The 120,015-nt window shown below is 38.3% G+C and overlaps 1 protein-coding gene across 2 annotated transcripts; it reads right to left on the bottom strand.

Annotated features, from left to right (window-relative positions):
- Positions 1 to 7,798: 7,798 nt before the first annotated feature.
- Positions 7,799 to 119,526, bottom strand: MTMR2 (myotubularin related protein 2). Of its 2 annotated transcripts, XM_069554922.1 has the most exons (16): positions 119,148 to 119,490; positions 110,111 to 110,181; positions 75,934 to 76,039; positions 52,318 to 52,393; positions 45,324 to 45,418; positions 45,054 to 45,164; positions 41,011 to 41,112; positions 39,858 to 39,941; positions 30,121 to 30,270; positions 29,190 to 29,378; positions 21,056 to 21,241; positions 17,963 to 18,169; positions 14,809 to 14,901; positions 11,875 to 11,988; positions 9,878 to 10,054; positions 7,799 to 9,186 (listed from the first exon to the last, which is right to left on the bottom strand). In XM_069554922.1, exons 4-16 carry the CDS (start codon positions 52,361 to 52,363, stop codon positions 9,025 to 9,027), a joined length of 1,716 nt encoding a protein of 571 aa, XP_069411023.1. In that variant the 5' UTR covers positions 52,364 to 52,393; positions 75,934 to 76,039; positions 110,111 to 110,181; positions 119,148 to 119,490; the 3' UTR covers positions 7,799 to 9,024. The 2 variants fall into 2 exon arrangements, with proteins under 2 accessions (XP_069411023.1, XP_069411022.1); XM_069554921.1 differs by lacking the exon at positions 110,111 to 110,181 and having other exon boundaries at positions 119,148 to 119,526.
- Between the last annotated feature and the right edge of the window lie 489 nt (positions 119,527 to 120,015).

Genomic DNA, 120,015 nt, shown 5'->3' with positions numbered 1-120,015 from the left:
CTCATCCTCTGTCGTCCCCTTTTCCTCCCGCTTTCAGTCTTCCCCAGCATCAGGGTCTTTTCTAATGAGTCTGCTCTTCACATCAGGTGGCCAAAGTATTGGAGTTTCAGCTTCAGTCCTTCCAATAAATATTCAGGACTGCTTTCCTTTAGGATGGACTGGTTGGATCTCCTTGCAGTCCAAGGGACTCTCAAGAGTCTCCTCCAGTCCCACAGTTCAAAAGCATCAATTCTTCGGCACTCAGCTTTCTTTATACTGGAAAAACCATAGCTTTGACTAGACAGAGCTTTGTTAGCTAATGTCTCTGCTTTTTAATATGCTGTCTAGGTTGGTCATAACTTTATTTCCAAGGAGCAAGCGTCTTAATTTCATGGTTGCAGATTTTGGAGCCCAAGAAAATAAAGTCTGTCACTGCTTCCATTGTTTCCCCATCTATTTGCTATGAAGAGATGGGACCAGATGCCATGATTTTCACTTTTGGAATGTTGAGTTTGTAGCCAGCTTTTTCACTCTCCTCTTTCACTTTCATCAAGAAGCTTTTTAGTTCCTCTTCACTTTCTGCCAAAAGGGTGGTATCATCTGCGTATCTGAGGTTATTGATATTTCTCCTGGCAATCTTGATTCCAGCTTGTGCTTCCTCCAGCCCAGTGTTTCTCATGATGTACTTTGCATATAAGTTAAATAAGCAGGGTGACAATATACAGCCTTGATGTACTCCTTTCCCAATTTTGTGCTAGTGAACACATTGACTAGACATTAAAGAGATTCCTTTTTGCCTGGGGTTGAAATGGAGTTCTAGGATTTTATCTAGACAAGCAGCATGAAATGCAGTGGCTCTGTGGTCACTAACCGTATTCGGCCTTTTACTGCGTTGATTATGCGTTTCGGGAAAGTGGTGGGTGGCATGTGTACAGTGCTGTGGTGGTGCAGAGGGAGGCGGGGCGCGGCAGAGAAGGGAGTGAGGAAACAAGGATCATTTCCTGGAGAAGGCAATGACTCCTTGCCTTGAGGACATCTACAGGATAACTAAATTGAAGCAGGGATGCAGGAATCTGCGCGTACATGGAGAATTGGGACCAGCTGAGTAGTACTTGTACATAAAAGAGTTTATGGCAGTGAGAATAGAAAGGTAAGCAGACAAATCAGGAGACTCAGGAGCTTTGACTTAACCACAAGTTTGTAAATCTCATATCCCTAATCACAAAGGAAAAAGTAGACCTGTGCAACCAATAGTCAGATAAAGTTAGAAAACAGTATAACTGTAGATATAAAACATGCTAAGACTGCTCTCCCCAGCTTCCAAACACACCCCAATGGATTATCTTTTAGTTCTGTTAGGAACACCTTTATTACAAGTGTTTTTGTTTGTTTGAACACATGCATTACATGAATTACAGAATGGGCATCACTTGCATGCACTGAAATAACACTGCTGAAGACAGCATCAAGTAGCTTTGTTGGGAACAGTATGCCTTCCTAAATACTTAACTACATGCATTTCAAAATGGGTATCACTTCCAATCCCAGAAATGACACTGCTGGAACACAGCTTGTAAGTAGCTTTGTTAGAAACATCTTTATTGTAACGAGGTTTTCAAATTGGACAAATTTGACATGTAACATTGTGCAAATTCAAGGTGTATAGTGTGTTACTTCGCTATGTATTGTAATATGATTGCCACTGTAGTGCCATGTATCACATTACATAACTATAGTTCAATACTGTCTGCATTCATTACAGTGTGCATTATCTCTATGGGTTATTTACTACTCGTTGCAAGTTTGTACCCTTAACACCAATCTTGTCCCTCTAAACTCCATCTCCTGCTAACCACTATTTTACTGATTTTTATAAGTTTGATGTTTTTAGATTCAACATATGAGACCATTCAGTGTCTTTCTCTTCTCTGACTTAGCGTAATGTGCTCAGGGCTCCTCCATGTTGTTGCAAATGACTGGAATCCTTTCTCAAGGCTGAATAATATTCTGTGTGTATATGTCCATTATTTGTATCCATTCATTCACTGATGGATTTAGGTTGCTTCCATATCTTGGCTGCTGTGAATAATGCTGCAGTAAACATGGGAATGATGCATTATTTTCTTTGAAATCCTATTTTCATTTACTTTAGTTCTTTACCTGGAAGTATGAGATCTATTTTTAATTTTTTGATGAACCTCTGTTTTACATAATAGTTGGACCAGTTTACATTCCCATCAACAGTGTACAGTTAACCCTTGAACAACATGTCTGCACCCACAGATCCAACCTCAGATCATGTCGTACTGTAGTACCTAACTATTGAAAATCATCCAAGTGGGCCTGCACAGTTCAAACCTCTTCACTGGCAACTGTGTAAGGGTTCCCTTTTCTCCACATCCTCACCAGCCAGCACCGGTTATGTATCTTCTTGATGATAACCATTCCAACAGCGGTACCTCATTTTATTTTTATTTCCCTGAAGATTAGGCATGCTGAACATCTTTTCATGTACCCATGGACCACTCTGATGTCCTCTTTGGAAAAATGTCCATTTAGTTTTGTCCATTTTTCATTTGGATTTTTTTCATTGTTACCAAGTTGTATTTTTGTTTAAATATATTTTGGATATTAACCTCTTATTTAATACAGATCATCCCCTAGTATGATCCAGTTCCATTCCAAGAGCACATTCTTAAGTCCAATTTGTACGTACAACAAAATTAGCCTAGGTACCCAACTTACACAATTGGTTATACACCACTGCTTTTATGCTTGCTTCTGTACATCCTGGGCTTGAACTAAAGTACTGTACACTGTATGGTAATGTACAGCGAAGTACACAAACGCACCACCACTTGTAGAGGATGCAGGCACGTGATTATGTATGCCAGACACATGAACTTACGTGATTGGACCTGTGAAGGCCTGTTTGCGTCTTTGAGAGTTCCCAGCTTGAAGGTTTGTTATAGTGGGGAGTTACTCTCTGTGGTGTGTAAAAATTTTCTTCCTTTCACTAGGCTATTTTTTCATCCTTTGTCTCTTTTTGCTGTGCAGAAGCTTCTGAGTTTGATGTAGTCTCCTCTGTCTTCTGCTTCTGTTGTTTGTGCTTTTGGCATCATGTCCCAAAAAATCATTGCCAAGACCAATGTTGAGTATATTCTTCCCTTCTAGAAGTTTTATGGTATCAGGTCTTATGTTTAAGGCTTTGACCCATTTCAAGTTAATTATTTTGATGCATGATTTATGTTAATATACTCAAAGCAGGCCTTTGATTACATTTCAAAAATTGCCCCTCATTGCCTTATTAATATCACATTAGGCTGTTTTATTCACAACACTTACCACTATTTAAGTTTTGTGAATGGTGTTAGATAGACATCCGATTTGGGATTCCCTGCTAGTGCAGCTGGTAACGAATCCACCTGCAATGCAGGAGACCCTGGTTTGATTGCTGGGTCAGAAAGTTCCCTTGGAGAACAGATAGGTTATCCACTTCAGTATTCTTGGGCTTCCCTGGTGGCTCAGACGGTAAAGAATCTTCCTGCCATGCAGGAGACCTGGCTTCAATCCCTGTGTTGGGAAGAGCCCCAGGAGGAGGGCATGGCAATCCACTGCAGTATTCTTGCCTGGAGAATCCCCATAGACAGCAGAGCCTGGTGGGCTACAGTCCATAGGGTGGCAAAAAGTCAGACATGACTAAGCACAGTACAGGCATCCAATCTGGTTTGTTCTGCATGTGTTTCTCCAGTATCCCAGAACTTTATTGAAGAGACTTCCTTTCCCCATTGGGTGTTCCTGGATCCCCCATCAAATGTTCGTTGACGGGTAGGCCTCCCTGGTGACTCAGATGGTAAAGAATCTGCCTGCAATGCAGGAGACCAGAGTTCGATCTCTGGGTCAGGAAGATCCCTGGGGAAGGGAATGGCAACCTACTCCAATAACATTACCTGGAGAGTTCCATGGACACGAGCCTGGCAGATGACACCCCGTGGGGTCACAAAGAGTTGGACACGACTAAGCTACCAACACTTTCACTTTTCTCTCAATGGGATTTAATTCTGGTCTTTCTATTCCAGTGGTCAGTGTGTCTATTTCTTGTGCCAGTAACATACTGTTTTTATTACTGTGGTTTTGTATTAATAGTATAGTTTGAAATCTGAAAACATGATTCCCACAGCTTAGTTCTTTTTACCCAGGATTGTTTTGGCTATTTGGGGTTTTGTTTTGTGGTTCCACAAAAATTTTTGGATTGTTTCTTCTGTGTCTGTAAAGAATGCCTTTGGTATTTTCATGGGAACTGCATTCAATCTATAGATAGCTTTGAGCAGTAACAGTCATCTTGACAATTTTAATTCTTCCACTCCATAGGCATAGGATGTGTTTCCATTTGTGTCCTCTTTGATTTCCTTCAACAAAGTCTTTCTTGTAGTCTTCATTGTACAGATCTTTCACTTCCTAAGTTAAACTTTTCCTCAATAGTTTATTGCTTTTAATGCTGTTTTGAGTGGGATAGTTTTCAGGTACTTCATCATTATTGTAAAGGAATACAACTGACTTCTGCATAACTTTACTGAAATTGTTGATTAGTTCTAATAGTTTTTTGGTTGACACGATTATACCCATATGAAATCAAATCATCAGCAAATAGAGAAGTTTACTCTTTCCTTCCTGATTTGCATGCCTTTTCTCTGTCTTGCCTAGCTGCTCTAACTAGGAATTCCAATACTATAATGAACAAGAGTGGTGAGAGTAGGCCTCACTGTCTTCTTCTCGATCTTAGAGGGAAAACCTTCAGCATTTCTCCATTGATAGCTATTGGTTTGGAGCATACAGCCTTTACTGAGGTACGTTCTTTTTTATACCCAATCTGTTAAAGGTTCTTATCATGAAAGGATGTTGTATTTTGTCATGAAAGACTTTTTTTTTTTTTTTTTTGCATCTACTGAAATGGTCATGTAGCTTTTCTTTCACTTTATTGACATATTACATTTATTGATTTGCATATGTTAAACCATCCTTACATACTAGGGATCAGTCCCATTTGGTCATGGTATATAATCCTTTTTAATGTGTTCTTGAATTTGGTTTGCTAATGTTTGGTTCAGAATTTCTGTATCTATATTTAGCAGAGATATGAGTCTAGTTTTCTTGTATCATCATCTGGTTTTGGTATCAATGTACTACTGGCTTTGTAGATGAGTTTGCAATTGTTCCCTCCTCCTCAGTATTTGCAAGTGTTTAAAGGAAGATTATGTTGATTCTTTATATGACTGCTAGAATTCACCACGGAAGCCATCTGGCTCTGCAGCTTTCTGTGTTGTGGCATTTTTTATTTTTTGATTACTGATTCAATCTCTTTACTAACTCCTGGTCTGTCATGGAGATTCTCCTCAAAAACCCAGGGTGTTGCTGAAGAGCAGTGGGACCGTCCGACTGCAGCCTCAGAGCTGGGCAGACCTGTACTCGCGCCTTTCATGATCCCCCTCCTCTGCTGGGCAGGTCGGCGCTCCTGCTGCAGCCGGTGTCGCCACAAACCTCCGGCTCCCAGGCCTCCTCTGGGGGTTCATCCACCCAGTTTCAGATACACAGATGGAGAAATCTCAGGTGTCCTGGTGTGCTGTGCAGAGGCACTTCTGTCCAGTTATGCATGTCTGATTCGTTACAAGTAAAAGGGAGAGAAAAGGAAGCACTTGTGCCATCATGATGCTGACGTCTTTACTACAGGGTTATCTTGAAGGCACTCCATTTTGGAGACTCCCGCACAAACTAAGTGAAAAAAATCGCAAAATGGATAGAGAACAAATTTAGAAAAGAAAACGTAGCTTTAATATTGATGGGCTGGTCATGTAAATAGTTATAAATTTTCTTGTAACAAATTTCAGGCAATGACCAAACCATTGTGGTACCACTTTCGCTAATACTGTTGTTGTTCAGTTGCTCAGTCGTGTCCGACTCTTTGCAACTCTACAGACTGCAGCACGCCAGGCCTCCCTGTCCTTTACCATCTCCTGGAGTTTCCTCAAACTCATGTCCACTGAGTCAATGATGCCATCCAATCATCTCATCCTCCGTCACCCCCTTCAGTCTTTCCCAGCATCAGGGTCTTTTCCAATGAGTCAGTTCTTTGTATCAGGTGGCCAATGTATTGGAGCTTCAGCTTTAGCATCAGTCCTCCCAATGAATATCCAGGGTTGATATCCTTTAGGATTGACTGGTTTGATCTCCTTGCAGTCCATGGGACTCTCAAGTTTTCTCCAGCACCACAGTTCAAAAGCATCAGTTCTTTGGTGCTCAGCCTTTATGGTTCAACTCTCAAATCCACACATAACTACTGGAAAAACCTTAGCTCTGACTATACAGACCTTCATTGGAAAAGTGATGTCTCTGCTTTTTAGTATGCTGTCTACGTTTGCCATAGCTTTTTCTTACAAGGAGCAAGCAAGCATCTTTTAATTTTATGGCTGCAGTCACTATCTGCAGTGATTCTGGAGCCCAAGAAAATAAAGTCTGTCACTGTTTGTACATCTATTTGCCATGAAGTGATGGGACCAGATGCCATGATCTTAGTTTTCTGAATGTTGAGTTTTAAGCCAGCTTTTTCACTCTCCTCTTTCACTTTCATCAAGAGGCTCTTTAGTTCCTCCTCACTTTCTGCCATTAGGGTGGTGTCATCTGCACATCTGAGGTTATTGATATTTCTCCCAGAAATCTTGATAGAACTTGAGCTTCATCCAGCCTGGCATTTCACATGATGTACTCTACATGTGAGTTAAATAAGCAGGGTGACAATACACAGCCTTGACATACTCCTTTCCTAATTTGGAACCAGTGTGTTGTTCCATGTCCAGTTATAACTGTTGCTTCTTGACCGGCATACAGGTTTCTCAGGAGGCAGGTAAGGTGGTCTGGTATGCCCGTCTCTTGAAGAATTTTCCAGTTTGTTGTCATCCACCCAGTCAAAAGCTTTACTATAGTCAATAAAGCAGATGTTTTTTTTGGAATTTGTTTTCTATGATCCAACGGATGTTGGCAATTTGATCTCTGGTTCCTCTGCCGTTTCTAAATCCAGCTTGTACATCTGGAGTTCTCGGGTCACATACTATTGAAGCCTATCTTAAAGAACTTTGAGCATTACCTCACTAGCCTGTGAAATGAGTGCACTTGGGCAGTAGTCTGAACATTCTTTGGCACTGCCCTTCTTTGGGATGGAATGAAAACTGACCTTTTCCAGTCCTGTGGCCACTGCTCAATTTTCCAGATTTGCTCATAGATTGAGTGCAGCACTTTCACAGCATCATCTTTTAGGATTTTAAAGAGCTCAACTAGAATCCCTCTCCTCCACTATCTTTGTTTGTAGTAATGCTTCCTAAGGCCCACTTGACTTCGCACTCCAGGGTGTCTGGCTCTAGTTGAGTGATGACAACATTGTGGTTATCCCGGTCATTAAGACCTTTTTTGTATAGTTTTCTGTGTATTTTTGCTATCTGTTTTTAAAATTTTCTGCTTCTGTTAGGTCCATATCATTTCTGTCCTTCACTGCTAATATTGGATATATTAATAACAGAAATTATACTTACTCACTGCAAAATCAAGAGAAGGGCATAGGTTCAGTCTACTGAGTTAATGAGTAAAAAAATGCTATTTTTGATTATTATTTATCAGTTCAAATTGTACATATATTTTTTTTGGCTGTAGCATGTAGGATCTTAGTTCCCTGATCAGGGATGGAACCCATGCCCCCTGCAGTGGAACAATTCAAATAACATTTCTGCAAATGCAACTTAAGACAACTTAGAACAAGGACAAAGTTTAAAAGTCAGTTGAAATTTTCTTTTAATTAAAGACCCAAGGGACAAGAAGCTCCTTTGTGTTACAGTACATAACATATGGCTCTTATACAGATTAAAACAGACACCAGGGAGTCGAGTGTTTATACCAGCGCTAGACTCTTCCTGTAGCAGGCAAAAAGTGAGGCAGGATTCCCTTTACTGGCATGGAGATTGTAATACATCTTTACATGCAATAAGTTCTTTGGTAGACTTAATCATTTGGTGGAATTACAGAATTTGCAAAGAAAAGTAGCAGTAAAATATTTCATGTAAAATTTGAGCACAGTACTTTTCATCATATGCTCTTTATGCAGACTTCATAAAAACGTCAATCCTACTAAACTTTTAAATACAGCCTCAAAACTCACCAATTTACTTCTGTCTTCAGAGACATACAAAAAGTAAATAAGATACAGTAGGGCAGATAATGAGTTTTTAAAATACGTTTCATGATGTTTCCAATAACTGATCTGAAGGATGTGGAACTCTCTGAAATCCTAGACAGCTGCCACTCTCTCCCTTGCAGTCTCCTCCCAAGCACATCTGTAAGGCATCGTTTTGGAATAGCTACCTAATATATCTTAAATTAAGCACATAAATAATGACAGCAATAATTTTCAACTACTACTACATCATAATATCCTCAATATCACAGACCCGATTACATATGAAGAACATGGGTTTTGAATGGTAAAAGTAAATTACTACAAAAAAGACAAACCCATGAAGTTAAGAAAGGAGCATCAACCCATCTTGATTTATCTACACAGGGCCCAGTATGTCCAAGTCCACGGAATGTCAGGATTGGCTGGAAGACTGATGCTCCACCTTCTGTGCAATGAGCGCTCTTCTGCCAAGAAGTGTTGTTCTCAAGTGGTTTGTGCTTCGATTTTAGCAAACACCAAAACTTCTGAGACAGTATTTTCCTTTGAAAATCAGAAACTTGTTCCCACTGTGGAGCCAGGATTCAAGCATTTTAATATTCTTTGGGTGACTTAGAAGATTAGTGTTGTCATCATGTAATTACATGTGAGGTTATTTCCCTTAAACCACCTGCACTGCTACAGTTCTGAACTCATCCTAGAGAGATCTGAAATAAATAAAGTGACTGAAGTTCTCTCACAGATGAGTTCTATGTTCAGAAGCCCTCCTCCTCATGAAGCTGCCACTGTCATCAGAGTTCATGGCGACCGCGCCCCATCAGGCGGCGCTCTCACACGACCGTCTGCACAGGCGTGACGCACTGTGCCGGGGAGCCGGCTCTCTCTGACGATGAGGTTGATCGGTTGGAAATCTCTCTCTGTAGCTCCTCTACTTTCTTCTGAAGCTCTGCCCGTTTAGCGAGAAGCTCTTTATATCTGTTGTGAATCGGCTCCTATGAGAACAATACACCATAAAGTTACTCAACTAAGCAATCTGGAACAAACCCGAAGTCAAATCATTCTGGTATTTAGCTTCTTCCCTAAATGTTCAGTGTGTGCTTTCAGCTATGGGACCATGCCCTCCCGAACAGCAGTGAAAATTAACTTCAACAACTCCACTGACCCGCGGCTCTTTCACTGACCTCCCTGGTCTCCCCAGGTGTTTCCACAGAACACCCTGAACCTGGTGCTTAGCCAAATACAACAAATAATTAAGTAACAACATAATCTAAAAGCCAATACTTAAAGATTTCTTGTCATTTAGTTGCAAACTTTTAGTCCTTTAAACAGTTCTAGGCAGCAAATATTCTGTAACATTTTAAAAAATGGCTTTTAACTCCCCTAAAGCCATTTTCCCCAACCTCTAGAAGTTATCCAGCCCGGCACCCTCATCTAACGGAGGACCGAAGACGAGAACGAGCAGAAGTGAGCTGTGCCAGGCCAAAACGCCAGTCACGACAAGAGCCAGGGCACTACGCGTCCCCACCACAGTGCTGCCTCTAGTGTCCCACCGTGACTGTTAACAGGAAAAAATGGAAATTTTAAATATGCACAGATGACTTTTCTAGCCACTTTAAAGGGGACAAAAGGAATTCATACAACTGCCTGGATAAAACCTCTCACTGGATATTGCAGGGCATATACCTGGGGCTTCATCCGGGGGTTCCACCTTACGTAATATCCCACCCAGAGCTCTAGGTGGCGCATGCTGGCTACTGGGTAAAGGACATGATTGGAATAACTCCCGTAGAGGGGATTAGTGAAGTCCTCCAGCTGGCTATTTATGTAAGACCACAGTGACACGGTCCTCCTGGGAAGATTCTACAAGAAGGAAAAATAGGTTAAGGTTTTCCACTACACAAGCTAATTGTACTTTAGATGAAATTTGTCAAAAGGCATTTATGATCATTTAAACTGCTTTAGAGGGACAGAACTCAGATACTTTGGCAACAGCACCACTTCGATTAAAATTAGAGGAGTGGAAAAACAGTGCAGTTCCCCAGAAAGGCAGAGTTACCATGCCAGCAATTCCACTCTTTATATACATCCAAGACAAGTGAAAAGACATGCACAAGCAACCTTGTGCACAGCGGTGAAAGTAGCCATCGGTCACAATGACCGAAGAGTAGACACAACCCAAGTCCATCATCCGACAGATGGATGAAATGTAACATAATGATACAGCGGAACACCATTCCATAATAAAAAGGAACTGAAGTAATGGTACGTGCTACAAATTGAACCTTGAAAACATTATGCTAATTGAAAGAAGCCAGACACAAAGGCCACACCCCAAGTGATTCCATTTATATGAAATGTCCGGAAGAGGCAAACCAACAGAGATTACAGTGTCTGCTAGGGTCTGAGAGGAGACGGGAATGGGTAGGTAGTAACTACTAATAGGCATGGGGTTTCTTTCCAGTGTTCTGAAATTAACGGTGGTGATGACTATCCAACTCTAGATATGCTGAAAATTACTAAATTATATGCTTTGAAAGTGAATGTTATGGAATGCAAATTATAGCTCAGTTTTTAAAACTTTTTTTTTAAGATATAGTAAATCCTACTTGAGGCTCTCAAAAACTGAAAGTCTCTTTGAAAGTTATCCACTGATCATCCAACATTCAATAAATTCTTGATTGGCTTGTGTGCATAGAAATATTTACTGAAGATGTAAGGGTGATTTTAAAAATTTAACATCTATCTTCAAGGAATTTCTAGTCTAGGAAGCACTTACTACATGGCCATTATCACAGTGTTTTGTATGGTTTATTTCATTTAATCCTCACAATAGTAAGCACTATTAAGTATGTAAGTTAAGTACTATTATCCCTACTTTACAAAAGCTGAAATTAACTTGCTCAACTTCACACAGTAAGTGAAAGATCTTAGATTTGAACCCAGGCAGCCTGGCTCCAGAGCAAGCATTCTTTGCCACTAGGCTTTACAGAAAAGCATGAAGAAACTGTTTGAGAGTCACATTTTTTAGAATGGAAATTGAAGCAAAGGGAGACACTAATCAAGACAATTTAGAACTTCATACATAAGGCAGATGTGTTCTGAGGAACACAGAAGTAAAACTTGAAACATAATCATTATACATTTCTTATAAATAATATCAACCACGGAAAAGTGATATCTCTAGGCAAGTGGGGTAAGAAATTTAACTTTCTCCTTAATATCTTCTCAGTGTTTGAATGTTTTATGCTATTATTTTACAATTAAAAAAAACTAAACTGGTTCATATGTATGAGAATGTATCTGGGAATTGAGCTGTGCATTCATTCAAATGTGTATTTTTTGCTAACTATATCTTGCTGCACCTGCTTTTGATGGACTTCCATCCTGCAGGGAGTGTGGTAACAGGTACACGAGTGCTCCTAAGACACCGCATACTTCAGTTCCCTTCAGCAGATGCTGCCTCCTACCCATCCTCATGACGGAGGTACTTTAAGACAGATCAAGCTAAGACGTGTGGAAAGAAGTGAGCATATTACAGTATATAAAAGAACACATGGCCAAAGGCATCATGCAAAAGAACAACTGTTCAGCTGAAAGCCATCCCAGGCTGCACTCAGCAGCTCAGCAGAGAAAGCGTGTATATATAGACAGAGGCGGAATGGGCAGGGATCGTGTATTACCTCTTTGCCTCTCTGCTGTTCACTGTTACAGAGGAATGTTCCGAATAAACAGCTATATAGGTGGTCCAAAATGGTAATGAGAAAATATTCATTGAATTCAAATGCTGTAGGAAACTGCAAATCAAACATCAAAACACACGAAATAATTAGGACAGCTTCCCAAGCATGTTCACCCCTGTACATTGGTGGGTGCTTTGTAAAACTGCTTAAAATTAGGCTAAACAGTATTCAAAAACTATATATTTCTAAGCTATTATGGTATTATTAATATTTGCTTGGTTTTCTGTTCAAAAAATATCACTTTGCTGAGTACAGTAAGAATCTGAATGCTCTGATCTTGCTGTTCTTCTGTCCATTTATCAGTTAACTCTCAACTTGAGGCTGATGTGACTTGTCTTTCTCTGCCAAGAATGACCATAAGCAACATAGTAAGATTTTTCTTTAAATTTTCAATGGCATAGTTTTTAGGAATTACACAAAAAATATCAATGTCTCGAGAAAAGGAGATGTGCAGCTCATTTAAAAGCCAACCTTACTCATCTTTTCAAGGAACATGCACTCAAACCATGATATCTTATAATCCAGTACTTTGGCAGCCTTTCTTAAAAGAAGAAATTCACTCTTTAACTAGGACAGGTGTTTGACTGGATGTCTTACACAACATAATTTGGGGGTAATTTATCAAGGACCAATTACAGATCCCAGGAAGGTAAGGGATTTAGTATAATCCATCCTAACCATTTACTGTTTCAAGAATTATTTGAAAGCTTCTATGTAAGACCGTACCATTTACAGGACTGTGAAAAGGAATTCCATGAATATTTGGATTGTGGGTTTAGTAAATAAATACTGGTGCCAAGTTTTTCTTACAATGATCCCTACCCAACAGTGGATGAAAACAGCATAAACTGCACATAGAAGGGACAAGAGTGAAAACAACTTTGTCTTCAAATTTCCTAAATTCATTAGCAGGATAACAAGGCAAATTTATCTTCTTAAACAATTTACTCTTGAATAATAATTTTTGTGGTTCTGAAGCAAATGAAGCAGGTGATAAAGTACATGCCAACATAAAGCCAATTAATCATAAAAAACTTTGTCAAATTCCATCCATTCATTTACAGAATAAATCCCATCTCCTGTACTGTTACTCTTAAACAGCTTATTTATTAGCCAACCATGAATGCACCCTACATCATTACATAGCAATTCGAAGGAGTTAAGCCTATGATTAGGCTTTTATCTTCTTGGCAAAACTATTAGCTCAGTTATGAGAAAACAGCTTAATTAGTGGAATTTCCTCACAAACACTACTAAAATAGCATTATTTAAATAGAACATTGTCCCTGCTATTGTTTTTAAAATCCTGAGCAAAGAAGGAATATTTTGTTCTCCTTATATGTTTAAAATCTAAAGGGCCCCTTCATCCTGCTTCCTGATCCCAGCAGTGAGAGATGATGATGAGGGCAGGAGGAGACATAGAATCTGGCTAATTGTAACACAATTGGTCCTTTTGATAAATTTGCTATTTAAGTCTAATTTGCTATTTAAACATTCAATTATTTATAAAACTGGTGACTGCCAACAAATATTATTACTATTTCACATGGTGAGGAGGAAAATACCAAAGAAAAATATAAGCAGACATGTATAATAAAGTATATTTATTATATACACTTATATAATGAAATATATTTTTTTTTATTTATACATATGTAGTGTATTTTAAGTTCTTCAGTGAAATAAGATTTAATATTACTTAGCAACTTAAGCTCAAAATCAAGAGTTAAACTGCTTTTAGATGTACGGCATACAAAAAGTTAACACAATTACTAAGAAAGAAGTATATTTGTCATGTATTCTCCTATGCAATCAGTAAATGTGATCTATTTTGGTTTTTTTAACAAATATACCAGAAGCAAGATTGCTCCTTTCAAGACACTCTCCCTGGAGAGCAGTACACTTAACCATCAGCGACACATTTTGTAGTCCCCTGATAAGGCATATTTGATTTTTCCCAACACTGTCAAATACTATCTTAAAATAGAATATGGTAATAGTTTAAAGTGGGTCCAGACTTCCCTGGCAGTCCAGTGGGTAAGACTCCACACTGCCAATACAGAGGTACAGCCAAAAGATTTAAAACAAACAAACAAACAAACAAAACAAGTCTTATTTCGTTTTTCTCTTAATGAAGTAAAGAATATTTCATTGAAGCTGAAACAGAATGCTAATGCCAAGCAGAGCCAGGAAGTGCCCGACTGTACATTCCCATGGCAGTCCAACAAAAAACCAACCAGGCTCCCAGTGGTTTGAGGTCTAATAGAACTCCTGGATAAATATCTGATATACCACTGAGCTGTACCTTACTTTTGGGTTTTCAGATCATTTATCATGAGTTAAACATTTTTAAGACATGAACTCTTTACCTCATTAGTAAAGTTATCCCATAATAAATCAGGTATTTTTCAATCTCCTCTTGTATCTTTCCAAAGCACTAAACCTATTCACAGTAATATTTCAAATCATTTTCTAGAATGTTGATAGCTCTAAAGCACATATCTCTTGCACCATACCTAAAAACAAAAAAACTGAATCTATTTTATATATATGTTGCCATGACTTCCATCTAAACACATTTTTTCATCAAAACTGCCTAAAATAGGATTTCATTTTGAGTTACCTTGCTTATTTCATTTCTTTACCTCCTTTAGCAATGTATAAATGAATTTTTGAGTGACTATATTATCATTATCTAACATAAATTTAAAATATTAAATAAAATAATTTAATGTGATAAAAATACTTCTAGTATCTAGGAAACTTATAAGAACTTCCACTTTACATGAAATGTAAGACAGTCAGTGACTAAACCCAACTTTGACTGGATAGCTTAAAAGAGAGCTCTAAGAATGGATACCCCAGATAAATTACCTGTCTTGTCATCTGCCAGACACAGTCAATAAACTGAAGAAAGACAGGTGATCTGTCTGCATCTGCATGGTTCTTATCTCCATGGCCAACTCTCTGAAGCAAAGAGTGAAATATTATATGAGCTTTTGATGAAAGTAATTTTATTTTTCAAGAAAAGTAACATTTTCTCAATATTTTATAAATTCAGAAAATCTTTTTAAAAGAGCACTGCAAGAAAAAACAAAAATCACTAAATTCCACCAAGGAGAAATGTCTATTAGCATTTCAATCTTCAACCTGTCCAATTATTTCCTGGCAGGAGACACTTGTAACAGGAATTACAAGTCTGTTTAACAAATGAAGCTTAGATCCTAAAAAGCTGACAATGGGAGACAGGAACAGTCAGACCTCAGAGCCTAGATCTTTGTCCCGAAGATTTACTATGCCCTGAACATTAACAGTCCCCTGCACACTAGCCCCAGGAAGCACAGATCTCCTTTAACACCTTGGCCAGGGCATGAGGGGGACCTACTGCATTGGAGCTCCAGGCGGTCTTTCAGAAAGAATCACATCAGCACAAACCTCGGAAAACTTTTAAAAAATGCTTGACATCTTCCCTCAAGCGTCTGCACTCACCTACTTTCTTATCTTTGTTCTCCTCTGAGGACCTCTGCTCCAGATGACTGAGATAAACACCTACCCTATACCCTGAGGCAGTGATTCTAAAACAGTGATCCAGACTTCCAGCAGTGGGAGAGATCTGTGCGTTCAAAACTATTTTCATAATATTACTAAGACATGCTCCGCCTTTTTCAGTGGGTTGACATTTGCACTGTGCCGTGCTTAGTTGCTCAGTTGTGTCCGACTCTCTGCAACCCCATGGACTACAGCCCACTACGCTCCTATATCTATGGGGATTCTCCAGGCAAGAATACTGGAGTGGGTTGCCATGCGCTCCTCCAGAATGGTGTAAAGGGGATGAAGGAAGAAAACTTTTGGTACCTTAGGAGAAAATCAGGAAACAAGGCACTGGAATCGAGCTATACTGTAATTATTATGTTTGCCCTGCCAAACACTTGCAGTTAAATCAAAGAAAAAAAGCTAATCTCTCTTAAGCCAATGTCCTTGATGAAGCAGTAAAAATTATTATTAACTTTAATAAATCTCCACATTGGAGTATAATTTTTTAAGTATCCTATGTAACAAAATGGGAAATACACATAACATGCTTCTGTTGCAGGCTTAAGTGGAAAACACAGCTTCTGCGTAGGAAACACAGCTTCTGCGTGGACCATCATTTTAACTTGAAAGAACAATTGATATATGAATTATGGTTATTAAGATCTTAATATCTTGTAGATATCTTTTTTGAAAATATACAAAACTGAATGCATCACTCACTTCAAGGAAGACAATGGACAGTATTTGTTACCAATGATGAAATTCAAGCTGTTGAATGAAAGTTAAATTTGAGGGAAAATTTTACCTGCCACAATGAGTTTGATAGTACTTAAAAGATTTTTCTGATAAAATTAGTAGTAGTATTAATATCTGTGATTTTATTATATATAATGACATGCATTAAGACTGGAGCTGTATAAATCAATAAGCCAGTATTTTCCCAATTACCAACACATGATAATACAAAATCATGCACAGGTAAAAGATCTACTTATTCAAAGTGCAAGACGTACCAAAGGAATTTAATAGAACAAACACCAAAAAACCCATTGAGCTAGTTTTAGATTCCACATTACAAATAACCACTAAGAAACTACCATTTGTCAAGTTTTGGCACAGTAGCAAAGAAAACTATCCACAATTCCCTGGAGAAAATTAAAATACCTTTTTCAACCTATATATCTGCATATGGTCAAATTTTCCTCATATCTTCAATCAACAGAACATATTGCAACAAACTGAACGCAGAAGTGGGTAAGAAACTTATCTTTGATTAAGCCAGATATTAAAGAAACTTGCAAAAAATGCAGAATAACGCCACTCTTCTCATAAAACTTCATGCTTGCCTAACATATTATGCTAGTTACTTTTCTTTAAAATGTTATTCATGCTAACATATAACAGGACTGCGGGTTGAATGTTTGTGTCCCCCAAAATTTACATGTTGAAAATCAAATGCCCAATTTGATAGTTTTAGGAGCTACCAAGGTCATGAGGGTGGAAACCTCATGAATGAGGCTAGTGCTCTTATCAAAACGGACAGGCCCCAAAGAGCTCCCCAACCCTCTTTCACCATTAAAGGTAACAGTGAAAGGTTGGCAGTCTGCAATCTGGAAGAGGGCCTTCACCAGAACCCTACATGCTGGCACTCTGAGCTGGCAAAACTGAGAAGGACTAAGAAAATAGATTATTTCCTTAAACAATACATACATTTTAAAAATTTAATTTCTAATATGGAAAATACCGATATAAACAAAGTTCTTTGGGGTCATCAATAATTGTTAAAAATGGAAAGAGGTCCAAAAATCAAAAAGTTTGAGAATTATTACCCTATATTAAACATGTGCACATACCCTCTGAATCAGATGTGCTTTGTCAAATCCTGCTTTCAGATAACAATCAGGAGGGGGGAAATGGAGTAGGTAGTCAGAGTCAGCAATTTAGGAATCCACTGCAGCTTCAAACAGTCTGAAATGTTTCTGATTTTGGTGACACTTATATGAACATGTGCAGCACTGGATGACTGAAACGTCACTCTTTTAACGGTCTTATCATAGTAAGTACATTTTATAGAGAGCTGAAAAATATAAGCCATCTGAATGGATATGCCATTTTATTTAACAGTTCAAGTTTAAAGCAGCAGACTAGCTTTAAATGTCCATTTCTTGCAAGGTTTTTTTAAATAAACACTGCTAGTGGATACTAACAGCTAACATTAGAGACAGCACCTGGGCAAACATATTTCAGAAAGTCCTTCAGCTAACCTAGGAAAATGTTGCTAAAAATCACACTCTCAGGGGCTTCAAGGCCTCTGAGAATCTTACCTCTCGTCTCCAGGATCCTCTAAATAATCTGACAAGTTTCTGCTGAGCAGTTTACCCCATTAGAACAAAGGGTCAGTCTTATGTGAATATCAAGTGAATAAAAGACATGATCTTCACACGCCTTGTGTGAGATGCACATGTGATACCCTGAGTCAAGGTTCTTCACTCACAAGCTGAAATCGATGTCCAAAGCTCAGCCACTCTTTTTCCACAAGGACTTCAAACCCTCGGATGGTGCGGTAGTATCCGTCCAGCATAAGCATGGCCAGGGAGGTCAGCTGGGCCGTGCGGTCCCAGCCATCGCTGCAGTGCACCACCACAGACGTCTTTCCTGACTCCACCCTGTCAGCAATCCTGAGAGCCCCTGCAAGAATAAGCTGAGAAAAGGATTTTTTAAATGAATTTTTTTTAATTAAAGGCTTTATTCCTCAAAATTTGTTAATAGTTTTGTTCAGAGATAACTATCTGAAAAACAAGTGGAGAAAAGAACATCAGTCCTTTCCTAAAAGGAATTTTTGTGAATGGTGGAAGATACTGATGCTTTGCTTTTAAAACTGAAAAATCTCAAAAATGCAGACTCCTATTAATCCACACAATGAAATATCGAAACAAAAGGTACCTTCGGGTTCTAAACAAATCAAGAGTATGACTAATAAGAAAGAAGGATTAAGTTCCAAAGAGATCTATTTCTAATATTCTTCAAATATTCCAACATCATCCATTTAAGTAAAAATAATATACCAATTGAATTCTTACCTGTTACTTAAAACAGTGATACTTAACCAAATCAGAATAAATATGAAAGCAGTAAAGTTGGATATTATAAAATATTCTGCAGTTTTATAGCATTTATTGTACTGTTTTTATACCACACAGCAAGCAAAGCATAAAATTTTAGAGAAAGCTGACTTTTACATATTGGTATGAATGAAGAATTCTCATTGGACCAATATATTATCATGTCAATTTAACTGGTATCTAAAATAACTTCAGGTATTTTGTTTAAATATGCAGGCTCTCTCTGCAAAATAATTTACCTTCTCTAAAGTTGATCTTGAGTTAAAACTAGACAGAATTAGATGTAACCTAAAGAGAAACACAGTGTAATATGCTTTAAACTGAACAATAGAGCCTTCCTCTTCTCTGCAATGGCCCAATCATACTTTAAGAACAGCATGACTACACAAACATAGATAAGAGTGAAAGAAAAGATATGCTATACTAGGCTTGGAGAATCTCATGATGATCTCCTTTTAATCATAATCGTAGGCATATTTTGGAAGTGGGATACTCCAAAGCAATCTCAATCTTGTCTATGCATCAGAGTTATCTGTGAGCATTATAAAAAAAAAAAAGCAAAAAAAAAAGGCAAAAAAAAAAAAGCCTGGTCTCCATTAATCCTAACTCACTCTTTTAAATAACTTCCACCTGTAATTCAAATCTGGGGCTTCCCAGGTGGCGCAGTGGTAAAGAATCCACCTGCCAATGCAGGAGACACCAGAGACGCAGGTCTGATCTCTGGGTTAGGAAGATCCCTTGGAGAAGGAAATGGTAACCCACTCCAGTATCCTTGTCTGGGAAATCCCATGGACAGAGGAGCCTGGTCAGCTGCAGTCCGTGGGATCACAGACTCGGACATGACTGAGGGAATGAGCACACACAGGGCACATAAGTCAAATATATATGCAAAGTTACACGTCACTGACCTAAAGGGTTAGAACAGTTGGAAAGCTAAGACAACAAGGAAGAGTTCTCCAAAGTGGTCATCTTCATCCATTCATTCACTTAGAAGATAAATATTTATGGGGTCCCCTAACATGTGGTAGGCACTGCTCATGGTGCTGGAACTACAGAGCAGCAAACGGAACAAAGCGCTGGCCTAATGAAGTATATATTGTACTTAGGTGAGGCCAGCCAGATGCAAAGAAAGAAAAAAACAGTGTGTCAGACGGCAACAAGTGAAAAAGTACCATCCAGGACTAGGGAGTGCAGGCCGAACTGTCACTGTGTGTGGAGTGGTCAGGAAAGGCTTCTTTGAGAAGCTGATGTCTGAGCAGAGATCTAAAGAGAGCGAGCGGGTAAGTCTTGCAGCTGCGAAGGACTGAAGCAGGAGAAGGCGGTCCAGGCACAACTGTGCCTCTTCCAAGGAAATGTGTTTCTGTTATAGCCAGTTTTTTGGAGACAATGTTGTACCTACTAAAAAATGATCTGTAATTTACAGAATGCTGCAGTGAATGTCAGTTCCAAATCAAGCCTTATAGTTTTCTATTTACACATCATACAATGGAATAGACGGTCCCCTTGACCATGCTCTCTAACAGAAGAATGTTCATGTACTTTGCTACAGTCAAGCTTCTATGTTTCTAGAAGAGAAACAATAATCCAAATAGTTTATAATTCTCAAGAGGTCAATTTAGCCTTCAATTTTTCTTAATTTTAGAGCACTTAATGTGAGTATAATCTACTCTTTCTTAACAGGAAAAATCCTATTTCCATTTATTTCCTAATATTAATATATGTCCTCATATATTATATAGAGATCTATATATAATATAGAGAGATCTATATTTTGGTAAGCTATGTTACTGACATTCAGACCTATCTGAAAATATTTATAACTATATTAACTGAAATAATGTTTGGTGCTTCAAACGTTATGTTTAGGCAAGCTGAGGTTCATATAGTCTCCTTCATTTAACTACTTCACCTCATGTGCCTGACCAGAGTGGTTTTCAAAAGCTATGTAACGATTATTTACTGGGTGATTTATTTACATCATATAGTGCTACCCTGGCTCCTGTAGGGACAAAGAAGAACTATGATTTATCCTGTCCAACTCTCCATGAATCAGCTATCCACATTAATTGAGACATAAAAGTAATTAAATCAAGTACATGGGAGCATCTGATTAGCTGGAAAGAAAAGTAAAATGAAAAGCTCAGAGAAAATGGAAATGAATTCCATCTGGGAAGACTTTATCAAAGAAGTGACCCGGGAACTGAAGGGTGGGCAGATTCAGACAGGATAGGAAAGAGAGGGGAAAAAAAGCACAACAGAACCAAACGCATAATGCAGAAACCTAATTCATGCAAGCACCAAAACTTAAAAGTAGTTCTAATTATCAAAGTAGTTATCAATTCTTCACTGTTTAAAAAGGTACTTTCATCTTGATTTCAATTGTAAGAGCCAATAACACAAGAGGGCAGAGAAAGTCCTCGTGTGATAGTCTCTAACAGTTTAAAGAAAGAGTAACATATACCCACCTTAATATGTTCCAGCCAGTGAGTCGATTCCAAGTTAGACAACCAGTGGGTCTCCTCAATGTTGGGGTACACAATCTCCTTAAGTTTTCGTAAAGATTCTCTCATAACATGGATATTGTGGATATCTAGAAAAACTAGTTCTGCATTTTGATAGGCATCTTCACTTTCATAACCTCCACCTTTTGCCTGGAAAAATAACATCACAGGAAATAAAAAATGAATGCATATCCATTGTATGATGACATCCTTGAAAGAGTACCATAAAATACCCAAAAGCATCAAAGCTGATACATGTCACTGATGGACAGGAAACTCCATGGGAAAATGTGGCTGGCTTAGGGCAACTGAACACAACCATGCTGTCCCACATGTTCTTCATAAAACAAGAATATACACGCTCACCCTGACTTCCTCTTGTTGCTGTTGCTAAAATTATATACGATAACATATAGGAAGATACTTAAAGCACTATAATTTCACTCTCCAAATCTCAAGTCCTACCCAAACATAATTTCATACAGAAGACTGAAGCTCCATGTGCAGGGACATCTGTCTAGGTTACACCTGACCCACGCTTTTCTTCATTTCATCTTAATATTTGCAAAGTGCTTTGCAATCATGGTGACTGACTTCTAGGGTAACTGCACAATTATTATCAAATAAAAAGACAAAACAAATATAAAAGCACAGAGTACTATAGAATAATAATATCACTATTTTCAAAGAGGTAAATCTACATCTACAGAATAGAATGAGAAATATTTGGTGTTCACAGTAAGATACATCTGGAAAGAACCATATTTTTCTGGGTTGAATCTTTCTCTGTTTTATGAATAAAATATTCTTTTGCCTTTTGGATAAAATATACCTCTTATCTCAGGTATAAAATCATGCCTCTTTGAGCACTAATGGAAAAAAAAATTAGGAAGATACTGGAACAGTCACTGTAGTTATATAAAATTAAGAGATCACATTTTTGAAAACAATAAAACTTAGCTCTTAACCAACAACAAATTAGTGAAGACTGGACATTCAAGTTTCCTTTCTGACACTGAGAGTGTGGGAAATGGTTTAGAGTCAAGATGGACACAAGTACAAAATTAACAGCATTTCATTAGGTCCCTGTTAACAAGGATTATTCTGGAGAGTCAAGACAGGTCACACCAGGGGCAGAGGGACATTCAAATGTTTTGCAACAAATCCTAGAAACAAGGCAGTATTGCAGCTACACAGAGCCTGTCACGAAAACACACAGGACGAAAATGCTCTGGAATCAAGAATCGTACAACTTGATGACTATGCCAAAGGTTGTCATGTAACATTGAAAATACACTAAAAACATTGATAAGAATCCATTTTATGTAAATTATATTTCAATACAACTGGTATTATTTAAAAACAGAGCAACTAGATAGTAAAACCGAAGATACACAAAAAATCACTGAAGACAGAACTAGAGGACAGAGCATTCCATCAAAACCCAAAACCACCAACAGTCACAAGATCTCGATGCTATTGGTGAATGTGTAAGCAAATGCAGAAGGAAGCAATGCATATAAGATGGACTAGAGAACAAGGGAATCACAAGAGAGTCTTACAGTTTTTATTGTTCTGCTTCCTGGTTTTAGCTCTCTTCCTCCAGAACTACAGGAAAGAACAGGTCAATCTAAGAAGTGCAGCTGAAACCGAGAAGGGTTCTGTCCATTCTAACAGATGAGTTATTAGAGAAACCCACAGATTAAGTGAAAGAACTTGGAAACAAATAGAAATAAAAGGGAAAAAAAATTAGAAATAAAGACCAAATTAGAAGAAACTCAAGAGTAAACGAATACAGTGGATGTTAAATTAAAAGAAGCAGACAGTGAAAAGTAAAATATAAAACCAAAGTGGAATTAGAAAGACATAAAAAAGATTCAAGAGAAAGCGACAAATGATGAAGCGAGGCAAAGAAGAGACAACCCAGGAGTAATAGCAGTCCTGAAGAAGAAAGCCAAAACAAAGAAATGAAATAAATACTAAGAACTATGATTAAAGAAAACAGTCATGATGCTTTTAAATTGAAATTACTAATGAAAACAGCACACATGCATACCTGATAATATAAACCCAAAATACACAGCATTAAGACATATTCTGGCAAAATAACCGGACTTCAAAGAAAAACAAAAGAGAAAATTCTTTGTACACAGAAGTAAAAAGAGTGACTCAGAAAGAAAAGAAATTTAGTTTATGATCAGACTTTGAAACTTTATGACAAAAAAAAAGGCAATATATTTAAGACATTCAAGAAAATCAAATGCAAATCAAGAATTTTATGCCCAGGAAAACCAATATAAATATAAGGAACAAAAGCTGGTCCCCCCAACCCATGTCCATGCTCAGTCGTGACCAACTCTTTGGGACCCCATTGACTGTAGCCCACCAGACTTCTCTTTCCACAGAATTTCCAGGCAAGAACACTGGAGTGGGTTGCCATTTCCCGCTCCAGGTGATCTTCCCAACCCAGGCATCAAGCCCACATCTCTTGCGCTTTCTGTACTGACAGACAGATTCTTTCTGCTGCTCCACTTGGGAAGTCCCTCATAAGCTGCTATCAGCAGGTGAATAACTCAGAATATTGTTTCTATCAGCTCTGCTCAAAGAAGCACAAGCTGGAATCAAGATTGCCGGGAGAAAGATCAATAACCTCAGATATGCAGATGACACCACCCTTATGGCAGAAAGTGAAGAGGAACTAAAAATCCTCTTGATGAAAGTGAAAGAGAAGAGTGAAAAAGTTGGCTTAAAGCTCAACATTCAGAAAATGAAGATCATGGCATCTGGTCTCACCACTTTATGAGAAATAGATGGGAAACAGTGGATACAGTGTCAGACTTTATTTTGGGGGGCTCCAAAATCACTGCAGATGGTGACTGCAGCCATGAAATTAAAAGATGCTTACTCCTTGGAAGGAAAGTTATGACCAACCTAGATAGCATATTCAAAAGCAGAGACCATTACTTTGCCAACAAAAGTCCATCTAGTCAAGGCTATGGTTTTTCCAGTGGTCACGTATGGATGTGAGAGCTGGACTGTGAAAAAAGCTGAGCGCCGAAGAATTGATGCTTTTGAACTGTGGTGTTGGAGAAGACTCTTGAGAGTCCCTTGGACTGCAAGATCCAACCAGTCCATTCTAAAGGAGATCAGTCCTGGGTGTTCATTGGAAAGAGTGACGCTAAAGGTGAAACTCCAGTACTTTGGCCACCTCATGCGAAGAGTTGACTCACTGGAAAAGACTGATGCTGGGAGGGATTGGGGGCAGGAGGAGAAGGGCCAACAGGATGAGATGGCTGGATGGCATCACTGACTCTATGGACATGAGTTTGGGTGAACTGCGGGAGTTGGTGACGGACAGGGAGGCCTGGCGTGCTGCAATTCATGGGGTCACAAAGACTTGGACACGACTGAGCAATTGAACTGAACTGAACTTCAGACAAGAGAAAAAGACTAGAAAGACTTCCACATAAGAACTGGTTATGTGCACAAAATAGAGCTACTTGTCGAAGTCAGAGGTAAAAGGGAGAGTAAGTGTACAGAAGGGAGTATAAAGACTACCTACTCTGACAATGTAAATACAACACATGTATTTTACAATGGGAGCAAGTTCAAAAAAATTTTTCCCTAAATGTACTGGGGATACTAGTCACACTGTTATTCTAGCACCATGGTAGGATAAAGCAAGTAATTATGTAACATAACAAATCTTATCATTCCCTCTGACTTTGAGGATCAGCATTCCTGGTGGGTTAGGAGTTACACATGTAATTTTGAAGAAGTTATGTTAGAACCTGCCTGCCAATGTAGGTGACATAAGAGATGGGGTGTCAGGAAGATCCCCTGAAGGAGGGCATGGCAATCCACTCCAGAATTCTTACTTAGAGATTCCCATGGACAAAGAGCCGCCTGGCCGGCCACAGTCCATAGCCGTAAAGAGCCAGACATATATATGCATGCACACATGTAAAAACTCTTAACACTGAATTCAAACTGAAAGCACCAGTATGAACTCATGAAGTACTTTATCTTTAGAAATATATTAACATTTCCTGGCTCTATCCATTACCTAGTCTATTCAGAAAAGACTCAGAAACTGGACCAGTCCAGTAGCAAATAAGTATCCTTAGCACCAAATTATGGTTTCAAATACCATCTCCTACTAACAGAAACCAGAACTTCTTAGGGAAATGGCTATTCCAAGCCTGGGGCAGGAAACATACAAGATTTCCTGATGACTCTGCTGTATCTTATCATACCAGATAGCAAAGATTACGATGTGTGTGGCTCAGATACTTCAGTTGTGTCCAACTCTTTGCGAAGCCAAGCACTGTACCCCGTTAGGCTCCTCTGTTCATGGGATTCTCCAGGCAAGAATACTGGAGTGCATTGAAGGCAGATTCTTTATTGATGAGCCACTAGGGAAGCCTAAAGATTACTTACTATGGTCATGCCAAACACACTCAGGAGGTAACTTGAAAAGTCTCCTTTTGATCAAAGGTGGAAAAAAATTTTTAATACTATCTGCAATGAATTAGAAATTGCTGACTACATACAAACACAATATGTGCTTAGTTGTGTCCAATTCTTTGTGACCCCATGGACTACAGCCCACCAGACTACTCTGTCCATGGAATTTTCCAGGCAAGAATACTGGGGTGGGTTGCCATTTCTGACTCTAGGAGATCTTCCTGACCCAGAAATTGAACCTGTGTCTCTTGTGCCTCTTGCACTAGCAGGCAAATTCTTAACCACTGTTCCACCTGGGAAGCCCCACTGCATTCATAATGACACTTTAAAAAATTAGTCATACTCCTGGGATGGGAGGGAGTAAATTTATTATTGAGAAAACTGGTAAATAAGGAAAAGGAATCAAGTATTTACCCTGGTTTCTTATATGAACTGAACTGCTGATTAAACACAATTTAGATAAGAGAAAGTGCTTCTTTTTAGAAAGAGTTCAACTAATAGCTGAAAAGAAAATTATGAACTTAAGAGTATCACCATTTTGCAACCCCACTGAAGTAACAGATCTCAGCACTGAGCTTGATCAGTTGCTAATATCCAAAAAGAAGAATCAGGCACAAACTGTGTGCCTCCTGATGTATCCCCTACAGCTTTGCCAAAGGAACTGAACCTAAATCTGAATAAACCTCTGAATTCATGTGAAGGAAATTCAGAGGACAGAACGTACCATAGCACAATCAGCAAAGTCTGGACTGTGGGAAACTCCACAGTAAAATATACTGGAGAGAAGAGGGGAGCAGGCAGGGAAGCGCAAGGGGAAGACTGTGGATGAAGAGAAACTTAAATACAAACACAATCTTAACAAGGCGAGGCTAAACTACAGAGACTAGTGATGTGTATACTTCAGTAACAACAGATTAAGTAATGTAAGCAGATGACTACTATAAAAGTTAGGATACTGGTTACCTTTAGCAGGGGTAGAAGGCAAATCTGATTGGGGTAAGGCGCACATGGAAGGCTTAGTGGCTAGTAAAGCTTTAATTCTTGATGTGGCTCATGACTGCAAAAGAAGTTGCCTCAGTCACACGGTTCCACACATATTCACACTGTTTCACACATTTCACACACTGCTGTATCACACAGATTCACACTATTCACACATATTTACACTGCTAAAAAATATACTCTTACCATGAAGATAAAAAATATTTGTTGCAAAAAATATGTATGCTTTTGCAAATTTTAAAAGGGAGATAGAGCAGGTGGATATTGGGTGAAGGTGGTCGAAAGGTACAAACTTCCAGTTAAAAGATAAATAAGTTGTGGGGATACAATGTACAATGTGATGACTATGGTCAACAATACTATACCGTGTATTTGTAAGTTGCTAAGAGAGTAAATTTAAAAAATTCTCATCACAAGGAAAAAGGCACCATAACTATGTGAAGCGATGGACGCTAACTAAGCTTACTGTGGCGATCATTTCACAATACATGTGTATTTCAAGTCAATATGCTGTAGACCTCAGACATATACTTTTCTAAGTCAATTATATCTCAATAAAACACCAAGAAAAAAGATACCTGTCTAGCTGGCAAACTAACTTTCCTGAAGAATGACGGCAATATGTGCAAAACTTTTAAAAATATGAACATTTTAAATTAGGATACAGTAATGGTATAGCTAGGGAACAAAAATGTCAACAAAAGGTACTTGTTTTAGTCATATTTAAAATACTAAATATTAAACATCTAAATTAGAAGAATGATCAAGTAAATAATGACACAGCTATATGATGAGTACTCTAAAATATTTCTCAAGAACAGTTATTGGAAAGAAATATTTTTTATAAAAATGAAAAACAATGAAACAAAACAATCAACATTTAATGTACAGAAAAAACAGTGGGAGAAAATATACCAAAGATCAGTAATTATAGGTGCTTTTTATTCCTTCACTTTGCCTATCCCTTCCTGGATTTTTGTTATTACATATTTTATGATCAGAAAAATACATAAAATACACCAGTCTTCATTAAGAAAGAGATTTCCATAGTGAAATACATATGGGAATCATTTTCTAAGTAATATAACGTTTTGCCTACTCCCTTTTCTGCCTTTATATGCTTCTCATCCTAGAAAACATCTTTTTAAAAGAATATATTTTATTTATTTATTCAGCCATACCAGGTCTTAGTTGCAGCATGTGGGATCTTGTTCCCTGACCAGGCATAGAACAGCATTCCCTGCATTAGAAGCATGGAGTCTTACCCACCGGACCACCAGGGGAGTCCCTCATCCTAGACAATGAGTCTCATTCCTGCTAACTCATGGTATAAGTAATTACTGGGAAAATACACACCAGTCCCTGGGGAACCAGTTTCATATGTACAGTGTCCTGTTTCGCCTTTAAGGGGAAATATTTACAGTTTAACAGGGAATGCCTGGAATTCAAACTGTCCTCAAAACACTAAACAGGATAGAAATAACTAAGTACATGCTCCATAATTTAATTAAAGGATGATCACCCCAGCAATGTTTATAATAGCAAAAAAAGAAAAAAAAATAACCTAAATAACCAAAACAATTGTGTCTCTTATTTAGTTATAGAATTTGGGGTGTTTCAGTTTTGGAGGGAAGCCGTGTGGGTTTTTTTCTTTGTCTTATCTGTGAGGTAATTTTTTAAAGCTAAACTCTCTCTCTCCTCTTTTCTTCTCCAGTAGTAGATTTTTCCAAATGGACCAGAATTTCTGTTTCCACAATGCTAATATTTATTCCATAGCAGAAATCAGGACCACTGCTTCAACTGCCGTCTTCAGTGTGACTAGCTTGTACAGGCAGAGGCTTGCCAGAAGAGAGCAGCACTGGTCACTGAGAAATCTGCATGATTCCTACAAGGGTGCTGGGCAGAGTTCAGTCCCACAAACTCAGTTTGGTGCCCAGTTTGGAGAAGGGAGAGTCTTGCTCCTAAAACAACAGTTTATCAGGTAAGTTTTGCCCCAAAAACAACTGTTAGTTTTTATGATTCTCATTTTACAAAAAAGCCAATTAAAGTTACTAGAACGATCAAAATTAAATGGGATTGACATGTACACACTGATATTTTGAAAACAGAAAACCAATAAGGACCAATAAGCACAGGTAATTCTGATCAATATTCTGTAATAACCTATATAGGAATAAGAATTTGAAAAAGAAAAGATACATGTATAACTGAGTCACTTTGCTGTATACCTGAAACACAACACTGTTAATCAACCATACTTCAATATAAAATTAAAAATAAAAATTTTTTAAGTTACGCTATCAAGTAGAAGAGCCAGGATTAGAATCTGTATCTTTAGCATATGAAAAGCCTAAGCTCATCCTACTGCACTGTGTACATGTGCGCACGCTCAGTCACATCCAACTCACTGTGACCTCATGGACTGTAACCCTCCAGGCTCCTTTGTCCACAGAATTCTCCAGGCAAGAATACTGGAGCAGGTTGCCACTTCCTACTCCAGGGCATCTTCCGGACCCAGGGATCAAACCAGGGTCTCCTGCATTGCAGGCGGATTCTTTACCACTGAACTACCTCCTGACAAACTCATGAAACTGTAACTATAATCTTAATTACTGAAAGAGGATCTCACCTTATTGGCAACTGCATTAACACTTGGCCGGGCGTCGAATATAAAGATTTTATGAGATTGGGCATTGGAGTCCATAATAGCTTGAAGGTATTTTTCATCTTCTTTGCTTCGCTTCCCACTCACCCCCACCATGGGCTGGCTACACCGAGTGATTGTGGCTTGACTTTCAGGATGAATCCATGACAAAACCTTAATGGGAGGAAAAGTGGCAACACACCCTTTGACATGCTTGTCTATTTATAGTTCTTCCCCAAAACATTACTCAGTAAACTCTGTTTTCTAACTGGATTCAAAGCTGAGCCATGAAAGGAAATATGAAGCTGCTATAAAAAATCATCATTTTTCTTTCAAGTCAACTCTGGCATGTGGAAAACTTGGTCTTATTAATCAGATATTGATTTTGAAGAGTCATTAATTAAAAGTATTGTCTCTAGGAAAAAATACATTAAAAGGGGGCTTAAGTAAACTCCATTTTTAAAGTTCAGCAAAAATGCCCAATTATAGTGTTCAGAGTCTACACATTTTTGTACCTAAAATTATTAGAGCTTATCTTTCCAGAATACAGAAATTCATCACAAATTTGTACGGTTTTCTTCATTCCAGGATTTAAAGGAAGAGAGCATTTATCACTATGACCAACTGTATAAGATAAAGAAATAGTGAATAATACCAGAGCCAACTCTGACTTCAAGTTAAGAGCCATGCAATTCTGAGCAGCTCTTTTATACCCATTTCAAACTCTCCAGAAACCTCTTTAGTCTAAGTCTTTCCTCTGGTTTTAATTTTACTCAATAACTCATTCCCTAATAGCCCCACAGAGGACCCGCTGCTGTAGCTATATTTATCCCACACCCAATCCCCCATTCATTATCCTCTGTACTATATGGAGCACAAAAACAATGAGGAAGCTTCAGCACAGCTTCACACTTACTGGGATACGGCCCCGTGATCTGAAGGAAGCCACTCTCTTCAACTCTTCATCAGGGATATTTGCCGGAACAACCAAGAGGGCAGGGTAGGTATCACAGAGCTCATATCGTTCATTTATCTTTGTTATTCTCCAGCTTTCATTTGGAATTCCCTACATGTTAAATAAACATAAGACAAATCACTGCCTAAGAGAAATATCTGAAAACACTACAACAGAAGGCTCCTACTCAACTTCTCTTAAACTCCACTATCCATCTCTTAAGTTGTTGGAATAGTTATTGTCTGCCTATGGTGATCAGGCTTTTAGGATGAGACCTTATGACAGAAAATCCGTATTCATTTTGGCACTCAGTTTTATAACAGATTTATCATGTTATTAAATACTGACTGAGTGCTGGGTCTGTCCTAAACATATCAAACAAAGGAAACAGTAAGACTAAAAAATGTTCTTGTCTTTAAAAAGAACAGTCTCATATAGTTTGACTGGATGACTGACTTTGCTGCCATTCATCTGTACAAAGAAATGTCTGAAGGCAGGCACTAAGCATCCACTAGAATGCTATGCACATATTTATCACATATACATAAAGTGAATTTTACAGTATTGATGTCGCTAATGTAAAACATATGAGAAAAACAAGAAAGTAACAGAAGGCAAAGCCACCCCCCCCCAAAAAAAAGAAGCAAAAGAAACATTTTTTTTTTAATACACATCAATTGTTAAACTTTGGTCCTTACAGGTTTGTTATATTTATAACTGGTATACCACTTCACATATACAATTACTTAATAAGACACTTTAAAATTCCCATCCTCCATTAGTATAGAAAATAAAGCCATCACAGTAAATGGTTAGAATTAATAAAATACATTTATTTTTAATTTTATTACCTCTGACAACTCATAATAAACAAAAAAGAATTGAAAGAAACCAAATTACAGTAAAAATATGTCTATACATTTATTGAGCATTTACCATCTGCAGGTGCTATGCCTGCACAAGCATGCGCGTGCACACACACACTCTACTGCACTCAGGCTTCATTAGCGTCACTGCAGAGATGAAGAAACTGTGGCACAGCTTATAACCTGACTAAAGGTAGTAAAAAATTCCATGTAAATTCTAAACCTATCCTTTTTATAACAAAATACATTGTGCCTCAAGAAAAATTTCACTATCCTGATTCACAAAATTGTTATAAAAACCTGAAATCAAAATGCAGGAGATACTTCTCCTCCAAAGGGGTATTTCTCAAGCTGTTGCCAAACACCCAAAAAGATATTAAAATTAAGAAAGAAGGGAGGACTTCCCTGTACTAGAGTGGATGGGAATATACCTGCCAACGCAGGAGACAGGGTTTCTATCCCTGGTCCAGGAAGATCACAAATGGCACGGGGCAACTAAGCCATGCGCCACAACTCCTGAGCCTGTGCTGGAACCTGCGTGTTCCAGGACCTGCGTGTTCCAGGACCCGCATGCCGCAGCTCTGAGGCCCGCACCTGGGGCCCCTGCTCCACAGGAAGAGAAGCGACAGCAACGAGAAGCCTGTGCACTCAGAGAAAGCAGCCCAAGTCCAGTGACAAAGAAACATCGCAGGCAAAAGTAAAAATAAATTAACTAAATTTTAATCAGAAAGAAGGCGAAATTTGTTCCCAGTAATCATGTGATAAATATTATCAACAGAGTTTCCATTTACACTAGCTATTTTATCATCAGTGCCTTACATACTATTTACCCCAGTTATTTAGCCTGGCCCTAACTTGCTACCTATGATCTACATATCTCCTTTCCTCTTGCCTTCCTCAACTTTATACTCAGGTAAAATCCAAACTTATTTTCAGTAATAAAAGAAAGGTTTAATTAAAGATGTTTAAAACATATTTACATGTAATAATAAAAAAAAATAATGTACAATGAACTGGTGAGTTTATAGAGGAAGTGCTCAATTAAGAAACTTCAGTCCAGTTCAGTCACTCAGTAGTGTCTGACTCTTTGTGACCCCATGGACTGCAGCACACCAAGCCTCCCTGTCCATCACCAACTCCAGGAGTTTACTCAAACTCATGTCCATTGAGTCAGTGATGCCATCCAACCATCTCATCCTGTCTTCCCCTTCTCCTCCCGCCTTCAATCTTTCCCAGCATCGGGGTCTTTTCCAATGAGTCAGTTCTTCACATGAAATGGCCAAAGTATTGGAGTTTCAGCTTCAGCATCAGTTCTTCCAGTGAATATTCAGGACTGATTTCCTTTTGGATAGACTGGTTGGATCTCCTTGCAGTCCAGGGACTCTCAAGAGTCTTCTCCAACATCACAGTTCAAAAGCATCAATTCTTCGGCGCTCAGCTTTCTTTATGGTCCAACTCTCACATCCATACATGACTACTGGAAAAACCATAGCTTTGACTAGACGGACATTTCTTGGCAAAGTACTGTCTTTTCTTTTTAATATGCTGTCTACGACTGAGCGACTTCACTTTCATTTTTCACTTTCATGCATGGAGAAGGAAATGGCAACCCACTCCAGTACTCTTGCCTGGAGAATCCCAGGGACAGAGGAGACTAGTGGGGTGCCGTCCATGGGGTTGCACAGAGTCAGACATGACTGAAGTGACTTAGCTAGGTTGGTCTCAGCTTTTCTTCCAACGAGTAAGTGTCTTTTAATGTCATGGCTGCAGTCACCATCTGCAGTGATTTTGGAGCACCCCCAAAAAAAGTCTGGCACTGTTTTCCACATTTATTTGCCATGAGGTGATGGGACCATTTATTTTCTAAATGTTGAGTTTTAAGCCAACTTTTTCGCTCTGCTCTTTCACTTTCGTCAAGAGGCTCTTTAGTTCTTCTTCACTTTCTGCTTACATAAGGGTGGTATTATCTGCTTACCTGAGGTTATTGATATTTCTCCCGGCAATCTTGATTCCAGCTTGCGCTTCATCCAGCCCAGCATTTCTCATGATGTACTCTGCATAGAAGTTAAATAAGCAGGGTGACAATATACAGCCTTGACGTACCCCTTTTCCTATTTGGAACCAGTCTGTTGTTCCATGTCCAGTTCTAACTGTTGCTTCCGGACCTGCATACAGATTTCTCAAGAGGCAGGTTAGGTGGTCTGGTATTCCCATCTCTTTCAGAATTTTCCACAGTTTCTTGTGATCCACACAGTCAAAGGCTTTGGCTTAGTCAATAAAGCAGAAATAGATGTTTTTCCGGAATTCTCATGCTTTTTCAATGATCCAACGGATGTTGGCAATTTGATCTCTGGTTCCTCTGCCTTTTCTAAAGCCAGCTTGAACATCAGGGAGTTCACAGTTCACGTATTGTTGAAGTCTGGCTTGAAGAATTTTGAGCATTACTTTACTAGTGTCTGAGAGGAGTGCAACTGTGTGGTAGTTTGAGCATTCTTTGGCATTGCCTTTCTTTGGGACTGGAATGAAAACTGACCTTTTCCAGTCCTGTGGCCACTGCTGAGTTTTCCAAATTTGCTGGCATATTGAGTGCAGCACTTTCACAGCATCATCTTTTAGCATTTGAAACAGCTCAACTGGAATTCCATCACCTCCACTAGCTTTGTTCGCAGTGACGCTTTCTAAGGCCCACTTGACTTCACATTCCAGGATGTCTGGCTCTAGGTGAGTGATCACACCATCATGATTATCTGGGTCATGAAGATCTTTTTTTGTATAGTTCTTCTGTGTGTTCTTGCCACCTCTTCTTAATATCTTCTGCTTTCATTAGGTCCATACCATTTCTGTCCTTTATTTTGCCTATAATTGCATGAAATGGTCCCTTGGTATCTCTAATTTTCTTGAAGAGATCTCTAGTCTTTCCCATTCTGTTGTTTTCCTCTATTTCTTTGCACTGATTGCTGAGGAAGGCTTTCTTACCTCGCCTTGCTACTCTTTGGAACTCTGCATTCAGATGCCTGTATCTTTCCTTTTCCCTTCTCTTCTTTTCACAGGTGTTTGTAAGGCCCCCTCAGACAGCCATTTTGCTTTTTTGCTTTTCTTTTTCTTGGGGATGGTCCTGATCCCTGTCTCCTGTACAATGTCATGAATCTCCGTCCATAGTTCATCAGGCACTCTGTCTGTCAGACCTAGTCCCTTAAATCTATTTCTAATTTCCACTGTATAATCATCAGGGATTTGGTTTACATCATACCTAAATGGTCCAGAATCAAGAAACTGACTGCCATCTTTAACTCATCCAATCAACAATCAATTTTTAGGATTTTTTTTCTTCCAAAAGCACCAGAAAACTTTGCTCACTCCTCTCAAGCCTCACTTCTCTTCTGTACCTCTGCAATCCATTCTCCACACTGCCTCAAAATTCTTTTAAGATGCAAAAGTTATCATGTCATTCTTCTGCCTAAAACTATCAATGGCTACCTATTTCTTTTCAGATACATTTAGAACTCTAGACAGGACTTGACAAAGCTCCTCACACCCTTGCTTTTCCCTGCTGATCTCTGGCCACTCTGCAGCACTCTCTGGTGCTTGCTGTAGTCCAGCCTAAACCAAACACCTCCTGTTTCCAGATGGCATCATGTTCTCTCACCGGAGTACTTGCTCTATTAATCACAGGATTCATGACCATATATTTTGATTATTAGTTTATTTCTTTGAATCTGCCATTAAACATGTACCCTTTGGGAGTCAGGATTGTGTCTTTCTGCTTTAGCCACTAACACACACTAGGTGATACATGAATCTGATTAACGAATGAAGAAATCAACGAACCATAAGGAAGCTTCTATATGAAGAAAAACTGGCTTTTGAAGTTTTCTTAGAAAATACAGAGTCGAAGCTGAAAGGGTCAGATCTCTTGAGATCCTAGTGTACCACCTTGAACCCAGGTATTTAACTCCTCTCTCTCTCTCACCGTCTTCCCATATCCTTCAAAAATCACTGCCAGGGAGAACTGCTGTAACCACTGAGATCGTGTCATCTTCTTCAGAAAAAAACAAAAATAGGCTCTCCCGGTGGCTCAGCAATTCAAGAGCCACAGGAGATGAAGGTTCAATCCCTGGGTTGGGAAGAGACCTTGGAGGAGGGCTTGGCAACACACTCCCGTATTCTTGCCTTCAGAATCCCGTGGACAAAAGAGCCTGGTGGGCTACGGTCCATAGGGTCACAAAAGAATCATTCGGACACAATCCAAGTGACTGAGCATACAGCACATTTCAGAAAAATGGCTAGTATGGAGTAGAACCATTGAGGTAAGCCATTACCTTAAGGGCTCTCGTTCTCCTCATTCTTAGAGAAACTGACATAACTATCTCCACTAAAGGAACTGCCTTCCAAGCAGCAAACTGGAGTTGGCTAGCCAGCCATACTTTCTTTGTAGACACTGTTAAAAGACATACTGACAACTATTGATCTCTGACATACATCTTTCTGCTCTCCACAAAAATCACTGCCCTTCAGTTAATGTATCCATTTGTCAGAGTCAATTTACAACCAAATTAAATGGATTATAGCTTTCCTTGTTAGTTACATCTCAGCTCTGAGAATAAAATTCTATTTTCCTTGGCTGTACTTGAGTGCTCTCAGATTTGTTAACCAAGATATCTACCATATGATTATTTGTGCAGAAGACCATACTTATTTTTTATTTACTGATTTTTACCATTTTAGCAACCTGATGATTTCTCTTTACCTTACCCACAAATTTCAGAGTCCTCTGTAAATCACTATATGTGTCAAGGGACAATTAAATGAATATTCACCCACACAGAAAACTTAAATGGTTATTCATAGTTTTGTCCATTTTAAAAATATATGATCTAATTTCTTTAGGCATGATAATGGATAAGTCTATGCATTTAATGTGACTTTCCTTTTGTGTTTCAGCAACAGCACACAAAAAAGCCAACCAATCATGATTTGTTTTTAGAGCTTTACAGTGTAATAAATACAATAATAATAATTTAGATAGATTTCTATGGTTTACAATGCACCTTCCTGCATATCACACTAACTCCTCAAAAAATCCATTAAGGTAAGTGAAAAATACCTCACACCTCTAAGTGTGAGAACTAAGCAAGAGCTAGAGCTAGCATTCAGAAGTGGAGTCTTGCAAATGCTCTGGCAGCAGACTGTGGTGACAGCTGCACAACTTCATATGTTAAACAATAGTGGGTTGTACACTTAAAAGTAGAAAATCTTATGGTATGTGAATGATATCTCACTTTCAAAGAAAAAAAGAATAGAGTGGCCCGTGATTCTGACATGGTATAATCTCCAAAATGTATTAAATGGAAAAGATATATACAGTGTGCAGAGAATGCTATTATCTGCTTTAAAAATAATAATAATGTACATCATGGCATCCGGTCCCATCACTTCATGGGAAATAGATGGGGAAACAGTGGAAACAGTGTCAAACTTTATTTCTGGGGGCTCCAAAATCACTGCAGATGGTGATTCCAGCCATGAAATTAAAAGATGCTTACACCTTGGAAGAAAAATTATGACTAACCTAGATAGGATGTTGAAAAGCAGAGACATTACTTTGCCAACAAAGGTCCGTCTAGTCAAGGCTAGGGTTTTTCCAGTGGTCATGTATGGATGCGAGAGTTGGACTGTGAAGAAAGCTGAGTGCCAAAGAACTGATGCTTTTGAACTATGGTGTTGGAGAAGACTCTTGGGAGTCCCTTGGACTGCAAGGAGATCCAACCAGTCCATTTTAAAGAAGATCAGCCCTGGGTGTTCTTTGGAAGGAATGATGCTAAAGCTGAAATTCCAGTACTATGGCCACCTCATGTGAAGAGTTGACTCATTGGAAAAGACTCTCATGCTGGGGAGATTGGGGGCAGGAGGAGAAGGGGACGACCTAGGATGAGATGGCTGGATGGCATCACCGACTCTATGGACTTGAGTTTGAGTGAACTCCGGGAACTGGTGATGGACAGGGAGGCCTGGCATGCTGCGATTCATGGGGTCGCAAAGAGTCAGACACAACTGAGCAACTGAACTGAACTGAACACACATATACAGGGTATGTAGCATAAAATCTCTGAAAGGATATACAAGTGGTGAGTAAAGTTATTTCCTAAAGGGAGAAGAGCTGGGACAGCTGGGAAAAATGCTGGCCCAGAAGGAAAACCTTCAAGTATATCCTTTCATATCTTTTGAATTTTATACAGTAAATTACTGAATTCAACTTTTAATTTAAAAGACAGACAAAGAACTATTCTGATGCTCTATCTTTAGTCTCAACATTTATGTTAAAGTTCAAGCTCTTTATATATTTTGGATATTAACACCCTTATCAGATACATGGTTTGCAAATATTTTCTCCAGTTCCATAGAGTGCCATGTATAAGGCTATTAATATTCAAAATATATAAAGAACTTAAAAATGACAAAAAATCTGATTAAAAATGAGAAAAGGATTTGAATAAACATTTTTCCAAAGACATACAAAGGGCCAGAAGACACATGAAACAACGCTCAACATCACTAATGGGGAAATGCAAATCAAAACTACAACGAGATACTGCCTCAAACCTGATAGAATCGTAATCATAAAAGAAAAAAAGAAAAAACAAGTCACAAGTGTTGGCAAGGATGTGCAGAAAAAGGAACCCTTGTGCACTGTTGCTGGGAATGCAAATGTGCAGCCACTAGGGGAAACAGTATGGCAGGTCTTCAAAAAATTGAAAATAGAACTGCTATATGATCCAGCAATTCCATTTTGAAAACATTAACTCAAAAAGATATATGCTTCCCCTGTCACCGCGGCATTATTTACAATAGCCAACATAAGGACACAATGTTAAGTGCCCACTGATGAATGAATGAATGAATGAAGAACATGTAATATACATACATAATAATATACGGGGGCTTCCCAGGCAGCTCAGTGGTAAAGAATCCACCTACCAATGCAGGAGACACAGCTTTGCCCCTGGGTCAGGAAGGTCCCCGGAGGAGGAAACGGCAACCCACTCCTATATTCCTATCTGAAAAATCCCATGGACAGAGGAGCCTGGTAGGCTACAGTCCATGGGGTTTCAAGGAGTAGTGCACATCTGAGCAATTGAGCACACATCAAGCTAAGTGCCAAAGAACTGATGCTTTTGAACTGTGGTGTTGGAGAAGACTCTTGAGAGTCCCTTGGACAGCAAGGAGATCCAACAAGTCCATTCTGAAGGAGATCAGCCCCAGAATTTCTTTGGAAGGAATGATGCTAAAGCTGAATCTCCAGTACTTTGGCCACCTCATGTGAAGAGCTGACTCATTGGAAAAGACTCTGATGCTGGGGGGATTGGGGGCAGGAGGAGAAGGGGACGACAGAGGATGAGACGGCTGGATAGCATCACTGACTGGATGGACGTGAGTCTGAGTGAACTCCGGGAGTTGGTGATGGACAGGGAGGCGTGGCGTGCTGCGATTCATGGGGTCACAAAGAGTCAGACACGGCTGAGCGACTGAACTGACACACAAACATATATATACATACATATAGTAAGATACAGAAATCACTCCCACTCTAAATGGAATTATATTGCTGTTCAGTCACTAAGTCATGGCCAGCTCTTTGCGACCCCATGGACTATAGCACAGCAGGCTCCTCTGTCCTCCACTGCCTCCTGGAGTTAGGTCAAATTCATGTCCATTGAGTTAGTGATACTATCTAACCATCTCATCCTCTGCTGCCCCTCTCCTTTGCCTTCAGTCTTCTCAGCATCAGGGTCTTTTTCAATGAGTTGGCTCTTGAATGGAATTTTATTCAGCCATGAAAAAGAGCTTGTCACTCTGTGACAACATGGATGGAACTTGAGGATATAAGTTAAATAAAACAGAGAAAGCAAGTATTGTACGATGATCTCACTTACATGTGGAATTAAAAAACAAAAATGACCAAAAAAACCCAAACTCATATATAAAGGGAACCGACTCATGGTTGATTACTGGAAGTAGGGAGTCAGGAGTGGGCAGGAATGGTAAAGGAAGTCGTAAGGTACAAACTTTCAGTTAAAAAGTAATGTAGTTACCGGGATAATGTAAGGCATGGTAACCACAATTAATACTGTAGTGCATATTTGAAAGTTGCAAAGAGAATAATCTTGAAAGATCGCATCACAAGAAAACAAATTCTGTAACTGTGTATGGTGACACAGGTGAGCGGTTAACAAGTACTGTGGTAATCATTTCACAATACATGTAAATATTAAATCATCATCTGATATACCTGAAACTAATAGAATGTTGTATGTCAATTATATTTCAATGAAAACAAGGAAAGAAACAGAAAAAAGAGATTATCTTCATTTTCTTTGGTAATAAACTACACCAAGTAGTGTCCTCTCCAATAGACTTTAACATAGTTGACCCAGAGACAAAGTGTCTAACTCTCCAGCAAAAAGTTAATAAATTAATGGATTAATTTTTAATCTTTTAAAGTCAAAGACCATAAAGCACCTGTATAGAGTCCAATGCTCTATTCTGACTACTGTATTTCCTAATCTCATAATTCTCTTTTCTGAATGTGTGTATCTGTTTATTTACTCTTTTTTAAACTGAAGTACAGCTGATTTACAATATTGAATTAGTTTCAGATGTACCACAAAGGGATTCAGCTATGTATATTTTTAAATTTTTTTCCATTATGGGTTATTACTTACAACAACAAAAAACCACATAACTATATAAAGCTGTTTGTTCACTTCTATTCATGAAAGTTTTGTTGTATTAAAGAATATAGAATATCAAAAAAAAATTTTTTTAAGTACTTACCTGCCTTCTATACTCCGAAAGAGAGTCATATAGCTTCCACCCATTTTCAGGGAATACTTCTTTATACTCAAAAGCAAAAAGAGACTACAAAAGGTAAACAGAGTTAATAGCTAAAAAAGACCTTTAAGAAGGTAATGAATCAGAAATGTACCTTTATCATACCCCAAGTTTTCATTGACTTATCTGAAAGGATATTTTGTACTGGTATCCTTTTTTTTCAATTGTTGTTTTAAGCGTTTGTTTTGTAATTTTGAAAGTTTATTGCTTTTTTTGTATTTTTCAAACACAGAAAAGCACAAAGGCCTGCCACCAAGATTTATCAAATGCTAACATATTACCACAATTCCTTCAGATATCTTTAGTAGCTGTTTTAGGTTTACTTCTAAATAATGAAAGACATCACATAAAAAAGACAACTTCTGATATCATTAATTAATTAGACATCAGAGATGTCAACAATTAAGCAGCTTTACAGATAATGCAACATATTCTAAAACATACTGAAAAAATTTTTATTTGGGGGCATGCAATCTATGTATCAAAAATGAAAATTTATTATTAATATGGACAGAATGGCAGGAACAACTATGATGAAAACCATTTAAACTTGAGTCAGAAAACCAAAACCGATTCTAAATTTTACTCTTAACTAACTGTGCCACTGAGTTAACTGCTTACCTGCTTCTGGTTTCAACTTTAAAATCTGGATAAATAATATTTACCACCATAGGGCTACTTTGGACATTAGATTATATGAAATAAATGAGTAAACCTAACACTGTTAATAGCATGCAGAAGAAACTCAGTTCTAAGTATTGATCCACCTTTCCTCCAATATTGCTAGACTTAACTCTCAGCTCTCAATTAAAAAGGAGATTTCACATACAGATTTTCATCATGGAAACATCCTGGATATAAAGATCACATAATTAAACAATGTCAATCTGCAGGAATGAACCTCAAAAATCAGTCCAGTTTCCTCATTTTATATCTTAAAAAGACTGGTCCCATAGATTGAATTAAACCTAAACTACACATCTGATTAAAAGGCAAAGTGAGACTGCAAACACCAAGATTCTAGATAGCCTATACAAGTTTCTTTACACTACACCAATAATTATAATAGATTTTTCAAAGATAGAAGAAATCTTACCAGGTTATTAGAGACAGGAAATGCATATTTCATTAGATTTTCAAATATTGATCTTCTTGTTCGCCCCTCAGGTTTATGAGCAAATCGTAAATTCCGAATATCCTAGAAAAGAGTCACAATTCAAGTCACCTATCACTGTTTGCTAACTTTTTATTTAATGAATAAATAAGGCAACTTGGAACTATCTTGTAAAACGTTAAGATCTGTGAATGAGGGATACAAAAATAGATCAGACAACAGCCCCTGGAGGAAGGGAAGTTACAATGCCTTATTAAGAGAAATAAAATAAACACAGGATACAAGGTGGGATTCAGAGAATAGAAATCCCCTCTGTTTATGAATTCAAGTTGGGCCACTGAAGGAGGCAGCACCTGATGTAGGCACCGGAGATTAGAGATGTTACATCTGAAATCACAGTATTACACGAGTCATACACACACTGTCAACAGTATGTCCTTCCCCGTTAAAGGCCATTTTCTGTTATGAATTTCCCCACCAAAAACCTGATTAGCTATTGCTACATATTTCATAAAGTCTTCACTCCAATTAAGCTTGGTGATCATTTTCCTATATATAATTCCTTCCCAGGACTCACTTCCATTGATCTTTAATTCATAAGTCTCTGGCTACTAGACTGATAAAACCAAAACTCTGCCTAAAGGTCTTCCTCCATTCCAGGTCCCAGGTTCTTCAATCATCTACTAGCAAAAATTCTGAATAGTCTGGTTGATATCATCCAGGCTCTACATTCAGATATAAAACCAAAGTTCCCTTCCTTTATTTGTTTTCAAGCAAGTTTCTATACTCAGACTGAATGTAGATAACCACATTCCAGTTTAGTGAGATTTTAGCAGCACGAAAAAAAATTGGGATTAAGAATAATTTCAAGACTATTCATTTTGTTTTCATCTAGTTCAGGTCAGTTCAGTTCACTTCAGTTCAGTCGCTCAGTCGTGTCCGACTCTTTGCGACCCCATGAATTGCAGCACGCCAGGCTTCCCTGTTCATCACCATCTCCTGGAGTTCACTCAGACTCATCTAGAAAGAATTCCAAATAGCTTCATCAAACTGCATCCCGTAAAAATGAGCACAGGAACTACAATGCACTTACAGAACATGAACAAGTAGAACATTACAAATCTGATCCAAAATTAGAAAGCCACCTTCTTAAACAAATGTGTCAGAACCTAAGCTTTTTGTTTCTCCTTAGTGACTACTTTTACAGCAAATAGATATTCATAATCATTCTGTTAAACACAGAGTTTTCCAAAAGTACTGTAGCAGTGGCCCTACAAACATTTGAGTTTACTGATAATGGTCTTGCTTTATGGGAAAAGTTATATTTAAACTGATCAAAATTTCCCAATCACCCTCTTCCATGCCCTCTTATATCCATTCTATGCTGTATTTACTCCTACACCACAGAAGAGTAATCAGGAGACAATGTGCCTGTCACTTGGTTGACAGCTCAGTTTAGTTCAATCGCTCAGTCGTGTCCGACTCTTTGCGACCCCATGAAACGCAGCACACCAGGCCTCCCTGTGTATCACCAACTCCTGGAGATCACACAGACTCACGTCCATCGAGTCAGTGATGCCATCCAGCCATCTCATCCTCGGTTGTCCCCTTCTCCTCCTGCTCCCAATCCCTCCCAGCATCAGAGTCTTTTAGAATGAGTCAACTCTTCGCATGAGGTGGCCAAAACTGGAGCTGGCTTTAGCATCATTCCTTCCAAAGAAACCCCAGGGCTGATCTCCTTCAGAATGGACTGGGTGGATCTCCTTGCAGTCCAAGGGACTCTCAAGAGTCTTCTCCAACACCGCAGTTCAAAAGCATCAATTCTTCGGCGCTCAGCTTTCTTCACAGTCCAACTCTCACATCCGTAAATGACCACTGGAAAAACCATAGCCTTGACTAGACGGACCTTAGTCAGCAAAGTAATGTCTCTGCTTTTGAATATGCTATCTAGGTTGGTCATAACTTTCCTTCCAAGGAGTAAGCATCTTTTAATTTCATGGCTGCAGTCACCATCTGCAGTGATTTTGGAGCCCAAAAACATAAAAGTCTGACACTGTTTCCATTGTTTCCCCATCTACTTCCCATGAAGTGATGGGACCGGATGCCATGATCTTCATTTTCTGAATGTTGAGCTAAAAGCCAACTTTTCACTCTCCACTTTCACTTTCATCAAGAGGCTTTTTAGTTCCTCTTCACTTTCTGCCATAGGGTGGTGTCATCTGCATATCTGAGGTTATTGATATTTCTCCCTGCAATCTTGATTCCAGCTTGTGCTTCTTCCAGTCCAGCGTTTCTCATGATGTACTCTGCATAGGAGCTAAATAAGCAGGGTGACAATAGACAGCCTTGACATACTCCTTTTCCTATTTGGAACCAGTCTGTTGTTCCATGTCCAGTTCTAACTGTTGCTTCCTGACCTGCATACAGATTTCTCAAGAGGCAGGTCAGGTAGGCTGATATTCCCGTCTCTTTCAGAATTTTCCACAGTTTCTTGTGACCCACACAGTCAAAGGCTTTGGCATAGTCAATAAAGCAGAAATTGATGTTTTTCTGGAACTCTCTTGCTTTTTCAATGATCCAGCAGATGTTGGCAATTTGATCTCTGGTTCCTCTGCCTTTTCTAAAGCCAGCTTGAACATCAGGGAGTTCATGGTTCATGTATTGCTGAAGCCTGGCTTGGAGAATTTTGAGTATTAATTTACTAGCATGTGAGATGAGTGCAACTGTGTGGTAGTCTGAGCATTCTTTGGCTTTGCCTTTCTTTGGGATTGGAATGAAAACTGACCTTTTCCAGTCCTGTGGCCACTGCTGAGTTTTCCAAATTTGCTGGCATATTGAGTGCAGCACTTTCACAGCATCATCTTTCAGGATTTGAAATAGCTCAACTGGAATTCCATTACCTCCACTAGCTTTGTTCGTAGTGATGCTTTCTAAGGACACTTGACTTCACATTCCAGGATGTCTGGCTCTAGATGAGTGATCACACCATCGTGATTATCCAGGTCGTGAAAATCTTTTTTGTACAGTTCTTCTGTGTATTCTTGCCACCTCTTCTTAATATCTTCTGCTTCTGTTAGGTCCATACCATATCTGTATTACGCTCTTAAAGGCCTTCCAATGATAATGGAAAAGCATACAAGGAATTACTAAGGCATTAGTTTCAATACTAGATTGATAAAACTTCCAAGATTGTCATAAGAAAGGATCTTTAAAGTTATGAATGTGGTATTGTATCCTGCTTGAAGACATGTTTCTCCTTCTTGAGAACCTTCTGACTAATCTTGTTATTTGAAAATGTACATTATGGGAGGGGGTCTGGTAAGATCTTTCTATTGTTAGTTCTAATTCCATTATCTTAAAATGTAAACCAAGGGAGTGGGTCTGATAAGACCTTTACAACCTTGAGACATTCTTCTGATTTACTGTAACAGCCAACTGAAAAGGTATATAGCTCCCTTTCCTAAGACTAGCAAGGGGGCACTCTCTCTATCCCTCTTCTGATATCTATGTCAGAAGCTTTCCCTGTCCCTTTTTATACTTTAAAAAAACTCTGCTACACAGAAGCTCTTCAGTGTTCAAGCTTGGTCCCAAAGAAAAATCTTCAGAGATCACAAATCTAACATTGTTCACTGTAAGTGATAAGTATCAATGCATTTATAGAATGAGTTAGATAATAAAATACAGAAGGTCTACCAAACGAAGTCTTCCCCACTACTGTTTCAGAAGCAGAAAAATTATGAAAACTAAAAATAGGAAAGAGGTAAATACATCATAATCAGTTCTGTCACTACGAAGTACTACAAGTCTTAACTGCTCAGAGCCTTATGTTTCTAATTTTAAAATTAAATTCACAACAGATCACCTTTTTATTACTGCTAAATGTTGTTTTATCCTACTAGAATGATGCTTCTAGCATGAAATCCATTTGATATTTTGGAAACCAATTTCTAAACACTGGCTCTATTTAATACAAAGCTTTCCAAACCAAAAAAAAGAAAAAACTGCATACATATTACAACATTTACCTTGCACACAGTTTCCAATCCATAAGAATTTTCACCACGACTAGAAGCACCACCAATTTTTTCTACTCTGCTTATAACACCAAGAGAAGCATCTAAAACAAATGGGGGATCCTAAAAGGGAAAAAAAAAAACATTAAAACCGAGCAATTAATCCTGTATAATGATAGCTGAGAAAAATACTTAATTATTTCACTAAAAATGACTAAGATGAACAAACAACACACAGATGTACACACACACACAAAAAAAATCTAATCCAGCAAGTCTTACCCGTTCCATGCTTTTGAAATATAACCTGTAATTCGTAACAGTCAGAGTTCCTCGTACAGCACCAGTGAATGGACATATATAAGTTACATCTTTGGCTGAAAAGAAAAAGAGCCCACAATTTACTCTCTATTGTACACTATTAAAAACTGCACTCTGATCTTTCACAAATAACATTTAACAGCATTCTGACCACTAGTTTAAATTATGCTTGAAAATCACAGAATCAGTGATTCCAAGAGACCTCGGGAACTAAATCCAAGCTTCCAACCATGCACTACAATCTGGGGAGGGAAAGCAGAATAAGTGGGAAGGACTCAAGAAACAGAGGGACATCCTTTACTCTGGACAGACACAGGGAAACAAAGGCAGACACCCTCCCTGATGGACAGAACAGGCATGGCAGTTGGAGCAGTGAGTGGAGGAGGGGCGGTGATGGCGGGAACAGCCATCAGCGTTTCAAGTCACTATCCCCCCATCATCTAATCACAGCTCCGAGATCTTCTTCCCCAGTCTACTGGTTTTCTTCTGACCGTAGTCTAGTTTGTCAACATTCCTCTGAACATACAATACCTAAAACATAATACCAGTAACTCCTGATCTGATTATATTTATGGGGAAAATACTGTAGAGAAAATAAAATGTATATGAACTATGATTTCTTAGAAAAATATACTAGCATAATAAGAGGGTATTATGTACCTGATTAAGAAACAGATGTCAAACTTTGTAGAGAAATAATCACATTGTTAAATTAAATGTTAAATGAGGAATCTATACAGTATTATTTCTTTTTAAAACATGCATTAATTAAGCAGGATAACTTGACTACCACTAGCTCAAAGTATGGAGAAGGCAATGGCACCCCACTCCAGTACTCTTGCCTGGAAAATCCCATGGACAGAGGAGCCTGGAAGGCTGCAGTCCATGGGGTTGCTGAGGGTTGGACACGACTGAGCGACTTCACTTTCACTTTCATACATTGGAGAAGGAAATGGCAACCCACTTCAGTGTTCTTGCCTGCAGAATCCCAGGGACAGGGAAGCCTAGTGGGCTGCCATCTCTGGGGTCGCACAGAGTCGGACACGACTGAAGCAACTTAGCAGCAGCAGCAGCAGCTCAAGGTAATACTTAATATGGTAGCGTCCATATGCCCAATACAAAGGTTTTTCTATTTTAAAATATTCATAAATCCCTGTTATGTCATCATTGCAGCGAATCAGCAGATAAAGGAGTATCTTCATTGTTCCAAGAAACTAAGGCACAATTAGAAGCAAAAAACTTCTAAAAACCTTTCAAGGGGCTTCTGGGAAAACTCAGGAACATGAAATATGCTTAATAAAGCATGCAACTTCCCGAGTTTGCTTTCTATTCCTCACTGTGAAGGACTGACTGCTTAGTATGGCATTTGAAATGAGACTGATCTTGTAACATACATTTCTAACCTTCAAAATGGCTCCCTTGGGAATATACAAGTTTGAGTTACATTTTTTTTAATCACTGTTTCCAATGCATTTCCAATGTTTCATTTAGAGGGAAGATATTAAAATTAAATAAACCCATCATTAAAGAAAGATACATAAACTTGACTTGCATACCATTTCTTGCCCTTATGAATTTTTATCTCAATTGGGAAAGCTTTATTCAGTGTTACTATTCCTGGATTCTTTCCAGAGCCAATTTTCTTCACTCACACAAGAAAATCAATCTTATTATTCTGTACTCTTCTACAGGATATGTCCCTCTTAGTCCCAGTCCAAAGTTTTTGCTACATCTTCTTTATTATAAAATCATGAAATAATGTGCTTCCAAAATTAAAAGTACTCTACTAAACACAAGAGCTTATAGCCATGTTACTATTATCATCATTAGGCTCTGCTTTGCTCTGTCCCTTTTATCTTTTTCCTCAGGCTGGTACCAACTAGGTCACTCTGAAGAGCGAATTTATGCCTAGCAGGGCTTGTATGAATTAGAAGAAAGACTGTGACTAGGAACCTTATCAGAGCAAATGACAATAAAACCACCACTGACAGAATTTATAAAGTACTTTTCACCTGAGTACCTGCCTTAACCTTTAAAATCACCTTTAACCATTAAGACCTCTAACTATCTACAATTTTCAGATGAGAACACCAGGGTTCACAGAAGTAAAACAAATCGCCTAATGCTTCAGAACCAGTTAACTGCTAAGATTAGGACTTGAGTGCAGTTTCCATGACTGCAAACTCAAACCTCCTTCCAGAGCATCATGCAAATGGCTTCCCTGGTGGCTCAGATGGTCAAGAATCTGCCTGTAACACAGGAGACCCTGGGTTCACTTCCTGGGTCTCCTGCATCAGGAAGATTCCCTTCCCCTGAAGAAGAGAATGACAATCCACTCCAGTATTCTTGCCTGGAAAATTTCGTGGACAGAGGATCTTGGCGGGTTACAGTCCATTGGGCCACCAAGAGTTGGACACAATTGAGTGACTAACTCAATTGTGTCGCTTTTAAGCCACTTTTAAGCCACTCAGGTAACATGGTCTGTCTCCTGTGTTAAAGGGTGAAATACTGCAGTTGGGGCCATCACTACTGCTGATGTGCCCGGGTCAATACCTTTCAACTATTGCCGCTACTGTTAAAGCGTTCTGTAGATGTCTCTAACACCACTGTGACTTTTTAAAAAATGTCTAAACTGCAAATTTACATTAGGCCAACTAGGAACATTAGTTGGCCTAATGTAAATGAATTTTTTATATGAACTAATTTTCTATATGAATTCATACACTCAAGGGTACTCTATCTAGCCTCATGCTTCCCTGGTGGCTCAGACGGTAAAGCATCTGTCTGCAATGTGGGAGACCCAGGTTCAATCTCTGGGTTGGGAAGATCCCCTGGGGAAGGAAATGGCAGCCCACTCCAGTACTCTTGCCTGGAAAATCCCATGGGTGCAGGAGCCAGGTAGGCTACAGTCCATGGGGTCGCAAAGAGTCGGACATGACTGAGCGACTTCACTTTCACTTTTCACACTTTATATTACATTTAATTTTTTGAATAATCAAGTCTATCTGATGATTTGAATCAGAGTATTTATTTACTATATTAGGTATTTCTCTAAATTGTGCAATATTGATACTGCCAGATGCCGAAAGAGCTTAGATTTACTGATCTTCTCAAATTTTCCCTAAGCTCACAAAGCTCATAATAGTTTCTATGGGGTAGACGAAATGACTTTGAGAATACATATCTATAAGGGTGAAAAGTATATGCACATTAATATAATGTACAAGAGCACACAATCTGTGCAGAGAGGCACAAAAACACACTCTAAGCAATATAAAGAAGGAAAGTGCACTAAGCTATGGGATCAGAGAAGGTTCAAGGAACACAGGCATGAGAGCTGTGCCCCAATGGTTAGTACCCTTTAGATGGGTAGAGATGCTAATACAGCATTCAGTAAAGAGAAGAACCTAAAACACAGACGTGGGAAAGTAAAGCAATTATTTGGACAAAGTATACAGTCTGGATCGCTCTAATTTATACTGTATCACCTTCTCTTCATTCCTTCTTAATTTCCTCCTCATTGGTTCTTCTTCTACCATATAATTGTAAAATGCCTACCAAAGCTATGTTCTTGGCCCTGTTTTTAATCCATACACTCAGTTATTTTCATACTTTCATTTTCAACCAATATCCATATTCTGATGATTCCAAAATATGACTTCTAACCTGATCTCTCTCCTAAACTCCTGAAAGTTTCTCATAGGTACCTGAAATTCAACATAAATACTATACCAAGGGCTCATGAAAATTGAGAGAAAAAGGTAACACTCATAAATTTTTGGAGATTGCTCCTCTGGATCTGTAACTGATTGAATGTCAAAGCTCAGAAAAAAAGAGCAGCTGAAGATGACTCCCAGATTTCTGCCTTGAGTGAATGGACAACCAGTGTTAATGTTAACTGATGGAAAGAAGAAAAGGAATAAATTTAGAAATAAAGGTGATGACTTCAGTTTTGGATATGTTGGGTATAAGAGTATCTATAGAATACCCATGGCCATGTGTCTAAGATGCCGGCATCATTTATCTGTATTAGGACAGAGGTTCACATTAGAAGCAACAAATTTTGGAGTCATCAGTAAATACATGGTAGGTAAAGCTACTAACTTAGATATCATCAACCAAAAGGAACAAATGAGAGAGGAATGGGAAAGAAGCCAAGGATGAAGTCCTAAATGGAGTGCTGCTATCTAAAAAAGATGATAACAAGAGAGACTGAGTGATAACGTGAAACTCTTTTATAAGGTCATTTATCATAGTGGAAATAGCATATGCTTTTAGGCTCAGAAGAGGGAAAAAAAACCTGTCACAGTGCTAGATATAATTTTACTAGCCAGGCAGTCTTCCTATGCCTTAGTTTCTTCATCTGCAAAATGTGATCAGCATCTTTCTCAGGTCATTGTGAGGATGATTAAATCAGACGGTAAGCACTCAGTAATGATAATTATCATTATTATATAGTATCAAGTAGTAATAATATGTAACACCTTACTGAGTAAGTAGCTCAGGAGAACTTAGGATACCTGAAGTGAGGAGGGGAAAAAAGGAATGGGCAAGTATTCAACCAAGAGTTACAAGTAACAAGAGAGAAACGCTAAACATGAAGGAACTAAATGTACCATAGGCAGCAACAACACAGAGGACAGGTCCCCTTTGGCCTGCTTATTTTTACACAAGTAAATGACCCTTGGCTTAAGGCTTCCCCAGTGGCTCAGATGGTAAAGAATCTGCTCATACTGCAGGAGGTGCAAGAGATGCTGGTTCAAAGCCCAGGTCAGGAAGATCCCCTGGAGAAGGGAGTGGCAACCCACTCCAGTATAGTAGCCTGTGGGCTACAGTCCATGGGGTTGCAAAGAGTCGGACACAACTGAGCGACTATCACTTTCAAGTTCTTTTTAAAATTATGATTGATGATAAAATGAAAGGTGACTAAGAAATCATTTACTGTATTCACCTACACATTATTTCTCAAAAGCTATGAGTATTTTAACAGCTGTATAATATTCCATTGTGTATGTGTGTGTGTATATGTGTGTATGCTGCTGCTAAGTCGCTTCAGTTGTGTCGGACTCTGTGCGACCCCGTAGATGGCAGCCCACCAGGCTCCGCCGTCCCTGGGATTCTCCAGGCAAGGACACTGGAGTGGGTTGCCATTTCCTTCTCCAATATGTGTGTATACCACATCTTTTTCTCAATCATCTTACACTATTTCTTTAGAGTTCTTTGGTGAATACAAGCATACAACCCTTTCATTTTTTAAATGACATGTACTTGCTGTACTATACAGTTAAGTTACAGGTGTATTTTAAAGGTAGTATTCCGTTCATTGTTATTATAAAAAATGGTTATATCCCCTGTGTTGTACAATACATCCTTGTAGCTTATTTTATACCCAACAGCATGTATGTCTTAATCTCCTGCCCCTACACTGCCCCTCCCTCTTCCCTCTCCCTTTGGCAACCACTGGTTTGCTCTCTATACTTGTGATGAGTCTACTTCTTTTCCTGTTATATTCACTAGTTTGCTCTGCTTTTTAGATCCCACATATAAGTGATATCATACAGTACTTGTCTCTCTCTAACTGACTTCGTCTAGCATAATGACTTCTAAGTTCATCCATGTTGCTATAAACGGCAAAATTTCATCCTTTTTTATGGCTGAGTTGTATTCCATGTCATACACACACAAACATTCCCATATATACACACAAACACTCCACATCTTCTTTATCTAATCATCTACTGACGAACACTTAGTTCACTTCCATATCTTGACAACTGTAAATAATGCTATGAACACTGGGGTGTGTGTATCTTTCTTAATTAAGGCTTTTCTCCCCCCAGATATACACCCAGGAGTGGAACTGCTGGATCATATGGTTATTCTGTATATATTTCACCTTCTTTATCCATTCTTCTGTTAATGAATACCTAAAAAGGAATGAAATCTTGCCATTTGTGAGAATATGAACAGACCTGGAGGATATTATATTTAATATGTCATATAGAAAGACAAGCGTCATATATTTCCACTTATATGTAGAATCAAAAACCAAAAGAAAGGAATAAATATAACAAAACAGAACAGACTCAGATGCAGAGAACAAAGTAGGGGTTATTAGGGGGTAGAGGGGTGGGGAAAGGAGCAAAACAGGTAAGAAGTACAAACTACCAGTTGCAAAATAAACAACGTACAAGGATGTAATATGCAGCACAAGGAATATAGTCAATATTTTATAATAACTATGTATGCTGTTTAATCTTCAAAAATATCACATTACTATGCTGAACACCTAAACTAATACTGTAAGTCAACTATACTTTGATAAATAAATATCTTGAAAATACAAAAGCTATGGGTATTTTGTATATTATCACACAAATGTAACAAAGTTAAAGCATAGGACAAAAAAATAACTTGAAAGTGTGTTTCCAGTCCATACAATAAGTTAATACTTAGTTACTTAGGTTGGATAAAGAAAGGCACTGACATGCAAAGGACTCACTTTGCAATGTAGACGAAATATATTTATCCAAAAATTGACAAATTTATTCAGAGGAGGAAAAATAAAGAAGTAAAAAGAGAATGTGTTTCTAGAAAAATTACTTGTACAAAGTGACAATTCAATTTTTTGTCTATTCAACCCACTATCTAACTGCAATTCAAAATAATAAAATTTACTGTGATGGAATTCCACAACAGTTTTTAAAATAAGTCACCTTCTTTCAAACCAGAAAAGCAGCAAAATATAACTCAATGGCATGTTTCCATTAGTCAAAATCCAAACACAGTCACTAGGTCTAGATCAAGAGCACACTGGAGGCTGGGAAGGCTGTCAGGAACGAGTCTGTCAAATAGGAGGTGTCTGCACAGTGAGCCTGTTCTTTGTACACTGGAAACACTGAATAGTCTGTACAGTCACAGAGGAGGAAATTTGACAAAAAATACCATTACAGACCCATGTCTTTAATATTTTCTCCTGGAAGCAAGGGCGGTTCTTCCATTTCTGCTAATTTGTTAGACTCCCTCAGGACCTGCATTGGAAAAGAGAGGAGAGGGCAAGAAAAGAAACAATTTTTTATTCAAAGGCTAATTTTTAACTTAAATTTCAACTGAGTATGCTTGGTCTTATTTAAAGTAATAGCATTATATCACATATACTATTATATGTGATTATAAAGACTGTAATGTTGGCATGTATAACACATGAAGCTGCTATTTTTCTACAAAACATTTGCCGAGTGCCTACTTTGTAGAAGGTACTACACAAAACACTTTATGTTTTTTTATTGACTCCTACAATGGCCCTATAAGGGAAGGTATCATTATCCTCATTTCCTAGATAAGGAAAAAGAGGCCAGAAGCAACAATTATCTTATACAAAATCCTATAGCTAAAAAGCGTCAGAACCTAGATTTGAATTATAGTTTTGGTGGACTACAAAGCTCATTTTCTCTCCCTTCAGCCATATCCAAGTGCCTTATTGCATTAAGACTTACTTAAAATCAAACTTTCATGTAGATTTAATGTTTAGAGGATCTGGAAATGATGTTGATCAAGAGTCTTGTTGAGAAAGAGATATTTAATAAAATAAAGATCAACAACACTTACTGAGGAGTTACCTAATGAAGGGTGTTACACTGGATTCCAAGAATGTAAAGATACAGAATCATGGTTTTCTGACGGACAACCCACAGAACACATGTACACACACACAAGCGCATGCATGCGCACATGCAACTGTTTTAGGCCAACTATGCCCCACGACCTTTCAATAGCCTTAACTTTCACCTCTTTCACTGCCAAACAATAACCTTCACTGTCTCCAATTCTTTACCTTCCATCAATTCCTCAACCTTCTGCAACCTGGCTTTGCCACCTAACCCAACTTTTTGCAGGGAACCTGCTTTCTCCCCAATAGAAAGTGAAAGTGAAGTCGGTCAGTTCTGTCTGACTCTTTTGCGACCCCATGCACTGTAGCCCACCAGGCTCCTCCATCCATGGGATGTTCCAGGCAAGAGGACTGGAGTGGGGTGCCATTTCCTTCTCTAGGGTATCTTCCCAACCCAGGGATCAAACTGGGTCTCCCACATTGCAGGCAGAGGCTTTACCGTCTGAGCCACCAGGGAAGCCCTTTCTCCCCAATAACCTCATTATTAAAGACAATGGATATTTCTCAGTCTTTATTTCTATTTCCTAGCTACATCTGATACTACCTGCACTTACCTGCTCCTTGAGAGCACACTCTCCTGGCTAACGCTTCCTTCTCTGGCCACTCTTTTTCAATGACCTTTCTATTCCCTTTTCTTAACCTTACTTATTCCTCAGAGGTTTGTCCCATTTCTCATTTTACTCACTTCCTGTTGATTTCATACTATGACCTTACCTCACTTCAATCTATATCGTTAGCCAATATTTTTTTTGGACTCCAGTTCCACACATCCAATTGCTTAATGTCCCTCTCCTTCTATATGTTTCACAGACACTTTGAAGTTGAGAGATCTCAAATCGATCTGTGTTCCATACTGAGCAAGAGGCACTACTAGCCATTTGATTGTCAAAGTCAATTTTGTAGGAGGTGGGCGAGCAGTGGTCTCTATGAGCAGACTCAGACCTTCTACTTCAACCTTGATTTGTTTCATTAGACTGAGAACCAAAACAACTAGAAAAAAGATTCTCAATTTTTTTTGTTGTTATATAGCGTTTGACTTTTATTTCCTTCCATCCAAAAAGTAGACTGAGAGTCCTCAAAAGAAGGTTAAAAAGGAAGAAAACACAAGGTACTACAACTGCCTTACAGGTCACCTTCCACAGGCCATCGAAACTAGGTCAGAGGTCTGCAGGCATGAGCCCCTCTCTGGCACTTACCCAGACTGTGGGAAGAGGCACCACAGTGTACACATTTTTGAATTCCCAACAAAAATAAAATACGAGACACACACATAATATTTAACTATCTTTTAACAGTAAAAAAGTAAAAAGAAAGTCAAAATTGGTTTTAATAATATATTTTACTTAATCCAACAACTCAAAAACAGTCATTTCAAGATATAATAAGTATTTTTAAGTAAAAGATACTTTATATTCTTTTACTCATATTAAGCCTTCTACATCCAGAGTATGTTTTAGAGGAGCCCCTCTCCTCCCTACCAGACTGTGGGAAGAGACACCACAGTGCACACATTTTTGAATTCCCAACAAAAATAAAATACGAGGCACACACATAATTTTTAACTGTCTTTTAACAGTAAATAAGTAAAAAGAAAGTCAAAATTGGTTTTAATAATATATTTTACTTAATCTAACAACTCAAAAACAGTCATTTTAAGATATAATAAGTATTTTTAAGTAAAAGATACTTTATATTCTTTTACTCATATTAAGCCTTCAACATCCAGAGTATGTTTTATACTTCTGGCACATTTCAACCAGACCAGCCACATTTCCGGTACTCAACAGCCATCAGTCTAGTGGTGCCCGAATTGAGCAGCACTAATCCAATGAATCTAATTCTTACTGATAATCAAGTCATTCCCAAGTTTAAGCTGTGCACTTAGGGAGGATGAGACAAAGGGTTAAACATTACTGCCACAGCCCAACACTCATCAAGGTTAATAAAGGAAGAACTACAAAGAACAAATTACTTCTGTTTAATACATCTGCAAGCTGAACAAATTCACTTTTGAAAATTTAATAATTTGTTTCATAAAGCAATACCTAAAGAACTAAAATACATACACACATATATACTTTTGTAATATCCCACATTCTAGAACTCAAAAAAGGTCACATTTTTAATAGTATCTCATTGCTAGTTCCTGATATAATCTTTTATGTAGTCATAAAAGAAATGTAAGCAAAAAGGAAGAGAGATAAGGAGAGAAGGAAGGAGAGAGGGTGGGCCTATGAAGATACAGAAAATCAGGATGAAAACTTGCACAATGCAAATATACACAGACTTCTTGGCTTCAAATTCTAACTATGCTACATGCTATGCAGGTACTCTTAGACAATGTGTTTAATTTCTTTATGCCTCATTTCCCCCACCTATAAAATGGTCATAATCACAGTACTCCACAAAAGGGTTATTATAAATTAAATTAATTAATACACAAAGTATTTATATTAGAGTTGACACAAAAATATACTTAACAAGTATTTTCCATCAATAATAATAGCAAAATATTTAGACTAACAAGACTGCCAGAATCTGCTAAGAATTTCTACTAATTATGAAAACAAAAGATACAAATAATAACACAATCAAACACATGTGAAAGATCATATAAAGGGAAGATACTTTATTCTGTGCCCATTGTCTACCACTTGGTTTGGAAATTCAATGTTCATGTCACTTACAAAGCTGGACACTAGTTCTCTACTGCACAGATTTACTTCTCATAGTTGTTAATGTTGTTCCCCATGATTTCCTCTCTTTCTATTTCTGCATTCAGTAGGAAGCTACAATCCCCAGAAAATATGTGCACTGCAGACAGGCGTGGAGACAAAGGCAGTTCTGGCAGAGGCATGGGTGTGTGATGAGATATAATCTTCGTAAGTAAAGCTTTGCAAAGTGAGAAAAGACACAGAGAAATACATGTCAGTAGTACATGTCAAGAACTGTAGGCTCTCTCATACTCTCTGACTAGAACATCAGAGAGCAAGACAATGAAGAGAAGCAAGATGGACAGCATTGTTTGGAAAATCTGCACCAGATGACAGACTTTTAATAACAGGTATACACTGGAGGTTTTACGTGAACAACTCACTTAGAGCTCAAGATACTGGCATAAAAAGAAACTCAACTGAACAAGGCAGGCCAAGGGCAATTCAGACACTTTGTTTACTGGCAAACACTGGCTCTGAACAAATTTATCGTAACAAAACCAAAGGAAAAAAAGGGGGGAGGGGAAGCCTAGAAAAAAAGATTATTTGCCAAGAAGTATCAGCTTGAAGCTCAAAAAAAAAAAAAAAAGCAGTCTTCTGAAAATAATTTCTACAAGCATTAGTAGAAACAATCTGTAAGCTATCTGCATACCTAAAAGTAAATGAGCCATACCTCCCAGGAAACAGGGACATAAAGGAGAGACAGAAACTAAGAGAAATGGGTAAAAGAAGGAACTGCTTACAAAAAATTGTAATGTGATAGCAGAGATAAAACCTGTGCTGGTATTAATAAAGAGCTGAATGAATTATTCAGAAAGCAGCACTTATGTAGAGGGCAAACATGGAAAGTCCTCTTAAGAATTTGTAGAGAAGAACAGACATAAAAATCATGAGGGAAGATGATAACCAATAAAATAATTCTATTCCCTAAAGGAAAAAATTAAAACTGGTTAAAAGTAATAATCCAACATGTAACTGAAGAACATGTTTTTGAAATTGAATAAAGAGAGTCGGACACGACTGAAGCGACTTAGCAGCAGCAGCAGCAGCAACAATCTATGTTTGCTGATCAGACTAGTTTACCGTGTTCCAAATTAAAAAAAAAATCAATGAGCAGAGACATATATGGGTGCATCTTAGCAAAACTTTTTGAACTGTAATGAAAAGACAAACTATGGCTACATAGACAAAAATTTTTGGAGAATTTACATACAAAAGCAAAACCCAGCAATCTTCAGGTTTCTCTGTAAAACTATATCCCAGAAAACAATACGAAAATATTATTGGATTCTTAAAGGAAAAGTCTGTGATCACTCTAATACGGAAGTCATTCTCAGGTATGCCAAGTCAACAAAAATATAGCACATGTGTCCCGCGTTTGAAAAAAAGAAAAATAAATTACTTGAGGCAGTAATAAGCTGAAAAGGGGGAATGAAAATTAAAATATATATAATAAATTTGTGGTATCCAGCAAAGACAAGTTTTACATCCTAACTACCCTGCAATCAAAAAAAAACACACAAAAAAAACAAAAACCAAAAAACATTCACTGCCACCATACAACTCTAAGTCTTAGTTTCATCATTTATATTATTAAGGTAATATTAATATCCACCTTACTAGTTTGTGAATATGAAATGAGATCACTGCATCATGAAGGGACTTGCAAGGTGCTATTAAAATGTAAGAAACACTTATTCACTTAACAGAAGCATCAACATAAATTGGCACTGTCTCTTGTCACAATGGCTTATTCGCATGGTGCTTTATTCCTCTGCTCTAAAATACACAAGGATTAATATTTGAGATAGGATGTCATAATGGGAACCATATATTTAACTCCTGAACTATTAAACTCCTAGACTTAGCTACAGAATAGCAAGCAACCTACTGTTCTAAAGAAAGCAACAAGAGGAATGATGTTAGCATCATGGTAGCATAAGATGTCTCTTGTTTCTGTTGCCCTTTAACATCTAAAATTTGGCATCTAACAATGAACAAAAGTGCCTCATGGGAGCTATGGAACCCAGCATCATACGCTGAAGGACCTAGAAGGAGCCTCATCCACCTGCGCAATGTGTAACAAGCAGAAAGAACCTGGTACAGGATGTGGAGCCAGCAGGAGCCTGTGAACTGACTCTAACCCCTCTTAACTGCAGTACCTGGAAAACACGGCACTTGGGCAGATACCCACATATGAGAAAGCCTTTATGGAAGTTCAGGTTTCTAAAGAAGTTCCAGCACTCCCATCAGAACAACAAGAAAAATACAAGTATGGACATTAGAGTGGGTAGGAAGACCTTTGCCAGTATCACCCTTCCCAAGAACATAAACCAGACCAACACAAAGTATCTCTCAGCTAGTAAAGATTAGAGGAGGTTAACTGTTACTTCAAGTGCCAAAACAGCAGTGTAAAATGACAAGGGACATGACGAATAAGGGAAACCTGACACTCCAAAAGATCATAATCATCCTCCAGCAACTTAAGGCAAAGATACGGAGAAAAGTGATTGATCCTATAAAGAATTCAAAATAGCCATCTGAGGAAACTCAATGAGCTATAAGAAAATAAAGACACAATGTTACAAAACCTGAAAAACAATACATGATCAAAATGAGAAATAAACAGAACAAATCGTTAAAAGAACTAAACAGATTCTGGAGCTAAAGAATTCAATGAACAAAATGAAGAATGTAAGAGAAAGCATCAACAGCAGAACAGAACAGGCAGAATCCACGGTTAGAGGACAGAACTTTGAAATAACTCTGTCAGAGAGAACAAAGAAAAAAGAATGATAAAGAATAAAAAGGAACTACATGATCTATAGGACACCATCAAGAATAAACAGCAGAATCATTAGAGTTTCAGAAGGAGAACAGAAAGGAAAGGGGTAATAAAGCTCATTAAAAAAAAAATAATAGCTGAAATTTCCCAAACCTGGAGAGAAGGCTGCACATCCAAGTTCATGAAGCTAATAGATTCCCCTCATTATCTCTAAGACACATTATAATGAAACTTGCAAAAACCAAAGACAAACAGAAAATCCTAACACCAGTAAGACAGACTGTAACCATTAGGCCATCAGCGGATCTCCAAGCAGAAACCTTACAGGTGAAGAGAGTGGAATGAATGATATTTCACATTTCTTTTAGTCAAAGAAAGAAACTACCAGCTAAGAATACTCTATCCAACAAAGGTATCCTTCAGAAATGAAGAAGAAATAAAAACTTTCTCAGATGAATAAAAGTTAGGTCTGTCATACAAAACCATCACTACTAGATCTGCCCTACAAAAAAAAAGGCTGAAAAGAGTTCAAGTTGAAATGAAAAGACACTAATAGTAACATGAAAACATATGACAATGTACAACTCACTGATAAAGGTAAATATACAGTGAGATTCAGAAAACTCAAATTCTGTAACAGGACAGGTACATTAACCACTTAATTTTAAATATATCATATAGTTTAAAGGAAAAGACTATTAAAAATAACTAGAGCCAGTATAATTTCTTCATGAATATACAATATAAAATGAAGTAAATTTTGACATTAAAAAAGCTCAATACAATCCCTATCAAAATTCCACTGACATTTTTCAACAGAAATAAAGATCTTTTGTATGAAACCACAAAAGATCTTGAATAGCCAAAGAAATTTGGAGAAAGAACACAGGTGGAGACATCATACTTCCTGATTTCAAACTATATTACAAAGCTATAGTAATCAAAGCAGTATGGTATTAGCATTAGAAAAATACATAGAGCAACAGAATGGGATAGACAGCACACAAATAAACCCACTAATACATGGTCAATTAATTTACCACAAAGTTGCCAAGAATATACAATGAGGAAAAGACAGTCTCTTTAATAAATAGTGCTGAGAAAACTGGATAATCAAATACAAAAGAGTGAAATTGGGCTCTTATCTTACACCAAACACAAGAATCAACCCAAAAGGAATAAAAGACTTGAATTTAAGACCTGAAAGCAAAAAATTCCCAGAAGAAAATATAGAGGACAAGCTCCTTGACATCAGTGACATCAGTCTTTGCAATGATTTTTTTAGATTTGACACACACACATACACACAAAGGCAACAAAAGAAAAAGTAAACAAGTGGGACTATATCAAACTAAGGACTTCTGCACAACAAGGGAAAGCATCAACAAAATAAAAGACAACCTACCAAATGAGAGAAAATTTTTGCAAATCACATTAATTGATAAAAGGTTAATATTCAACATACAGAGAATTCCTATAACTCAGTAACGTGTTTGGAAATTTTTATCATAAAATACACGGAAGGAGGAGAGAAAGGATATTAAACTTGACCAGTCATCTAAAGGAAGACCACTGCAGATCTCTGACAGAGGTAAATAGCATGGTCAAAGAGGTGCACAAAACTGATATGATAAAGATGAGACAATAACAATATAGGAGAGAAACACCAAAATCCTAAATTAGTCCATGATGAGAGAAATAAAGAGGGATAAGAGATAAACTGTTGGAAGAAGTGATCAAATTTGACCCTAGGTTTATAAAACAAATGCAAACAATTATTTCACCACGCATGATGATTTTTACTTGAAGAGAACTGCATTTCAGATATGTCAGTAATGAAAAAGGAAACATAGATGATTAAATGAAAAAAGGAGTTAAGGTCAAAACAAAGAATTAAAAAACACAAGGGTCCTACCTTTCTAAAATGAGAGTAGAGAAACTAAGACAGCAAAGCCAGACTGATCAGGCATGTCAGCACTCACATGCAAATATCTCCAGCAGAGAGGAAGTTATGTAACACTCAGATCTGAGAGGAAGAGAGACATTCCCCTCAGGAGACACCCTCTGGAATATATAAGATGTGTTCTCCTACTGAACCAAAGCCACTACCATTGGCTCGCCAATCTGTTCCCAGTCAGCTCCATTAGACGCTGACTTGACTCAGGAGCTCCGGCTATATCAATAGATGATGTTGTTGTTCAGTGGCTAAACTGTGTCTGACTCTGCAACCCCACAGACTGTAGCACATCAGGCTCCTCTGTATTCCACTATCAATAAAGATTACATAAAATCTGTTCTTTAATAGCAGTTAATACAATATTTAACCCTTTTCAAAGAAAGTCTATTGAACACATTAAAATCTTGCTGGTGGAAACAACAAACAAACCAAAAAACCCACACAGATTGAAATTTGTAACTTTTTTAATTCCTAAAACAGAATTCACTTTTGCCCTATCTCCAAGCACGTTTCTTCCCCATTTTCTTCCATGGCCTTTTTATCAAACTATTTTCAGAGTGCTCAGTAACTTTCCATGAGACTCTAACCAACCTCCCTTTCTCTCCTCTCTGATTAGGAAACTATTATAAAGGAAATTCAGAAACCTTGTCTATAACGATGATCTGGAAATTGGCAAGCTTAGGGGTCAGTTTTCACATGGAATGTAAGATAACAGAAAAACAGGAAAAGAATTCTTTCTGAAATCTGCAAAACACTAAATTATAACCACCTAAAAGGGGAAAAGGAGTCTGTAGATGTTATAAACTACCTTTCACAGTTTCTTTATGTACTAAAACAGTAAATAATAATAATAATAAACATCCTTCATTGGATAATTCTAGGAAAAAATCATTTCACATCAATTTCACTTTATTGTTATTTTTTTTATACTTGACAAACCACAAAGTAGGCAAATGAACCATAAAAACCAATCTGAGCAGGGTAGAGCCACACACTGGCATCTGGGATGTATCTTATTGGTTATATGTTTGAAAATACATCCAAATTCAAGCACAAGGAAGCCCTTTTTTATAACACTGCCAAGGAAAATTTGGTTTTCAGCTGAAACCACAATTAGTAAGAGCTGGATAATATTACATCATCATCAATGATTCAACAATGACAAAAAAAAAGGGAGAGTATGCACACAGGAGCAGGCTGGAAAGCATCACTTCATGCTACAGGTTATTTAAAGATAGGGAGAGGTACTAACTGATGGCACCTGGGAACATGACCTTATTTGGAAATACAGTCAGTGCAGATGCAGTTGGTTCAGTGAAGATATACTGGATAGGGTGGACTCCTAATCCAGGATGACCACCGTGTATGTAGGATGACAGCCCTATGAAAACACAGAGACACACAGATAATGTCCTGTGAAGATGGAGGCAGAGATTAGTGTGATGGATCTACAAGAAAAGCAACAGCAAGAATCATGGGTCTTCCCCAGCAGCTGGAAAAGAGGTATGGAACAGATGGTGAGGGCTCTGAGAACCTCTGAGCCCTCAGAAGTAACCACCCTCCCAACACCTTGATTTCACATTACAAGCCTCCTAAAAGGGGGAAAAAAAAATTTGTTTTTCTAGCCTCTCTCTCAACACTTCTGACATAGATATGTGGGGTTTTCCATACCAAGGAAATCTCCAATTCTTGGCAGATACCACCTGGGTATCCTACAACTCAGTTACTACACTATCAACAGTGGTTAGTGCAGGTCACACGTTGTAAGGGCTTAGTCCCACAAGACCGCCCCTACATTTCAAGCACCAATCTCAAACCCTAGACTGTCATCTGTATTTCTGGGCAAACATTCATATAGCAAAGTTTCCCACAAGCTCTTCTTCAGTTCAGTAATTTACTAAAATGGCTCACAAAACTCAGGGAAACATCTTACCTACATTTGCCAAATTTTTATGAAGGACAGCACTTAGATACCAGTATGTGGTATAAAGCTGTGTGGGATTTCCACACCTTGAAATTTCCATACCCTTAAAGTGTGCACCAATCTGGAAGACCTCTAAACCACATAGAGTATCTTTATGGAGGCTTCATTACTAAATGGACTGAATTACGGCCACTAGTGGTCAACTCAACCTCCAGCCTCTCTCCCCTCCCCAGAGATGGAAGAGGCTGAAAATTCCAAAAGCAATCAAAGGTGGGCTCCCACGATAACCAGGCCCCATCCTTAGGGGCTTTCCAAGAGTTATTCATTAACACAAACTCAGGTGTGACCCAAGAGGGTGTACTATAACAAAAGATGCTCTTTACGTTTATCACTCTGGAACCAGAGACTAAAAAGCCAAATATTATAACCAAAGATGCTCCTTTGGCTCTTATCACTTAGAAGATGACAAGTTTTAGGAGCTCTAAGAGCTAAGGATGAAGACCTATATATATATAAATATATTTCTTACTACATACTCCAGAACTGTGAGAGAATAAAATTCTGTTGTTTTAAGCCACCCAGTTTGCATATTGTTACAGTAACCCTAGGAATGAATATACCTGATATGAAGAAAAATTTTCAAGTTTAAATCTTAAAATGCAAGGTGTTCAATAACTGTTCAAACTTGAACACAACTGAAAAGTCCTCCAGTAAGTAAATGGACAAACTAACTGTGGTATATCAATTCAAAGGAAGATTAGTTAGTGATGAGAAGAAATGAGCTATCAAGCCCTGAAGAGACATGGAAGACTCATAAAGGCATATTGCTAAGAAGCCAATCTGACTATGTACTGGATGATTGCAACTATGTGACATTCTGGAAAAGGCAAAACTATGGAGACAGGGAGAAGATCAGTGGTAGCCAGGGGTTCAGGGAGATGGGGGAAGGACAGGGAGGTGGGGTCAAGAGTGCTCTCAGGGTAGTGAAACTACTTTTCATGACACAGTAATGGTAGAAACATGTCATTATACATTTGTTGAAACCCAGAGAACATACAACCCAAGAGTAAACCCTCATGTAAACCATGGATTTTAATTAATATTATGTGCCAATATTGGTTCATCAATTATAACAAATGCAACATACCAATGCAAGATATATCAATAACCTCAGATATGCAGATGACACCACCCTATGGCAGAAAAGGAAGAGGAACTAAAAAGCCTCTTGATGAAGTGAAAGTGGAGAGTGAAAAAGTTGGCTTAAAGCTCAACATTCAGAAAACGAAGATCATGGCATCCGGTCCCATCACTTCATGGGAAATAGATGGGGAAACAGTGGAAACAGTGTCAGACTTTATTTTGGGGGGCTCCAAAATCACTGCAGATGGTGACTGCAGCCATGAAATTAAAAGACAACTTACTCCTTGGAAGAAAAGTTATGACCAACCTAGATAGCATATTCAAAAGCAGAAACATTACTTTGCCAACAAAGGTCCATCTAGTCAAGCCTATGGTTTCTCCAGTGGTCATTTATAGATGTGAGAGTTGGACTGTGAAGAAGGCTGAGCGCCGAAGAATTGATGCTTTTGAACTGTGGTGTTGGAGAAGACTCTTAAAAGTCCCTTGGACTGCAAGGAGATCCAACCAGTCCATTCTGAAGGAGATCAGCCCTGAGATTTCTTTGGAGGGAATGACGCTGAAGCTGAAACTCCAGTACTTTGGCCACCTCATGCGAAGAGTTGACTCATTCTAAAAGACTCTGATGCTGGGAGGGACTGGGGGCAGGAGGAGAGGGGGATAACAGAGGATGAGATGGCTGGATGGCATCACTGACTCAATGGACGTGAGTCTGAGTGAACTCCAGGAGTTGGTGATGGACAGGGAGGCCTGGCGTGCTGGGATTCATGGGGTCGCAAACAGTAGGACACGACTGAGTGACTGAACTGAACTGATAATAGAAATATAAGTTTCTTTTGGTGATCTATTTTATGATAGAAATATAAAGTTGTTGTTGATTCATACATATCAATTTTGGCTTTTAGTATGCCTTGTTAATTTTTTGTTAAAAGTTGAACATAATGCACCAGGTAAAAAGAGCTGAGATAAACAGGTTCCTAAAGTGGTGGTGAGGTGTGGAGGTGGGAGGAGAAATGTCCTGTGTCTCAATCTCTTAATCCTCTGCCTTTTATAAAGACTGTGACATTTATAAGTGCTTCTTTCCTTGTGGCTCAGACGGTGAAAAAAAAATTTGCCCGCAATGCAGAAGACCGGGGTTTGATCCCTGGAGGAGTAAATGGCAAGCCACTCCTGTATTCTTGCCTGGAAAACTCCACGGACTGAAGAGTCTAGCTGGTTACCATTCATGGGGTCACCAAGAGTCGGACACAACTGAGGGACTAACACTTTCACTGTCCCCACCTCCACCCCCATAGGACAGGCTGGCCAGAGGGTGCTGCAGTTTGTATTTCTCTTCACCCATGGGGAAGGTTAGAGGAGGCTGGAATTGGGTATCTCCCTTCCCCCAGATCAGTTAAGCTCTGACAAAACCCACAGGCTAGGCTAGCAAAACAGGTTCTTTTGAGGGCAGGTTTAAGAAAAACAGAATGTTCTGGACATTTTCAAAATAGCTGCTTTTCCTCTCCCTCCGCCAGTATCAAAAGAGAATTTTTCTAAGCCTTCACTGTAAGCAGCTGGTAGGGCTCCTGTTGGTAAATCTCACAAAACTATGAAGACCCACCTAAGACTGGGACGCCCCTGGAGTTTTTCACTTTCTACTTGTCTATGCTGATTCTGCAGTCCATGGGGTCGCAAAGAGTCGGACACGACTGAGCGACTCTACAACCACCACCTAATTAAATATCCTCTAGGCACAGTTTTACTTATTTCTTTACCATCAACTGAATATAGTCATTATTATCCCTGCTGCATCATGACTGTATTAAATATACTTTTATGTTCATCAGTTTTTCCACATTTTCTAATTTTTTTAATAATTTCTATATATATTTCTATTATAATTATTTGGCTGTTTTTACTGAAACTTTTAACACATTTAAAGTTTTTATTCTTTTAAGCCTTAATGAAATTAATATTATATGTAATATAATCTGCAAATCACATCAAAATAATTACAAACCCAATAAATAGGCTACAGACCATTGAACAGTATAATAGGCAAGACTCTACTTATATTATAACTTAGCCAACTGCTGACATCATAAACTAATGGTCAGTATAGTTGAAGAGCTTTTACTCCGATACCCAAAAATTCTACATAGGAACTTTAAAGGAAGATGTTTTGGGGGGTATCGAATGCTTTTAAGGAACTTTTAGGGAAGATTTGTTTGTATACCAAAGAGATGGTGAGAGTAGTAGAAGCACTGGTGATTTTTACTTTTTCCTTAACCCTGTTTCTATTTCCCACAAATTATTATTACATTGTATTGCTTTTATAATTAAAAAAAACTCTCAAGGTTATTATAAAAGATACAAACTTTTAGAAAGGAGAGCCAATGGACTCTGGAGAGAAAAGTTTCAGTAAAATGGAAATCATAAGCGTATGGTCTAAAGTCATTTCTTTATTAAGCATGGAAATGAGTCAACCATAAACCCCATTTTCAAGGGGATTTCCATGAAGGAGGTACACATTAGTGACTGCCTGTGTCTTTCAAATTCACCTCATATAATTTCTGTAAAGTCTTTCACCATTGCTGTCTCTCTGACTTATCTAAGTATCTTCTATCAGAAAATAAAGATCATAATGGGCTAGAAGGGACAGAAGTGGCAGGGAGTCTGTGATTAACAGACTGAGCATCATTTGCTTCACTGAAGAGCAGAGTACACTCCAGATATGTGAGCAAGTGAGCATGAAAGGAAATGAGATGAGCACATTTCGTGTAACAGGTGAGAGACTATCTGAGGAATCCCTAAAGAGGTAGGGTCATACTTGGTGACAGTGGGTGATACAGTGTGACAGCTGTGATGGAACCAAACACAAAGAACCCTGAACACAAGGCTCAGAAGTCTGCAGTCACCGCTGTAAGAAACAAGGATCCCCTTGAAGAATTTTTAAACCGGGGTATCACACATGGAAAGTGATGTCAAAGGAAGATGAGCTTCATGATGGTGCATTAGCTTCAACAGACAAAGACAAGTCTACCAGACATAAGAACTAGGGGACTACTAAGGATGGGGACTACTAAGGATGGAAAGTAAAGGGAAATGAGCATTCTTCAGAAGATAACGACATTTTGTTAAAAGAGAAAATAACTGAATATTTCTCCTTTTCTTTACCTGATTTAGTCAAAACACTTTTCCTGGGTACCTTCCACATTCCAAATACTAAGCTCTAAGGATACAAGAAAGGAAAACAGATACATTCTTACCTGTATATATCTTACAGCATATTCTCTTTTTCTTTCCAGAAAGTTTGTTTTTCTTTGAATTCTTATTTTTTGTAAATACCCTCCAAATACTTTAAGTGTGTTTAAATGTAGTAGAACTTTACTTACTTATAATATAAACTGTTTTAGAATGCTCTGCCCTTTCTGCTTCCAAAGTATACCTTTGCGATAATACCTGTCACATAATAATCACTGATTTGCTTATCTCCTTTTCCACTACATGATTCTAACCTTCACGCTGGCTGAGGCCAGGTCTTACTGGATACTTTCTCCCCACTCAAGAAATTTCAAGAGAGTGCAGTGAGTCAGTGAATCCTATTTAGTTGTTAAGCTGTGACCCCATGGACTGTAGCCCACCAGGCTTCTCTGTCCATGGGACTTTCCAGGCAAGAATATTGGAGTGGGTTGCCATTAAATGCATACATTTCATTGGGAACTATGAATAAAACACAAAATTTTCTTCTTTAGTTTCCTAGATGTAGCCAACAGGTGGTTTCAAATTTCAGTCAATTAGGAGTGCTCCTCAACCTTTTCCACCAATTAAATACAGCAAATGGGAGGATGAATGTTCCCAGCATCCCAAGGAGCTTTAGGTTGCAACTGGCCATATGTGTAAAATAGATTTTAAGTCACATTGATTCAGGCACTATTCTACAAACTAGAGAAATAACCAAGGCTCCTGCCTTTGCAGAGCTTAAATTGATAGAGGTAAGATGAACAGCAATCAAATAAACAGGAAAAGTTCGTTACCATTTTAGCATAATAAAATTTTGTTTTATTTTTTTATAAATGAAACTTTTAAAATTTATTTTTTATATCTTTTAAAAAATACGTATTTATTTGGCTGCACTGGGTGTTAGTTGCAGCTCTCGGGATCGCGGCTCACAGACTCTCCAGTGGTGGCACGCGGGCTCGGCGGCGGGGGCGCAGGCTGAGTTGCTCCACGGCATGTGAGATCTTAGTTCCCAGACCAGAGACCTTCCTAACCACTGAACCACTAGGGGGGGCCTTCTATAGCTCTTCTTTTAAGGTTAATACTTTGGGTCTTATATTAACGTTCTCTTCTGACATGTTATAAAGACATTATATTTTAAATTTTTGATTTTTCAATATTAAGTCTAAAGAATTCAGTTTTTGTGTTTGAATTAAGAATTCATTTTTTCTTCTCCAATATGGCTAACCATATGGCTGATATGGCTGACTACCAACTAGTTCATTCCTCCCCCAATGACCTATTATACCAACTCCAATACAGAGTTCCTATAAATATCTGTTCTTGAACTTTGTTATTTTTCATTCATCTATTTCTGTACTAATTACTTTAGCTTTATATTGACTAAATGAATCCTCCTGCTTCATTTTTCTTATTAGTAATCTTGACATTTTATCTTTCCATATAAATTTTAGGATCAGCTTGTCAAGTTCTACAGGATCAACTTGAATTTTGTTTGAAATGACACTGAGTTAACTGATATATTGAAAATATTTGACATTCCCAAGCTTTTCTGTCTACTCATATATTTGAGATAGTTTTAGGCTCTTTAGTAAAGTTTTATAACTTTCTCCATGAAGTTGTTACATATCTTTTATTAGACAAGTGATGTAATTTTGCTGCTCTTGTGACTAGAGTATTTTTTAAATCACACTATCTAAACATTTTTGCTAAAGTACAGAAGCATGATTTTTTTTTGTTAAATTATCTTATATCCAGCATCAGTGCTAGAAGTGTACATAATAGATTTTTCTTAAATCTTCTGTATCAACAATCATCAATAAACAATGAAGGTTTTGCTTCTTTTCATTCCTTATATTATGTACCCTTTTCTTATTTTACTGGCTAGGACTTCTAGCATAATGTTGGAAGCAGTGACAGAAACCAGCATCATGTTTCTAAGTTCCAAGTAAATGGCTTCTAACACATTTCCATTAAGGATGAGGCTTATAATGGAGTTTTTAGTGGATACCCTTTATTTGCCTAAGTTGTTCTTTTCAATTTGTAGGCTGTTAAGAGGTAGTATGAGGGGTGGTGGTGTTAGTCACAAATAAGTCAATCAATTTTTGCTCTGGCTATTAAGATAGCTATGTATAACAGAAACTGTTCTCCATTTACCTAACATCTGCTCTATGAGCCTAAACTCATTCTGACTAGACCTGCATACTTACAGAATCTGTCAAAACTACATTCACATATATACTCTAGAAGAAATAACCCAATTATCTGTGGCCTTTAGTTCATAAAGAAATATTAATAATGTAACACAAATTTTGAATGGATAATCACATTTACTTGATTTAAGCCCATTAATATTTCAAGATAAGGAAAGATGGTTATAAACAAAACCCAAAATACAACTTTTATCTCAAATATACACATATATAAACTATATAAATACATATACATATTCTGAGATCATATGTCTGAGGACTTCTAAAATAATGGGATAAAAAACACAGAATACAATATCAATACAATTTGATTTTGAATTGCAGACAAACATCATTATAAGTGCCATATCACAAGCATCAACAAAGGAAAGGGAATACTGCATAGCCTGACTTTTAACTTATCTTTAATCACCACCATTTAAGGAATACACTTTAATTAAACCCCAATGCCATATAAATTACATTCTATAAATAAATAGAGCTGTGCATTTGAATTTTAAAGTTCTCTATTTCATGAGATTTTAGTCTTTGGTGAACAAATAAATCAACCAAACACAAGTTTCCTAACTTCTTAATTCTACTGTCAAACTCTAAAACTATGTTCTTAGTAGGAACATAGTTGTATTAAAGAAAGCTTGCTTTTTAAAACGGAAAACTTATTTTAAAATAATTTGATGATTAAAATTTTTATATGAAAGGATTTTAAGTTTTTTAAATGAAATTTAATAGGCCAAGTGCCAAAGTGAAGAACAAAGCAAACAGAAAACACTACAAGTATTATCACTGAGGAAGCATGAATCAATTTACCAAGCCTGAGACTGTGCTCAACTTTTCAGAAACACATCTGCTGGATTAAATCTGTATATGACTTTTTCCAGAACAAACTACGCTTACAAGATGAAAAAGTAACACAAACGGAATTCTACCTGAGTAAATACCCCTCATCCCTGATGATTTTCGATTCTGCTTTACTGATGTGGGAGCAAACAACCTTGTTTGAATAGGAAGTTCTTAACAGAAGCTTTCACAGGTGTTACTCTATTACAACATTATCCTTTGAGGAAAGAGTCACTTCATGGTACTTGTACCAGAAACCGTATACAATCTGATTTAATATTTTTAATGAAACTGAATTAGCTTTTCAACGCATTGTGTTCTTTCTACTTCTATTTAAAAGCTGTTATTAATGGAGCTTATAAAATGCTGAGGCTCGGAGCAGAGATAAACAGTGACACTCTAAGGAAAACTCAAAGCCCAGAGGTTAACCAAGTTCAAATCATCTGTGAATGATGATTTGCAGGCCAAGCCCCTCATCTCATAAACAAAGCCAAACTGTGATCAGTGAAAGAAAAACACATAGCTGTCTGCAGTGAGTTCCACCTATAATTAACTAGAACACTATCATTTTACAGCTAAAGGTATATATACTAAAATATCAACAACTAATGAAACTGAGAAAGGGGAAAAATCAGATTTTATTAGAAAAACCCTCTTTTAGAATTAGAGAGAAAAGCAATTCTCATTTATTAAGGAATGCTGAAAACTGCTACTTCTACCTCAAAAAATGATTTAAAGATACTTCTTTGAATTAAGAACTTCTCACTTCACATTCCCTGGAGAAGGAATGGCGATGCACTCCAGTATTCTTGCCTGGAGAATTCCATGGACAGAGGAGCCTGGTAGGCTACCATACACGGGGTCACAAAGAGTCAGGCACGACTGAGTGACTAACAGACACCTCACATTTGAAAAAACTTAGCAGCAAAATCACAGGAGCACAGTCTCTCTGGGTAACATGCTGTACAGGAATATGACCAACCCGAGACCAAATAAAATGGCAACACCGAGCTGTGTGTCTTTAAGCACATCATTTAACTCAGCTATCCTGAGTATCAGGCTGCGCCTCTGTCAAATGGGATAGTGATATGTCTCACAGGGCTGTTGTGATGAGACAAAGCTTGTATAAATATTTATCCAGGTAACACACTGGATTTTTTTTAAATTATGAGAAGCACATCCTTCCTTCCATCCTACACATACATTTGAAATCAGGCTTCATTTCTTAAATGATATTAGATGCTCCTCATTCATCTCCTTCCCACAACTAAAAAAAAAGACTGTGATTCAAGTAAAGATTATATCTAATTATCAAAGGTATGTTTTAAAATAAAGGAACATGAAAACAATCAGCCTAAACATATTAATTTCCTTTTTTTCTCTGCCTTTCAGGCACCCTACCATGGTAAGTATGGTTAACCTTTGGTGTCCAAAATGATCTTCTCCTTAATATAACATTTAATACTCCTTACTATAACATTTAACAACTGTCTCTTCATTTTTCTAATGAAAATTATCTCAGGGCCCCACTCAGTTGTAAAAGATACTGAACTAATAAGGCACTAATGGGGACAATCCCAAAGTCATGGAGCTGATGTATAAATTTAACAGATTCCTTTAGTATGCTACTGCTAAGAGAGTCACTAACTGAGGACATTTTTGTGTCTACTGTTAAACCTAAAGAGACAATAGCATAAAGTAAGACTACTCCAGACAAACTTGTATATGTGATCACGATTCTCATTATTTCCAAATAGGATGTACACAAATGATCTTTTGCTTTAGAAGGAGAAGAAAAGTCCTGTGTTACCTTTTTTTGTTAAAAGAAAGAAAGAGGGGCTTCTCCAGGAATCCAGCTTGCAATGCAAGGGACACCGGTTCCATCCCTGGTCCGGGAAGGGTTCCCATGCCACGGAGCAACTAAGCCCATGAGCCACACCGCTGAGCCCAGGCATCGCAGCTACTGAAGCCCTCGTGCCAAGCGCTTGTGCACCCCGATGAGAAGCTCCTGCAAGGAAAAGCAGCCCCCGCTCGCCAAAACTAGAGAAAGCCCACGTACAGCAATGGAGACCCACCACAGCCAATAAATAAATAAACAAGTCTTTAAAAAAAAGAAAGAAAAAGAGAGGGAGGGTGGAGGAGAGAGGGAAGAAAAAGAAAGTGAACACGCCTGGTACCCAGATCTAGCTTTCAAATGCCATTTTCCAATAAAAGAAAACTGGCCCCCTGAGAAACAGATGATGATTCCAGGCCTGAGGCGGGAAGCATCAGGATGAGCGTGAAGCATCTTACAGTGACAGAAAGTAAGGAAGAGTGACTAAACAAAAAACAGATGAGAAAAACAACCACAAAACACCATAATGGGAGTATGTCAAAGGGACACAAGATCTGACTGAAAGAACTCCCAATCTGAAACTGAAACAAGGTTAGCAGCAAAGTAATACTGCACTGTAACATATATAAAATAAACATCCATGAGTCTACACTGATACAAATAAATAACTGCATAACTCAATAAATGAGGCCACTGCCGCTGTCACTCCAGTCGTGTCCGACTCTATGTGACCCCACAGACGGCAGCCCACCAGGCTCCCCCGTCCCTGGGGTTCTGCAAGCAAGAACACTGGAGTGGGTTGCCATTTCCTTCTCCAATGCATGAAAGTGAAAAGTGAAAGTGACGTTGCCCAGTCGTGTCCGACTCTTCGCGACCCCATGGACTGCAGCCCACCAGGCTCCTCCGTCCATGGGATTCTCCAGGCAAGAGTACTGGAGTAGGGTAGAAGAGACAAATCTCTCATGCAAAAGAAATAAAGTGTTCCACTCTATCTGGGCTCCTTAAACAGGGACTGCGCATAGTTACTTCAATCAAAGAGTACACTGTAAGGGTAAGAAGCGGGGAAGAAAGAGTATTTTATAGTGACAGAACCTATCACTACCTGAACCAAGAGATTAAAGTCAACATTGACAGTGACAAACTATATTGATAGTACATACCACCTTTGATATGATGTGATGAAAATGGTTCTTCATCTCTGTGGTCTAACACATAGCCCCAGTCTAATTAAGGGTAAAACATCAAACATTCTACAAAGTATCTGACCATGCATGCGTGCTAAATCACTTCAGTCACGTTCAACTCTGTGCAACCCCATGGACTGTAGCCCACCAGGCTCCTCTGTCCATGGGATTCTCCAGGCAAGAAAGCTGGAGTGAGTTGCCATGCCCTCCTCCAGGGGATCTTCCTGATCATGTCTCTTACATGTCCTGCATTGGCAGGCAGCTTCTTTACCACGAGTGCCAGAAAGAAAGAAAAGAAAGTAAGTCTCATCAAAAAGAAAGTCTGAAATCACAGCCAAGAAGTGCCTAAAGAGACACGGCTACCAAATGCACTGTGATATGGACCATGGAACACAAACAAGGACATTAGATAAAAACTCAGCAGATATCTGAATACAGCATTGACTTTTTGTAATAATAATGTATCAACATTGGTTCATTAATTTTAACAAATATACCATACTAATGTATTCTAAGATATTAATAACAGGGGAAACTGGATGTCAAATATATGGGAACTCTGTAGTATCTTTGCAATTTTTCTGTATATCTAAACCTGTTCTAAAATTAAAACTTTATTCAAAATGAGAAATTAAAATGTTTAACATATAGTTTAACATTCAGTTCAGTTCAGTTACTCAGTCATGTCCAACTCTTTTGCGACCCCATGGACTGCAGCACGCCAGGCCTCCCTGTCCATCACCAACTCCCGGAGTTCACTCAAGCTCATGTCCATTGAGTCAGTGATGCCATCCAACCATCTCATCCTCTGTTGTCCCCTTCTCCTCCTGGCCTGACCCCTACTTTTCCCAATGTAAACCACTGTTACGTACATACAACATCCTGAGGAAATAAAGGGGGTCTGCACGCAGACAAGCTGACAATGGAGACCTTCTTTCAGCTTCCTACAATGTACTGCATTTCACATGTGTGCCCAGGAATTTAACCAAATTTAATGTAACCATAAGGAATTTAAACAAACTAACTCTCACAAGAACACACAAATGGTTTAACATATTTTAGGCAAGAAATAGCAGGTAGACTATAACATTAATAATGTGAGTATAGGCTAGAAATAAAAGCAGTATTTCTCCCATTCCTAATATGAGTTTTTTATCAGTCACATGAGGTTTAAAATGATAGTTTTTAACTAATAAAAGCTGATCAGAAGTAGGCCAAAAACTTCAAAATTATCAAGAGGCCCAGAGGCCCTTAATGCATTCTTTTAATGTAATGAATAAACCAAAGTTAGATACATATATCAAATGTGTATTTAAAATAGTAATAAATTAATAAAAGGTAATAGATTTATATGCACTATCATTAATGATGAGCCCTGCCCTAAATGTATGTTATGCTTCAAGATAACAGTTAATGATATTATGAAGCCTTTTAAATCAGTACAACATATATTCAGATTCTAAATATAAACCTTTATCATTTGTAGTGATGTTTAAAGTGCTATACCCTATTTAGTATTTTGTGACATTTCACAAAAGATAATGGCTAATATGCAGACACCTTTACAGATGTTTCTATCCAGTCTTTTTACATTTGTTGTAAAAAGGAAAAGGAGTACGTCAAGGCTGTATACTGTCACCCTGCTTATTTAACTTCTATGCAGAGTACATCATGAGAAACACTGGGCTGGAGGAAGTACAAGCTGGAATCAAGATTGCCGGGAGAAACAGCAATAAGCTCAGAGATGCAAATGACACCACCCTTATGGCAGAAAGGGAAGAAGAACTATTAAGAGCCTCTTGATGAAAGTGAAAGAGGAGAGTGAAAAGTTGGCTTAAAGCTCAACATTCACAAAACGAAGATCATGGCATCCGGTCCCATCACTTCATGGCAGATAGATGGGGAAACAGTGGATACAGTGGCTGACTTTTTATTTTTCTGGGCTCCAAAATGACTGCAAATGGTGACTGCAGCCATGAAATTAAAAGACGCTTACTCTTGGAAGGAAAGTTATGACCAACCTAGACAGCATATTCAAAAGCAGAGACATTACTTTGCCAGCAAAGGTCCGTCTAGTCAAGGCTATGGTTTTTCCAGTAGCCATGTATGGATGTGAGAGTTGGACTGTGAAGAAAGCTGAACACTGAAGAATTGATGCTTCTGAACTGTGGTGTTGGAGAAGACTCTTGAGAGTCCCTTGGACTGCAGGGAGATCCAACCAGTCCATCCTAAAGGAGATCAGTCCTGGGTGTTCTTTGGAAGGACTGATGTTGAAGTTGAAACTCCAATACTTTGGACACCTCATGCGAAGAGCTGACTCACTGGAAAAGACCCTGATGCTGGGAAAGACTGAGGACAGGAGAAGGGGACAACAGAGGATGAGATGGTTGGATGGCATCATCGACTCGATGGACATGGGTTTGGGTAACTCCAGGAATTGGTGATGGACAGGGAGGCCTGGCGTTCATGGGGTCACAAAGAGTCAGACACGACTGAGCGAATGAACTGAGTGACTTATAAACTACAATAAGTTATGTAGCAACTACAGCACAATATTTAAGTGACTTAGCTCCAGAACTGGATTACATGAGCAGGAATACTGACAATAAGATTTATTGGCTATGAGACCTTTGACATGTTATTTAATCTCTCTATGAGTTATTGTCATCTGTAGAATGGTGGTAATAATAATTTCTACCTTACAGAATTGGTGGAAGTATTTTAAGAGATATTTCACTAAAGCACTTAGAACAACATTTGGCACATGGTAGGGCACTCAATAAATATTAGTTATGACTGGGAGTAAAGCATTATGGGAGTATTCATGAAAATCTTTTATACCACTACAGAATTCATTAATTACCTTTTGGCAAAGAACTTAGAAGACATCAAACTCAGAAATGAAACATATGTTTTTATTTTCTTTTTTATAGATAAGTAAGAATAACCTGTTCTAGGATATTACATACAGATTCAGGTCTTTGAGAATGCTCCATCAATGTCTCCTGCCTAATTAGTTAAAAGTTATATTGATAGTGTGGCCACAAACAGCTGATAGCAAATACTTCACTAGGACTTAGGAACAATATACATACCCTCAAATCAGGAGAAAAGTTCTCTGCAGAAGTTGATATGGAATCCGATGAGACAACAGAAGCTGATTTTGTATGCACTGAATTCTCTGAATGAGAAGTGGAAGCACTACAAGATACAAAAGCACAGGACATTTGAAAAATGGGCGTGTTAAAAATTCAGAAATTTAAAAAAATTAAAAAATTTTAAAAATTCAGAAATTTTATTAACTATAACCCCACTGTTTATTAAAACTTCTACTGCCAACCAGTCCGATACTGCCTATTCAATCTTATCTCTAAATACTGATAAACTGCAAGCTCTATTTCTAAGAATAGGGCTAAGTAGTCTTACCATCCACATTCCCTCTAGACAGGCTTCCCTAGTATTTATGAATACACTCCAGATTAATTCTTTCTTTTTATCTAACCATCCAATTAATCACTCAATTATCAGGCCAATGTGCAAAAAACCATTACACCAGGCACTATGACTTGGAGATAAATAGGGCAAAGCTCTCATGTTCATAAAGCTCACAAGCTTGTGGAAGAGACAGATAAAGAGCACAATGTGATAACCCTAACTATACACATACATACACCCCCAGGTGGACTGAGAGCAGAGAGATAGAGAAGCACCGTGATTATGAATCCGGAAAAAGGAAAAGAAAGTACCTAACTCTACCCAGGAAAGTTCAGGGAAGACATCACAGAGCAGGTGATATCTGAACTGAGTCTTGAAAGATAGGAAATTGCCAGGCTGACAAACAAGCAAGGGAATTCCAAAAATAAACAAAAATCACTAAAAGTATAGAATTATCAAAGAGCACAGAACACTTGAGAAACTACAAATAGTTTGACAGGGTTAGATGAGCAGAAGGAGAAAAGATAATGATGGAAAGACAAGCCTGTCTTTGTACCTTGTAACTTTCCCCCACAACCAAATTGCGTGTTTTTTAACAAGCCTGTCTTAAATATCCATTTTTTCCATTACACTAAGTAATCACACTCAATACTTTTATTCTCTTAAATTGTTATAGACCTTTGGATACCTGATCACATACTGCCTTTTACTGTTTATTGGTCTCAAGTATGTAAATGTTGTCTCACCAATTAAAATTTCAATGTCCCAAGAAGGACAACTGTGTTTATTTTCTATAAAATCTACTTCAGTGCCTTTGTATATAGTTAACGTGTATTATGTTTATTAAATTCAAAAATACAGTGACAATAAACTGATGTCACAAACTGAATGATTTACATCATTTCCTTTCATCAGTAGAAGAAACTTAAATTATTTACGGAAGAAAAATCAATAGTAGGAAAATCTCAGACAGTTTGAACTGAAACTTAAAGTTCTGACTAAGAAATACATTTTTCTAAAGCTTCATTCCCAACATATTAAAAGCCTACTTCACACAAAAAGTCAAGATTCTGATATAATAATCCACCTTGAGGTTGTGATATTTAGAAACCACATTTTTGTTTTAAAATTTGTCCACTCTAATACCTGCATGTAGTGACTACTAAATTATGTTTACAATGTAAAAATCATCTCCTCTCAAATAGTCGTCAGTTCATTTTTATTGAGGTTTGGATACTAAAAATATTGTATATATTTTAGGTGTACCACATGTTATTCTGATATATGTATTCACTATGAAATGATCACCACAATAAAGCTAACTGAGACACCATCACCTCACAGTTACCTTTCTTTCTCTGGTGAGACAATTTGAGATTACCATCTTGGCAATTTCAAGTATACAATATTATATAAACTCTAGTCACTATGCTATATATTAGGTAACCAGACATAATTTATATCTGAAAATTTGTCCCTTTTGATAGGACAGATTTTTCCCCCTTATCAGATAGGATTTGAAAATATTTTCTCTCACTCTGTCGGTCACTTTGATATAGTCCTAATAGTTTGTTTTTGCTTTTGTTACCTCCCCTAACGGTGGCAAATCTGAGAAACCATTTCAAGACCAGTAACAAAGAGCTTTTCCCCAATGTTTTCCTCCGGGAGTTTTACAGAGTCAGGTCTTACTTTTAAATGCTTAATCCATTTTGGTTGATTTCTTGTGTGATGTAATAGAAGGGTCCAATCTCACCCTTCTGCATATGGATATCCATTTTCACCAACACTATTCATTGAAGAGTATCATTTCCCCACTGTTCATTCTCGCTGTTTTCAAAGGTAGATTGACTGTGTACACATGTAGTTCTACCAATCTGTTCTGCTGCCCACTGTTTTGAGAACCACAGCCTTGCCATACAGCTTGAGGTTAGGAAGTGTGATGCTTCCAGCTCTGTTCATTGTGCTCAAGACTGCGTTAGCCATTTTGGGTTTTAATGGTTCCATACTGACTTCAAGATTGTTTTTTCTATCTATGTAAAATGCCATTAGAATTTTTATGTAGCATGCATTGAATCTGTAAATCACTTTGGGCAGCAATGACATTTTAACAAGATTAAGTTTACCAGTTCATTAACACAGGATCACTTTCTATCGATTTGTGTCTTTTTCAATTTCTCCCATCATCGTTTTATAGTTTTCTTCATACAGGTCTTTAACTTCCTTGGATAATTTTATTCCTTAGTATTATATTTTCCTTTTTTCCCTAATGCTATTGCAATGAATTGGTTTCCTTAGTGTCTTTTTTGGAAAATGCATTATTAGTATCTAGAAACAACTGACTTCTCCATGTTGATTTTGTATCCTGCTACTTTCCTGAATGTATTAGTTTTTTGTCCAGTTTTACAATGTTGCATGTATAAAATCATGCTATCTACATTTTTATATATTTATACAATGTGAAAATCATCTCCCTCAAAATAATCACTTCATTTAAATGAATGAAAGTGGCAAAAAAAAAAAGAAAGAAAATGGCATTCCCCTGCAAACACTTCAAAAAATTTTTTTCAAATACAAACATCTCTTTATTAACTATTTCAAAGTATAACTGTGGTTAATTGTTTTTGTGGCCAACAATCTATAATATGACAAGGGAACAGTCATAAGAATTCTATTCTCTTTAGATAATAGAATATCTTTAGCTTTATAGTGTAAGGAAAGAAAAATTGATAGGCTGAGAATGATTTCTTTTTTCTGTACCAATTTATGACTAATTAAAACAACACTAAACATAACATTAAAACAACAAGGACAACAATAAAACTTTAAGCACAGTACTCCGGCAAATATCGCTCGCTGCCTACCCCACACACATATAAACGCCCCCCTTTCTTTCCTGACCTGCATGAGGGCAGTTATGGTGAGCCCAAGATGGCATGCTTGCTTTTGGTTCTTTTGTGTCTAGGAGACAATGCGACACAACTTTCGACAGTGAAATTTAAGCGGAAGTCTGTTCCATTGTTTTGGAAGCCTTTTATTTTCTTAATAAAGGAGAGCAGAAATAGCAAGGCACTTCTTAACCTTTCCCACTTTCTCTTGCCTGGACCAAGAATGCAAAGCTCAGAAATACTTAGCATCCTGTAAATGGGAGCAAGTGTTGGCCTATGTAGGACACCGAAGGGCATAAAGTCCTGGTGAGCAGGTGAATCCACCCTAACAACTCCCTACTTTGGGAGTCTTGGTTATGTAAAATAAATGAAGTTCAGTTTTTAAAATCACTGTAATGGAATCTTCTACTCTGTACAGCCAAACACAAGCCTCTAAGTGTTACAGCAATCAACACTTTATAAAGTCTATTTCGAACAAGCTGAAATGTATAATACTACTTTTTATGTGTACGACCTGAGAAAACAGAAAACTATGTAAAGGCAACAAAACACAACTTGGAATTAGGGTAGTGTAGACCTAGGAGAAAAACAGTATCAATAGGAATATCAGAGCATGTCCCATTAAGACACCAAACAGTTCTTTAGAGCCAAAATATGAAGTCAACAAATCTAAGGGAAAATAAACAAAACCAGGTATTGTAACTAGTACCTGTCACTCTCAAAGAATCAGTCTTTCAAGCAGAAGTGTGGAAAACAGCCTTTAATTAGTAACTTTTTTCAGATACACATAAACATAAATAGATATGATCTACAACATATCTGAATAAGCACTAGAAGGTTTTAAACTCCAGGCAAGATACGAGGGGCTGGAGGGGCCACACGTGTGACCGTATCATAGTACTGTTGTTGTGATTATAGCAAACACAAATACACATACACATACCACTACCATCACCACCACAACTGCTGAAAGTTCTGGTACAAACATGAAGTGGCTACTCAAGACTGAAGGTGGCTACGGAATGCAGAGCTCTATTTTCAACAGTTATTTTTCTCCTGCCATATGGGCTTTGTACATGCTTCTGATCACCATGGCTACTAGGATAATATAACTTCATTTCCACTGTTCTTTTCCATTTCTCCACTGCTCATCTTGAGGTCAAGCCCTCTATGTTTACCTTTTATGAACTGTTTCATAAATAAGCTCTGTATTTCCCTGAATTCATACCACTGCTCATGCAACTCCAAAACAGAATGCCCATTTATCTTCCCTGGTTGCTCAGACAGTAAAGAGTCTGCCTGTAGTGTGGGAGACCCAGGTTCAATCCCTGGGTCAGGAAGGTCTCCTAGAGAAGGAAATGGCAACCCACTCTAGTCTTCTTGCCTGGAAAATTCCATGGACAGAGGAGCATGGCAGGCTACAGTCCATGGGGTCGCAAAGAGTCAAAAACGACTGAGCTAATTCTTTCTATTTATTAACATCCTACTGTTACTTACTCTTTAAGACCCAGTAAAAAGGCCGGTTTTTCCAAGAAGTCTTCCCACGTCATCCAGTGGAATAAAACTCAATACTCTATACTTCTGCCTATACTCTATAATGGCATTTAAATCTTTAGACTAGAGCTCTTTAGTTACACTGCCTCCTCCTTTTAAAAGATAAACTTGTAGAGAATAAGAATCGGCAAGGCATCTGAACTCAGAGCAAAGACTGCAGTCTACTAATCTCATTAAGTCTGGTGGAGGAAATGGCAACCCTCTTCAGTTTTCTTTCCTAGAGAATCCCATGGACAGAGGAGCCTGGTGGGCTACAGTCCATAGGGTCACAGAGAGTCAGACATGACTCAGCGACTAAACAACAACAATCTCACTAAGTAACCAATGCCGCTTTGGTCCTCAGTTTTCCTAGGTCCATAAACTTCAACACACAAACTTCAATCCAAACATTCTTATTATCCTTGTCATCGTGAACCTCTTCAAAAATGCCAAATTTCAAGTCCGACTCTGTTTCCTCTGTCCATTTTCCCTGCCCAAGTCTTCTTTCAGCTAACTTTTCCTTTGCACTGGACTTTTTACGCCATATGGAATAAATTCTCTTCTATCTTCAACCAAATTCTCCCCTCCACCTCTTTGCTTCAGCTGAGATCTCCTTCCAGGAGCCCACTTCTGTGCAGCCTTTTCTAGAGAAGACTCTTGTCCCACATCTAACCAAATCCAAAGGTGAAGCCAGCATTCCCCCAGCTCCTGTCTCATGCTTCCACACTAGTGTTCCTTTTCCATCTCGATATATAAAAGCCTTCTTCCTCCGAGGTGCTTGGTATTTGTGCAGACAACCTCTCTTACTATCCCCCACTCACCTTTTAATCACTGCTTCTCACATTAGCAAAGACTTCCTACTAACCTGGCTCACTTTCTCCTCTTAAAGCTTCTTTCTACTCAGCCTTCATCGCGGCAATTTTAATGTTCACAGGGACAAACTAGCAACCGCCTAGCTCAAAATTCCTCACTTCCTACATTCCTCATCTACATCCCCACCTGAGCAATGTGTTTCTGCAGCACATACCCCACTTTACCATTTCTGGAAACTACCCAGTCTTTGTCATCAAAAACTCGAGGAAACCAGTATCTGACCGCAGATGCTATTCTTTCCAAACATCTCACTTTCTTAACTTTTCCTACATTGAACCGTCAATCCAGTGGTGACAACTCATCCCTCAACTTCTCCGTTTGTCCTTATTCTTCATGCTTCCTTTTCTCTCTCCCCCGCTTCACCTCCTTCTCCATCCAACCACAAATACCCAGTGTAACAGCTTACATTCTCTTTCGGCAAACCCTCGGTGTCCTGTTTCTATCCACTGACCACCCCTGCCCTGCTAATCCCTGAATTCAGATCAATATAACTATCTACCTTCTTCTGTGCTAATGGAGTAAATCTTCACATTGGGGCCATCTTAAACTCACCGTTAGAAACATTAGCTAGACCCCAGGCAGTGCTCAGCAACACTACCCACTTCCCAAGTAAGCTTTCTAAGCCATCACCATTTTGTTCCCAAACCAATCGCGTACAATCAATCCAAAGTTCTATAGAGTCCACCTCCCTACCATCTCTTGAATGCATCCTTTTCATATCCTAATTTTTACAGTCTTAGCGCAACACCTTTTCCCTCAACTACTCATTCAATACATCATCCCAAACTAATACCAAAGTGATCTTTCAAAAACAGATCTGATCCTATTATTCCTCTGCTTAAGACTTTTTTTAAAAAGCTGACATATAATAGATACAGAACATTAGTTTCAGATGTACAGCCTAACGATTCAATATTTGTATATATTGTGCAGTAATCACAGAAAATCTCATTAACATCCATCACCACATATATTAACAATTTGTTTCTTCTGATAAGAACTTTTAAAATCAACTCTCTTAGCAACTCTCAACTAAACATTATTATTAACTATAGTCACCATGGTATATATCACATCCCCACAACTTGTTTACTTCATAACCGGAAGTATGTATTTTGACCACCTTCACCCATTTTACCCATTGCCCCCAACCCGAATCACCTGCCTCTCGGCAACCACCAATCTGCACTCTGTACCTACGAGTCTGCTTTTTGTTTTTCAGATTCCACATGTATTTGTGAGATCATATAGTATTTGTCTTCCTCTGACTTATTTCACTAGACATAAAGCCCTCAAGATCCACCCATGCTGTTGCAGATGGCAGTATTTTCTTCTTTTTATGGTTAAATACCACCCACTGTGTCTCTCTCCGTGTGTGTGTGTAGCACATTTTCTTTATCCATTCACCCATCAATGGACCTTTAGGTTGCTTCCATGTCTTGGTTACTATAAAGAATGCTGAAGTTAATGTGGGAGTACCCTTTCAAGTTAGTGTTTTTGTTTTTCTCAGATAAATATCCAGAAGTCAAACTGCTGCATCACATGATAGTTCTATGTTTAATTTTTAGAGGAACCTCCATCCTTTTTCTGTAGTGGTTGCACCAATTTATATTCCAACCAACAGTCTACCAGGGTTCCCTTTTTATCCACATCCTGACCAGCATTCATGATTTTCTGTCTTTTTGATAACTGCCATTCTAACAGGTATGAAGGACAGGGCAGCCTGGCATGCTGCAGTCCACAAGGTCTCAAGGAGTGGGACACGACTGAGTGACTGAACAGCAACTAAACAACACAGATATGAAGTGATATCCCACTGCGGTTTTGACCTGCATTCCCTGCTTAAAACTTCAAAGGAGTATGTCAAGGCTGTTTATTGTCACCCTGCTTATTTAACTTATATGCACAGTACATCATGAAAAACCCTGGGCTGGAAGAAGCACAAGCTGGAATCAAGATTGCCAGGAGAAATATCAATAACCTCAGATATGCAGATGACACCACCCTTATGGCAGAAAGGGAAGAGGAACTAAAAAGCCTCTTGATGAAAGTGAAAGAGGAGAGTGAAAAAGCTGGCTTGAAACTCAGCATTCAGAAAACGAAGATCATGGCATTTGGTCCCATCACTTCATGGGAAATAGATGGGAAAACAGTGGAAACAGTGTCAGACTTTATTTTGGGGGGCTCCAAAATCACTGCAGATGGTGACTGCAGCCATGAAATTAAAAGACGCTTACTCCTTGGAAGGAAAGTTATCACCAACCTAGACAGTGTATTCAAAAGCAGAGACATTACTTTGCCAACAAAGGTCTGTCTAGTCAAGGCTACAGTTTTTCCAGTGCTAACGTATGGATGTGAAAGTTGGACTGTGAAGAAAGCTGAGCACCGAAGAATTGATGCCTTTGAACTGTAGTGTTGGAGAAGACTCTTAAGAGTACCCTGGACTGCAAGGAGATTCAACCAGTCCATTCTAAAGGAGATCAGTCCTGAATGTTCTTTAGAAGTACTGATGCTAAAGCTGAAACTCCAGTACTTTGGCCACCTCATGCTAAGAGTTGATTCATTGGAAAACACTCTAATGCTGGGAGGGATTGGGGGCAGGAGAAGGGGACGACAGAGGATGAGATGGCTGGATGGCAACACCAACTCGATGCACATGAGTTTGGGTGAACTCCGGGAGTTGGTGATGGACAGGAAGGCCTGGCGTGCTGCAATTCATAGGGTCTCGAAGAGTCAGACATGACTGAGTGACTGAACTGAACTGACTATACTGCCTACAGAATCGCATCCAACCTCCTTAGCACAACACCTGAAGTCTTCCATGATCAGGCCTTTGTTCCATATATCTAGCCATAGCTTCGCTCAACTGAACCCACTGGGAATGGCGTGCAGACTCTCTAAGTTCTTTAGCCATCTCATGCATCTGCACCTTCACTGCTGACTCTGCTGCCTTTGCCTATAATGTCCTTCATACACTTCCCTGTTTGTCCCTATCTATCTTAACTGCATCTTCCTTCACTGTACATATTTCTATTGCAATACCTGTAAAATTTTACTGTATTTACTCATCTATGAGCTCTTCTCAGACATTTTTGTTGTTTGTGTTGCTAGTCCAAGATCCTTCACCACAGATCGTTTTCTCAACTTGGTTAAAATAAAATATGTAAAGTATCTAAAAAAAAGCATCACATGACTAACTGCTATTATTTACAACAAATGTTATTACACAGAAACCACCCTACCCCAAGTCAGATTAGCTGCATCAATTTAAAAATTATAATGGCAACGTTGCTGTTTCACTTCTCATTATTGCTACTTCCAGCTGTGACATACAAGTCAGAACACAAATGTGCCTCAGTGACTATACTCAGGTTTATAAGGGGTGGGGGTGCGGAGGAAACAGCAAGAACTATAATTAAAGACCTGGTATTCACAAAATAAGAAATTATATCTTTTGGACAACATTATGTTAGATAATATGGATTCAGAAGTGAAAGACATCCAACTTGAAACTGACAATATAAAATCAACTTTTTCCATACTAAAAAGCTCAAGTGTTCTATAAAGTAATAAAAAGGACATGGTAGTACTACCAGAAGACAACTAATTATGTCACCAAAAATAACCTTTCTCTGGAAAAAATCAGAGTAAAAACTAACGCTCTTTTGCCTATTATGTTTTCCACAGAACTACTTTTCCCAAAACTGTTTACTCCAATTTGACAGCCATTTCAACTGCATGAAGTCATGTCCATTAAGGAACAGTTTATATTTTTTTTTCTTCTCCCCTACCTTTCTTTCAAATTGAATAGGATTTTTATTTCGCATTTTCATGTCTCACTCTAGCTCAATACACTTTGGATGAAAAAAAGCCAGAATCAGCTCGTAACTGGATGCTCTCAGTGATGTTAGTGCCATCACTTTTTAATATGTAATATTCAAATCTATAAGAATAATTTTCTTCTAACATCACTCCAACAATTATTTAACACTTGTATTCATTATGATGAAAGTGCATATACTGCTACCCAATTACCTCCAAATCAAACTAAATATCTTAACAGTATTCACAGTGCCAAGGTACTCCACCATATCTCATTCTAGCTCAAGTTTACATTTCATTCCAGCCAGACACAACTGTTCCTTGCCACTGGTCATGAGAATCAGTCTTAAAGTTAAATATTTTTTAACTTAGTCTCCAAACTGTCTTCTCTTCTGACCAACTCTGGTTTTCAACCACCCCAAACTTATCCTGAAGGTATATTTTCCACAATAAATCAGTCCTGTTATTCTTACTGATTCAATAAGTCATTGCAAAACCTTTGCAATTGGTTACGTTTATACTGATGTACTGTTTATACTGATTCAATTTTGTCTATCTTGATTCACTGCATAACACACATATTTCTTCAAAGAAATTAACAATGATAAAACCCTATGTACAAAACACTGCTGTACATCTGGCTGCAGGATGCAGCTCTTCTCTGGCTGCACCCAGATTTCCCACACCAGATCCAACTCCTTCCTTAACTACCTTCCCCTGATGCCCAGAAGAAATGGAGTAGCCCTCATAGTCAACAGAAGAGACTGAAAATGCAGTACTTGGGTACAATCTCAAATGACAGAATGATCTCTGTTTCCAAGACAAACCATTCAATATCACAGTAATCCAAGTCTATGCCCCAACTACAGGGGCATATGGTTGGGGCATGGACTTTAGCTTCAGCAAGAAGCCGAAGTTGAACAGTTCTATAAAAACCTGCAAGACCTTCTAGAACTAACACCCAAAACAGATGTCCTTTTCATCACAGTGGACTGTAATGCAAAAGTAGCAAGTCAAAAGCTACCTGGAGTAACAGGCAAATTTGACCTTGGAGTACAAAATGAAGCAGGGCAAAGGCTAATTGAGTTTTGCCAAGAGAACACACTGGCCAAAGGAAATACCCTCTTCCAACAACACAAGAGAAGACTCTACACATTGACATCACCAGATGGTCAATTCTGAAAACAGATTGATTATATTCTTTGTAGCCAAAGATGAAGAAGCTCTATATAGTCAGCAAAAACAAGACCAGGAGCTTACTGCGGCTCAGATCAGGAATTCCTTATTGCCAAATTCACTTAAACTGAAGAAAGTAAAGAAAACCACTAGACCGTACAGCCATGACCTAAATCAAATTCCTTACAATTAAAGACTGGAAGTGACAAATAGATTCAAGGGATTAGATCTGATAGACAGAGTGTGTGAAGAACTATGGACAGAGGTTTGTAAAAGAGGCAGTGATCAAGACCATCCCCAAGGGAAGAAATGCAAAAAGGCAAAATGGTTGTCTGAGGAGGCCTTACAGATAGCTGAAAAAAGAAAGAAGCTAAAGGCAAAGGAGAAAAGGAAAGATATACCCATCTGAATGCAGCTGCTACTGCTGCTAAGTCGCTTCAGTCGTGTCCGACTCTATGCGACCCCATAGACGGCAGCCCACCAGGCTCCCCCGTCCCTGGGATTCTCCAGGCAAGCAACACTGGAGTGGGTTGCCATTTCCTTCTCCAGTGCATGAAAGTGAAAAGTGTAAGTGAAGTCGCTCAGTTGTGTCCAACTGTTAGCGACCCCATGGACTGCAGCCCACCAGGCTTCTCCGTCTGTGGCATTTTCCAGGCAAGAGTACTGGAGTGGGGTGCCACTGCCTTCTCATCTGAATGCAGAGTTCCAAAGAATAGCAAGTAGAGATAAAACAGCCTTCCTCAGGGATCACTGTAAAGAAAGAGAGGAAAACAACAAAATGGGAAAGACCAGAGATCTCTTCAAGAAAATCAGAGATACCAAGGGAACATTTCATAAGGACAGAAACGTTATGAACCTAACAGAAGCGGAAGATATTAAGAAGAAGTGGCAGGAATACACAGAAGAAAGATCTTAATGACTCAAATAACCACAATGGTGTGATCACTTAAGTAGAGTCAGCCATCCTGTAATGTGAAGTCAAGTGGGCCTTAGGAAGCATCACTATGAACAAAGCTAGTGGAGATGATGGAATTCTAGCTCAGCTATTTCAAACCCTAGAAGATGATGCTGTGAACGTGCTGCACTCAATATGCCAGCAAATTTGGAAAAGTCAGCAGTGGCCACAGGAAAGGAAAAGGTCAGTTTTCATTTCAATTCCAAAGAAAGGCAAAGCAAAAGAATGTTCAAAATACCACATAATTGAACTCATCTCACATGCTAGTAAAATAATGCTCAAAATCCTCCAAGCCAGGCTTCAACAGCGTGTGAACCGAGAACTTCCAGATGTTCAAGCTGGATTTAGAAAAGGCAAAGGAGACAGAAATCAAATTGCCAACATCTGCTGGATCACAGTAAAAGCAAGAGAGTTTCAAAAAAACATCTACTTCTGCTTTATTGACTACACCAAAGCCTTTGACTGTGTGGATCACAACAAACTGGAAAATTCTTCAACAGATGGGAATACCTGACCACCTCACCTGCCTCCTGAGAAATCTGTATGCAGGTCCAGAAGCACAGTCAGAAACAGATACGGAACAATGGATTGTTTCCAAATTGGGAAACAAGTAAGTCAAGGCTGTATACTGTCACCCTGCTTATTTAACTTCTATGCAGAGTACATCATGTGAAATCCTGGGCCGGATGAATCACAAGCTGGAATCAAAATTGCTGGGAGAAATATCAAAAACCTCAGATATGCACATGACACCACCCTTATGGCAGAAAGGGAAAAATAACTAAAGAGCCTCTTGATAAAAGTGAAAAAGGAGAGTGAAAAAGGTGGCTTAAAGTTCAACATTCAAAGAATGAAGATCATGGCATCTGGTCCCATCACTTCATGGCAAACAGATGGGGAACAATGGAAACAGTGACAGACTTTATTTTCTTAGGCTCCAAAATCACTGTAGATGGTGACTGCAGCCATGAAATTAAAAGACACTTGCTCCTTAGAAGAAAAGCTATGACCAACCTAGACAGTATATTAAAAAACAGAGACATTACTTTCCTGACAAAGGTCTGTCTAGTCAAAGCTATGGTTTTTCCACTCGTCATGTATGGATGTGAGAGTTGGACTATTTAGAAAGCTGAGCGCCGAAGAATTGCTGCTTTTGAACTGTGGTGTTGGAGAAGACTCTTGAGAGTCCCTTGGACTGAAAGGAGATCCAACCAGTCCATCCAAAAGGAAATCAGTTCTGAATATTCAATGGAAGGACTGATGCTGAAGCTGAAATTCCAATACTTTGGCCACCTGATGCGAAGAACTCACTCACTGGAAAAGACTCCGATGCTGGGAAAGATTGAAGGCCGGAGGAAAAGGGGGCGACAGAGGATGAGACGGTTGGATGGCATCACTGCCTTGATGGACATCAGTCTGAGCAAGCTCCAGGAGTTGGGTGATGGACGGGGAAGCCTGGCATGCTGCAGTCCATGGTATCACAAAGACTCGGACACAACTGAGCGACTGAACTGAACTGATACGAAACACCAGATTACAGAACAGCCTCTGCCCTTGAGACTTCAGCCAGAAACAGACATTATACCACATAGACATATCAATAATACCATAAGAGCTACAAATAAGAATTGGGGAAAAAACTCAAAGGAAATGGTAATAACTTAAGGATTAGAGAAAAGAAGAAATACATTCAGCTGAACCATTTGAAACTGAGGGAAAAAACTCACAAGTAGAGGAAGATAAACAGAAAGTTTCATTTTCCTTCTGGAGTTACTGAGGATATTTTAGTATATATGCCATATACACAGTATTCCATTTCTACTGAAAACTTTCTTAGGACACTAGAGCAAACATTTTGTAAAGAGACTATGTCTTAGGGCTTCCCTGGTGGCTCAGTGGTAAAGAATGCACCTGCCAATGCAGGAGACGTGCGTTCAATCCCTGATGTGGGATGACCCCATATGCTGCAGAGCAACTAAGCCTGCAGGCCACTACTATTGAGCTTGCGCTCTAAGAGCCGGTAGCTGCAACTGCTGAGCCGACGTGCCCCCAATTATGGAAGGCCACGCGCTGTAGAGCCTGTGCTCCGTGAGAAGCCAGCACAGCACAGCTCATCTCTGGTCTCTGCACTAGTGAAAAGCCTGTGCAGCAACAAAGACCACCACAGCCAAAAGTAATAAATAAATAGATAATTTCTTAAAAGAGAGACCATGTCTTACGTGAATGACAAATAATCCTTAAACAACTGGTGGGAATTGTTTTTTGACTGCTAGTTTCCAAAAGGTTAAAGAAAAAGTTGTTGAGAATTAAGAAACCAGGATTTTAGTCCATTCTAGCTAACAGCAGCATCCGCAGCCGAGTGACTTAATCCCCATTCTCCATTATAGCTCCATTATCCGTGAAAAGTACCAATTAGACTATTTTAGTGGCTAGTTTTTTGATGGTCAGATACCTCTTTGAAAATCTCATGAAAACTATTCCCTGAACTGTTTCCAATGTCAGCCACTTCAAGGTCAAGAATCATGTCTAGATGGTCTCTTTTAGTTCTAACATAGCCCAGAGCTTCGGAAATGAGTATTTTACCTTTTGAAACAGTCACACAATTATCTATAGAAATACTGAAAAATGAAATGGACTGTCCGAAAGGCATATGTGCATGTATGTGTATATACACACAAGTGTTTTCTAATTAAGTAATCAGAGACTTGAATAAATTTTATTTAAGACTCATAGCCTAAACAGAAATATTCTAATATTGTATTTCATACAATAGAGTCAAAAGGAAACTAAATCCAACAGCTACACTTATTTTAGGAACTCTGGGCTACCATTTTGTAAACTCAACACCCCCAATTATAGATAAACAGAAATAATAGTCTATCAAGAAATATTTTCATTGTTATAATATCAAGTGACTTTTATCAGAAACTATTTACCTTTCATTGTTTAAATATTTAAACAATTAATTACGTATTTTCATTGTTTTTATATCAAGTGATTTTATCAGAAACCATATCTTTTAAAATACACTTGAAAAACATTTTAGTTAGCTAAGTAATGATTCTTTTCTCCTTTTTAAGAAAATAACTGAACCGCAGATGGGCCACAGTAGTCTCCCCAGCGTGTCACTTCAAGCACAATGGAAAGGCCTTCACTGTCTGCCTCCCTGGCCCTACCACACACATCAACAGCTTCCTCCATTCAGATTCCTGAGCTTAACAATGCTGTTATCAAACATCATAAATTTCAAAACATAACTGCAATAATTTATGGGAGATACCTCTGTAAAAATATAGTTTTCTAAATAAATAATTTCATCAGAATGAACAAGAACACAAGCCCAGTGACTCAGGAGCATCGTCCTTGCCGATGGCTGCCGTGACGCTGTTTACAAGGCTTCCTGGTCCGTGATCTGCACTCTTCCTCTAACCAGCGTCAGCACACTGGACTCATTATTAGCGTCAGCGGCCTGACTCACTGGGGTGCTTAGCCTCTGCCAAGGTGAAAAAGGAAAACACATGACTTGGAGTAATCTTGGTACTTGCATTTCTGCCAACACACTCATGTTTTTTTCAAACACCACATGTGCTTTTCCTTCACCAGTCTCTTTCCAAATCTGCACACCATATTCCATTTCTTAAGAGTTTAGCTACCTTCCACATTACAGCAAATGGTCTATCTTCAATGGTTCCACTTGCTTAGTACCCACTCCTTTCCCAATTCCTTCCACTTTGGCTTTTGACTCTACCAAGTCCTTAAAATGGCTCCTTAATATATTTATTAATGATCTGTTTTTTTTTTTAAAGAAGGTCTTTTCTCAGTTCTAATACTATAAATTCAGCTCTCCTCACTAGCATATTCTTTCGGTTATTTCATATCTAAGTTTAATTTCATCAATACTGTTGAGCACCTATTATATGCAAGATACTACTATCCTAGGAGTTACTACGTAATAATACAGAGATATGCAACAGGGTTGCGGCCCCTAGTGAACTTTCACTCCAAAGTACTTACTACACAACACAACATAGAATACAAAAAATAAATGAGAGAAAGAACTTAAGGATTTGGACTAAGGGCTTCAGAAGGTTTTAAGAAAGAGGTAATATTTTGAAGTTTGAGCATTCTTTGGGATTGCCCTTCTTTAGGATTGGAAAAAAAAAATGATCTTTACCACTCCTATGGCCTCTGCTGAGTTTTCCAAATTTGCTGGTATACTGAGTGCAGCACTTTCACAGCATCATCTTTTAGGATTTGAAATAGCTCAACTGGAATTCCATCACCTCCACTAGCTTTGTTCGTTATGATGCTTCCTAAGGCCCACTTGACTTTGCATTCAGGGTGTCTGGCTCTAGGTTAAGTGATCACACCATCGTGGTTATCTGGGTCATGAAGATCGTTTTTGTATAGTTCTATGTATTCTTGCCACCATTTCTTAATATCTTCTATTTCTGTTAGGCCCATACCATTTCTGTCCTTCATTGAGCCCATCTTTGCATGAAATGCTCCCTTGGTATCTCAAATTTTCTTGAAGAGATCACTAGTCTTTCCCATTCTATGGCTTCCTCTATTTCTTCGCACTAATCACTGAGGAAGACTTTATTTGCTATTCTTTGAAACTCTGCATTTAGATGAGTATATGTTACCTTTTTGTTTTTGTTTTTATGTTACCTTTTTGACTTTGCCTTTAGCTTCTCTTCCTTTCTCAGCTATTTGTAAGGCCTCCTCAGACAACCATTTTGCCTTTTTGCATTTCCATTTTGCATTGCCATTCTGATGGTCTTAAACACTGCCTCCTGTACAGTGTTACAAACCTCTGTCCATAGTTCTTCAGGCACTCTAATAGATCTAATCCCTTGAATCTATTTGTCACTTCTACTATATAATCGAAAGGGATTTGATTTAGGTCATGCCTGAATGGTCTAGTGGTTTTCTCTACTTTCTTCAATTTAAGTCTGAATTTGGCAATAAGGAGTTCATGATCAGAGCCACAGTCAGCTCCTGGTCTTGTTTTTGCTGACTATATAGAGCTTCTCCATCTTTGGTTGGAAAGAATATAATCAATCTGATTCCTGTAATGACCATCTGGTGATGTCCATGTGTAGAGTCTTCTCTTGTGTTTCCTATGACCAGTGTGTTCTCTTGGCAAAACTCTATTAGCCTTTGCCTTGCTTCATTCTGTACTCCAAGGCCAAATTTGCCTGTTATTCCAGGTAGCTCTTGACTTCCTACTTTTGCACTACAGTCCCCTATGATGAAAAGGACATCTTTTGGGGGTGACAGTTCCAGAAGGTCTTGGAGGTCTTCATAGAACCATTCAACTTCAGCTTCTTCAGCATTACTGGTTGGGACACAAACGTGGATTACTGTGACACTGAATGGTTTGCCTTGGAAACAAACAGAGATCATTCCGTCATTTTTGAGACTGCACCCAAGTACTGCATTTCAGACTCTTTTGTTGACTATGAGGTTACTCCAATTTCTTCTAAGGGATTCATGCCCATAGTAGTAGATATGATGGTCATCTGAATTAAATTCGCCCCTTCCAGTACATTTTAGTTCACTGATTCTAAGATGTTGATGTTCACTCTTGCCATTTGTTTGACCACTTCTAATTTATTTTGATTCATGGACCTAACATTCCAGGTTCCTATGCAATATTGCTCTTTAAAGCATCGGACTTTACTTCCAACAACAGTCACATCCACAACTGGGCACTGTTTTCGCTTTGGCTCCATTCTTCTTTTTTAGTTCCTCCTCACTTTCTGCCATAAAAGTGGTGTCATCTGCCTATCTGAGGTTATTGATATTTCTGGAGTTATTTCTCCATTCTTCTCCAGTAGCATACTGGACACCTAGTGACCTGGTGTGTTCATCTTTAAGTACACTCATCTCACATGCTAGGAAAGTAATGCTCAAAATTCTCCAAGCTAGGCTTCAAGAGTACGTGACCCGTGAACCTTCAGATGTTCAAGCTGGATTTTAAAAAGCAGAGGAACCAGAGATCAAATTGCCAACATCCACTGGATCATCAAAAAAGCAAGCGACTTTCAGAAAAACATCTAATTCTGCCTGTTGATTACATCAGAGCCTTTATCTATGTAGATCAAAACAAACTGTGGAAAATTCTTCAAGAGATGGGAATACCTGACCACCTGACCTGCCTCTTGAGAAATGTGTATGCAGGTCAAGAAGCAACAGTTAGAACTGGACATGGAACAACAGACTGGTCCCCAACTGGGAAAGGAGTACATCAAGGTTGTATATTGTCACCCTGCTTATTTAACTTATATGCAGAGTATACCATGAGAAACACTGGGCTAGATGAAGCACAAGCTGGAATCAAGATTGCTGGGAGAAATATCAATAACCTCAGATAGGCAGATGACACCACTTTTATGGCAGAAAGTGAAGAGGAACTAAAGAGGCCTTTGATGAAACTGAAAAAGGAGTGAAAAAGCTGGCTTAAAACTCAGCATTCAAAAAATGAAGATCATGGCATCTGGTCCCATCACTTCAAGGCAAATAGATGGGAAAACAATGGAACAGTGACAGACTATTTTCTCGGGCTCCAAAGTCACTGTAGATGGTGGCTGGAGCCATGAAGTTAAAAGATGCTTGTTCTTGGAAGAAAAGCTATGACCAACCTAGATGGCATATTAAAAAGCAAAGATTAAAAAAAAAAAAAAAGCAAAGATTAAAAAAAAAAAAAAAAGCAAAGATATTACTTTCCCAACAAAGGTCTGTCTAGTCAAAGCTATGGTTTTTCCACTAGTCATGTATGGATGTCAGAGTTGGACTATAAAGAAAGCTCAGCACCGAAGAATTGATGCTTTTGAACTGTAGTGTTGGAGAACACTCTTGAAAGTCCCTTGGACTGCAAGGAGATCCAACCAGTCAATCTGAAAGGAAATCAGTCTTGAATATTCATTGGAAGAACTGATGCTAAAGCTGAAACTCCAATACTTTGGCCACCTGATACAAAGAACTAACTCACTGGAAAAGACCCTGATGCTGGGAAAGATTGAAGGCAGGAGGAGAAGGGGACTACAGAGGATGACATGGCTGGATGGCATCACGGACTCAATGGACATGAGTTTGAGCAAACTCCAAGAGTTGGTGATGGACAGGGAGGCCTGGCATGCTGCACTCCATGGGGTCGCAAAGAGTCAGACATGACTGAGTGACTGAACTGAGCTGAACATTTGAAGTTAGCTAGAATATAGAACCGTGCTCCTTGGAAGAAAGGTTATGACAAATCTAGACAGCATATTACAAAGAAAAGACATCACTTTGCCAACAAAGGTCCATATATGCAAAGCTATGGCTCTTCCAATAGTCATGTACAAGTGTGAGAGCTGGATCATAAAGAAAACTGAGCATCGAAGAATTGATGTTTTTGAACTATGGTGCTGGAGAAGACTCTTCAGAGTCCCTTGGAAAACAAGGAAATGAAACCAGTGAATCCTAAAGGAAATCAACTCTGAATATTCATTTGAGGGACTGATGCTGAAGCTCAGACTCCAATAATTTGGCCACCTGATGCGAAGAGCCAACTCCCTGGAAGTCTCTGATGCTGGGAAAGACTGAGGGCAAGAGGAGAAGGGACAACAGAGGATGAGATCATTGGATGGCGTCACTGACTCAACGGACATGAGAGTTTGAGCAAACTCGGGGAAATAGTGAAGGACATGGAAGCCTGGTGTGCTGCAGTCCATGGGGTCACAAAGAGTCGGAGACGACTTAGCCGATTCAACAAGAAGAAGAAGAGGTTCAATACAGTCTCAAAAATTTCACTAAATAAACAACATGAAAAAAAAAAAAGAAAAAGAAATAGGAAATTCAAGACATTTTAAGGCCACTGTTAGAGACAGACCACTCTGGCTGAAGCATGGGATACTTATAAGCTCAATCAGATATACAGCAGAAAAGGTAATATTTTATTAGATTGTACAAGTCCTAAAAAATAACCTGATATCTAGATGGTTCTGAAAACAGTGAGAAGACACTGAAAAGTCTCTGTGCTTGCGGAAAATCATCTTAACAGTGGGTCAAAGAATGGATGATAAGAGCAGGAAAACCTATTCGGAAACTATTAGGAGACCTCCTCAAGGTAGAGGTATTAAGGGCCTAAACTAGCAGAGAAAGGAAATAGCAATGGATGCAAAGGACACTGGAGACAGAATCAATAGGACTCAACAACTGACTTGACATGATGAGAGAGGGAGAGAAAAGGGTCAAAATACGATCCCAAGTATTGCTGATGGAGAAACCAGTGTGCCAATTAGACCAAGGAAAGTAGCTAACAAGGTTCTTCCTGGAATTAACACTGAGGTGGCATCAAGGTCTCCCCACGCAGCAGTGGACCAAGATTTTACATGTTACTTGGTCAAGCACCTGTTTGTTCATTCATTCAGGCAACTTTGACTTACACTACATTTCTCTAGTCCATTATGTTTCCCATTCTTCCAGACAACTATGTCATATGGTCTTTTCTTTCCCCATCCTCTATTGCCCTCTTCATCTTCAGTATTAGTAGGTGACCCATTTCACTGAAAAATACAGAAGTAATCAAAATAGATCTTTCATAGGCTCCCTCAACTACAATCTCTTTGCATGTGTGTCCATGTACTCTGCCTTTCTTTCTCTTACTGTAGGGAAGGCATCCATAATTTCATCTAAAGCCAGCTCCTCCAATGAACTATTATCTCCCCTCATCTTTGCAAGAAAATGTCTGCAGCAATTTTCCCTCTGGTTCTTGCAACAGAAAAATTTTCCTCTCCTCTCAGTCATTCCAGTCAACATAGAAACATGCTATTATTTCTCTTAACTTAACCCCTACTGATACCAATTCGCTTCTTTGAGCTTCCTTATGGAAAAACTCCTAGAAACAGAAGTCTACTCACTGCTTCCAACTCCTCACTTCTCATTTTCTCTGAACCCGCTTCCAACAGGTCAACAAAAATGCTTGATAAAGGCCATCAAGAACTCCACTTCGCTAAAGTCAGTTGTCAATACTCAGTCCCCATCTGTGAGCAGCATTTGACAGAGCTGAGCCTTCCTTCTTCAAAGACTTCCTATCTTCGGCTTCCCAAATGCTGTACTCTTATCACTGCCTCGTGGGCCCCGCTTGCTCTCAGGTCTCCTATGGTGATTCCTTTTCCCTTCTGAACCTCCTAACACTGAATTCCACCTGAACTCTGTCCTTGAAACTCTTCTCTATGCACACCTCCCCTCCTTTATAATCTCATCCAGTCTCACAACTTGAACATTTCTAAGTCGATGAGCCCAAATTTAAACACCATCGCACACTTTTCTCTTGAAATCCAGATTTCAATTACAAATTTGCTTAACACCTTCGGGTGAACATCTAATATACCCCAAACCAAATTCCTGCTCTTCTTCTTGATACCAACTCTAACATCTTAGTAAATAGTAATTCTATCCTTCTCTGGATTTCCCAGGTGGTGCAATGGTAAAGAATCTGCCTGCCAACGCAGGAGACACAGACTCGATCCTGGGTCAGGAAGATCCCCTGGAGAAGGAAATGGCAACTGACTCCCGTATTCTTGCCCAGGTAATGCCACAGACAGAGGATCCTGGCAAGCTACCTTCCATGGGCTGCAGAGTCAGACACAACTAAGCACATCCTTCTACACTTTCTTGAGCCAAAAATTCTAGAGTGAACTTCTGACTTTCCTCCTAGACTACATGTTCAGTACATCAGGAAATCTGCCTGGTTGCACCCTCAAAACAAGTCTCTTTACTCTTTTGGCTATAATCATCTGCCTTCTGGATAATTCCAACTGCCTACCAACCAGTCTCCCTGCTTCTGCATCCTAGTCTGTTCTCAACAGAGCAGTCAGATTAACCATTCTGAAACATTTGACATAGTAACCCCTCTGCAAAAAAAACTCCTGCTACCTTCCCTCAGCACTCAGAACAAAAGCCATGAAGTCCTTAAAATGCCCCCAAAGCCTTCCACAATCGCCCCCTCTGCTTCTCTGCACTGCAGCAACAGCAGAGCCCTCGCTGTTCCTCAAACACACCAGGCAAGGTCCCACTTCAAGTTCCTAATATTTTCTGTTTATCTATAACTCTCTTCTAAATATTGTACTTCTTCCTTTTTCCAGCCTTTTTACTCAAATGTTGCCTGCATAGTGAGACCTTCCCTGGCCATTCCATTTAAAATTGCAAACAACTGCAAATCCACCCACTCATTCTTTACTCATCCTCCCGGCTTTATTTTTCCAAATCTGATACAACTGTTGTTTTACTTATTTTCTGTTTTTTCCATTTAGTTAATACTCGCTGAGTACTTACTTACCATATGCCAGGAAGAGTTCAAATATTAAAGATGGCAAAGATTAAATGAAATAATGCATGCAAAGAGTTTAGCACATTACCTAACAGAAACACCAGAACAATGTAAAATATTATTTTTATCTAATGGAGACTGGAATACCATGCCTCCTACTATCGTCAGAGAACTCCAGTTTTAACAGAATGAGGTTAAACACAGAGCTGGAGAATTAAGAAAAATGACACTCTCAGCAATTTGATCCTTAAAGAAACAAGGAGCTAAATTATCCATAATCAGATAGTCTCTGCCAGAGAATATTTAATACAATTTATTTAAAACAAGACAAGCAAGCAAAAATAACTTCTGGAAAAGAAAGTTTCATATTTCCCTTCTAGCAATCCGTTCCAATTATTAAATCACTGTTGGAAACATAAGATCCTTTCTACTTTCATCACAAAAGCTGTGTACTATTTTATTTCATGACCAAAAAAGGATATCTATCATTATGTGTTTAATAGTGGATTACTATAAGTAACCATACTGAAAAGCATCTTCACAATAAGAAGCATGGGACATTTTGGCAGATGCTGACACATAACTAATCTCTCATTCTAACTGGGACATGTAAGTTTAAGCTACAAGGAGAAAAAGGAAAATTAGGTCTCATGAGTCACGGAAAGTCATTTAGCCTCTCAGAGCCTCAAGTTCATACTGCAACAGGGATAAAAATACTCGTTCTTCTTATCTTACTGGATGGTTACAAAGACCAAGTGAAAATAATGTGAAAATACTATCTAAGCATTAAAATTATTTTCTATAAACACCATTACTGGGGGTGCAGGGGGAGGACCAGAATTCAACACTGATAATGTATTAAAGTGAAGCTACTGTTAAAATGTATATATATGGGGCTATCTAAGAAACAGGCATCAGGAAGACTTTCTAGACTAGCAACATTCGTCTCAGATGATTCCTTGAATACATACCCTTCTCACCACATCCATCTTTGCTTCACAGCTACTTTCTACAGTTCTTTGCTAGTGTTTTCATGCAAGCTTACATTTTCTGGTTAGGTAAAATGTTCAAACTCAATAAATGTTTGCTTATTAAGCAAACTTCAAAAATAGCTCTTTAGAGATTAGCATTTAAAACACATCTATTATATTTTAAATGACAGTAATAGAATATTAAGCCAGATCAATTTATACTAAAAAAATGTAAAAGGATAACTGATTTATAGGAAAAGACATTAAATAAATATTTGAGATAATCCAATCTATCATTACAAACAGTAAACTGTTAGTCGCTCAGTAGTGTCCGACTCTTTGCAACCTCATGGACTGTAGCCTGCCAGGCTCCTCTATCCATGGAATATTCCAGGCAAGAATACTGAAAAGGGTTGTCATTCCCTTCTCCAGGGGACCTTCACAACCCAGGAATCAAACTCGAGTCTCCTGCATTGTAGGCAGATTCTTTACCATCTGAGCCACTAGGGAAAACCGTCAGACAAATGATAAAAGACCTGTGGAAGTCACCAAATGTCCAACAACAAAAAAAAAAAAAATCACGTCATCTTACTATTTACAAAATCCAAATTGAGTAGAATCTGTCACACAAATGAGAAGATGACATACAGAGTCACAGGTTCATGGTCCAAATACTTTTTTTTAAATGACCAATTAGTGTCATTATAGTTTCACCGAGTGATTTCAAAAAGATTAAAAGAACTGTAGTTGTTGCCGTTCAAATTAAATTATAGCCATTCCATAGTATCTGGTTTAATCACTAAATGCCACCTCCCCCTCATGACAAAAACGATTTCTCCAAATGTAAGCATACATGAGAAACACAACTATGTTTCCAAACTTAGCAATCATTCTCCACTATTCATATTCCCTTTAACTGACAGGCTACCAAATGGGTCATTTCCTATATCCAGTGCCTCTTCTTTGGAGTGACCTCCAAAATGGTGCAGGAAGTGTTGAGAAAGTGAGGGCTTTGTGAACGATGACATTCAATGACATTCAATGAACTCAATTCAGTGATGACATTCAAGTCATAAGGAAGACATGAGGGGTGGCGCTGCTGTACAAGATGGTCTCAAAAGTTCAAATCTGAGATCCTGTGACTCAGAGCATACAATCTTAGACAGAAAATTCTAAGACTACAAATAAAGAGCTATGGTTCTAACTATTGGAAAAACTTGCTAAGCTGGACTTTATCACTTTTTAATATTCCTTTCAGCTCCTGGTAGTCAAAATGCCTGACTATCCCTTCCTAACACGCACATGTACACATACATACATACAAATAAACTATTGTCCCATATGAAAACGTGATTCAACGACTTTGCTGTCAGTATGAAAATGTGATTCACAGACTTTGCTGTCAGTATTACTTCTTAGCTATTTTGATAAACTTTCCCTATAAGAAGGCTGCCACACAGCACCAACATCATACAACTGTATTCATCTTCAATTAGCATGGGCATTTTTCTGCCCAAACCTTCAATCAGGATCATTAAGAAATAATATCAAATTATAATTATCCTTTTCCTATAAATCCTTTAATGGAGGTACAAAAAACCACCAAAGAGGTTCAAATATCTAAGCCATAAATAAATAGAACATTCCCTGCAAAACCTGCAAGTAATTAACACGGTTCAAAATAACGGAGAGGGACGGGGGAGCCTGGTGCGCTGCCGTCTATGGGATTGCACAGAGTCGAACATGACTGAAGCGACTCAGCAGCAGCAGCAGCAGCAGCAGCAAGTGTACTCTGGAGCAAAAGCAATCCTAATACCTCAAAGGCAGGCAAAACAATTTTTGCCCTCAACAGTAGTAATATCTTTACTTAAATAAGTGTGCTATGACAAAAAAAAAAAAAAGCATAAATAAAACACCATTTAGAAATTAATAAAGTTGCTATAGCTGATTAAAATATAACTAGCACTGTGGAATACTCTTGTTAATAATACTAATTATTCTACATATTTATTCATATGTAGACTGCTTTTCTCAAGAGGCTAAAAAAAATCTCAGAATAAAACTGCCATTATATGCTTACACTCTAAATTCTGATTCATTATATTACCCTTAGGAAGAGCAGTTAAAGATTACATGAACATGCAAACAATTCACATTCACAAATGTGCTCATCCAAATTTGCAAAGCCACGGCCCTCATAAATGGGAAACCACTTTCAATAGAATTCCCCTCTTTAACCCACTTTTCATTCTACCCTAAACTCTACTATTCTCTGTACTCCTAATTTAAAGGAATCAAGTCAGTATTATTTTAATGTTAATGTCTGGCTCCGCAAAATAACCAAATGAACATACATACATATCCATGAAAGAACAGAACTTAGGTATATAGACAGTAAGAAGGGTAAGAAAGCAAGGAAATTTCAGAAAAAAAATCTGCTTCACAGATTACGCTAAAGCCTTTGACTGTGTGGATCACAAGAAACTGTGGAAATTCTTAAAGAGATGGAAAATTCTTAAATACCAGACCACCTTACCTGCCTCCTGAGAAATCTGTACGGAGGTCAAGAAGTAACAGTTAGAACTGGACACTGAAAGACAGGTTGGTTCAAAACTGGGAAAGGAGTACGTCAAGGATGTATATTATCACCCTGCTTATTTAATTTCTATGCAGAGTACATCATGAAATGCTGGCTGGATGAATCACAAGCTGGAATCAAGATTGCTGGGAGAAATATCAACAACCTCAGACATGCAGATGACAACACTTTAATGGCAGAAAGTGAAGAGGAACTAAAAAGCCTCTTGATGAAGGTGAAAGAGTAGAGTGAAAAAGCTGGCTTAAACTCAACAGCTGAAAAACTGAGATCATGGAATCTGGTCTCATCACATCTTAGTGATGAGTGATGATTTAAGAGTGTCAGGAAGATGCTCGACATCTAAGCGTTTCATAATAGTACAGTGTGGAAGTGAAGGGGTATAAAAGATGCAACAGAAACACAGCAGAGAAAAATGGCAGAAGGGGAAACAGTGGAAGCAGTGACAGACTTTATTTTCTTGAGCTCCAAAATCACTGCAGACAGTGACTGCAGCCATGACGTTAAGAGACACTTGCTCCCTGGAAGGAGTTATGAAAAACCTAGTTAGTGTATCAAAAAGCAGAGACATCACTTTGCCAACAAAGGTTCATCTAATCAAAGCTAGAGTTTTTCCAGGAGTCATGTACAGATGTGAGAGTTGGACCATAAAGAAGTTGAGTGCTGAAAAACTGATGTCTTCAAATTGTGGTGTTGAAGAAGACTCCTGAGAGTCCCTTGGACTGCAAGGAGATCAAACTAGTCAATCCGAAAGGAAATCAACCCTGAATATTCACTGAAGGACTTATGCTGAACCTGAAACTCCAATACTTTGGCCAGATGATGCGAAGAGCTGACTCAGTGAAAAAGGCCCTGATGCTGGCAAAGACTGAAGGTAAAAGGAGAAGAGGGCAGCAGAAGATGAGATGGTTAGATAGTATCACGAACTCAATGGACGTGAGTCTGAGCCAACTCCAGGAGATAGTGAAGGACAGGAAGCCTGGCTTGCTGCAGTCAACGGGGTTGCAAAGAGTTGGACAGGACTTAGCAACTGAACAACAACAAAGAGAAGCATAACACAGGACGGCTCTAGTCATACTATTTTTCAATAGTTCTGCCACTATGTCAGCCAGAGTGACACAGTTTTCTTTCCACCACAAGATCAAAACAAAAATTCCATCATCTGACTCTTAGTCATTCCCACACATTTACTGGTCTGCTGTTATTATAACAGAATGTCTTTTTCCCTTGCTACACCATTCCTAACAGCAGTGTTCCACCCTTTCCGTCTCAAAAGCTCTTCTATTTCAAAGTGTAGCACTTAGGTGAACAAAGTTATACAAACTAACTATTGGTAGGCAGGCAGAAGTTACTTTTTATATGCTTTTCAAAATAGTATCATTAAATAAGATTTTCAACTTTTTGTTTCAATCAGATTTTAAGTTATACTTATTCCTCTAAGTTATAATTATTCTTGAGAATTAATCAGGCTAAAAACTTGCTACTCAGGACAGTCATGTCTAAACAAATGAATCTGGGTACCTACACAGAAGTATTTCTTACCTCATACTACTGAATTTACAGCATCCCTGATAATGCTGCAAAAGCAGAAAAATCTGTCTCCAGATACTTGTTCCGGTTCAGTTGCTTATCACGTTCAAATATTCCCATGCCTCAAAGTACCCCTCAGTTTCCTTGCCAGGATGGAGACTCGGAATCTCCGCCTCCACTAAAGGACTCAGCCGTCTCCCCTCCGGTCTTCACGGTCTTCACTCTCTCCCTCTCCCTTTGCGGAGCAGGAACTTCCTAAAGTGGCCTTTCATACCCTCCCCTCTGACAGTTACTGACATCACCCATGTATCAGGGACTAGCGATAGTGCTGAAAACAGATTCATTTTCTTCATGGGACTTAAGAATACAACAAAGATGCTGGATATCTAAGTATTTTGTAAGAGAACAGAGTGGAAATGAAGGGATATAAAGGATGAAGCAGAAACACAGCAGAGAATACAAAGCTCAGAGCACAGATGCACACTCAGAAGCACTCAGGAGCTGAATACATGAGCGGCAGCGGCACAAAGACTTGGTTTCACCACTTAGCAGATAATAATTCAGCAAGTTACTTAGTCTAACGTCTTTCTTTATAAAATAAGCTCATAAAATAAGGTAATGATACCTTATTAAGACCATAATAAGGATAAAAAAACACATGACCTATAGAAAGTAATTAGTGCTAAACTCTTAACTGGTAGAAAGTGTTAAATCAATAGTATTGTGAAAATACAAAAGTACCCTGGTCAGAAGGGAAAATAAGACAAAATAAAAAATAAAGTCTCCTTTCAAGTAACCCACTGATTAAATTAAAATGAAGCAAAGTCCTTGGCGCTAAAAGTACTTTTCACTCAGATGTGCACTGTAAAATGTCTTCATTTGACTAAGATAACTAAATGTATAAACTTTTAAGCTTAAAATAAAAGTTTTACTTAATGGACAAATCACTTAATTCTAAGCACAAACATCACGGGGAAAGACTTTAAATATATATAAATATGTATATGTTACACACATGCACACATGTATCCTGTGTAACTTCTGCCAGATTCAAACAGAAGACTGGCCCAAATAAAACCAATTCCATCACCAGCATTTTTCAGTGTAACTATCAGCAATGTACCAACCCTCTTGACTCTGCTGTCTGCTGGGCTCGTAACAGAATTAGCTAGCATCACTTTATTGTCAAACACACCAACACTTAGTGGTATTTCACAATAACAAACAGAAAAATAAAACTCAAGTATCAGAAGATGCCAAAAATAGATTTATACTCCTCTTAGTTCTCCTGATTTAATAATTCAAAATCCAGTAAAAAATATTTCTATTATAGCAAAAGTGAGAAAGTGTTTGTGAAAATTAGGGGTGCAGATAAATATGCCCACACTTTACACTCCTAACTCAAGTGACAGGAAACAATTCACCTATCTTTTCACATATCCTAATCAACTAATGCCTCCCAAGAATCCGAGAAAACCTGCATTTCTTTTATTTCCAGTCACTATTGACAACAATCATTACAATAAGATTTAAATCACTTGCCTTATATAAATGCCTTCACTCCTACAGCCAATTTAATTTTTCTTCAGTATCCCATGGGAAGAAAAGGTTCTTTTCAAAAAAGTATTCTCCTGTAAGTAATGTCCTGAGCACATACATAGCATGTTTGTCCAAGAACATTAAAGAATGTACTCTACATTCTGACTGCGAACAGGCTTTTCTAGAAATGCAAATTTTGCTGTCAATACTTACACAATAGACTACAGTACATAAGCACTGTTCATGCTCTATTCATCATTCTGTTGAAAGTTTTATTAAAAATAAATAAAAGGCCTGCAGTGTGTATAAAGCACTTGGGATACAAAAGACCTATTGTCAGAATATTTGTAGGATCTCCAAAATAGAAAAACAACTCCCCAAACAAATTAATTACAAATTATAGTAATTATTTTTTAAATGGTACACCAGAAACCTGAATTTTTTTTTTTTTTACTTAACCAACCCATAGTTTAAAAGAGGTGGCACAGTGATCTTATCATCATGGCATCTGATTAACAAAGATGAGACTACATTCCTCTTCAGAGAAACAAAAGGGATTTGAGCTCTGAGACAGCTGGTGCAAGTTGACGTCTGGAAAATCTCTAAGTTCTAAGGTACATGCAACCTTGATTATAGTTTAATTTTTATTATTTTAGTTTCAGGTCTATCAACTACATTTTCCTAAGTAAAAGGTAGGACATGTTATTTGGTAATGCAAGAGAAAGTATGAAAAACCAAGTTGCATAGAAAATAGTTTACATACATCTTTTTTTCTACAGAGTACAGTTTCTTCGAAGATCTTATCTGGAAATATAAATAAATAGGTGAAAGCAAAAGTATTCTGGCCCAAACGAAATGTGCCTATGGGGGATGAGGTAAGAAATGGAGAGCAGGAGGGACCATGAGTTCCAGCATCATCAACAACTCCTTTTTAAAGAGTTTCCCAGGGACTTCCCTGGTGATCCAGTGGTTAAGAATCCGCCTTGCTATGCGGGGGATACGGGTTCAATCCCTGTTTGGGGAACTAAGATCCCACATGCTTTGCCACAACTAAGACCCAATGTAGCCAAGTAAATAAAATAAATGAACAAGTTTAAAAATAAATAAATAAATAAAGAGTTTCTTAGAATCCCTTCAAAAATCTTGATTCAAACTCTGATGAGAGTAGAAATTAAAACTCACATGGTTTCATACAAAGCCTAGAGAGGAAAAGTTATGTATAGATCAGTTTAGCTGAGAAAGATTATTGGAAAGCTGATATAATTATTAGAGCTCAAAGCACACTACACAGATATTGCATTTCCTTTTAGAAACAAACAGTTCCATCCAAATTGAAGTATCAGGGCAGAAACACTACAAAGAGGAGAGTTGACCTATTCTGTAAATGCCTGCTCAACACTTTTTCCCGAACAAACACAGAAAATACATGGGGAATTCACACACTGATAAAGGACCTTGCATGTAATTTTCTCATTCCATCATGCAAATATAATTCAACTCTGAAGTCACGCATCTGTTCTTCCAGTTATCCAGACGGACATTTTTCCTTTTCCAAATCAGAGAAAAACAAATTATTACTATTAATTGGTCACAACCCCATCAACATGAGATAAAAGTTTTCTGCAAAAACTTCAGTAATGTAAGTGAAGTTGACATAGGTTTTTGTTTTATTCTGCAGTCACTGAAACATTTTGTAGGAAAATAAGATCATTCAATGTCTCTTTCTCTTCCTAGCCTGGGATCTGCTACTGCTAAGTCGCTTCAGTCGTGTCCGACTCTGTGCGACCCCACAGACGGAGGCCCACCAGGCTCCCCTTTCCCCAGGATTCTCCAGGTAAGAACACTAGAGTGGGTTGCCATTTCCTTCTCCAATGCATGAAAGTGAAAAGCCAAAGTGAAGCCGCTCAGTCATGTCCGACTCTTAGCGACCCCATGGACTGCAGCCTACCAGGCTCCTCCATCTATGGGATTTTCCAGGCAAGAGTACTGGAGTGGGGTGCCATTGCCTTCTCTGTAGCCTGGAATAGTTACATTAAAAATCTAGTGTACTGGCATCATTCAGTGATTTATCCTCCCTTATTTTGAATACTATTCACTATTTACCAGATTAAGCTGGTTGCTTTTTCTTGCTTGTTTTTGCCTTTTTCCCTCAGGCTATATAATGAAGATGAGGAAAACATCTCTCTTTTAAAATATTTTTGAAGTAATTATACTTAACATTAGCATAGCCCTTTACAAATGTCAAAGAGCTCTCATACATATTCTCTTTCATACATATTACCAACTCTGGAACTAGACTATCTGGTACTAAATTATGATTCTACCACTCTGATGTGACTTCGAGGAAGTTACTAACTCTGTGCTTCAGTTTCCTCACCTATAGTGATAATTCTCATACTTCACAGGACTGTTATGAGAATTCAATGACTATACATAAACTACTTAAAACAGTGCCTATTCCATAGTACACACTACATAAGCATTATTTTTTTTAATTACTGTCATCAAGATAAATCATCATATTCAGGTCTCACAACAATTCTATAAAGACAGCAAGTATCATTTTACCCTTTTTCCAGATAAAGGAATCAGGCTCAGAGATATCAAGCCGAGTCACAGTTAAGAAGCAAAATCCAAACTAAAAATACTCAGCCCTAAGAAAGTACCAAGACTTTTCACTACATTAGGTTGTATATATTACACAGGACAAATTTTTAGCTTACGTAGTTCAATATACTTCCAAAGACTATAATTGCTACTCTTTTAAACATTTAAACACTCAAATAATTCTAGGCAGCACACACTGGTAGCCATGCTAAGAATATACCTTTTTTATTCAAAATAAACCTTCATCTCTTGCTAAGCATTTTAAGAGTAGCAAAAGTGAGTCAGATTTCCAACGAAAATAATTGGACTGGCTGGACAGGTAAACCTATCATTAATTTTCCAATATTTAAGAGTTTATTTTTAAAAACAAAATGTATACCCCCATGAAACTTGAACACGTTCATACTATGATTTATGTAGGGCAAGGAAACAGCATGCATTTAGAGTCAAAGTTCAAGTTCTAGTTCAATCTCTTCTAAGCAAGGACAATGAACAGTCATGCACTCCTCTGAGCCTCAAGTTACTGATCTGTCCAATGAGAATCTCCTCACAAAAGATAATGTAGGTGAAACACTTTTCTAACTATAAACTACACCAAAATGTGTTAACATTACCATTAGTTACTTTGATTACACTGAGGAACAATACTGAACATTCATTCACTCACCATTTTTTTCCCCAAAGAAAACCTGCTGACAGAAGTCTTGTAATATAGAAGTATCACTCTGAGTATTTTGTGTAACTGTATAAGGTGATGATCTGGATTGGACTACCACAAGGAAAGAGAAATTTCACTGGTAACCCACAAAGTATTCTAGTACCATGTACTTCAAGAAGACACAGTAAAATCTGAACAGAAGAAATACGAGAACAGACCATGTCACAAGCATCTGCATATTTTTCTTTCTGATTTTAAATAGTCAATGTTTTTAATTTAATCATAAGAAAACTAACTGCACATATTATCACCACAGCAGTAACCATAATACATTACATTTGTGTGATACTTTTACAGTGTTCAAAGCATTTCATACATATCATTATAGAAATACAATATTACTGTTTGCTCACGTGTATTTTAATATTTATAAAAATTCCACTCTTAGGCAAGTCCCTTAACGTCAGTGTCTCAACACACCAAAAAATGAAGGATTTATACTACATAGTAGATAAGACTCCTTTTTAGAACTACCATAGGTACAATTTTAAATCTGTGATTACAAAAAGAGTAAAAAAAGTATGTAATGGGAAGAAAATTTTAAATTACAAAAATACAACTTATTAGAAATGAGTATGTGATTTTAAATGTCCCTTTTCAAAAATCTTACAGTGAAAATATGTTCCAAAATTTCTGGAAAATTGAGTTAACAACATTTTATAGTGAAACTTTGTAGTTAACTTGAGAGTTAAAGAATATTTCAAAGAAAATTGGATAAATACATTTACTAATGTAAGGTTTAAATTCAGTAATTATCAATATATCACATACAATACAATATAAAATACAACACTAAAATTAATTCACACACAGTTCAGAAAACACTTTAGAATATTTTCATGCTCAGAGATATTGTGAACATATGAACTGTAACAATGGAGTATCATACATACAAATGACTTCAACTATTTAAGGTCTCTGGCTTAGTATATAAAGTATCAACTTCTGTACAAAGAAAATAAAACCACTCCTAATAGTATCTTATAGAATCCAAAGGGGAAAAAAAAATTTTAACAGCAACCTGTTTATACTATTTACCAAGTACCTACTACTAGCTACCATCATTCAAAAATGAAATCAGATCCTTCCTTTTCAGAAGCATAAAATTTAAAGACCAAGTAGAGATATGGCCATGGGTGCGGGGGAGAGAGGGGTTACTCTTTCTGGACTGGACTACCAGGGGCTTTTTCCCACCCAGTGATTCCAAAACCAGAACCAGTCATCCATCTGACTGAAGATGAAGAAACAAACAGTTCATGTTCTTCAGTTATTTTTTTAGTTATTTTTTTCAGGAACAGTGATGAACTGCTTATGATTACACACATACACACTGAAACGGTCTGGCCTAACTGAAATCATGCCATGACTTGAAGTTTAGAAGCAGGAGTCAGGAGATCACTTCTGGCACCAAATATCTCTGTGACTTTGGAGAAAACACCACCAAACCATTCCTGGCCTTCAAACACTTATGGTGTCTTTGGGTTAAGTTACTAAACTTCTCTAGGACTGTTCCCTCAACTACAAACTTACACAGTTGTACTAGAATCCAAAAATATCTGGATTAGTGGTTCTCACTTTAAGGAGAGACTCCTGGGCCCATTCCCCAGGATTCAGAATGTCTGGTTCAGAACCTAGGAAACTAAATGCTCATCAAGCACCACAAGTGACTGAAATGTGCAGGCGGGCCTCAGGCACACTTGAGAAATTAACTAGCTCATCTCTCACACCCTAACTGTATAAAAAGATGACATTACTCACTTCAGCACCGAGGTCTTATTCAGGAATTCTAGATCTAGCTCAATGTGCAGGACATTATCTATGTTAAGCAAATATTTACAGAGAGTAAGAAAGGAAGGAAGGGAGCGGGTAAAGACAGAAGGGAAGGAAGGGAGAGGCTAGCTAACTTACTGGTCATATTTTTGCCTAAGAAATACAGAACAATAGTAAAATTAAAACTGCATAAAACATACATCAGTGGCTGGAAAGTGAAGACTTCAGTCTCCACACACATACAATTTTAAATACAACATCAGCCCTTGTCAAAGTGCAAAGTCTAGGAAGGAAAAAGCAAAAAATAGTACATGGAAGCCAAAAGAATTTTAATGGGAAATTACTGATGACTAAAAATTGGTGACTATTTTCCCCAGGTAGAAGAGAACAGACTTTAAGGACTAGGACTTGGATTTGGGACTAAAGTTTGAAGTTATTGGTTACTCATACACATAAATTTCATTTGGGATAATATATGAACTGCAGAAATATTGTTGGCAATATTAACTTTCGTCCATTTATTTCCATTTTCCCATTCACTTACATTATAATTTTTGAGATGTTTTATCTTCACTTCTGATGATCTTCAAATGTCAATGGCTCTTAACACATTAACTGTAAACAAACACAAAGGAACTTAAGGGAATTCAGATATTTAAGGAATCCTACAGTAAAATAGTCTAAAATACTCTGTAAAGCCTAAAGGGGAGGGACGAGCAGAAAGAGGTTTTGGCATCATGTTTATTCTTTATTAATTTATCTGATAGTCAAAATGTAAGCCTGTTCTTCTAACTGAAAGTGATACTATCCTCTTACTATTCAGGCAAAGAAAAAAAAATTATCCTATTTTCCATTGGAAGAAAAAAACATTCAAAACTGGAGAAAAACGGGGATGACCCAGAGAGATGATATGGGGAGGGAGGTGGGAGGGGGGTTCATGTTTGGGAACGCATGTACACCCGTGGTGGATTCATGTCAATGTATGGCAAAACCAATACAGTATTGTAAAGTAAAATAAAGTAAAAATAAAAATTTTTTTTTAAAAAGGAAAAAAAAAAACTGGAGAAAATTCTCTCCAAAGATCGAAATTCTGAACTTAATATACTGTGCACCTCATCCTTTTGCTCAGCAGAAAGTGCAACTGGTCAAGGAAACTCACTTCCCCGTCAAGACACCCACCTGACCTGCCTGGGCCTGCCCTCTCACTGCTGAACCAAGTTCTGCCCTGGAGCTGGGGCACCAGATGGCCAGGCATGAGGACTTCATTTCAGCACTGAGCCCCTGAAGTTAAACAAAACTTGGGTCCAAATGTCAAACTGTTCTCCCTAATCTGCAGTTTTCTCATCTGTAAAAGGTAAATAATACTACTGCTTCTTTCATATAATTAGGAGGATTATATGAGAAAATGCATATAAGGAATTTTAGCACTATACCAAGCACACAGTAAGCACTCAATAAACGTTAAGTGCTTTTATTTACAATATTATTGTGACTACTGATATTATTACTATCGTTTACTAGAACAATTTTCACTTGAAAAGCAAAGTTTATCTCAGGTATTCATATTTTTAGGTACTGCTTTTGGTTGTAAAAGAATATTATCTAGTACCAGAAACAGAGGACATTTATATTATGTTAAATTTTATTCTTGACTTTTGCCAGGTGTCCTGGCTCAATTCAAGAAAATTAAGGCTCATGACACTAGCCCATCCTGAGTCAAAGTTACTACACCTTTGGCTAACACACAACCTCCTGACAAAGTCTTACTTGAGCAACTACCCACTTGCTGGTTTCAGTATTGCCAATGCTGTTAGAAAGAAGATGGATATGTCTGTTACTCATGCCTATCAAATCCCTTGAGCACCATGAATCACAGGAGTCTCCCAGAAGAGACTCCTCTACCCTCCTCCATTAATCCCCAATGATTAAACTCCTTATGTTTGACATTACATGCTTAAAATATTAATATTTAAGTTTGGTAACCAAAATGCATAGAACTTTTAGATTGAAGATACAAAAATAAACACAAGATATTGGCAAAAGCATTCATAAGTTAACATGGCCCTGAACAGCCTGCTTTCCTTTCCTTATGAAGACCAAACCTTCTCAACTGAAATGAGAGAAAATACCTCATTATAACCTGATGCAGCATTCTGGGAGGATATTAAACACATGGATACATGGCCTCGAAATGAATGCTGAAGTGCAGAGGAATAAGCAGTGTCGGCCACTGTCCTCAGACCACCGCTACTTTACCCAACAATTCCTTGAGCGTCTCAAATGAAATAGCACAACTGGTCACTCTTCATTTGATTTCTACTTGCTTTTCACTTAATGCCACGAGAATAAATAAATGCATCCTCTTCACTGTATGGTCCTAGATTAAGATTATAAAAATCTAGCCTAAGATAATACACACACAAAAAAGTAAAAACCTTAAAAACCCAAAAGTTTAGAGGGCTCCAAGATACAGTTCTCATTTTTGGTTTGCTACAACATATCATCTCTCTCTTTCCAGGCATTTTCCATTGTGATCACTGCAGGCAAATCTAAGAATATCTCTGGCATAAGTAAGTGTTGTACACCTCAACTGAAAAATATTTTCCTTGCTTTAAGATGATTTATCTGTCTATATGGGAGAAGCTACTGCCTGTCTTCAATACCTATTCTCTTCTATTCCTTAGACACACATTTCCAATTTTTAGTTTAGAATAAGGCCTCCCAGAAGAGACTACATAATCTAGCCTCCACTGTGGCTAGGTATGGCATGGGACCATGATCTGGCCAACTGGATGTAAACTTAAAACGTGGTATGTGACTTCAAAAAATGTATCCTTTAAATAGAGGCAACATGCCTTTCTTCTTCCTATCCTCCTTTTTGACTCATGAAGATCAGTGGTTAAAGAACTGCAACAGTAATTCTGGCTCTCATGGTAACACTGGAATGTAAGATACAGTGAGTTAGAAAGAGTCTATGTCCTGGATACTTTATATCCATTGTATCAGATCTGTATTAACTATTCCTGGGTTTTTATGTGGGGCAAAAAGAACAGAAAATTATCTTTTTTATGACAAGGTTACTTTGGATTTTCTGTTATACTCTGCTAAACCTAAACTTTAAAAAAAAAAAAAAAAGAGTTTTCCAAGTAAGTGTATTTAGGTTTTTTGAAGTGTATAGGTTGAGACATTTTAAAATTTTTATTATATAGCATCTGCCCTTATTTAATCTAGACTAAGAATTACTTACACAGCCCAAGAGTTAATCACATCCAGTAAAGTCTTTTAAAGAAGGAAAATTCATCAGCAATTACTGCCACGGTACTAAGGTACTTGGCCAGGAGAAGAATTAGAAAACATGCTCATAAGTGGTCTATAGTGATGACAACATTGGTACATATATAGAAACACACTGAGGGATACCCACAGTTAGTTCTGTGTAATAAAGCTACAGGAAAGGGAATTGAGGTCACTAAGGTTATTATCTTCATTAAAAGGGCATCTTCCCTGTCCCTTTAATTATAACCACCTTGTATCAATCTTTTCATTTTATATAGTTCCATTTTTAATCTGACTTCCTGTGCAAAGCAAGTTGATAAAATCACTCTCACCTTTCAATAGCTTTAATCCTATCCATTGATTTAACTAAATCATACCGTAGGCCAAGACATGGCAAGTGCTTTACCGACTCAAAACTAACCTCCTTTAGAAAGAAAATACTCTATACTAATCTAGAGAATTTCCTGAATCACACGCAACCTTTGTCCCTGGTGAGTTTGAATACAATAGCATTAACTGGAAGCTTTCCAAAATAAACTCACTGTTTTCTGAACATCTGTATCTGGGTTATTTCCTTCCCTTGGACATAATCCTTTATTGGTTCAGGTGATAGCCTTCTGGAATTCTTTTTAATAGTTTCAAAAATTGTATGTTACCACTAATGCATCTCACCAAGGACCTATTTTCATAAGCCCCAAAACATAATGTTTTGGTGTTCTTTCTTGTGGCTAAGAAAGAAAAGCTCTCAGGAAATTTCCTAAAAGCCAGATATAATAAATCCACAAGAGATGGACTTTTACCTTTCATTATTTCAGTCAATATTTTTACAAAAGTGCTCTCAAGTAATAGGCTTGGAGTTACTAAGCAACCATCAGTGAAAGACTCAAAACAGTGGTTCTCCAACTTCAGCATGCATCAGGATCACCTGGCTGTCCTGATAAAATACAAACACTGGTCTCCACCCCCAAAGCTTTGCATTCAGCTACATCTGAGGCAGGGCCAGGAAACCTGTATTTGAACAAATTCCTAAGGGATGCTGATGTTACTGTCTTGGACTACTGAGCTATATTAACAGAAGACTGATGATGACAGAGTAAGCAGGTAAAAATCATACACAGGACCCAGTTTCAACTTCAGTATTAACCCGAACACTTGTGGTCAATAAGTAATCTTTGTACATGTTCTTCCAGAAAAATATATACAAGTACTGATTAGTTCACAATAATATTGGATCTAATAGAACTTAAAGGTTCTTTTAGGGTCCTGTTATAATGAAACTCAAAATAAGTAATTTTTAGGCTGTCAAAATGTTCAATGTCTGATGCAAGGTGTTAATAACAAGGCCAAGGTTGGAGATACAATCTATTAGCTTCACTTTGTTCTGTAGCTATAGTCTGCTAACTCAGCCAGCTGCCTCAGAAGTCATGCCAAGAGTCAAAAGGAGAACTGGTAAGAATGTGTCATTGGATACAAATCCATCACCACTACTGAAAAAAACAACCTGAAAGGATACTTCCTACTGGCATCACTTCTAAGTGACCTTGGGGCTGAAACCAGGAATGAGACCCTCCAGTGAAATGTACTTTAGAAATCTTAAAAACCCCTACCTCTTCGGGCTATGTCTGTGTGTGCGTACAAGCATGCTAAGTTGCTTGACTTGTATCCGACTTTTGGCAACCCTATGGGCTGTAGCTGGCCAGGCTCCTCTGTCCATGGGATTCTCCAGGCAAGAACACTGGAGTGGGTTGCTATGCCCTCCTCCAGGGGATCTTCCTGGAAACACTGAACCTGCATCTCCTGCGGCTCCTGCGTTGCCAGCAGATTATTTATCACTGAGCCACCAAGGAAGCCCCTCTAGGCGGTAAGTATCATCAAAATTCATAGAAACAGAAATCCACGATCTGCTGTTTTCAAATGATGATAATTTTAAGAAAGACGTGCAATTCAAAAATGTAATTAGCTTGAGCTACTTTTTTGATTATATTATGTGCACCTCCTCTTTGATTGTTTTAATCTAAGTTAAATGTAAATATAAGATGCTCATAAATGCTAATGAATTTATACACTAGAAATCAACTGATAACCAAAAACAATCTGAGACAAACAAATGGTGCCCAGAGAAATTAGAAAATGAGGATATATCGGATGAAAGAAATACAGATTAAATAACTGACAAACTAAATTTGAGAGAAAGAGACCAAAGTCATCAAGACAGATGGAAAATCCAGTAGGCTAAGGAAACAATGTTGTGAAGACAAGAGGAGTGGGCACAGAAAAGATAATTCAGACAATAAAAACGCCCGGGGTGTCAAAAGGCTTCACACAAGGGCCCCATCAGCTCGAACCTGAACTTGTGACTTTATAGGCCACATTTCACTTTGGAAAACCTTTTAATTCTTTGAGTAGAAACAACAAATAAGACAAGTGTTGAACATTCAGTCAACATTTCTTTATTCAATCATCTACTGGGTGCCTCTCTGGCACTAGATTTATTAGCATGATTGTGCACAGTAAAAAATAATCAAAGAAACCCACTTAAGCAGTACATTCTTTAACAGTGTACAAACTGAAAGATGGAAAAAAACAGACTAAGAAGCCAGATGAATATCAGTATAGCATTAAATTCTGCTGTATAACTTCTACAGTTCTGAAGCTCAGGTCTACCCTAGCTGCCATATCCAGCCCACAGTATTATTTTATCAATAGTCTGACCACAAAAATCAGAGCAAGACCAACTGGAATACAGTCAGATAATCAGTGTGCTGAAATGAATTTTTTTCCACAACTCTCTCTCTCTCTGTGGGGCAGGACATGTGTGATGAAGGCAACAGCAGGATATACAAGAGCTGCTGAACCACTCACTCAAGTAGGCAATACCAAGCAGGACTCACCAAAGAAAATTAGCTTAAGCATGCAAGATGACATAATTGCTAATCAGCTGTAGCTGATAGAAACTACTATCTAAATATCATATTAAGAATGAAATTGCTCTTCTGTGAACAAAGATATAAGGCTTATGATGACATGGAAGGCAAAGCTAGAAGCAATAGCAATTCTGAGCTGACTCCAGATTTATAGATATACATAGATTGTGGATATATAGATATTAAAACTAACATATATTTAGTGTGAACCACAGATCCCACAAGAGCCAATCACTCAACCTAAACTGAGTGTGTCATTTTCCAAAAAACAATGGGCAACCACAAGGGTTATAGTACTATTTTACAGATTTATATTTTTCCTACTTCCCAGAAGAGTATAAAACATTTTACAAATTAACACATTTAAACATAATATTTAAGCTGGCTCCATCTAATAGTAGGAGTATTTGAAGGAATTAAAGATGAATATATTACCAACTTCAGTTATAAATTTGACTGAAGACTTTTTGCCGAATTGAAGATGCAGCTACATAATTTCCATTTTGAAACAAATAGAAAACATAACCAAAATTTCCCTTGAAACTAAACTCAGCAGAAATTTGGTAATCTAGTGTGCAAATCACAATCTGTAATACACTGAATAGAATTATTAACTATTATTTTGCAAGAGATATCAAAGTAATTTCACAAAGCAATTTTCCTAACTGAAAATAAGAAAACGAGAATTTTCTAATTGTATAAAATGAAAGCAGAACTACAATTTAAGAATGAGAGTTCTGCAAAAGACTGAAATAATACAGTTCAAACACCAATATTTCACTTAATCATAGGATAACAAAAGTAGTAAACCTAATCTGGGTAGTTACGTAACATTGCTGTTGTAACTATAGTTGTCAACCCTCCCTCTGTATTAGAAGCACCTGTGATTGACTGCGACCCTAAATTAAGTTTAAAATTAAGCTTTCTAACAAGTGTCTACAATCCAGCTATCCTATAATGTTGATTAAAGAGAGTGCCACAAATAGGTGTAATTATTCACAAAATAAAAGATATGAAAGAATTTAGCAGGATGAATTCTATAGACAATCAATAAATATTGTTTTTCTCTTTTCTAGAGAACAGGACTGAAAGCTGGCATTTTCCTGTGAAAGTAGAGCCATACTTACAGTTTTGTCTGGAGAGGATGAAGCCAACAAACTCCAGTCAAAATTCAAGGAATTCTTAACTTTCCCATATTCATATGTAACCTAATGTTTCATTAAGAAGTTAAAATATATACATATAAACTGTGAAGTTGTTGGGCTTTTTCTTTTACTAAATAAGTGTGCTTAACTGGCAAAACTAACCTAGTTATGTGATTTAAACATTTAGTGTAATTTCAAAAATTCAAAACAAAGGTTATTATCATTAAGATACAGAACTGACAGATTTTTAAAGCTTAAAGGGACCTTACAGATGTTCTAGATCAACTCTCCCTTCCCCCTGCCTTATTTCAAAAGATGAAAAAACCGCAGACTGGAGAGGTTAAATGAGACAGGCCAAATGACAAACTGAGCCTAGGTCTAAAGAGCCTGAGCCTCCTGACAGCCAGTACTTCTTTCTAACAAGAGTATGCTGCCTCCTGTGGTTCCAGATCCTCCCTTGGATGAGATTACTTCAGCTGTCTCATTTGTTTTCTTTACATTCTATCTATCCTGAGCCGTAGTTGCCATTTGTAACTTTCCCGTAAAATTATAATTTTCCAACCTGCTTTCTGAATGATTTTACAGCTGAGTGTAAATCCCCCAGTCTTCTAAATTTCATTGCAGGCAGATTCTTTACCTTCCGAGCCACCAGGGAAGACCTAAATTTCAGAGCAATAAACCTAAAAAGCACCTGAAACAAATGCACACTAGTGGTATATAATCAAATGCAAAATCACTCTCCGGCATAATTCAAACTACAAATTCAAAAAATAAAATTTATTAAGCACCTCTGACAGGCAGGGTCTCTGTTAAATGATGGTGATATGAAAACCAATACGATATGATCCTTGTCCTCAAGTAGCTGACAGTCTAGTAGAGAAGACAATTAAACCAACACTGTGCTTGTTAAAAACACTGTAAAAGGGGTGGGCAGGTTGCTGTGAACACATTTAGGAAGAGAATCTAATAAAGAAAGGTGGGATCAAGTAATGATTGACTTCCCAATGAGGTCCTGAACAGCAACAGAAAAAAAAAAAAAAAGGCAGTATCACCCATATTTAGCAGAGTCCAAAACGAATTAAAAGAGAGCAACAGAATTTAAAGGCTCAAGAGACAGTTTTCTATGACAGTTAACCTGTGGTATCCTCTAATGCACATTAATGAAGTATCCTTTATGTACAGTTGGGAAGGTCCCCTGGAGGAGGAAATGGCAATCCACTCCAGTGTTTTTGCCTAGAGAATCCCATGGACAGAGGAGCCTGGCGGGCTACAGTCCATTGGGTCGCAAAAAGTCGGACACGACTGAGCAACTAGTAATAATAATAATTCCAATTTATTCACGGGAAAAAAAATGAAATGTGCTAGTTTACAGCGATTTAGTATCTAATAACTAATAACAACTAGACTTTTTCAAAGGAAAAGAACCTGATTTCAATGTAGCAGTATAACAATACAGGTCTTCCTATTTCTTAATAAAATTTACTATTTTAAAACAACAGGAAAAAACTGCCTTTGAAACACGTCAAGTTAACATTCACGCCAGCCCTGCGAAAAGCTACATAGTAAAATCCTCCTCAAAATTCCAGGGGGAAAAAAATCCCAGCTGATACAAGATGGAAACCTGGAGAACCGGTAGGTAGCCCAGGAAGAACGAAAACTACCACTCATTACTCAGGAATAATAACGTTCAGCTGGAAGATTCACGGTGTGGGTACTCACATTTTAAAGCAAAGTTGGGGGGAGGGGGGAAGATCAGAATGCAAGGAAACCTTAAAATAAGTGAGTGAAGTGACGGGAAAGAGCGGAAAGGGTGGGCAAGAAGCCAGAAACCCAAGACTGAAAGACGGATGGAAAAAAGACTGGAGAAGGGTCTCAGAAGAGTCGTCAAGGGAGAAAGGCAGGGAGGAGAAGGGGGGAGGGGACAGAGTTGGGGAAGGGCTCTCCAAAAAATGAATTAAAGGGAAATGAGAGATTAGAGGATGTAGAGGACTGAGGCGTTCTCGACCGCAGATAAAAACACCAGACTACAAAAGGTAAGGCCGATGAAGAACCGCAGAGTTTTAACCTCCTCTTTCCCAGCCTCTAACCCGCAGAGAGGAAGAAAGAAGAGGTGCCCAGCCTGAGGGAAGGAATTCCGGCGCAGCTTCCCAGTCCCGGAGCCCGCGACGTGGGGCCCCGTCCAGCGGGTCCCGGGCTCCACTTCATCCCCCTCGGGCGCTCGGCGGGCCCCGGTTACCTGGACAGGGAGTCCACGCTGGGCGGCCGTGCTACCGCTGGCTGAGAGCCAAGGCTTTCGCAACTCGAGCTCTTCTCCATGGCGCGGCGCGGGGGCAGCCGGAGGAAAAGCCTGCGGCGACCTCCGCGGCTGCCCGGCGGGAGGAGCGGAGGGCGGGGTGCGACGGGCTGGGTCCGCGCTCAAGCCCGCGCCGGCCCGGCAGGGAGACCGGAAGCGGCCATGTTCCCCCAGCCTGCACCGCGCGCGGGCGCTGCCGGGAGCCGGAGGAGCCCGCGGCGCCCCGGGGGCGCCCGCCCTCGCGCGCTTCGCACGCCGCCACCCCGTGCGGCCGCCGGGGGCCGCGGAGCGCGTGACGGCGCCTGAGGGCCGAGGCTCCTCTGAGGCCGGCGGGAGCCGGGGCTGCAGGAGGAGGGGCCGTTTCAAAAATAATGAAGCAGCGAGTACTACGGACGAGGGTCTGAAGACAAGGACCTTAAGGACGGGGACGATTGTGACGGGAATGTGGGGGTCGGGGAAGAGAACAGAATAATAAAGGATGTGGGCAAACCCTAGGATGAGAGGCAGAGGGACGTGGGGGATGAGGAGGGGAGGACCTGAACACAGGTTCGCGTAAAGGATGAGGCTGTGAGAGGTGAGACGGCGAAATACTCATCATGTCAAGAGCTGAAAATGATTAAGTAATTGTTCCTTAAATCATAATTAAAGCCTACTTTAGGAGGCTTCCTTGGTGGCTTAGAGGTTAAAGCGTCTGCCTCCAATGCGGGAGACCTGGGTTCGATCCCTGGATCGTGAAGATCCCCTGGAGAAGGAAATGGTAACCCACTCCAGTATTCTTGCCTGAAGAATCCCATGGACAGAGAAGCCTGGT

This window comes from Ovis canadensis, chromosome 15 (genome assembly GCF_042477335.2).
Source record: "Ovis canadensis isolate MfBH-ARS-UI-01 breed Bighorn chromosome 15, ARS-UI_OviCan_v2, whole genome shotgun sequence".
In the NCBI taxonomy this organism is placed as follows: Eukaryota; Metazoa; Chordata; class Mammalia; order Artiodactyla; family Bovidae; genus Ovis; species Ovis canadensis.
The sequence above is the reverse complement of the archived record's forward strand: the minus strand, read 5'-3'. Positions and strand labels throughout refer to the sequence as shown.

What these genes read in the sequence shown, in the direction of transcription:
- MTMR2 (XM_069554921.1), bottom strand. Translation starts at nt 119,227, where the DNA reads ATGGAGAAGAGCTCGAGTTGCGAAAGCCTTGGCTCTCAGCCAGCGGTA. An exon ending in ACTTTTCTCCTGATTTGAGG is followed by an intron (nt 52,394 to 75,933) that starts GTATGTATATTG and finishes TTTCCAATGCAG; the next exon opens with GTCCTGAGGGAGTCTAACAA. An exon ending in GATTGGAAACTGTGTGCAAG is followed by an intron (nt 41,113 to 45,053) that starts GTAAATGTTGTA and finishes ACTCTTTTCTAG; the next exon opens with GATATTCGGAATTTACGATT.